The sequence below is a fragment of the Mixophyes fleayi genome, chromosome 5 (assembly GCF_038048845.1).
Source record: "Mixophyes fleayi isolate aMixFle1 chromosome 5, aMixFle1.hap1, whole genome shotgun sequence".
In the NCBI taxonomy this organism is placed as follows: Eukaryota; Metazoa; Chordata; class Amphibia; order Anura; family Limnodynastidae; genus Mixophyes; species Mixophyes fleayi.
Window position 1 is genome coordinate 234870988 of NC_134406.1, and position 143369 is coordinate 235014356.

Genomic DNA, 143369 nt, shown 5'->3' on the forward strand with positions numbered 1-143369 from the left:
AACTGCCTCATTCCCTCTGGCTTCACATTATATGCTGAGAGCTGTGAGCCTGTGTCTGTAACTGGAAACCATATTTTGCAACCTTCAGAGATATTTTGAAAAGGAAATAATGATTTGCAGAAGGACCGCTAAGACATGGGAGTATTAAATGCATGCTTAAAAGTTACTTAACTTGAAATTTAAAGAAAAAAAAATAAACCTATGTGGGATTGCTGTTTAAAGCAAACACATCAATAGTGTTTTATAAGGAATAAATTGCTATTCATATTACATATAATATTCTTAATATTTTGTAGAGTTTACAATATTCCTTGTAAAACACAATTGATGCGATTGCTTAACGTAACTAACACACAAGTTATAGTTCATTTGTCTTGTTGCGTTGGATTATGTGGACAGTATGATGGACTGCCCACTCAGTCTTGAATGGTTTGGGTTTACAATGAATAAAGAAGCATATACATGAGCCTGGCTGGGTATCTCCATAAGAAGATTTACCATTTAGTTCCTTATCTCCATGTATCTCATCACGAAAGGTAATAAGTGGTCACCACCTGCAAGTGGTCACCACCTGTGTACACCGAGAAATTCCAACTGTTCAACAAACATGAAAAGTTTTCACTATGTACACAATCCATGTTTGCTGACTGCATCCAACATCCTGCTAGGTGACCTCAGCATCTTTAATGACACAGGATTCTGAGAAGTCATACCATACAGTATGTCACTTGTAACTCCTGGGGAAACCTACAGCTAACTACACTCAATATAGTGGACCTCCTGGATCCCATGGCCACATAAACTTACAGTTAACATATGCAAATGTTTTGTACTTTGTTTTGTTAACAAAGTTATGGTTCAGTAGGAACCACTTGAGTACATAAAACTCAAATTCAGCATGATTTTACCATGTAGAATGTAATGATTGCTTAGGATCAGCACTCTATTTTGGTGCTAGTTGCCCTATTTATACTTTATATCCATCCTTCAAATCTTGCATAATTAAATAGTTCTCAGATATAGAAAATTCTTTATCTGTCACTAGTCAGCAAAATAGTGTCACATTTGATAGGTTCAGCATAGTACACTTAATACTTTGTACTGACAGTAAATATTAAATTATACACTGGAATCAAGACCTTACATTTATAGAAGTAAATAGTTGAAATAGGAATATTACCTCTAATAGAAACATATTCACTTGATTAATAACTGTGCCATAGTAAATAGCTCAATGACATTTTAAAAAAAGAATTCCCAGTTGAGGCTAAAGTAAATATTATGTTTATAAGCAGAACTATAAATAGTATTAATTTTGATGCCAGGAACAGTTTTAAACAGCTTTTGAAAATGAATGAGCTCAAGCTGTGTGAAGATAGGTTTGTGTTAGCCGAGATTTCTCTTACTTACATGGCTGTAATTGTCTTTGACAAACAGGATCATTTTGTGGAGTGTTGTAATTTTTCTCATTTTAAATTATACCTTTGTGCAATGGGAAAAAGTGCCAGTTAATTATGTAGAGCGTGTTTAACTGTTTCACAGAAAGGGCACATGTAAATTAGAAAACGCCAGGAGTACAAGATTGGAATGAAAAAAGGAGTGGTGTAAATTGTAACCATGCATTGTGGCTCCGTAAGAGTATAGGAGCCGAATTTGAGCCTGAGAGGGTAAAACAGCAGATGGTTTTTGGCTCTTCACTTAGAATTAGAGATGGTCACTGACCCCCGTGTTTTGGTTTTGGATTCGGTTTTGGATCTGGATTACCGTCGTGTTTTGGTTTTGGTTTTGCAAAACCGCCATTGCGTGTTTTGGTTTTGGTTTTGGTTTTGTTTGGTTTTGTTTTGCTATTTTTTGGGAAAATCCATGTTTTTGGGCCTAAATTAACCCAATTTAGTGCTCCAACTGTTTTAGAGACAAGTAATCTAATTGTTGAGGTAATAAATCATCCAAAAAAACAGTTTAATTCTTCGTTGGTAGGCCTATTCTACACACAAAACAGATTGTCTTCCTCTCCATCTATGCATATTGGCAATGCAGCCATCGTCTTTGAATGTATATTACACCCTACACTTATAGTTAAATATGTAAAGAAATGGAAAAAGCCAGTTTGCTTTCTGTCTCTCAAGGCCCCCCTCCACTTGTATAAAATAGCAAAAAATTCAGCCATTATAGACTGTACAATATTAATTGACATGGAGAAAGCCAGTTTGGTTTCTGTCTCTCTAGGCCCCCCTCCACTTGTATAAAATACTAAAAAATTCAGCCATTATAGACTGTACAATATTAATTGACATGGAGAAAGACAGTTTGGGGTCACTCTGTCTCTCTAGGCCCCCCTCCACTTGTATAAAATACCAAAAAATTCAGCCATTATAGACTGTACAATATTAATTGACATGGAGAAAGCCAGTTTGGTTTCTGTCTCTCTAGCCCCCCCTCCACTTGTATAAAATACTAAAAAATTCAGCCATTATAGACTGTACAATATTAATTGACATGGAGAAAGACAGTTTGGGGTCACTCTGTCTCTCTAGGCCCCCCTCCACTTGTATAAAATACCAAAAAATTCAGCCATTATAGACTGTACAATATTAATTGACATGGAGAAAGCCAGTTTGGTTTCTGTCTCTCTAGGCCCCCCTCCACTTGTATAAAATACTAAAAAATTCAGCCATTATAGACTGTACAATATTAATTGACATGGAGAAAGACAGTTTGGGGTCACTCTGTCTCTCTAGGCCCCCCTCCACTTGTATAAAATACCAAAAAATTCAGCCATTATAGACTGTACAATATTAATTGACATGGAGAAAGCCAGTTTGGTTTCTGTCTCTCTAGGCCCCCCTCCACTTGTATAAAATACTAAAAAATTCAGCCATTATAGACTGTACAATATTATGAAAAATGGACAAAGCCAGTTTAGGGTCACTCTGTCTATGACACCCTACCCTTAAGGATAAATTGCCCTAACAGCAGCCTTTCAAGATGGTATGTGATATGGAAATGCCACAAGTCCCTTTCCTCTTTGGGGGTAGATTGCACCCTACACTTACATAGAAAGTTTTAAAAAGATGTTATCGGCATCATCTTCAGCTTCATCCTCACCCTCATCAGTGTGTACGTCATCATCACAGACTATCAATTCATCGCCGCTTGAATCCGCCATTAGAGAACAGTCAGTGCTTGGATGTCTTGGATGGTGAAGGCCTTCCTCGTGGAAGATGTAGTTCATTTTTATAAACATCATTTTCTCCACATTTTTGGGAAGTAACCTTCTACGGCGATCACTGACTAAGTTCCCTGCTGTGCTGAACACTCGTTCAGAGTACACACTGGAGGGTGGGCAGCTTAGGTATTGCAAAGCAAGTTTGTACATGGGTTTCCAAATGGCTTGCTTTTCTTCCCAGTAAGGAAAGGGACTGTCTGACATTTCCATATCAACTACCTCTTGAAAGTAATCCTCCACCATCCTTTGCATGTTTATACTCATATTGGATGGACTTATGGGCAAAGTGACACTTTTTTTTGAAAAATCCTTCAAACCAGCCCAGATGTTAAATTGTTCTCGTCTGCCCCCTGTGTCTTCCCTGCTTCTTTTTTGGAAATTTAATTTTTTACGAGCAACAGCTTGAGAAAGTGAAGGAGGACACGTCGTCAAGCCGAGGCCCAGTTCAGCGGCCAACTTGCTGAGCAATAGCTCCTTGCAAAAGTTCACATCTCGCTCATTTACAAGTAAAGACTCAATGTAGGTTTTAAACCTTGGATCAAGCACAGTGGCCAAAACGTACTGATCCGAGTTCAAGATCTTAATAACTCGAGGATCATTGTGAAGCGAATTAAGTACTTGATCGACAAGGCCAACATACTTTGCTGAATTGCTTGCTTTCAGCTCCTCCTTCATTTTCTCAAGCTGCTTTTCCAATAGTCTAATTAAAGGAATGACTTGGCTCAAACTAGCAGAGTCTGCACTGACCTCACATGTCACAACTTCAAATGGTTTCAGCACCTTGCACAGCACTGAAAGGATTCCCCACTGTGCAAGAGTGAAATACATCCCCCCTCCTTTCCCAATGTCATGACTTGTGCAATATGCTTGGATGGCTTTGCGCTGTTCCTCCATCCTCTGAAGCATGTACAGGGTGGAATTCCACCGAGTTACCACCTCTTGCTTAAGTTGGTGGCAGGGCAAGTTAAACTGCTCTTGGAGCTGCTGTAATCTCCTACATGCTGTGGCTGAATGCCTGAAATGGCCTGAAATTTTACGGGCCACCGAAAGCATCTCCTGCACCTCACGGTTATTTCGTAGGAAGCTCTGCACCACCAAGTTGATGGTGTGAGCAAAACAGGGAATATGTTGGAAATCACCCAGCTGTAATGCTCGCACTATATTGTTGGCGTTATCTGAAATGACATACCCTGGGGAGAGTCCGAGTGGTATAAGCCATGCATCAATCACATCTCTCAGTTTGCGTAACAAATTGTCAGCCGTATGCCTGTTAGTGAAGCCGGTGATACAAAGAGTGGCCTGCCTGTGACAAATGTTACGTAGTGGTGTACATGCTGCTGCTGTTCCTGCTGGTGAAGGTGAATGACCAACCCAGTGGGCTGTCACAGTCATATAGTCTTTGGTTTGGCCACTTCCACTTGTCCACATATCTGTGGTTAAGTGAACAGTGGGCAGAATGGCATTTTTCAGCGCAATCTCTACATTTTTACACACTTTTTGGTATAGTTGTGGAATAGCTTTACGGGAGAAATGGTGTCGCGATGGAATTCTGTAACGCGGACACAAAACCTCAATTAACTGTGAAAAACCAGCTGCGTTTATTGTGGAGATTGGACGCAGATCTAACACTAACATTGCAGCCATGGCGTCTGTGATTCGCTTGGCGACTGGGTGACTGCTGTCATATTTGCTTCCCCTCGCAAATGATTGTTTCACAGTTAATTGCTGAAATGTAGGACTGCTCATTTTATTCACCTGCCTCTGGGATGACGATTCACCCCCAGCAGCAGCAACAGCAGCAGCAGGACTAACGCTTTCTTCAGAGGAATCAATAATAGTGCCGGAGTCATCCAGCCTTAAGTGGGATGCCGGGCTAACTCCGAGCGCTACTGAGGATATTGATGAGGATGGTGTGGTGGGTGTATTTTGTAGCCGTCGGTATGTCGGTGAGCGGAGGGTCTTAGCTGATGAGGGAGTGCTTGTATTCTTTTGGGAAGAACTTTCAGCTTTTCCCAACACTTTGCCATGAACTCTCGTTAAATGGCGTAACATAGACGAGGTTCCAAGATGGTTAAGGTCCCTCCCTCGACTGACTGTGGCTTCACATACACTACAAATGGCTATACAATTGTTGTCTGGATTTGGGTAGAAATAATTCCACACATAAGAAGTGGATTTTTTTGTTTTATGCCCAGGCATGACAATGGCCTTTTTCTTGTCACGTGCCAGAACTGCTGCCACTGGTGCAGGACTTACACAAACAACCTCATCCTCATCAACATCCTCATTAGCGCCCTCGTCGCCTACACAAATCTCCCCCTCATCCTCTTCTAATTCCAAAGTGGCATCCTCAATTTGGGTATCACCGGCTACACTCGGGCTATTAAGGCACACATCAGCAGAATGCTCACGATTAGACATCCCACTGTTGGATGGACTCTCCACAGGGATTGTTGTCATTTGTGAATCAGAGCAAATATTCTCCTGTAATGCCTCACTGGTATCTTGCAGCTCAGCTTTGACGCGTAACAGTAGTTGTGCACCAATTGTAGCCTGGGTAACTTTTTGGGATCTGCCACTAATAGCCAAAGGTGAAGGCCTCATTCTCTCTTTGCCACTGCGTGTGTAGAATGGCATGCTTGCAATTTTTTTTTTATCGTCACTTAACTTTTGCTCAGTTACACTTCTTTTTCGCTTCAATACAGTAAATTTTTTTTTGGTTTTTGTTTTTTGCACTAATTTGAAAACACTCTGTTGTTTGACATCGCCTTGGCCAGATGACGTACTGGGAACACTAACATCAGGACTGGTGACAGAACCTGGTTGCTCATTTAGATCATATGTGGACTGCTTTGAATCCATTCTGAGCGCAAACCACTGAGGAGTGCTAAAAATTATTGAGTAGATACTGCTGACAGATATGACTTTTGACAGCCAGAAATATTAATGCACAATTAGGGAGGACACCCCAAAAACACTGAGGAGTGCTACAAATTATTGAGTAGATACTGCTGACAGATATGACTTTTGACAGCCAGAAATATTAATGCACAATTAGGGAGGACACCCCAAAAACACTGAGGAGTGCTACAAATTATTGAGTAGATACTGCTGACAGATATGACTTTTGACAGCCAGAAATATTAATGCACAATTAGGGAGGACACCCCAAAAACACTGAGGAGTGCTACAAATTATTGAGTAGATACTGCTGACAGATATGACTTTTGACAGCCAGAAATATTAATGCACAATTAGGGAGGACACCCCAAAAACACTGAGGAGTGCTACAAATTATTGAGTAGATACTGCTGACAGATATGACTTTTGACAGCCAGAAATATTAATGCACAATTAGGGAGGACACCCCAAAAACACTGAGGAGTGCTACAAATTATTGAGTAGATACTGCTGACAGATATGACTTTTGACAGCCAGAAATATTAATGCACAATTAGGGAGGACACCCCAAAAACACTGAGGAGTGCTACAAATTATTGAGTAGATACTGCTGACAGATATGACTTTTGACAGCCAGAAATATTAATGCACAATTAGGGAGGACACCCCAAAAACACTGAGGAGTGCTACAAATTATTGAGTAGATACTGCTGACAGATATGACTTTTGACAGCCAGAAATATTAATGCACAATTAGGGAGGACACCCCAAAAACACTGAGGAGTGCTACAAATTATTGAGTAGATACTGCTGACAGATATGACTTTTGACAGCCAGAAATATTAATGCACAATTAGGGAGGACACCCCAAAAACACTGAGGAGTGCTACAAATTATTGAGTAGATACTGCTGACAGATATGACTTTTGACAGCCAGAAATATTAATGCACAATTAGGGAGGACACCCCAAAAACACTGAGGAGTGCTACAAATTATTGAGTAGATACTGCTGACAGATATGACTTTTGACAGCCAGAAATATTAATGCACAATTAGGGAGGACACCCCAAAAACACTGAGGAGTGCTAAAAATTATTGAGTAGATACTGCTGACAGATATGACTTTTGACAACCAGAAATATTAATGCACAATTAGGGAGGACACCCCAAAAACACTGAGGAGTGCTACAAATTATTGAGTAGATACTGCTGACAGATATGACTTTTGACAGCCAGAAATATTAATGCACAATTAGGGAGGACACCCCAAAAACACTGAGGAGTGCTAAAAATTATTGAGTAGATACTGCTGACAGATATGACTTTTGACAGCCAGAAATATTAATGCACAATTAGGGAGGACACCCCAAAAACACTGAGGTGTGCTACAAATTATTTAGTAGATAATGCTGACAGATATGACTTTTGACAGCCAGAAATATTAATGCACAATTATGGGGGACACCCCAAAAGCGCTGGGGAGTGCCAAATATGAAGAAAAAATAATAAACCTCTATCCTCCTCTCTGCACTAGCGATTTTGGTTAGAGCAATTGCAAGAACAATATGGTATTCTCTGTCCCTGCTCTAATTAGCCTATGACTACACCCTGCTCTCTCCCTCTGTCAAATGGCGATGGATTGCTGTGGAGGCGTGTATTTATAAAGTTGAAGTATCGCGAGAACCGAGTCCCGAGATCCGACGACGTCACAATGACGTTCGGCCTCGATTTGGATTCGGAATGGGCGGGAGAGTACCGAGCTGCTCAGCTCGGTACTCGGATACCCAAAGTTCGGGTGGGTTCGGTTCTCGGAGAACCGGACCCGCCCATCTCTACTTAGAATAGACTTAGCTGTACAGGCTTTTTATAGTAAGTAAGCTGTGGCAGAATTTTCATACAGAGAAACATTTAAAGGGTAACCATACAGTTAATAAAACATTAATTTAACGCAGCCATTAGTGAACTTTTGATAAGTTATTTATTGTTCCATTAGGTGAAGTCCTTTAGCCATTTAGCAATAAAGTTCAGACATGTAGGTACTTGTTTTCAGATACAGAGGTCAACTTAGTGTTTAGATTCCCTGTCAGTGCTGCACCTGTAAAGGCATTACATTTTACTTACTTTTTATATGTTATATGCGACTGTTTATGAACTATATAAACATGAAGAAAATGTTATAAAATGTTAATTGCAAAAAATAATAAAGCATAAAAGGTACTGACACCACTTTGGCAAATCGATTTAAACATTTTCTGGAATTTCTTAAATGTTTAATCGATTAAAAAATATAGAAAGTCGAACCAGTTCAGCCATGTCCGGCCATGTGTGCAAACAAACCCGTAAATGATCAAGCTTCAATTGATGCATTTTCTAAAGTTTTCTTGGCGAATGGCAAACTTCAGCCTGTGAACACGGTAGTGTTCACAGATCACATTAAACTTTTTTGAAACATCTTGCTACTATTTAAAAATATTATTTCATTTTTTAACCCCTTCAGAGCTAAGGATGAGTAGGACACATCATTAAGACACAGGGGTATATTTACTAAACTGCGGGTTTGAAAAAAGTGGAGATGTTGCCTATAGCAACCAATTAGATTCTAGCTGTCATTTTGTAGAATGTACTAAATAAATGACAGCTAGAATCTGATCGGTTGCTATAGACAACATCTCCACTTTTTCAAACCCAGCAGTTTAGTAAATATACCCCCGGGGGTTCAAAGAAATTAAAGTTCAACTTACCTGTACCCCACAGCTATTTCCTGTTGGTCGTGGATGGAGGAGTGGGTTGAGGTTAATGCCATCTCACCCACTGCCTACAGACAAGAACAAGGGATGGGGAAGAGGGCAATAAAAATATAGGGGAACCCTTGTTGGAAAAAAATGTAGGTGAAGCCCTCTAAATAGCTATTGTCTGGTTATCATGTGTGATAGACAGTAACCGCCTACAGTACAAATATAATTAAGAAGTCCAGAGATAACAGAGATAAGGGCACATATCTCCTTCACAAGTTAACCCGTGCATGATACTCAATCATTCTAGTCAAATCAAGCTACTTGAGGTGTTAAAAAGGTTCTTGTCATGCATTTGGGCCATAGCCCAGGCCTCAACCACCAACCACTCCCCACTGTCACCCCCGGCAACCACCAACCACTCCCAACTGTCACTTCTCCTTCAAGAAATATATATATATATATATATATATATATATATATATATTTTTTAAATCTTTATAAACACTTTTAACAAATTAAATTAACAAATTAAAAACATCTTAGTATACCAAATTTCAGCCCTTTCTGAATTTTTTTTTCCACACACACTAAGAATTTAGGTCAGTGTATAACTCCGCCCAGCAGGTGGCGCTGCAGCTTGGTTTTATTTTTTCCACACACAGACAGACTAACACACGCCACTAGACATTTATATTATAGATTCTTCCCTTCTTTCAAGTGATATGGCCCTTTGGTGATCATTTGTTATTACCTAGTAATATCTACTAGACAATAATTTGGTAATGCGGTAGGTTGTCTAGTTTTCAAAAATGGTATACCTTTTTGGACTATTGGTTCTACATAATGTTATGCTTTTCATTCAAGACCGTGCAAAATAGCAAAAAAGATTTTATTATGAAAAATAAGGGGGCATATTTAATTAGGTCCCGGATTGCGCATGATCAAAGGTAATACGATACCACCTTCATGCCCCGTTCTAGTGCATTACCGTGATCCCGGGACCTAAATGAATATGTCTCTATGTGGTATATCCTGTTTTTGCTGTAATGGAAAGGTGGAATTATGCCAAAGCTAGAGCTACAAATTATTTTAAGATGGTGTTTAAAAATAAAAACACACACATTTGTTTGTTTGTTTACTTTCTTGCAATTTCAACTTTTTGGGTCATTTTGGGTATATTTTTTTATTTTTCTGTCATGGGAGATATAAGCAAACTAAGGGTATTTTCTTAAAATAAAGTCTTCTGAAAAGAACAAGGTTTAATTTGTGTGGGTATCACACAAAACACATTGCTGATACTCATATGTGACCAGCTCAAAAAGTGCAGGGACGAAGGGGTGAAAATAGGAAAAAATATTTTGAAAAACAATTTTAACATGGACAGCAAACTCAAAATGCGAACATGAAACTCAAACGCGCTCCAAATTTCGAACTGTACAATTCAGGGTCTATAAAACAATTGTACTATGAATATTTTGGGGCCTTCAAACCAGTAAATTCCAACTGAATTTCAAACTGGTTCAAACATTTTCACAGATCTTTAGCTATGAGTCTCAAACCTGTTAACCTGTACTGATATACAAATAACTGCTAACATCAAATAATTAATGCAGTAACATTTGGAAAATAGGTAGAAATAATGGAATTATTGCGCACTGGCTACATTAACCAGCATTAGTCTTTAAAAGGATGGACGTAATCCTTATCTAATCTGAGCTCAATTGCTGAATTAGCCCAGCAAATATAGACTTAACCATAGCTCATCAGCACAGTGACAACTCGTGGAATAATAAGTAGCTAGTATAGCTATTTGGATCAACACCTTTATAAAATCATGATCTCAAATCTGATTACAGGGCAATTCTCCAATGCAGCTTAAGTCAAAGAAATTAGGTAAATCAAACAAAGAAGTTTCTCCTGCAAAATCGGTTGGGCTAAGTACCCAGTGCTGTGTGTGTGTGTGATGAGTATACAGATTTTTACATTTATATACAATAAAAGTGGAGTCTTATTTTATGCATCATGGGATACCCTGAGACTGACCTATATATATTGATTTTTGTAAATTAAGCTACTTTGGAGAAGTTTCCTGTAAGATAACTGCGAGATTGCCGATTTATAAAGGTGTCTACTTTTATTTTATATCACAATGAATGTCTAATATTTTTTAATAGAGATACTAATGTGAAGCCATTTGGGTTTCAAGGTAGTAACTGCCAAATTTATTGTGTTTTGTTACCGAAAGTCATAGTAAATGGTGTTTAAAAACATGTTCCTCCCCCTTTTTGCAGAGAAACCCTTGAAAGAAAAATGTGAGGCAAAATTATTATTTTGCTCTGCAACATACAACTAAATAGAATATGATGTTTTCTAAACAGTAAGACAATTATATTGTCAGAATAACACATAGCAAATCCTCTCTCTTAAAATCAGAGGGTTTGCTCCCGAGTCCTGTCCATTTAAATGAAACTCTCTCTATATATAGCATTATGAGAAAGAACTGTGAATTCACTGAATATGTTACTAGCTTTTAAGCTGCGTATACCTTTATGGCAACAGAAAATGTGCATCTCTGCATTAGATATTGGAAGGTATATAACAATCCTTTGTTGCCTGGATCCAAGCCATAGCATATGGCAATGTACAGAACATGTCACCATCTGTTTCTTTCTATGCAGTCATCCAACTAAGAATTTAAAGAGGAACAAACACTAATTTATTTCAATGTGTCATAGAGGTGGGTGAACTGTACATTCTCACCTTCATAAGTTGTTTATGAGAAAGCGAATGTGTTACACCTTTATATATGTGACAACAACAAATCACTACAGAGAACAAAACTGCTCAATAGAATGCAGGCACACCCATCAATACTGTAGTCACAAATATTATCTAATTATATTTTATTCAACAAATTGTAAAAAATTAAAAACATTTAACACACTCGAAAAATATACTTGGTTTCCCCCTAAGTTGAGAAAAAAATGGGGACATCTAAGTATGGATATACGTAGCCTAGCAAGTTAATATGTTTACTAAATATTTCAAACAAGTTAACCCGTGCATGATACTCATGCATTCTAGTCAAATCAAGCTACTTAAGGTCTTAAAAAGGTTCTTGTCATGCATTTGGGCCTAGCCCAGGCCTCCTCAGGGGAAGAGCGTTACTTCCCGACGCAAGCGGCCTTTTTAATGTGTGTTCATGAGGTAAAATTACCTCACGAAAATGAGTTTGACCCCTCAACTCGTAAATTTAGCCTTTACTACCCCTCCCACGGGGGGAAGGGGGGATGATGGAAGTTAACTGACTTGACTATTCAAATTTTTTTGTCAAATAATGTCAGTATACCAAATTTCAGGTCAATTGGATGAGCCCTTTCTGAGAAAATAGTTTTTTCCACACACACACTAACGCACGCCTCTACACATGTGTGTTCATGAGGTAAAATTACCTCACGAAAATGAGTTTGAGCCCTACCAAATTTCAGCCCTTTTTGAAAAATTTTTCCCACACACACTAAGAATTTAGTAGGTCAGTGTATAACTCCGCCCAGAAGGTGGCGCTGCAACTTTTTTTTTTTTTTTCACACACACACACAGACGCCACTAAGCATTTATATATTAAATGACACAGTAATGTTAAATATCATTAAAATATTAGTTTTTAGGCAACACAACAGCAGTACCAATAAGCATACAAAAATGTTTCTGTGAGTAAATTATACATAAAAAATGTAATAAAAAGAATGAATATTGATGAATACAAAAGATGAAAAGTAAAGAAATTAATGATTTAATATAATACAGTAATCCTATCACATGAGAAGTTGTGAAAAGGACAGAAACAAAATACGGAAAAATATGTAATATTGTGAAATTGTGAAAATATTCAAAACCATTAAAGAAATAAGTCAGAATCTAGTGGTTATATGTACAGTAACTATAATTTTGAAAAAAACAGAATACCTCAGAGGTGCTAAAACCCAGTCCTCGAGGGCTACCAGCAGGTCATGTTTTCAGGATATCGGTCTGTAAAAATGCATGATTAAAGAAATCCTGAAAACATGAACTGTTGGCAGCTATTGAGCACCTCTGGAATAGTAGGATACCAACCATATTAGGTCAGATAATACAATTAGAAATAAGTCAGGTAATATGTATCAAAAATAAAAACAAGAAACTCAAAGAGTATACAAAAGAAAATTAAATAAAAGAGACCAAAGGATGTTATGGATTTTTTTTATCTGACCTATAGTATTGATTAATGTGCATGCATGTCATTGAGCAATTATGTTGTCTGCCATGTTTCTTTAAAAATCTGTTCCACATACCAAGTCATTGATTTGAACCAATAAATATCAACACTTATTGCAATTTATGCCACAAGTCATTTTTAAATCTTCCCCACAAACCTCAGTATTATCATAAGGATAATAAATCCTCATTACAAACGTGTGAGATTTGTTCTTGTTATTTGGGATGTGGACAAGGGAGACTCCAGACTACCTTAAAATGCAATGGACATCTCTCATAGGCTTCACATTAAGCTATTCTCAGGCTCCTCACTAGAGTATAGGGGACCACACAGCTGCTATTTGCACACAAATAAGTGTGCAGCATCACAAAACAGTATATGCTTTGATATGTCGAGGTGAAGGTCTCTCAATTTGCGTGCAGCTCAGCACCTGCAGCTTAGACACCAGGTATACGTCATGCTTATGTCAGGTACACATAAACCCATATACGCATACTCACAAGCAGGTCATAAGCACAAGAACTTTGTTAACATTTGTTGTGATAAAACGCATTCATTATTCGGCTTGACATAATGCAGCAGTTACAATATCACTTCTTCCTTACTAATTAAAGTGAAATTTTTTTTTTTTAAACTACGCCCACAAAATCCTATAAGCACCCATCCGCTTCAGAGGCTAGCTAGTGCTGGTGACTGTCATTATCATCAGTGTGTATTTGCACCTGGCCTCTAGAGGATGCAAAAGATACGGCTCCGTACAAGAGTATATGCATCTCTATGCTGGTCTGTCTCATCTGCATTTGTGTGAAAACGCCCTTACTGTACTCGGCCTTTGTTATACCTCCTGTCGCTGCCCCATTCTAACTCTGGGAGTATAAGGAGACACAAGTGTCAGATGCAGCACTCACTTTGTGGGCATGCACAGTGCAAATATTTGTAATTACGCAACACAAACTGGTATAACTTCAAGCATCAGGTCCATTGTTTTTAACAACCCCACATGCACTGAAGTTTTTACTTTCATTCAGGTACATTGCATTTGCTTGTCTAAATGCATCTAGTTCCATTTACTTGAATGTTATAGTAAACACTTTGGGGAAGTCTACACTGACCTCCAATGACCTAAAAAAAACTCAAGTCAAAACACTAGTAAGAAATGCATGCAAACACGTTTGCACTCACTTTTGCCAGGGGGTCAGGACCAGCTCCACCATTAGGCAAACCTAGGTAGCTGCCTAGGGCGCCAATAGTTACGGGGTGCGTAATTCACTGAGTGACTTAATGTAACTCCTCCAGTGTTTTTAATGCCCGCACAGCATCCCTGGAAACCCATCATCATCACCATTTATTTATATAGCGCCACTAATTCCGCAGCGCTGTACAGAGAACTCACTCACATCAGTCCCTACCCCATTGGGGCTTACAGTCTAAATTCCTTAACATACACACAGACAGACACACACACAGACTAGGGTCAATTTGTTATCAGACAATTAACCTACTAGTATGTTTTTGGAGTGTGGGAGGAAACCGGAGCACCCGGAGGAAACCCACACAAACACGGGGAGAACATACAAACTCCACACAGATCCACCGATATGGAGAAGCAGCCACCAGCTTCTTACCTGCAAGCAGTTTCTTCCCATGTCCGTGTTACGCAAAGAGTCTGGTGCTTAGCTAAGATATCCCATCCATCCCTGTGTGTGGCCAAGACGATCCTGTGACTGTCGGTATATGGTACCAAATATTCACTTTAAAGTGCATATACTGTATATTTATTGTTGTTTTTATTAGTAGTTTTACTTATAATGGAGTCGATTTGAACCCATTTTTAAATTTCAATGACTGTAACTTCAATCCGTTACCCTAATAATAAAGATAATTGGCCAAATTAATTGTCATCACTAGCTATAAGGAAATTGGACATTACTGTACAAATTTGAAGCGTTTATGCTACACTGAATCTTCCTTGGTGGTACACATTTCATGTTACTCATATTATCACTGTAGTAAATGATGGTTTGTAGTGCTGTCTCTTGCAAAGGCAATCACACAAATAACCATGGTGTCTTTTTGCATGCTTTGCTATTTTTGGACATGTGGCCATATGTTACAATTGCTCATGGATGGTGTATTTCAACCCCGCATGTGGTTTTTACTGACCAGAAAATCTCTGTATGTAACATGATTTGTGGACTTATGAAGCTACAGTCTTCTGAATTTAGAATGCTGTGTCAAAGTTAAACCGAGAGATATGTTAAGCTAATGCCAAACTCAGTTCCTAGAAAAATATTGCAATAGCAACCTTGTCGTTGCTACTATTGTTATCTAAAATAGAGAAATTTTACATTGTTCATATGAATGTGAAAAAAAGAAAAACGTTTGTGCGAACGAACGTTAACCTTGTGTAAATGTTCAGTTTCTTTTGGAACCCTGGGGGATTTGGGGGTCTGTTAGAATCATTCAATTTATCTACTGTAGATTCCTCCCCCCACCCCCCCAAAAGCACCAGCTGCTAGTGAAAGTATATAGGATGAATGCCACGGATCAATGTTTCAGATGCAGGTAAATAGGAGAGATTGTCTGTACAGCAGTGTTTCACTGTATCTGTTCATTGAACAGGTGCATTATATCTGAGGGTAGCCAGTAGATAATTGATCATCATCAGTTATTTATATAGCGCCACTAATTCCGCAGCGCTGTACAGAGAACTCACTCACATCAGTTCCTGACCCAGTGAAGCTTACAGTCTAAATTCCCTAACATACACACACACAGACAGACAGAGAGAGACTAGGGTCAATTTGATAGCAGCCAATTAACCTACCTTTACTTTTTGCAGTATCCCTTTAGTAACAATTAAATTAATTAAAATAGGCATATATATTAACAATTACATTGTAAAGCTGATTATTGCATTTTAACAACTTCTTTTATACCTTATACTGTATAAGAGACTGCTGTAGTCTATATAGAATTATTCATCCAAGGCACCTGCTACAACACAGTTACGACCTACCATGAAAATGCCTTTCATGTGAAAATAATCAGAATGTCCTTGTCGACTTTGCTGAACACGTGACATATGCCCCGTATAATTTTTTCCCTATGTAGACCTGTAATTGTATGTTTCCTAATTACTGTATAAAATCAATGATTTGAAAGAGAATGAAGGCTACTGCCATTCAGAGATTGTATAGGACACATTCTTGCTGGTCGGTGGCTCTGTCATTTGCTTATTGCTCTTACTGTCCTCCAGTCACTACTATTGATTAGTATTGATTGGGTAGAATGTGCTCTCTTTATATAACAAAGTCATTATTTGTTGACTAGATTTAATCCAGTGAATTCAACTAAGAAATATCCTTGTGCACCCAAATGAACTCTGAATTGTTTTCCATCCAGCACTTAAAACAACAACCTAATGGAAAAAAAAAAGTTGTTTTTCTATTTTTTTTTAAATTAAAGCAGTGATCACTGTGCCCGGCTATAGGAAGGATGTTGGTGTTTACAGTTTTCTCTTGTTTATTTTGTCAGGCTTCTATCAGTGATTTATGATTCTGGACTACCCTGGCCATTACGCCCCTCTGAGCTGTTAGCACTCTGACATCCTTCACCCCCTACCATCACATGACCTGCTGAGAGGTGTGAGCCCGTGTCTGTGTAGCAGACAGACTGTCTGGCAGTCAACAATTGGACAGCGTTTGAAAGTAAATACTAATTTGTAGGAAGATAGCTAAGAAAAATAATGCATGCTCAAAAAGGTACTAAACTTACTACTTCAAAAATATATATATATATATATTCTATGCAGAATTGCCGCTTTAACTTTTATTTAATTTAATTGAATTTTATAGTAACCACAAATGAAATACAGACATCACTGTAAATATACTTAAATGCACAATGTTCATTGCACATACACTTGTACGCAGCTATTGTGTTATTTAATGTTTTTTATTTCTGAATCTGTTAAGCTGTTGTGTCCGTGTGAGACACAACCTGCGATGATGATAGAGGGAGTCCTTTTGTAATCACATGTATGTGCTTGCTGCCATCTTTTTGATAAGTTTATGAATACATGGCAGTTTTTAAACTAAAAGCTTCAGTGTATGATTTGTTTTTACTTTTCATTAATTTATATTTGTCATGGAATGTCTTTGCCATCACCACAAACTCACAGAAGGGAGAATCTGAGAACAGATGTACAGTGAGTATGCATTAACCATTTAATGGACTTTTACACAACTCACTTTATCTGCTATGAAAGGAAAAACTATTTTGGTGCCGTATCCCTTTTCTCTTGTTTTTATACACAGACACACACACACACATTATATATATATATATATATATATATATATATATATATATATTGTATAAAAATTAGAGATGCTTGGGTTCTGTTTTCTGAAAACCGAGCCCACCTGAACTTAGAGGATCCGAGTAGGCTTGTGAGCCGGCTCCGTACTTTTGCGCATCCTCAAATCTGAATTGAGGCAAAACGTCATTGTTGCATTGTCGGATCTCACGGGTTTTGGATTCCATAAGTACCTCCCTCCCCAGGAGATCCAGCGCCATTGCTCACACAGAAACAGGAGGGGTAGCAGTGTTCTTGTCACTTGACAAAAATTGACTGGAAATTAATGTTATTGAGGTTAATAATAATAATGTAGGAACAAAAAAGAGCAAAATTAAGTGATTTTAGTAAAAAAAAAAAAAATAGGGATCCAAAACCAAAACCCACGAGGGCGGTTTTGACAAAACCAAAACACGTAGTTAATCCAGATCCAAAACCACAACACGGTGGTCAGTAAACATCTCTAGTACAAATAAGTGAGACTAAACAAAACCTTCTATGAACATTTTAATATTCATATTTGTAGATATAAAAAAAAAGCGCAAGTGGTGACTGGTTTGCGCTGGTCATCAATTCTCAAACATTAATATTGAAATGTTATATAATTGTCATCTACTTCTGCCTTGAAATAAATAGGTAATTTATAGAGGATTGGGAACCCTTATCTGTAACCTACTGTACCATTACCAAGATAGTCCTAAAAAAAAAAAAAGAGCTGACAACAGATAATGCTACAATGAGCAACAATTAAATTGATGATTTATGTCCTTCCTATGAGAAAGCAGCCTCAGCGACAGTGTATTATACTTTAGATTAAATGTAGTGTTAGCATAAAAAAGTATGTCATAACGCAACCACCACTTTGGTACAAACAGCATGATCATTCCTGCATAATGTTAAGGAATGAAATAAATTAAATCTTCAACATTTCTGCCTAGGACGTTTGATCCATGGTAATATACTCATTACACACACTGTGTAATAATGCTTAAAGAAAATGCAACTGGAGCAGACATGATAAACATTTTTATTGATTCAAGTGAAGTTTTGAAAATCATAAGTTAAACATTTTAGTTTCAGGATTATAAATAAGGGAACTTATCAAGCAAGGAAATTCAATACCATTTCTATTGGTAGTAACATTGGCAGACTGCTTGCTGTCCAAAATGTAGTGTACAGTATAACAACCAATTATAAATAACATTTTTATGTAAAATACAACTGTGCACATCTTTAGAAAAATACCAACATTTTCTGTTTCAGCTTTGTTATTATAAAAGCCTATAAATCATACATAGAAATTTAACCAACATGCTTATTTCAGTTATAAACATTGTTAGAAGTGGTTTATCACCCATTATCTCTAAGGAAAAAAAATGGGAAACATTTATAAACAATATCTCAGTAAGAAATGTAGAATTCCCATCAAAGAGGCAACTGGGCTATACAGGAGGCAAATATATATATGTTTAAATAACAAGTCAGTGTTTTGTTACTCTAACTAAAACTATATAGAACAATATTTTAATATACATTTTAATTATATCAGTGTTTCTCATTATTACAGGCTGATCCCACTAAGGGATGACCCCCACCCCGCAAAAAAACAAATAAAAACTAAATCACCTCCCCCCAGAAAATACAACCCATTTGAAAAATGCATTCAGCTTTTAAGTATTACAGTTTCATTCACACCATGCGTAATATGACACTTCAAAGGATAGCTAATACCAGTAATACTCAGCTTTGCATTAAGCCATGCAGACTACTTATAAAGTGTTACACGTAAACATAAAGATCAAAAGTAGGAAAATCTCTCCAGGGAGATAAGCTATATATTCTATATTCAAGCCCTTTTCCGAATAATGGTTCAAGTTCAAAAGTTTTTCCCTAAAAAACAAAAAACCAAACCCTTGAAAGTACAAAAAAAACAAAGCAAAAAAAAAAAACCCTCAGAAAAAAAAAGTAACAAAAAAAAAACAACACAACAAAAAACACTACTCTTATGCTAGTAAACAAACATGCTTTGAAATATAAAAATATTATATGTGCTGTGGAACCAATTGCACATTAAACCAGCACGTGAAGCTTGGGTTTAAAGATCCATTTAAGACACTAAGGAGGGCACACTACATACAGCTCAAACAATGATGGCATTTACTTACCATTATAAGAGTCAACATTTTTTTTTATGACAAAATCATATTTTTTCCCCCCATTATGTTTCTAAATAAAAAGGGCGCGGTCTGCTACTAATGTTACATTAATAAGATTTCAAGTGAATGTTTTCTCCCTTATGTACTGGTCTGTGTACCAGCCCAATGAGTGGCTATACTCATTGTATATCTCCTAATCCATTCACTCATGCAGACGCTCATTATAGTAAACTAGCAAAAATAGTGATTAACTATACACTTCTACACTTTACATTTCATCTATATTGTATCACTTTAAATGTATATTTGTTGTGCTAATCTTTCTCCAACAACAGAAACAATTGAAGAATACAAATAAAGTTTTAATCTCTTATATAGGCATAAAATATTGTATAAATATTATTTATAAATAGGTCATAGGGCATGACCTAGTTCCCATTTATGTCCCCACTAAATAGTGTTGTTTTCCCTTTCAATGCTATTTTAGATATAAAAAGAAAGTTTTATGCAAACTACTAAAATTAAAGGTAAATGTTAACATTAGAGAGGACATAGTCCAATAGAATTAACTGCACTACATAATTACACTAAAACTATTGCACATACCTGTATCTGAGTGTAATGTATTCAGTGTGGGGAATTATGCATCCATATATAATAACATACACAGTATTTATTATACTGCAGGGATGTACACAACACAGAATTTAGGAGCCAGCCCGGTTTCTCTATCACCACTATGGATGCAAATTCCTCTACTTATTATATATCGTCATGATATATAGATATATATTAGCAGTAATGTTTTAGGTGCTAGTTGTGGCTCCTGGGATTTAGAAAGCCCTTTGATATGTACACATTGGTACATACATTGACATAATACATTATCACTACGTAGCTCCAGGAAACAGACCTACACACAGTGGAAGCAGCTATTATGTGGGATGAAGTAATATTCATCAGAAAGCCTGTAATTAGCATAATCAGAATGCCTCCTGTCCAGTAAGGAGGACATTCGTGGTAGCACAAGCCTCATGCCTCAGTGTTGTCTCTCGTTTTTTTAATAATTACTAGAAACGAGACATTCAGGCATGCGGTACACTGTGCCTCATGCCTCAATGAAGTTCCTACTTACTGGATAGGTGGCATTCTGATGAATATTTGCTCACATCACAAAAAAGGATACCTATACTGTGTGTTGAGGACTGGTACTATAAATAGAGAAGAGAGAACTGCAATAGTTGGTCATTTACAGCTATGTTTCAAACTCAATGTGAACTTTTTGCCCCCGTCCCCCTGTCATTGGGGCGAGTGTATATGGCTATCCATAAGGTTTATATGAACAGAGAAACTAGCCTACATGCACAAGCAACTGAAATCCTATCTTCCAGAACGCTGCAGGAGATGTTAAAAGCAGCAGGTAATGGAATAAGACTGGTGAGTGATGCCGCTAACTATTTCTTCTGAGATAGGAGCAAACCTTTGGAACAGCATCCACAGCAACTGAATCCTCTGAGCACATTCCTCTGGCAGTCGTATCCCTATCTCCATTCTATAAACGTCAGGTGGCAAAATAGTAAGGCAGCTGTTTGCTTCCATCAACGAAAAAGTGCTGGTCTGTACATTTCCAGTTCAATCACACTCTGCTGGGACAGACAGAGTGACCATATTCCCTGACTAGGCTCTTACAACACATTTTGTTTTGCCTTTCCAACATGGCTGATGACCTCTCCTTTCTGTGCAACTCGAGAGCAGTAAATCACTACCGAAAGAACAGAGGCCCGCGGCCTTACATACATTTACATTTTTTTTTTCTAAGTTTCAACGATCTTTCTTCCCAAACCTAAGTCCATGCCTTCTTCTTCTTCCCGCATCCATACATGTTAAGTGCCACAAAAACGGCTTATGACACAAGTGACGGGAATTGTGCGCCGACATCTCTGGTTGTCCAGACGTTACTGCAAAGACAGAAATATGCATCAAGTGTTTACATTAGGAGGTAAGTATAATTATATACAATAATCTCAAAATACGATCAGACCCCTGTTTAGGTTTAAGGTCCGGTAAGGGGAAAAGAAATCACAAAATTGTAAAGTAAAATAACGGAAAGACCAAAAGGATCCATTTCACTACTTTGTATTATTTTGCAAAACAGCTGCTCCAGCATGGAAAACCTATATACATTGAGGACCCAAAAAGGTCATATCTGCACAATAAAATACCATGTTTACTTAAGAAAAAAAATAAAAAAAAATAAAAATCTAACTTTTACTTAGTTGAGCAGCCATATTCAGGAATTATACTGTTTATGCAGTATTTCATAAGGTTTGCATCACTATACTGTATTAGACAGCAATATGCACAACAGATAAATACTGTACAGCCATGACAGCACACAATACTGTATCTGTCTGGGAACATTGTGGTTTAAAATGTGGTAAAGGAGCCTGTTAAGAAGTATCATGTGATAAAGCAGTGATACTAACCACACTAATCTACAAAGGGGCTGTGACATTACCTTTAATCTCAGTAATAAGTTAAACCGATTCATTTAATAAGATAAAGACACCTATCTGTAAAAACCATTAGCAGGCATTTTAAACAAGGGTTACAAAATATATAACAAACAAATGTGACAATCCAGCAGGAAGGAGCTGGGGGCCGCAGGTGAAGGCTCAGAGGGCCACCTGTTACCCATCAGTGGAATAAAAGGACTGTGGGGACAAAAAATTTTTTGGGAAAGTGTAATGGATCATCAATGACGGATTTTGAAGCTGTGCCTGGCAGACAGACACTGAACATTGGAGTCCTGCAGACTATGGAGCAGTGAGCAGGTGGACAGGATAAAAGGAGGACATGGTGCAGGAAAACAAGGTGACGACAGAGGAAGGCTAAAGATTTGGCAAGAGGGAATGCTTTAGAGTAGAGTATGGAGGCACACCATTCAGCCCTCGTGGCACGTATGAGATAGATGCCTAGGGTACATGAAAGCTGGAGGACGCAGAGCCAACACCAGGGGTGGAACATTGCTGGGCCCCTTAGTAAAACTTGGGTAGGGGAGCTGGCAACGTTGCCCTAGTCTCCATCAAAAGAGCAGAGAGAGTGGCTTGGAGTTGGGGGGGGGGGGGGGGGGTAGACAGTGACTCCCCCCATATCTGGGCCCGCGGCGGCCATACTCCCCTGTAGACCCACCAGTGGCCAGCTTTGAACACATTCTGTTTTCCTAATTTAAAAGACCAGATGAACAGTGTCTTCAGTAGCACACTGTCTGGATATTCAGTCCAGCATGCCCCTTTAACTGTTGTTTTATACATTAATTATTTTTCATATACATAGGGCTTTACTTTCCTTATCCAACATTTGGTATGTATTTCCATGATTATAATAACTTTGACATTAAGGGTAGATTCAATTCCCTGCGTTGTTCTTTAGGCCCGCGCACTTTTACCATTACTACAGCAAGTTCAATGCGGATTTTTGCTTGCGGCTCACAGAGCTGTGAGCAAAATCAGCAGAGAAATTACCGTAATAATGTGCAGCTATTACCGTAGTAACGGTAATAGTGCGCGGGCCGTGTTGTTCTAAAGAACAACGTGTGGATTTAAATCTACCCCAAAAGAATCCCAAAAGAATATTTAAATAGTTGAAATGTGTTAAATGCAGAACAGCAACACAAGTCAAAAATTGCTTACCTGTATCAGCAGCCTTCCAATCAGGTGAGAAAATGAACAAAAAGAATGGCCAACCCAACATTTAAAAGCATAACCAGCGCAATCATGACTGAATTGGGTCTCTGCAAGTAAGAAACACAGTATTATTATTTTTTAAGATACTGCCATTCAAGTCCACCAAATTAAAAATAAAGTAGCAAAACATACTTGATAAATTAGGGCCTGATTCATTAAGGATCTTAACTTGAGAAACTTCTTATTTCAGTCTTCTGGACAAAACCATGTTACAATGCAAGGGGTGCAAATTAGCATTCTGTTTTGCACATAAGTTAAATAATGACTGTTTTTTCATGTAGCACACAAATACTTGATAGCTTATTTGTACACTGAAATTTAAAGTTGATATTTGTGTGCTACATGAAAAAACAGTCAGTATTTAACTTATGTGCAAAACAGAATACTAATTTGCACCCCTTGCATTGTAACATGGTTTTGTCCAGGAGACTGAAATAAGAAGTTTCTCAAGTTAAGATCCTTAATGAATCAGGCCCTTACTCCTTATTCTGAGTTAAAATAATAAAAAAAAAAAGTTAGTGTAAATTTAAAGATTTACATCCTTAACAAGTTAAAAAACACACAATAATCCATGACTACCCCTGCAGTGGCAGTGAGATTTCAGTGCAGTAACTTCACTATAAACTGCATACATGCTGGTTGGAACTATTTTTTTTTATCCAGTGTATTGTAAGAGCTGGATTGCAAACATGCACACTTATCAGCCTGTTCCCAAACAGTATAATGCAACAGTTGAATAAAAAGCCAACTTTTTGACAAACAATCTGCCCACTTTTGTGTAAGCTCCACCCCTTTTGAAGTTGTCAACTTTGACCTGTCCTGATACAATCATGTCAGCTTAGAGGTATGGGATAAGTGAAGCTGCATCACTGCCTAATTAAAGTGGAGGCAGACATTTCAATATTCAGACTATCAATTTATTTGTGACATGTATCACAGTAATGTTACAAGCTCCTTGTTAATTGACAGGCTAAATATTGGTTCATAATGAAGAAAGATTAGTTCACTCCATAAAATGACTACCTCTGTTGTATATAAGCGAAGGATCTTCTTTAAGAACTAATTTAAAAGTGAAATCAGAGACTTAGAGGGAAATTTACTAACGAGCGCATTACTGTGCAGTCTGCAAAGCGCCACATATCAGTTGCGGTTTTCAGATCCAAACTGCAGAATTTATCACCCTGAAGTATGAAAACCCAAAACCTTATGCGATTTGTGGCAGTTTGGAGACCCCTATAACAGAGATGAGCTTATTTCTCTTGTAGTTTGCGTAATTAAACATCGTCCTCCAAATGAAACTGACACCTCTCTAAGGGTTCTTATTTTGGAATCAAAATACTTTATACTGTAGGGACAATTACGATCAAAATGAGCATGTATAACAATTTAGAAATATATCTTCATGTTGAAAATACTACAACATTTTTGCGCTTTTCCTCTCTTGTGTTTGAATATATCACAAAGTAGCAGAACCACGGTGGTAAATGAGGGATTCCAACCATATTGATCGTAAGGCATTCACACAGGCAAAGGCTCCGTTTACAATTATAGCTAACATGACTGCAAGAGGAGACTTGGGTGACTTTGAAAGATTGTTGGGACATCTGTAGCAGGACTTTTGGCGATCCAGAAAGCTGAAGTCGCTAATGTCTCATGACCAAATGTCTAAGGTGATATAAGTAAGGAATTCCAACGGAAAAACATATTCCACAATACTTATTCGGGTGGGGTACGTGATTCCGATGACAAGAAAGCCGACAACAGTTATATAGACATGAAAATGGCGATCAATATAATCGCCACATGTACAAAATACACACTTAAAAAATGACAGCCGACATCTCCGATATGTGTGCTATAAACCCCAACAGCAGAAAATGCCAGCAGTGTGACTATTGTCTCTTAAAACGGCGACACTGACATTGCTGGCATTAAGAGGGCAATGCCAGTACCCACTATTGTCGACTTTGTAGTCATCAGAATGATGACTACCACAGACTTACATCTGTGCATCAACTCAATGTGCAGTGGCGCACGCAGGGGGGGTTTCTGGTTCTCCAGTAACCCCTCCCCTCCGCGAACCAACGGTACTGTACAGCAGCTGCGGCGCTGTCAAAGAAGCGTCCGCGGCAGTGCTGTATTGTAGTATGCTGTAGAATTCAGACTCACCGAAATAGAGCTGCTGCGCTCCCTCTCGCAATATTTTTTTTTTCCGGGCTGGGCGGAAACCCCCCCTTTAAATCCTGCGTTCGCCCATGATGTGTAAGGCAAAACAGGCAGGCAAACTGCAGATGAATGTACTGCAAATTTCAACCTGTGGTGCAAGCATCAAGTTTAATCTAAAACAATTTGTGGACACCTCCACATAGCAGGGTGTCATAATTGGAGTGCATAAATTGCACATCACACCTGATAATGGCCATTTGAGGTTTAGTGTTGAAAAGATCACTGGTAATTAGCTAATGAGCAGTGGAGGAAGGTGATATGGACAGATCAATCATTCTCCACTATGGAGCCAGTCTTCAGTGCTTGTTTTCAACACTGAAGGTTTCTGGTGGTTCCATAATGTTATAAGAGACATTGTTACTTAATAGTACTAAGTCATCTTCCCCCTATGTTGCAGCACTATTTTACTGATGGGCAGCGTGCCTTCCAGGTTGACAATGCCTCTATGTATATACAGTACACACAGGGAGTGGAACTGTCAAACAACCAATAAGTGGATGAGCCAAACTCTGAGGTTTGCTTGACCAGGCTCTTATGTGTGTCTGGAGTAGGAATCTTTGTTAAATAGCAGAGCACAAGCTCTGTCAGGATACTTGGCTCAACTTTACATGAAGGCCAAGCGTTCCAACAAGTGCATGAAACTGTTCTATTATAAATGTTTTAATAGTAGCTCCTTCGTATAAAGCACTTGTACTCTAGTGTTACAACTTAATAATTGCTCATTTGTAAATCATTTCAGTAAGTATTCCCATAAAACAAGGTGTATTTTACCTTGGCATTTTCATTACCAATTCAAAGAAAATAATAAAAACAGGTCTATTACGGACATCTTCTAACTGTAATTTCCAACATGATGACAGTATCACAGTGTGCATACAACAAGGAAAATATGCTATACTATATTATGTTTGGCCCTTGAATCTGTTTCACCATAAAAACTACGAAATAAATTTTACAGCTTGGGATTGGATTCAAAGGTGGTTGAATGGATAATATGTTGGCTGAAGAAGAGGGAAGCAGAGAATTGCAGTAAATGGTGCACATTCAGAGGATGTAAAGGTCATTAGCACCAGGATTCCCCAGTGAATTGCCAATGCTCTGAATTCTCTTTATTGGTGACATTGCTAATGGTACTGAAGGTAAAGTCTGCCTTTTTACAGATAAATAATCACATGGTAGAAACACTGGTGTTAGCCTAATGAATGATAAATCTAGGTACAACTGCTGTGGATGTGTTTTTTATCTGTTGGTACTGCTCCTTGGTCCTCCCTCTATCTTGATCTCATCACACTGCACCAGTTATACTATCCTACACCCTCCTGCATCTTCAACTATTCAAGCATCAACCCTCCAGTTACCTTATGCATCCTTGTACAACACTCCAAGGACTGATTATGCGCTCTACCTCTTGTTAGCGTTTACCCACGCAACCCTCCAGTCACTCTTCTACCCCTCCACTCCCTCAACAGACATTCAGATGCAGCATTCCTGTGTTCTTTCCTGCATTCCCCCTTTCTATGTCTCTTCTAGTATATTTTCTAATTGTGCCTTCCATTCACTATCCTCCTGCCTCATTTCCATCAGCATTACACCCCAACTGTTTTGAAGAGGTCTGTGCAACTAAAATGGTGCATGGTCTAAATCACAAAAAACTTACCAGTAAAGACTAAATGACCTAAACATGTCTAACGAAGTGGAGAAAGGCGAAGGGGATATTGGTATGATAGAAGCTTTTAAATTTAATCAAGAAATTTTTAAAGGTTCATAAGGAAAGCAATTTTAGAGGCCAAGTAATAGTAGAACAAGAGGGTATGCACTAAAACAGAGTAATGCAGAGCTGGTACAGACTAATACAGTGGGGCTAAAAGTGTGCAGGATAAACACAAGGCTATCCGAAATCTGGAAGAAGTTAAGAATAAAACTGGGTATAACACTTACAATCTGTAGTCAACTAAAAAAGCAGTCCAAACAACACATAACTTGAAAGAACGGAAGTGAAAAAAGATAAAGAATTTATAACTATAATTAATAGCACAACATTTTTCTAGAGTGCCTTTTACGTTAATCTAAAAAAGGGGTTGTCCATCTTTTGGATTCTATCTACCCTGTAATCCTCATGGTTATCTTAATCCAACTGTAGTTTAGGCCAGAAAATTGGGATCCCCAGAAATACATTCAAATCCTATCGGAGAAAAGGTTAAGTAAAGATGGATCCACATTTAAGTGATCAATTCCACCAACCTTCTGTCTTTCAAAATTCAATCACTTGTCCAGCACTAATTATGAACAGCTGAGACAAGGTATAAAGAGAACAAGAAGTGTCTTTAGGAAAATATATAATCTGTTTGCAAAATTCATCCTAAATTGCCACTCTTATTTTTCATCTGTTTAAAATGAAATACAAATTTAAAAAAAAAAAATACAAAAAAAAATAAAAATACTTTTACTATACTTTTATATGGCTTTATAGGACTTCCGTGTTGTATCAATAAGTCTTTCTTTCCAGAGCAGAGATGATCTGCATCATATCGGAAGATAACTAAAATAATCTCAATCTAGATTAAATAAAAGCCTTGGTGAAAAACACAGATAGATGTGAGAAAACCTTTGTTTAATAAAAGTTGTAGGAGGTTATGTATAAACTAATAAATTAAAATAGTCTGGAAAAAAATAAATAAAGTATGCTTGTAATACTTACAGAGCTAATTTCAGTGCCAACAGGTGAAATTGAATCATTATGGTTTTCATTCTTTGGTGCCACATGGTTGGGCTTCTTAACTTTTGGCTCAGGCTTGCTTTCTTTGGCATCTGGCTTTGTCAGGGGCTTCTTGGGACTTTGCTTCTGGGGTGGCGGTACACTTACTATTGTTAATGGCTTTTTTGGGTTGGAGTCTTCTTTTACACCTGAAGGCAATAATGGGTTCACTTTCGCATAGTAGCTATGGAAGTCGGTGTGCAGTTCCCCATTGCCAGTGCTGCTTGGATTATGACCAAATGAAGCCTTTGGCGATGGTATGGCAATGGACTCCTCTTTCACAGAAGCTTTAGGAGGCAAAGGTTTATTGGAAGAAGCAGGTAGATTCTCAGTCGATGCACTTTTTCGCTCAAGATTGGGAGGTGACACTTGAACAGTATTAGAATGGTTTGACTTTGAATCCTGTGAAGAAGACTGTACCGATTGCTTTTGTTTCCGCTCTGGTGTTCTTGGTGGAGTTGTTCCCTTCCTGTAAAAATGTGGTGACTCTTTTGGAGAAGGTGGTTTTTTGGGCAACTTTTCCTCAATATTCTCTTTAACTTCCACAACTTCGTGAAACTTTTGCCTGATGTAGTCTGGACCTGAAATTGTAGGAAAATAAAAAATTAAAAAATCTGCGCAAGGTGGAACAGCATAGAGGTAAAGACGTTTACATTAAATACTACGTACAAATTAATTTAAGAATTTGTTACAGAATATCTCTTTTGTATTGCATAAATTATGTTTTATAGCTATCATTTGCTGGAAGTAAAACCTTTTAAAGAGGATATAAATTCAGCAAATCTACCTTTTTCTGTATTACAAGTAACAAGGTCTAAAAATATTTTCACCAAATTAATATCTAAAATGTTAGATTTAAAAACTTTCCATCTCAATAAAGCATGAAAAGGCTTTAAAATAATTTCTGATACAGCTTCAAATAATAAGTATATCGATATGCATTTTATAAGGGAACGATAAGGATTAATACTATATACTTTTTCCCAACTGCCTATGTACAGTTTTACAAACTAGGGGCAAATATTGTGCCCATAGTGGTCCCAGTGACCTGTACATAAAATGGATTCTGGTAAATAATTTGTTCTAATATCTATTGCATAATTTAAAATAAATAAATAAATTTGTATTCACAAAGATGAAACAATACCAGAAAATAGGGTGTGCAGTAATAGCCTATGCACACACTTAAATGTTGTCAAATATTTAAGTGGCCGCCCGCTCCCTGCGCTCGGCTAATGATCACCACCTCTCCTCCACTCTGATCACCTCTTCCCACTCTAGAATCCAAGACTTCTCCTGTGCTGCCCTCTTCACTGGAACGACCTCCCTCGCTCCATCCGTCTCTCACCCAACCTGTGCTCCTTCAAACGGGCACTTAAAACTCACCTGTTCCTTAAGGCCTACCAACCATCCACTTAACCTCTCATCTCTTCTGTTTCTCCCCTGGCCCCCCTTTTCTCTCCCTTTGTTTCACTAGGTCCCTTCTGTGCCTTATTTTGTTTACCCTCCCTTAGAATGTAAGCTCGTATGAGCAGGGCCCCTCTTCCCTTCTGTCTCCATACCTGTTCTTCCGCTTTTTCTCTACTGTATTTGCCTGCCCAGAGTTTCTGAAGTATTTGTACTTTGTGTTTATTGTTCTGTACTGTTTTACCCTGTATAGTCTACTGTTCGTACCATGTACGGTGCTGCTGAAACCTTGTGGCGCCTTACAAATAAACAATAATAATAATAATAATAATAATAATAATAATAATAATACAGAGAAGGAGGTACAGATATGTCTAAATAAAATAAAGACAGAAAGCACCTGGCCCGTATGGCATTCACTCAAGTGTGCTAAAGGCACCAAGTCGTGCAATTGATAGACCAATATTTTTTACATTGACAAACTCCTGTATAATCGATACCATTCTTTAAAAAGGAAACAGAATCGGAACCAGGAAATGATAAACCTGCGATTTTGACTTCAATCATAGGTAACTTATTTGAATGGATTTTAAGGGATTCAATTCAGAAATATTTTGTAGAAAATCATTTGATAACTGTCAGCATGGTTTTATGCAGGTCATTCATGTTTAACAAACAGGATTATTTTTTATGAGGTGGGAAGTTTTCAAACTGGATCTAGCAGTGCAATTGATGCAGTATACTCGGATTCAAAGAAAGTGTTCAGTATTGACCTAAATAACAATATTGGACATAGAATAAGAGCACCAGGTCGGGGGGTAAGCTATGTATATAAGAGAACCATTTGAAGGACAGAAGACAGGGTATAAGTTTAAATTGCACATATTCAGATTGTTAAAGTTATTAGTGGTGTACACATTGATTGATTGAGCCCTGTCTTTTTCATTATGTTTGATGACGACCGTGTTGATGGCCTAGAAATTAAGGTGATAGCACTACGTAGGGTTAATAACATAGCAATAGTAAATTTCTACAGGGAAAAAAATGGATAAAGCAGTCTGGGCTGTGAAATAGATGAAATGTAATATAGAAAGATTGCGGTAATAGCAACGCTACTTACACATTTAATGGAACGGTGGTAGTCATTTCACCGACTACCACCAACCCGATATTACTTACCCCGACAAGGATTACCCGACCCTCACTTTTCCTACATTCTTGTGAAGCCGAGTCTTTATAACAGTGATTAGCAACAATTCCGATCATATAACAGGGCTGCAGCTGTCAATGACGTAACTTTTAAACCCGACAGTATTATTTCTGGTCTTAAAGGTATAATTTAAGGGGCGCCGTGTCCACAATGTATTTTTACTAAGGCTTTTAAATTAGAGCCAGCGCCTCCTTAAATTATTCTTTTAAGACAACAAATAATACTGTTGCCTTTAAAAGTTACGTGATTTACAGCTGCCGCCCTGTTATATGATCGGAATTGTTGCTAATCACTGTAATAAACATTCGGCTTCACAAGTATGTCGGGTAATCCTTGTCAGTGTAAGTACTATTGGGTTGCTGGTACATGGTTTCATGTACCACACCCTAATAGAATACAGTTGGGGGAGACAAGATAGAAAAGAACTTTGGAACACTAGCCGACAACTGAATAGCAGCACACAGCAAAGGCAAATAACATCCTGGGATGTATAAAAAGGGGAAAATGGACATGATGCACGTTTTGGGCACCCCACTGTTTGAAAACTATAGGAGAGCTCAAGGCTGTTCAGCGGCAGCCAATCTCACAAAAGGAAATGGAAGTGTTAATTTAAAAAGATGACAAATATAAATCTAAGATCAATATAAAAATTTGTCTAATGAGCTTCCCGTACTAAGGATCATGCCGAGCGCAAGGTGTCCACTGCAAATGAAAGAAATATAGGAAGGGTTACATTAGTTAAGCAGTGGAATTGCTTACTACATGAGATGGTGATGGCAAATTCACTAAGAATTTAGAAATGGATTGGCTGACTTTCTTAGAAGAAATGTAGCTGTAATTAACAGAAGACATTATGGGGCCTATTGTATTATCTTATACTCAATGGAACTTTTGGGGTCAAGAAAGATTTATTTTACGCTAAATTAGCAACAGTTATTGTTTCCTTTCTCTAGTTCAACGCAATTAGAATTTATGAAAGTTACCATTGGATGGACCGGTGTCGTTTTAACCTAAGCAACTATGTAACAGACCACTCCAAAAACATACTGGTAGGTTAACTGGCAGCTAACAAATTGACCTAGTCTTTGTGTCTGTATGTGTTATGGAATTTAGACTGTAAGCCTCAATGGGGCAGGGACTGATGTGAGTGAGTTCTCTGTACAGCGCTGCGGAATTAGTGGCGCTATATAAATAAATAAATAAATAAATGATGATGATAATGATAATATGCTTGCATTTTCAGTCATGGCCATGAATGTGAGTCTTTCAATCTGGACAAAGCATATTTAACTTGGAGACTTTAAGTGAATCACTCAGACCATCCATTCCTTAGCCTTAATGAATAAAGTGGGAAAGAGAAATTTCGGGCACACTGTACAATTGCGCTGAGTTCTAAACTACAGAATCAGAGCCCAACTCAGTCACACACTCAGATCTGTTCTGGCATCATTGTTGCCCCATTACAAGTTTGGAAGAGAATTACACCCACAGGCCAATAGAGGTATAAGCTGCTAACATTTTTTTGACAGCATTTACCAATATGCCAGGTAATAAACCAACAGATTTCAATTAAATTATTCACATGCATGGGGGACGTGTTGAAGTCATACACTCTAATGTCTGGAAGGTAAGGCCACAACATGCTGGAAAGCCAAGTGTACACAGCTTAATGTTTTACATACAGTATATTATTTAGCAGAGTAATGCATAATGATTTATAATATGTATCAACCATTAATAGGTTTACTGCATATTTATCCCCAAACCATTTACTCACAGAAGTGTAACAAGGCAAAAATAATAAAAATAAATAAATTCTATACTCATCTACTAAGGAGGTACAAGTCCTTTACCTTTATCCTATTCCACTTTCGAATTGGTTTCACAAATATTTCTGGCCATGTTATTAGCTCCAAAAATGCTGGTCTACCGACTAAATATTCTACACTGTGAGTGGACCTCACTTACAAAGCGCAAAATGGCCAAGATACAGCACACAATACACTTGGCGGTATACGCTTAGATTTAGGTGTCTAGATTTCCACAAAAGCACATGGATTTGGGGAACAAGATGGCAGCTTTTTTGGCGGAACAGAAATGTGTACCAATAATCTAAGTCAGGCAGCTCGCAGTGAATATTTGTATATATGACAATAGATTCTCTCTTTAAACCAGATATTATTTACCTTTGGCTGAAGACATAAACCTGGATTTGTCAAGCTATTTAGGATCCCCTTTGTTAACCTATTTTCAACTAACACACAACTAATCTGCTTTAATGTTATTTTGTACAAGTCTCCAATTTCTTATTTATTTTATTTGTTTTTACAATAAACTTTGGAAAATAAATTTATTAAAAGTAAGTTATTAAAAATTGAACAGTTAATTCATATATATATATATATAATTTGTGAATGCAGGGTTCTGACTAATGTTAAGTGTCCTTCTTTAGTCATCAAAATATTGAAAGGAAGGTTATCTGTAAAATATTATTTATTGCATATTTGTGATTTCAAGGCTTTATCAAACTGAGTGCTGAAATAACACCTCTTGATTATTAAAACTCCAGATTATTTTTTAATTCACATTTGTACAATATCCATCAAGTTTATGATAATGCTTATCATTAGCATATATTAACATGCCAATTTATTACATCCCGCACACACACCCCCACTTGCACGCCTCTAAAAATCTCCTGGCAACAATTACTATTCTGAGAACATTTATCTTGCATGATATTATGCTATATAGAAAAACTCACTCAGTAGCAAGTAATAATCATTTATCAAGATCTTAACAGCAAAATGCTTTCTTGCAAAAGTAAAAAGACTGAAAATTTTACATTTTCAGATATATTTCATGGAGATAAAATACATTGTTCAGTGTTAACCTGAAGTTCCACAGCAGTTCTGGTAGAAAACGTGAAGCGCTATGTCAGTACTCCATAACAGACCACTGAAGCTCCTCCCACATCTTTAAGACCAATGGGATATAATGCAGTCCAAACAGGTCTCCACTGGGCAGCACTGTGGCTTAGTGGTTAGCACTTCCGCCTCACAGCACTGTGGTCATGAGTTCGATTATCGACCATGGCCTTATCTGTGCGGCGTTTGTATGTTCTACCCGTGTTTGCGTGATTTTCCTTCGGGCGCTCCAGTTTCCTCCCACAATCCAAAAACATACTAGTAGGTTAATTGGCTGCGATCCAATTGACCATAATTTGTCTGTGTGTGTGTTAGGGAATTTAGACTTTTATTGGTGCAAAATCTGTTCAGTTTATAATCCAAGGTGAGATTTTATTGTAATCCGGGGTGGGAATCCATAACATACAAAGTACGACTGATCAGAACCCCGTCACAGAATTACTGAGCTGAACTGACTGGAACTGTGTTTAGCCACTCACAAGCTGTTTCTCACTCTAGCTGTGATTTAATTGGCTGGCAGTGAGAGTGGTCCATGATTACTCCCTGCTTTGATCACATACTATTGATATGGGGAAAAACCCAAAACAACGACCAGTGCTTTGAAGCTCCATACAAGGTCTATTGCCCATTCAAATCAAAAGCTAATTATTTTTAATGTCGTTTCTACATGTAGCATACAACCCCACTGAAAAGAATGGGCAATTGCAATGAATGGAACAATAATGTGAATAGGAAAAATAAAGCAGGTTAAAGAGCTTGACTTAATCTATAGTGGGTATGTACACAATGCACTCTCAATGGAGATCAACAGACTATTTCAAGGGCAGTGACATTCTTTAAAAACACACGAAAATGGGGGCGTGGCTAGGACGCCATCTCGGATAGCCACGATTTCTGGGCTCTCCCTGTCTCCGAGCTGCTAAACCACCCTGCAATCAGGCTTTCACGCTGCCAAAGTAGCCTGGGCGACGTGTGACGTCCCTGGACCCTCCGGTGGCACTTACCTGCCTCTTGAGTCATTTGGAGCCCTCCTGCAGCCGGCTGAAGCCTTTGCTCCGAGTGCCCTCTTACCGGCTGGGCCTGCTGGCGCCTGGTTGCTGGATCCCCCCTGCCGACCCCGCTGACCTCTGGCCGTAGTCCCTGCCACTCGGGACGCATATAGCGGGTCCGGGGGCCTACTTCCGGTCGAGATACCGGGGTAGAGTTTCGAGCTGTCCGGGGGACCCTGCTACTTCCGGTTCCGCCGTAGGACTTCCGGGCGGGCAGGTGTGGAGCTCCGTCCTGGACCTGCCTTATAAACCTAATTTTTCCTCCATATTAAGATCGTGGGAGCCCCGGGAATGGGGTACTGCCGCCAGGCAGTGTGAAAGAAGCCTCCCTCTACCCACGGCTGTGTGCCCGGCCGGACGCAGAGGAGACCTCTGCCTGCTGGAGGACCTGCTCTGTCTGATCCCTCTCAGACAGGGGACAAGGTACGTGCCTGGCTAGAGACATTCAGCCACCTGCATCCATACCATTAACCTGGTGGCGTACACACGGCTAAATCGCGGCCTGTGAAGCTGAGAGGCCCTTCGTGATTTGACCCCATCTCTGTGGCTGCGGCTCCCAACTGCTGTCTGGATTCCTGCTGTTTAAATCCCCCCTGCAACATCCGAGACATCCAGACAATAAAACGCCCTGAAGGGTCTCCCTGGCAGAGATACAACTGTCAAATTCCAGGGGTCGCCCACCAGTCGCAGCCCCTACACCCTGTACGTTACCAAGAGTTTGCACATATGTTCTAACTTCGCATCTGGTCCACTGAGGATGGCCGGGGTCCCTATCTGGTACGCAGTTGTGATGTAACAGTTGCATCATTCCCGAGAGGCCTTTTCTGATCGAACCTTCTGTTCGGAAGTCTGTTGTATGTGACCTACCTTCTCCAATTCCTCCTTCATCGTTGACCCAACTCTACCTAGCTATGCCGAAAAACAAAAAACCTCACTCGAAGGGTATCCCCTAATAAGTCCTCTACAGATCAAGCAGGTTCCCCACGCTCTCATGAGGACTCAGACTCCGACAAGGATGTGTCTGCTCCAGTTACCAAAAAAGACTTTCTCTCCTTGATCAAAGAAATGAAGGAGCTTCGGTCTTCAGTCCACGCTGAAGTTCAACACGCTCTTCATAGTTTGAGATCAGAGGTGTCCTCATTGGGCTCTCGCACGGACCATATTGAGAGGAGGATGGATGATTTCGTCTCAGGTCAAGAAGCAATGACCGATAACCTAACTCAAATCCGCCAGGAGCTCAATAATATCCATGAACGTCAAGAAGATATGGACAATAGAACCCGGAGAAATAACCTCCGAATTAAAGGCATTCCAGAGTCCGTTGAATCGGTGCACTTGGACCCTTATCTCCGGAAATTATTCTCCCAGCTTGCTCCAGAAGTCCCGGAAGATCAATTCTTGCTGGGTAGAGCCTACAGAGCTCTTAAACCCTGCCCATCGGATCAAGCTACACCTAGAGACGTTATCCTCCGCCTTCATTATTTCACAACCAAAGAGGCTGTCTTACAAGCAGCTAGAAAGCTTCCTGCTTTATCTTATGAAGAACATACCCTCCAAATTTTTCAGGACCTCTCTCCCACCACCTTGTCTCGGAGGCGGAAACTCCAGCCTGTCACCTCAATCCTCAGAGAGAACAACATCAGATATAGCTGGGGGTTCCCCTTCCGTCTCTACCTTTGGCACCAGAACCAACAACTGTAAGCTAAAAGCTTAGGCAAAGCACGGGACCTCCTGCGAAAGATTGGACTGGATCAACAAGCCTCCCCAGATGCTCCTCAAGCCCTTGCTAATGTGGCGGATCCCGCCACACTGAGAGCACAACGGCCTCCTCGTAGAGACTGGTCAACTGTCCCTCGACACTCTAAACCGCAATCTGCGGATACCTGACCAGGTCGTTCCCGTCCCTGCTCCTCCCTCAAAGTGTGGCCGCACTTCACTCTACGGGTCTCGATGTGGTATATGCTAATCTGTTCTTTCCAGATTCTTTTGGATTTTGATATAATATATATATATATATATATATATATATATATATATATATATATATATATATATATATATATATATATATAATATTGTTTTACAGAGATCTGTGAAAGCTTATCCTTAAGTTCCTGATTGAAGTTTGTTCAGTTCATTTAAGAACACTAGTGTGTTGTCAGCACTATTCAGAGTCTCAGTATGGCAGGAAAATTGAATGTTTTAAGAGACATTTGGAATTATTGGTATAATGATGCATCTTATTTGATGGATACTTCAGCTCTGTCCAGACTAGACACTCACAATACTCTATGCATTTTTTAGAATTTGGTTCATTTTTAATTATACTTACATCTAATTGGTTAATGGGATATACAGTTCTGCTATTTGAGAATTTTAAATGTTTCATTATATTGCTCATTTTGCCTGCATCAGAGTATATGTTTGAGTCCCTTCTAGAAATTCATTTTGGATCTTGAGGTTGTCTGGTCATTTTCAGCTTTTTAATTGAAATCTGTTTTTCACATATCTATTTGGCAGGTCCTTGTAGGTTTTATAAATCAAGGAGAATACTGCATGCATTTCAAGCACTCAAACACAATATTTAATGTTCTACAGCAATATAGAAAAATCCCAACGTATTTTCTGTCCGATAGGACAGACACAGACAAACTTATTAGCCCCTTCATTGCTACGGATGACTAAGAATCATCCTGCAGATATACCCCATGACTGTGAAGGTTGAGTCCCACTTGTCTTTACTAGCACACAGAAATCATTTGTAAATGGATGGTGCAGTATTTTCTTCCTCCGCTCTCTGGTAAAGTGTCGGAGTTGGTGACATTACAATGACTTCTCAGAGCATCCCTCCTGCTACTAGCACTAGGAGGAAAATAGAGCCCAGGCATGTGAGGAGGCTCTAAGTTACCCCATCCTAGCTTCTACAGAAATATAGGTATTCTGATTAGAAACAGAAAAATCCGCTCTTTCAAACAGTAGCACTCTCTAATCCTATAATATAATCAGTACACTACAGAAAATGCCCATGGACAGGGAGATGCCCTCATTTGAAATAAGAGAGTATCCTATTTCAAGCTGTGATATCCCCTGGTAAGTAAATAATTTGATCACAGAGAATATAAACACTACAGAAAATAAAAAAGCTGGTATTCATACACATGTGCACAGCAACACAAAACACACATGGAAAAGAACATTGTGGTAGCATTCCTTTATGAAGACCATCAGCTATTCAGCACGGTAATGCAATTAATGTTATGTAAACATTTACCACACTTTTATGTGTTTGATGCATCGGAATGTATAAAACACATACATAAAATGTATAAAACAATATTTTACAGAAGAAAGGTCTTCTAGATAAAAAAAAAAAAAGTGTATGATTTGTGTGGTTACTGCATTGGAAGATTAAATTGATTTTGAAATGTGAACAGCCCAAAAAGTACCAAAATGGGATCAGAACGGGATGAAAAAAAAAAGCATCATCAGGGATATACGTATCTAGAACTAAACTGGACATTTTCCACTTGTCTGATCTTGTTCCTTCAGACAGAAACAGAAGGAAAAAAAAAAATCAGGTTCTAGGAAGGTTCACAATAGGAGACTGTTTTTATCTATTCTATATGTGTTGAATAAAGTATTATATAATAATGAAACTTTCATATTCCGCTACTACTGTCTCAGTTACCCAATACAATAATAACAGCATGCTATTGTATTGGGGACTGTTTATATGTACAACTTTGTTAATGTTCGGAGAAACACTATGGGTTACTTATTATGTTTTTGTATTGCCCCCTTTGCATAAGTGACACCCCTGAGTCATGTGGAATGAGTGGATCTACCTCTGGGTCAGGCAAGTAGTTTAGTGACGGGACTGGAGCATTGAAATATAGACTCCGGTGACCGGGACAGGCAAGCTTCCACTACCTTTTAGATCAGGCCTAAATTCTCTTGGTTTAAGGGTTCTTATGGTCTCTCTCAATACTTTTCCAACAGAAAATGGGGAAAAATAAAGTGCCAGCCTCTGAGTGCCAAGTGTGGGCTAGCGTGAGTTGTGAGGAGACTGCGAGACCTAGCACTGATGAGATATACAGAGCCTTAGATTGGAGATGGAGGCTCCACAACCGAGGATTGGGAGTTTAAAGGTGCAGCCATGGCAGAGTGTTAGGGTCATATACACCGAGATTGTCTTCCTGTGATTACCGAGCAGAAATTAATGCGGAATAGATGTCTGCTTTCACCTCACTCGGGTTAAGTGACAATACAAATCAATGAGAGTGTCAGCTAGGCAGACAAATTATGTGATGTGCTACAGCTATGATTTATGCAACAACAATTGTACAAAAACATGTAATAAAAAGGAATTTTTTTAAGGGATTTTAATTATTTTTTGTTGAGACTCTTTGCATTGCAGTATTATAGTAGAAAACACCCTTTCATAACAGTGGCCATAAATACATTTGACGTTATCTGGAGGCTTATGTAGTAGTCTTTTTAGTTCACAAGATAGAGTGCGTGTAAGGTGTGCTTTTGTGAACATCCCATAGCTAACAATATGGGCCTTACTTGAAAGGACTCCCTTGTTTAAGATATGTTTAGTTTAATAGGTATTGCAACTGGAGTTCATTGTTGATTATTCCCCTATTTAGGGCAAAAAAGCAGAAGTGCATCTTTCATACATGTAAAACATAATTATGCAGATAAATGATTAACCTATAACCACAAGTTTTGATAAACATCAATTCAAATAAAGTTAATACACTCTGTATTAACGTAACACAAAGAACCATTATGATGACTGCAAACTAAAACCTTAATGCAAGAGCATTTACCAAAGTTATTTTGCAGGAGAACCTTTCTGTAATGAATGTTCCTCTCCTGTTCATCAGTGTGTACCCTGCTTTAAAGTGGGTGCTGATAGAACAACATGCAGCCAATCAGATCACCAGAATGTTCATAGGGCGAGAGGATTTCAAGAAATTAATATCTTTAATTTATGAAGTCATTTATAGTAGGGGATGCTTATATTAAACAAATATTTACTTTGAATACAGGAGTGATATACAGGAGTGATAACATAAACATATATAAATATCACTTATAATAAAGAATTACAAAACACACACACAAAGTTCTTTAAGTGCAGTGATTTCCCCAGATATTCAAATGTTGAAATACTCTTTCCTAAACATGTCTGGTGACATAAAAGCAAGATTTTTCTTTTAATCCATACAAAATTTTAAACAAATAAATAAATAAATAAAATATATATAGCCAGTTTAGCGCAACTAAAATGCCTTGGAAAAACCTGTGTCAATAACGACTAGAGAGATCAGCTGGCCAACTAGTGGTTTTGACGACATACCCACTAAAATAAATTTAATACATGTTAAAATGCTTATATAAACTGAATAGAATTACTGTAAGTGTTTGATATGCATTGGAAAATGCATTCAAAATAATACCACATTAACCATAAAAACACATATAAGCCTAACCTCATTTAGTACAGCGATTTCTATTTTCATATCCATTTAAACTCTCTTAATTATCCATAAAAACACAGCGCAAACATATACAATTTAATGCTACTGTGTACGTAGCCTTATTGTTTGGGATATGAATACCACATTTCAGGCAACAATAAAATATTGACTTAATATAGCTATGAACCTTACCTAAAATATTTATCAGAATATTTGTAGGTATTGATAATTCTATAATATTCAACTGCTAAATATGATTATTATTCGTTCATTTTTTAGGATAAGCCTGTTTGTTCCTGCTGCTCAAAATCTTATCTACTAGATGTTTGTTCGAGTCATGAACTATTGTTTCAGCAAAGCAATACATGATATCATTACTTACAATGACAAGTAATTGCACATTGCAAAGACAAGTAACTATAAATTCACGAAGGTAACATAAATATAAAGTTCTGCTTAGAGTGGGAACATAAATTAAAAAGAACTGTTCTCAATCAGTATGTAAGCCCTTTATATCTGCAAACATAACAGTTGTGTTAAATTATGTTATCACATCAAGAAGACGCCTAAACTACACAGATTGAAATTAAACAAAAAGAGCATTACTAAAAAGGACACTCATACAAAATTAGAGGTATGATTAGAGACAAAATTGATGCTAATCTCTAGGATTACAGAAATGCTTACATTAATTATGGTGAAGATAAATCTATTACATTACAAAATATTCTCAAGCATATAAAACAATGACATCAAGTACGTTACTTTCTTGTTTTACAAGATCGCTCATTACTGCTTTAATAAGATACTAATGATGGAATGAGTGGGAGGACAATCAATTATAAATCTGCAATTTATCAATTTAATTACCTTAACTTTCATTTTTCATCGCAGAACAGATTATGTTTGCAGAGCTGTAACAATAAGTTCGGTGGGGATATAATAGCTCCTTTAACGTGTGTTTAGTGCTTGTAAGTGTTAGCTTGTAAGCACTGGCCCGCACCCAGTCACCTCCAAAATATGCTTTAATGCCTCGTGCACCTTATAAAGAGCAGCAGTGAACGTGACATACCTCCCACCTTGGGACAAAGTCCCTAAATCAGGACAGCTGGGAGGCATTTGTACATTATAAATACTGTAAGCTGAGAGTTGGCGGCAATCTCCTTTCTCCCATTCTTCCCAGAAATCTTACGCAACTCAGAGGAATGGGAGCTTCACTCACTCTTAGCGCACATGTCATTGAAGGGTATAGGTTATACAAAGGGTACCTCTACACTTTGCATGCTCCTGCAACTGGTCTATTAGCTTTTGCATTTTATTCTTAGCAGCAAGTTGCCAGTGGACAACAGGATGTCTGTCTAAAAATGAATAGGTCAAAAGAAGCAAGAAAAGTTCTGCTATGTCTACAGTACTCTCCTCTCTGTAATAAAGCCTATTCCTAAATAGTCAGATTTTAAAAAGGTAATCAGTGATTGAAACATAATTAATTTTATAAAAAGGGCATCACGTAGAATAATGTATTCTTTGTGCTAGGACCATTGCTGTGCTCAGCTAAATATTGATAGTGGCTGAAATCTCCCATTGACTTACATAATAAAAGTGTCCTGCAAGTATACTTTGTGGTGGGACTGAACCGTGTAGCAAACATGTCTATGCTAATGCATTCTACAGTTATTTCATATACACTAACAGTATGTGCGGAGAATGTGGAGCGCTGTAATATAATTTTACTTTTTGTTTTCCCCAACTGCAATACTTATCTGGCGGCATTGAAAGTCTCTGTGCCTACCACAAAGCTAATGAAAGACTTCTGCTTTCAGAGCAGTAGTACTTGCTGGGATAATCTTCTGTGTACCATTCTGATATATCATGTATTTCAAAACGGTCAGTGGTAACAGTGAGCATGTGCAATAGCTTGATGACATGAGCATTGGGTGCATGCATATGGCACGAATGTCATTAAAATGATGCCGGACAATTGGATTTGTGCCAAACCATAGTTAAGTAACTTTATGTGTACTGTTGTGACCTGACAAAGTGACATTCTTGAACCTTGTAGTCTTTGTACACAATATCTGTTGGTCTGGATTCGCTGTAGTTTGTGGTGAGCAGCCTGGTGTTCACATGTCATTTACAGTCTTCATTCTGTAAATACAATCTCTACTTGCAAATAGGTTGATCTATAGCTTCTCTATTTCAGTTTACTGCTCACCTACATTTACATAGTGTGGAAACCGCCTACGTGGCAGTGGGTTCACCACCTAGGACACACAAGCAGCACAGTAGTTAGCATTGCTGCTTCACAGCGCTGGGGTTATGGGTTCAATTCTGATTAGGGATCTATCTGTTCTCCCTGTGTTTGGGTGGGTTTCCGCTAACAGTCCAAAAACCATATTGGTAGGTCATTGGCTTCTGACAAAATGACCTTAGTGTATGTGTGTGTTCTAGGGAATTACACTGTAAGCTCCAATGGGGCAGGGGCAGTGCTGTAATATGGCGTTATATAAACAAACAGTAATAACAATAATAATAATAATGTAAACTAGATACTTTCAGGACAAATTCAGTTAAGATACTAATAAATACTATTTGATGAATCACATTGCATGTTATAAAATTTTATTGGTGCAAATTCTTGTCACAATACAAGTGACCCTCCATGTAACTAGTATCCACTCACATTCTCGCAAAACAATGTCTTACAATACCAGCATTTTACACACCATTTAGCCTTGCATGTATTCCTCCATGTGACCTTACAAGCTGTCACATTCTATTAACGGTTATTAATAAAATCTTCACACAATATCATATTCAATACCCTTCTGTACTTTCCGAGCCCTCTGTACAGCATTAGAGCCTATTATGGTATGCAGCACTTGTTTCAGTGACACCTAGTACACTGGAGGCTTGTATGTAGTGAAAGAGAGGTTTATATCTTGGACAGACTAACGCAATTTTCTTTATAAGAGATGTATTATCTGGATAGTGGTAAGGGAATACAAGGCATCTTTGTCCTGTGAGTTCAGTCATGTTAGAGATGGGAAGTCACTAATGCAGCTAATAAGCAGACATATTAAAAACGCAAAAGAAATAGCTGATAAACCACAGGCTGCTGAGCTACAGCCATTTATTTTAATGATTGATAAGGTTGATCCTTTTCGGAAGTTTAAAGTGTCTTGAAATGAGTACAGCTACAAAACTACAAAGATCTGTTTGTTCTGTTCCCGGTCCCTGGTACTAGCTTGCCTAACCTATTAGCTCATGGAATGAATAGAAGTATAGTAGTATATAAAAATAAATAAACAAATGAAAACATAAGCCTTGTGTCAGGCATTCAGCGTGTGTCTATGAAGAGTTTGTAAAGTTGTAGGACTAGCACAAGACGACAATGCACCGGTCCCTAGACATTCTGGCACATGGTGTAAACAAGACAATCAAACACCAGCAGAAGAAAGCCTATAAAGAGACTCTCTCTGTATGACTGACATATTTATGCTAATAAAGTGCCAGTCGACTCTTCCATAGGGAGAAGGGATAGTGTGAAACTAAAAGTCGGGACAAAACCGCTCAATGTGAAACATACAAGTGATCACAGGGCCAGAGCACCTTACAATCCAAAAGAAGCCCAGGAATGGTAAACAAAGCGTGACTTGCACAGCTCCAATTTCAACAGAACACACAGCTCTGGAAAGGTGAAATCACTATCACTTAATCCTCTTAATTTGAAAACACAGAAGAAAGCTTAGAACTCAAAACAATGCAAACATTGCTCACAATGGTAGAGTTACATGTTTATGCTTTCCTTTGTACATCTATTTTTATTTTACATTAAAAAAAACTGTTTTTGGGAAGCTTTAATCTGCCTAAATAAAACCAACTGATACTCCAGGAACAGGTATAATGAAAAAATAATAAAGGACAGAATTTATTAATTGTTATTTAAAACTGTGCTAGTGCGCCTAGATCATCATCATCATAATTTATTTATATAGCGCCACTAATTCCGCAGCGCTGTACAGAGAACTCATTCACATCAGCCTAGATTGACATAGATTTCTGAATGTGCATGGGTTAGCCAAGTGATGGCAGCGTTTGCACTGGCTGATAACAGGAGAGCAATCTTTGGCAAGTATGTGCCTATTTTTGAGGAGCAGTGCAAACTTGTGCCTTCATTCTGCGGAGCGAGATTTGAGAAAATTTGTACATATGAGCTGTAGACTTGGGCTTCCAATTTAATGTTCCTTATTAAAAGAAAAAAAAAAAGTATAAAAATATTAAAACTATAAATATTTTTTTTATAAGATTTAAATAAAGCAATTTCCCCCTATTATCACCGACTAGGACTAGGACTGTGGTGATACATGTCACTGTCAATGGTAGATAATCTGTGCTGGCAAGGGCTACCCTTTAATGCATTGGGAGAAGCATAACTCCACCGAAAACATCCGTTTCCCAATAATAAAAAGACCCCCCTCATCTTGTGTGTTTAATAGGATGTATTTTGTACCTTCTATTGACAGTCAAGGGGGAGAACTATATTTTAGAAAGAAACACATTAATAAAGACAGTCACAATGTCACTTGGCTTTCACAATTAATTTAAGCCATAAATTAGACTAAACATTAGTTCTTTAGGAGAAAATGGAAAAAAGTTTAATGAAAAGTGATAGGAGGCTAGACATTAATCTGAACACTTTCACATTTGTAATGCGCCTCTTGAGATCATTCCGCCTCCCCACACAGGGCCGTAGCGAGGGTGGTGCCGGCGGTGCCGCCGCCCCGGGCGCCATGCCAAGGGGGCGCCACGGCACCCTGTTAGTACACAAATGTGGGTCTGCTGCAGAGTCAGCTGTTCCATTCTGTAAGAAAGGTGCACTAAGGAGCTCCTGTGTAGTAAAGCACAGGACACTCCTCCCTGAGGCCTTCTGCCTGCCCTCCAACACAGTAATGATCGAGAAGCTGCCCCTCCCCCGTGGTCAGCCCTGAAGCTCCTGCATGATTATGGTGAGTGCCCAGAAGAGAGCGCCCCGCCCCCTGGACAGCCCATCAGCTACTACTTGAATATAAACATGTCGGGAGCTGCAGCTATGTAGGTAAGTAATTATCTGTCACTCCCTCCTCCCCCCCCCCAGCCTGTCTCTCTGTCTCTGCCCCCTAGCCAGCCTGTCTCTCCCCACCAGCCAGACTGTCTCTCTCCCCCCCAGCTAGCCTGTCTCTCTCTCCCCCCCAGCCAGCATGTCTCTCTCTCCCCCCCAGCCAGCCTGTCTCTCCCCCCCAGCCAGCCTGTCTCTCTCTCCCCCCAGCCAGCCTGTCTCTCCCCATCCAGCCTGTCTCTCCCCATCCAGCCTGTCTCTCTCCCCCCCCCAGCCAGCCTGTCTCACTGTCTCTCTCTCCCCTCCAGCCAGACTGTCTCTCTGTCTCTCTCTCCCCACCAGCCAGACTGTCTCTCTGTCTCTCTCTCCCCCCCAGGCGGCCTGTCTCTCTCTCCCCCCAGGGGGCCTGTCTCTCTCTCCCCCCAGGGGGCCTGTCTCTCTCTCCCCCCCAGCCGGCCTGTCTCTCTCCCCCCCCCGCAGCCGGCCTGTCTCTCCCCCCCCCAGCCGGCCTGTCTCTCCCCTCCCAACCTGTGAATCTCTCCCCCCTCCCAAATTGTGAATCCCCCCCCCCAACCTGTGAATCTCTCTCTACCCCTCCCCAGCCTGTTAACTTCTGTCTTTCACTCTTTCCCCTTCTTTTGACTCCCCCTCAGTGTGTGTGTCTGATTATTAAACATGAGTACTTTGTTTAATGAAAGGGCTGGTTAGAGGAGGGAGGCCTAGAGTATTCACTAGTTGCTTTGCTTTCCTTGTAGTGAATAATAACTTTTTTTCAAACAGGGTCCCAACAGGATCCAGCCAAGCAGCAAGTGAGCTTAAGATGCCAGCAGCAGCACCAGGTAGTCAAACCACAAGAACAGGTAGGAGAGAGTTGGACAGCCCCCCCCCCCCCCTGCACCACAGTAGGATGGCTACTTCTCTTCCAGCTGTGCACGCATTGGGAGGCAGCATATACTCCCACCAAAATTGTGTGTGTGGGGGGGGGGGGGGGGGGGGAGGGAGCCAATGGTGTCTCTCGCCCAGGGCACTAAAATCTCTAGTTACTGCTCCGTCCCCACATACCTAGGTACGCTTATGGTTTGTGTAGGTAGCTCTTGAAAAGATAGTAGGCGTGGATCTTGAAATGCATTGGGAAGACCACTTAGGCGCTCCGCTGCAAGTATTTGCTATACGTGGGGAGAAGGATTCTGCAAGAATGGATTTTCCAAAGTAGACAACCCCGTCAAGTCCAACCTAACTGCTCACTGGATAGCAACTCATGTAACTGCTACAGAGATGTGCAGCATAGGTGTCCCTGAATCCCTCTACAGAATACCTCCAACATACTCTAATGGTGCCCCAATTATCCTTAGTATTGATTCATTTCAGGTAGCAATCAGGCATGTGTGCAGCTCAGTTAAATTTGGACTGGTACGATGCTATTAGCCATTATATGTGCATTGTTGAACTCAATGGGTGGATTTTAGTTTACCACTGGATGAACATGCAGGGGCTCCATCAAAAGGATGCTATGGGGCCCACAAACATCAATTTGCAGCCATAGGTAAAGAGCATCATAGGGCCACTTTAAAAACCATGTTTTATGGTACAGTGATTTTAAATCACCAACACTTTAATTTCACCTGATATATCCCAGTCGAACATATTTTATTCCTGCCAAAGCTTGCTATTTATAAGGATCACAATGGACCCACGTTGGCAAGCTTAATTAACAATCTAATTTAACTTGAGAATGACACAATCGTAACAATGGACTTATTTATATATGCACAACATGTAGTAAACAAATACTGCCATCAAAGCGCATTCTGATCACATTTGTGTACTGTGAGATAGTCATTGTGATAATGGGGATTGGGGACCCTACAAATGAAATCTAAATATACTTTTGTTTTGCAACAGAAAAATAGAAAAGGACAATTAGAAACGAGCAGACTGATTACACACATTCCAGTTTTCAGGATATACGGCACAACTAATATTATGATGATGGGAGAGGTAATTTTCTTATGCACATCAGACTTCCTGCTAATTGGTCTAACTGAAGGACACTGCAGGGAACAGTTAGCTGGTTATAGATTAGGTCACATATAATCATGGGCACTAGACATCTTATGAGGGCATGGCCATCAACCAAAAACACCCTACCCAAGGGACCAACAACCACTACCAATATATGGCTTATTTCTTGTCTACATCACTTCTCTGTTAATCTCTTGTCCGCTATGTGTGTTGTATGTGGCCCATACTTTGTCATGCCCCTCTCTCTCTCTATGTGTTTTAACTGTTCACCCCCCACCCCCTTTTCCTGCCGTGTCTGGTATTTGACCTTCCTTTGTTTGTATCTCTGTCCCCTCTCATCCACCTCCTGGTATTTGTCTGTACGGCCTTCCTACCCTTACTGGTATATGTGTGTCATGTTCCCGCTCCTATCTAGGTGTCCATGCCTTTAATTTTTGCAACCAGCCAATATGCCACCTAGCCCTTGGCTTCACATGGTAGCTCTTGCATGTTATATCGCACAAATGAAAACATTAATCCAAAACACCATCTCTCTCTCCTGTATGCTCCCTACCAGAAATGAGACAGCCTGAACAGAGTTCCTGATTCCAAAGTATAAGGCTGTTGGCGATCGCTTAGTGCAGACTTCTATCCACAAACCAAGAACTCACTCTTACCAAGCCTAGTACAAGGATGTTAGTTTCGCGCTGACTTCTGTGCCCCTACTTGGCAATGTCAGTCCATTAGATTTGGGGCACTATGCACGACACCTGGGGCATGTGCCCTGGCTGCCCATGGAACAGAACGCAGATATGATTCCAGGCCTCTTTCAGACACATAGGTTATAGGATATATAACTGCAACAATACCAAATATATTTAATCCAATAGTGAAGTTAGAACTTATTCATAGATGTAAGCAAGTTACTAAATATTTTCACATTGGAACTTGGGAGGTTAGCGAGGGGGGTTGAAGCATCTATTTGGACTTCCCCTCTGCAGCCATTTTAAATTGCCAAACTTAAATGTTCGGCCACTTCGATCGTAGTATATTAATGTTTAGTGGACCTTTAAATGGACCTTATGATCCCTTGTGTAAACTTACAAACAAACATTTAGTAACAGTTATAGCTAAAAACAGAAAGGACTGCATTCCTCCTACCAGACCTGCGTATAACACAGATATTTAATATATTTTATCCCAGATATTATAAATCATAGAGCTCTGAGTCATGCACTAATAGAAGATCTGACAAGTCCATTTTTATCACAAGAAAACATGACAGGCAGGACACACAATACCTACTTTAGTAAAGGTTAGCATTTGTGGAACAAAAGACCAGTCTGACTTACAAGTAGTTATTGGGATAAAATTGAAACATGAAATGAGAAATTGTGGATCCAGGATCACTTTAGCGCAACAATTGCAGACTAACTGCTACTAACCTGGCTGATGGAAGCTTGGCGAGAGCTCTCTTGCTACAGCCCTGGCAATATCCGATTCCTGCCGTGCAGCTTGGCTCGCCTGGTCAGCCGCGTCCCCTTTTGCACGGGCATGTGCTGTTCTATACAAAAGGAAACAAAACATTAAAATGCACATCAACATATTGCAGGAAATCAGACAGATACTGATGAGAATCTGCAAGAATGCTTGGTAATCTAAGGGTTAAAGCTATTTGATTTTCCTCATTTCCCAGCAGCTTGCCAGGTGCCACAAGGAGAGATGAGAAACTGTTTACTCAAAAAGAAAACAAAGGACAGATGTCACCAGCGTGATACAAGAACAAACATTGCCAGTTTAACAGCACACTTACCACTGTACATGTGGAGCTCCTATGCTAAGGTCCTAAATCTTACATTTGTCACTGGGCTTAACAAAACATGTCATAAAATACAGAGTCAGAACTCTGACAACACTTAAAGCATTGATGCATCAGCAAACCACTGTTATGAGATGTATGCTACATTTAACATTAGACATTGTAATAGAATACATGAAATAAATTATAGTGGAACTGGGAGCATTGTCTAATTTGTCCAAGTAATCACTTTGGGACTTTCAGGAAAGTCATAGTATGTTAGGAACAGGTTTTTAAAATTTTCCATACTCCATGTGGACAGCCGCTGGGAGGAAAATGCTTAGAAAATGGTGTGTGCACGAGAAGCAGACACTGTTCTCCCGAAACAGTACGTAATGAGGGTTAGAGGACATGGACATGTCATGCTTTTGGCACAGACATAAATAACATAACTATTATGTGAATGAGCCCTTATGTGTGAACTACTCCCAATTTTGGAGGTTAAGCAGGGTAAGGTTTGGTTAGTATTTGGATGGGAAACCTGCTGGGAATAACAGGTGCTAAACCCTGTTTTTCAGAGTGGCACATTGCTGCCTTGGATTCATTTTTGACCTGGGAGCAGAGAGCTCGAATTTCCTGCCATTGAGGAAAAACTGCTAACGTCTGGGAGAGTAACTAGAGGGCGGAAGGGCGCCTTGAATTGCGTCATTTTGACCCCGCCCCCACAAGTAAAATGACCTTTTGTGGCAGGGCCAAATTGACACGATTCCCTGAGAATCACGTAATTTTGCCAAGGGAATTGCGGGAGAAATGCCAGCTCTCCCGGGAGTCCGGGAGAATGACCCAAATTTCGGGAGTCTCCAGGACTTTCCGGGAGAGTTGGCAAGTAAGTGCTAAATATAAATAAGAGCATAGCTGAAAATGTACATTCCGTATAATATCTGCTCTGTTCTCACATCCTGGTCACACTCTGGGGTTGCCGGACTTTATCTTATAGAACAGATGTTTAATGTGTTAGCACCAGGTATGAAGGTAAAAGACAATGGCTAGGCAAACATTACCTGAATAGTTTCCTCCTAGCAGTTTAACTGTACCAATCTTTGTCAGCATGCAAATGGATGATATTTTTTTTCAGATTCCTAATTATATTATTTCTACAAGTAAAATATTACTATGACGTAAATTGCCATATTGGTTCCTTGCTAAACAATCTAGCCTCTTTCAGCTGCAAAACAAGCTGTACTTCCTGGAATCTCCCCGACAGTAAACAGCTGACATTTCAGTTTTTCAGATGTATAATCTGCTAGCTGACAGGAGACAATGGTAGGGTACACTCTACCACATGCTCATCTAAGACAGCTAAAGTATTATCTGCTAGCATTCGCAAATAAATGTGCAAACTGGTGTGGTCAGCCTATTATCATCATCATCAACATTTATTTATATAGCGCCAGCAAATTCCGTAGCGCTTTACAATTGGGAACAAACATTGATGAAACAATACTGGGTAATGCATACAGACAGGGAGGTAAGAGAACCCTGCTCGCAAGCTTACAATCTATAGGACAATGGGAGTTTGAAACACAAGGGCATGTGGTACATCATATTGCACAATGGACCAGCTAGAACGCAAAGGTAAAAGTATTTAGTGGGCTGTGTGTGTTGCAGTGTTGGTCAGAGGGTTGTTGTCTTGCGTTAGCTGTGTAGAGGATGGTAATAGGGTAATCTAGGGAAATTAAGATGGTGGCTGAGGAATATCATAAGCTTGTCTGAAGAGGTGGGTTTTCAGTGAACGCTTGAAGGTTTGTAGACTAGAGGAAAGTCTTATTGTGCGAGGGAGGGAATTCCACAACATGGGTGCAGCCCGGAAAAAAATCCTGTAACCAAGAATGGGAGGATGTGATGCCTATAGCATTTAATAATATATTGCTTTGTGTATGAATGCTTAGGCAGTAATGGAGTGAATACATCTAGTTTGCTCATAAAGCATTTGCAATTGTTATCAGAAACTATTTCAGGGCAGTTACAAGTCTAAAGAGCCTATTTAGCTCATAGTTGCATCTTTATGTGTTTGTGTATACTTTTTTTGGCCACTGCTTGTTGTAAATCTTTGTTTTTACAAAACGTTTTTTTTTTACGCTATTATTTGAATATTGGGCAGAGGTATTTAGGAAGCACTTTACATTATACTGTTGTGTCTGGTTCCACCTTCCCCTACACACAAATGGGAAGAAAAATGTATTGTAGAAATTTATTTTTCATATTGGCACCATGCACCTGACATTATTGTGAATGCTGCGAGTGTCCATTTTGTTACTTGTATTTTTGAGAGACCTTTATTTTAACATTTTAAAGACAGGAAATCCTCTGTTAATTAATATAGTGTGTGTCGGTGTCCTATGGAAGCACTCAATTGTGATGAAACGTACAAGTAGTTCTTATTCAATTGCATATTCTGTTAACATCCAATTTTACATGATGCATTACTTCCTGTGCTACCCACTGATACATTAATATTAATTGGCGATACCCCAACAAAGACTAAGTGGGGGTAAGGGAAAGACTTGGGCAGACTATTATTATATACTTTGGAGGTGAGCAAACTGACTGTAACAGCTCTTGTAAGGGTTACTTTTCAGCACATAAACATTCTACTTGCAAGATCCTGATTGACGCCTGCTGCATACTGCATCCTGTGAACAAGTAGCAAGAATTAAACTCTAATCTGTTCCCTGGCTTTTCTGTATTAAATTCAGTGTCCTGCGTCCATATTCTGCCTGCTACCTAACAGTCCTGATCCAAAGAGAGCAGTCAAAAGGAACCAGTCTGTCACCAGCAAAGAGATGCTGCAGAAGCTATACACTGCACCCAGAAGTGGCGCCAGGTGCAAGTGAAGGAGCTTGGTGGTGGCAGCAACTACTCTCCTGCAACTAGTGTGCAGCTGGCACTCTCAGTTGGTTGCCTGTCTGTTGACATAGTAACACCACTTGGAGCTGTCAGTAATGGCAGGTAAAGGGGGACCCCAAGACAAAGTGGTAAAACCATAAAAACTGTTGAGAGAGAAAAGACTGGGTGACAGAGTAAGCCCATCCTATCACAATTTTTAACTGGTAGCAGTAGTGGGATAAAAGTCAGGGTGACAGAGTAAGCCCATTCTGTTACAACTGGGGTCCCAACATTACTCATTACACTGGTACCCATAGCCAACGGGAAGAGCACCGGTGCGTTTAGCATGGTGCTGGTCGTCTCTTGGTGAAAAGGCTGTCTAGCCTGGAGTGGTTTGGGGGTGCTCATACTGCCCAATTTGTAAAATGACCTACTATTCTCCACTGAAATGAATGATTACTGAAATGAGCAAACTACTTTGAAATATGGAAATGAATAGTAAAAGCTCTGTGCTACTTACTTCTGGTCGCAATTGGATGCCAATGCGCCTAGCGCACATGTATAGAGCATATCTAATATATTGCGTTTATATGTACGGTTTGCACTTCATTTTTATAAATGAAGTGAAGTGCATTTGACAGTTCAGTACAAATATGTAATCAAAAGGGCATACCTGCAGAATAAGTGTATTATTACACAAAAATAATTTTAATTTATGCAAACTTTTTCAGTGATGCACTTTAGAGACCAACAACAAGCGCTGCACAACTCCACTCCATAAAGTAACAGGCATAAAGTGTTTAGAAGAGGTAAACGTTAAGAAAACAATTGGTAACACCTGAAAAAATACATGTCACCTACATACAACATATAACTAAACATATTTTAAACATGCCACGTCTCCCAACATTTAAACTCAAATCCCACTTCACCTGTTCAAATACACCCCAACTTTGCAGTAACCACGCCCTTTCACTGTATGCCAAAGCCTTTTTAGGGTCCAGAATACAGGAGATATGAACTGTTTTGTCTCTTTGAAATTCACCTTTTTACTTATTTACATATGGTTAGCCATTGTCTGGGAGGTGTAGTTATTCACTATTGGCAATAGTGGCAACATCACATGAATGTGCACAAACATGGCCACTCCACTTCACCCCATCAAACTGTAGCTAACTGAAGCAATGTTTAAACCTTGATACCAGACAACCTGATCGACATTAATTTACACATTTTTGGGCATGCTGTTACAAGATATCTGCCTGTGTGGGTTTTGGACAAGCTGCAGGATAATCATATGTACGGTCAGTTTAAGGCATTATTGGAGGAAGTACAAGGGGAAGGGTGTAGAGACACATTAATTTTTTGTCCCAGCCTCCCCTGCCAAAAACGATCTGTATATTAATAATTGTATTCTGAACATATTACTCATGTTTAAATTAATGCTTAACTCTAAAATGATGTGTAATCTGGCATGTAAACATACTCACACGTGCAGTCAGGAGCATTTGAGACACATGGCTGTCTTTTGAACCCTGCCTGTAACAAGTGAGGTTATGCATTATGGGGGGGGGGGGGGGGGATTCAATTAGCCGCGGAATTCTCTCATGGACGTTCAGACAATTAGCAGCGGAGATTTCTATAAAAATCTCCGCTCATTCTATGGGGTGCAAGGTAAAGCTAATGGAGAATTTTATGTGTGCGGTGCGATCTCTGTGCCAGATCGCCGGCAACAGAATTTGGTAATTGATGCCCATTATTACTGATAGTGTGGTAATTTCGAAAATTATTCTTGCGAGCAGTAATCTGTGTTAAAATTACCGTACTAACGGCAATGATACGCACCTCGCATTGTCCTAAAGAACGTGGGGGGAATTGAATTCTCTCCTTAATGTTAGATTGTTCAAAACTACATCGCAGGTACACTTGAAATTATCCTCATTAAAAGTTGCAATATATAGATAGGGTAAGTATTCCTTATTTTATGGGTTTTTAGCTTGTGCCTTTGCATGGATGATTATCTTGGTAATGTATTAGTTCTCTATAATAATAGGGAAAGTATATTAAACAATACGATTTATATTTTTTGATCAAATGTTCAATAAATATTATCTGTATACGGACACTTCTCAAAATGAGTAGGTGATAGAAGGACTGCTCTTATAACCAAACAACTTGAATAAAACATCTTTAATACATGCCAAAATCTCTGTATGACTTTGTAGGGAACACCATGTGAAGAGGTAGAGGCCATCTGTTTACAGATAACACTTGTAAAAGAAAAAGCTGTTTGGTTTGTTACAAAATTCAATAAATGACATTCTGAAGCAATTCTGTTTACTGCCACAATACTTCTAGTTTACTGCGATCACATCATACGTCAGGAGACCAGGCAGTTGTGAGGAGGGGAGGAGGGACTCCTATCCATTTCCAACTCTTTATCTGACATTCAACCTAATCACCTCTTTCACATAAGCTGTGGCAGAGATATTACTAAGGATACAATAGACTATAAGCATGTCCCTATTACTTGCTGCAGATATTCCACCTCGTCTCTGCTGGTTCCGTATAGAAGAGCTGGTCCTATATTGGCTGGATAAGCTTATTTAAAACAATGACAGTCCAAAGCCAAATAATCCAAACCCTGGATTATAGCTCTAATTTGCACTGTACCAAATAAATCTAATATCCGACTGGTTGTTATGAGTTACAGAACATTTATGCTATGTGCTCCATGTACATAAGCATCAATGTTCTGATATCACACAACACCTGTTCAGTAAATGAACACTGCTCAATTTCTTAAACATTTTGTTACATGTGTTGCACTAAACTCTACCCTAAATATGCTAAAATATATGAGACCTGAGTATCTCTGCACAGGGTAAGGAAACATTCTTCATCCAGTGTAACAATAAAGGAGTTCATTCTGCCAGTAACTGGCCACCTCACAATTATACCTGTAAAACACTAGTCTTAACCATCCGCAGCAGACAAACAAGAGACTACACATGAGAGCGACTTTTTGGGGTGACCCGAATAGTAACAGGCACAGATTACGATTCTCAGGGCCCCAATGTATCCGGGGTTGCACCTAAACCGCTTTCCTGACAAGCCCAGGGATTTCCCTGCCGGTTGCAGGCTCCCTCCAGCAAGTTTGGACTGTCAATGATAGGTAGAATGTATCAGAAGAACTCTGCCCCTCTGCAAAACTGCCTGTTAAATAAAATAAAAATCCATTTGAGCAAAATTTCACTTTAGCCACACTCATCTTTATAAGTAACATAGCATAGAGACCATACTCTACATATATCTATAAAGACAGGAGCTGACAGATTTATTTTACTTGTCAAAGGCAATCATGGAAAATATCCAGGCAAATAAGCAATGCAAACTAGATAATCATGAACAGGGAAACAATGTATTTTATTTAAAAAAAAAAGGTAGATCGGGGACAGCATAACATTTCTTAATCACCTTAAATTAATATTCCAAACAGCACAATGTGAAACGCATCAATACCAACATTGCTGCAATATTTTATGTACATACTCTGAGGCTACAACTTGTCCAGTATAAAAATAGTGCGGAATGAAATCCTTCCAACAAATGGCAATGGGTAGGACATGTAGCAAGAAGGACAGAGAACAGATGGCCAGGCACAGTCATGCAGTGGTTGTGAGAGACTGAGAAACACTAGGGATACAGCCAAAATCTAATCAGTGGGCTCGAGAGGGAAATAGGTCTGCCTGATTCCTGTAGTGACTGCAATCTGCCTGATTCCTGACAACATGAAACCTAACAAATTAAAAAAGAGCAGGAACTTGGTGGGCAGGAGACAGATATTCCTACCTTGAACTAATATTCAAAGAATGTGGCCTAACAATTCACTAGGAAATATTGACTTCATTCAAGCACAAAGCAAATCCTTGTACATTGCTAATCATACCTTGTAGATATATTGAACATTGCTTCAACCCACAAAACTGTTCCCTCTCCTGTGTGCAGACAACATAAATTCTACACTCATCAACACACAAATCTTATTTTTTCTCCATTCGGTCATCACTGATCAAATAGCAGAGTCCTGCTATAGATGAAAATATTATTTGTTTTGTCTCACCAGGCTAATTATGTATTATTCACAAGTACATTTATTTACTTGGGGATATTGGGGCTTATTTGCCCAGCTGTGATGTAATTTATAGAAAACTTTTTTCTATTATGGATTAATAAAATGAAAGCAAAACACCTGTATACTTGCTTTTGCTTTCAGCACAATTATCCACATTGCACCATGTCATTAAAAGGCCCCAGAGCACAGCCCTCTTTAGCATGTTATCGAGTGCTGCACAAAGACATCAAGGTATTTTCAGATCTAAAATCTTTGCATCACCATCTGCTCAATGTACAGCGCTGAGTAATATGTTGGCAATTTATAAACAAAAGATAATAGCAGAAATGACATCACAGACCTGCAGAAAATGGCTTACAGTGGGTAATCCTATGAAACATTCAGTCGAGACTGGGCAGACATTAAAGAAAATGTAAAAGGTCAAACCTCTGCTAGATTACAGCCTGCAATGGAATCTGAATTGGACTCAAGGTCAGCCACTAGGTGGCGCACTTGCTGAGAACCAGCCCCTCGACTTGGCTGCTCTAACATTCTTGGCAAGAGCCACACTATGCACAAGTTACAATAGGATACCTGTGTCAGAAAGCAGATTGGGAGGAGGAATAATACAAGTTTTGACACAGCAAGAAAATGGTAATGTAGTTACTTTCACTGAATGTCAGAAAAAAATGGATGAATTGCTTTGCATTTATGGTACCAAAACTGGACTGTAAGCCAAAGTGGAAAAGGGAAATGTAAATGAAATTTCCAATATGTCAGAAGCAAAATTCCCCTTAACTCCATCTAGGCCAATGAGCTATTGTCTGTTGTGCATTATAAAGTAGTAATCATTCTGTATTCTAATCTGTTCCTACTTTACTATATGTACAGTATAACAACTCTACGTTTTCTATACACTGGTTATACTACAACTCTCAGGATATATTCTTATTCTGTTTGCTCCCTGCTGGGCAATGATATGCTGCCCACTGCAGGCATTAAAATGTTTAAACATTTGTGGCTATAACTTGTGTATGTGCCCTGGCATAATTCTCAGGTGCGCAGGCTTCCAAGCATTACGGCATTATGGATAGCACGTCAATGAAGATGAGATCAAGGTAAAGCTGGCCAAAATGTGGCCTTAAGCTAGGTACACACTACATAGTTTCCGTCCAATAATCGACTCAATCAGCCGACATACGACCACTCGTTCAAAAGTCGGGTCAGTGTGTGTAGTGACACGATGGTCGAAAGTCTGCCCAAATGGACGATTGTCGCCTCATTTGGTTGGCCGTACCGTTTAATATTTTCGTTCCAATCTCGTTTCCGTTGTGTAGTGTGTATAAACTTCCGACCGATGTGTACGAAATTGCAATCATTGCTCACGACAACATGGCTGTAAAAAGTCGCTAAAGGGACGTCCGCTCTTCCCTTTATCTTCTAAAACATGGCTAGTGTGTATGCAGTCCATGGATCGAGCAATAGGACCATCGATCGCATGTAAAATCGATCAGCATAAAAAGTTGGTGGAAAATTCTGTAGTGTGTACCCAGCTTTACTGTTCGGCTAAACCTTGGCTTAACAGTGTCATGTTTGGCCACACCAGTTAATTTAAATTGACACATTTAATTGTTAGACGCTTAGGTTGAATGACTGGATTATTATTACTATAGTTTGTTTATACAGCACCACCATGTTACACTGTTCTGTACAGATATGTAATCATTCCCATCAATCCATGTCCCATTAAAGATTACAATCAAAACAATACAGTTATTGTTGGCTACAAAAAAGGAAAAGCATTCCCATTTTTATGGGAATATACTTATGATTTAATAAACTCTGGGTCTGACAAAATGGCCACCTTTATTGTTCGCTCTTTTCTTTTGGCTGTAATGTTTTCCTGGGCTGTTGAGAGTGAGGTGAAGCACTGGCTAAGTAACCAACACCAACTGCATCTTTTTTTTTTTCTTTAATTGGACACGAGGGGAGATTAGTTTTTGGTTTCAAAGTATTAGATTCATTTGGTAAGATGTCAAGAGCGATTTATGTAACGAAGGTTAACAACTTGTTTTTTACATTAATGTACAGCTTACTTTATTGTAAAAAAAAGTTATTCCCAGGTGCAATGTAACATCTATAATGAAAACACAAATTTAATGGCGATTGCAAACATATAATACTGCATAGAGTGGTCCAGACCATACATGAATCAAATGTAGTACCGGTAAATAGCAGCTGTAAAAATACATTTCAATTTTCAACAGGGTAATGTTACAAGGATGGTCCAGGGTATAGGAGAAGATCCACACATAATGTGTAGTAACCAGTAGGATAGCAATGGTTAAAGAGGACTTCCAGAGGATATATACCAATTAACAGCCTATAAAACTCTATACTGATGTGGATTAGTCAGCTGAGCATAGACTGCCCAATGGCTGGACTGATATAAATCTGATTGCATCAGTCCAGCATCCTGATTTACACCTCCTTGAAATGGCTTCATTACTACCTTATATATAGATCGGCATATGCCCTCCATTCATTGCTATTATCCCTGAGTAAGCCCCTATCAGGTGAAACGCGTAGGGTGATGTCTACATACTAACCATGAATCAGCTGTTTTCATTTACACTTAGATTTCTATACCTAACTACTGCCCCTCAAGACGTACAGTAAAGATGGACTCTATGAACGCCTAGACTGCTGGATGCGCATGTGCAACAGATTCCAGCAGGGCTACTATCTCCAGACACATCCGGAGGCAAGCGGTTTGCATCAGAAGGACCCCAAGTTGGACCGGGAGCCCCGGGAATCTCTTCCACATAGAGGGTGAATCATATCGCTACCCACGTCCTGTTTATCTGCCACCACTGCCTACATTTGTTTGAAGATACTTATACAATTAACACAATAGACTTTGTTTGCTCATTAGAAGCATTGGACTACTTACCCCAACAGGACACACCTGTATTATATAACTCCTGAGGCATCTTGCCATATCTATGCTTTGGACATCTTTTCACTCTGGACTGATTTGTTTAGTGAAATTACCTCTACCGTTTGAGGATTTCTGGCTCGCTATCTAGCCCACATTTAATATTTTAAGGCCAACTTCCACACATATACAAGACCGTGCTTCTGTTGGATCTTCTCCTATACCCTGGACCATCCTTGTAAGACTAACCTGTTGAAAATTGTTATTTATTTTTACATCTGCTATTTACCGGTTCTACATTTAATTCATGTATGTTCCGGACCACTCTATGCAGTTTTATATATTTGCAATTGCCATTAAATTTGTGTTTCCATTATACATGTTACATTGCGCCTGGGAATAACTTTTTTTTTACCATTTTCTAGAGGAAAGGGACCCTCCTCATATACACGTCTTTCCTAATAGGCTGCACTAAACATCTAAGGGGAAGTGCGGTTTTCCACATCCAGTCTGTTCGCAGCTTACTTTATGCCTCTTGTCTAACAAATTGTATCCATTGTATTTTTCTAATTCTATTATTATTACAGCAAGTGCTTTTGTTTTGCTTTGTTCTGTCCTCTACAAATCCTGTGTTTGCCTCTGGAGTCAGTGCGGGCTGACAAATACCACTGCCATATCAGCATCTAATTGGTTGTTCCTTTTGAGCACATTTCAGGACAATTTGACCTAAAACAACCGTAATAGCCATCCAAATTGTTGTGTTTATGTGTGCATCGTTAGGGAGCAGTGAAGGTAGATGAAAAAGAGAATGGTTAATTAAAGAAAACAGGGGTCAAAGACGGATTCTAGGATTTAAGAATAGAAGCCTAATTCTGTTCACAAATGTGCTTCAAAAATATTACACAACCATTCTAGAAGACAAAGGTAAAAGACGATTATGATACAGTATTTTGTGTGACAAATAAGGGCTCATGAAACATGTGTGTGTGGTTTTCTGGAGTCCTGTGTGTCTGGATATGCAAGAGGAGCACACAGTAATCAGCACCCAAATCCGAGAAGTGAGCGTTAGCAATAGCAGCAGCTGAATAACTGCAAACTTTAAATATTTGATTGAATAAGTTGGTGCCAATTACACCGAATATGAACAAATAATTCACAGGTAATTAGGTTTGTGTTTTAAAACAGTACATCATTCTCAAAGTGAATAACCAATGCTGAAGACATATCTATATCCCCTTCATAATAATATAGACACAATGCAACACTCCACTTTGAAAAAAACAACACTTTAATTCCATGTTAATTTACACTAAATAAAAATTCTTCTGTTGAGATATCTAACGATTTTCCCAACAACTGCCCCGATGAGCTGCCGATTAATGCACTCACCTACACACTTTACCTTCAGATCTGTGCTCTTCATCTCTCATAACCATCTGCTGAAAAGATGGTGACTGTAAACTACATAGAGATCTGTCCATACTGCTGGTCATGATAGCGATTTTTATTCAGTTTATAAAAATCAAACGATACGATGTACTATGGTACCATAAAACATGAATGTGGGATCGTACACACGAATGCAATATAAGACCTAGCAGTCCATTACTGTGCGACTGGCACGATAATTGGGTGAAAAACCTATAGTGTGTACCCAGCTTAACTTGTGCTATTGTGGTTTTTTTTGTTTTCTTCATTCAAACAGGCTAGTTGTGCAGCTTGTGTCCTTAATGATGATAAAGATTAGCATAAGGTACATCTTTCACCAGAGTTTTCCCTTTTAAGTGTAGCCTTGTTTAAGTTATATTTAAACACTTCTTTTTTGCGCTAATTTATACACAGTTGTGTCAGTTTTTATTTATACACATCCCCCAGTGTATCCCAGCAGTACAGCCAGAAGCTGACATCACAATGGATGATCTGAATGGTACACTGAACAATTGTTCTCTTTAACCCTCTATATACTATGGGATCAAGTGAATGTTGATCTCTAAATCACTTGCAGCCAATATCCCTATATGTAAACATTCAAAATATGAACATTGTACATGATACAGACATGCAAACTAATAGAATAATATAATTAGTGACTTTAAATACGCAATTTACACTAACTGCTGTAAGGAGTGATTGTCAGTAATATTACACATACACAACAGATGTATACATGTCCGGCCATTATTGCACATACATACAAAAGAAATTTGAATAATGATCACACTTCGCTTGTAGCATTTCTGTTGATGTGGAAAACCAGGTTATAGCAGATGAGATGGAAAGAGCGATCTCCATAGCAACGGTGCAGCTCTTAAAAATAGAGGGGGGAAGGGCGGCTCATCTTTTGCTAAAGGCCCCAGTAAACAATTTTAAGTCAGATTTCTACAGCTCAAGGGTATTGCTATGACAGCACATATCTAATCCCACATACCTACAATGGTAGATTGTAAAGTAGCATACAGGTGACAAGTGTACTAGAACAATGTACATTTGCAGGATAAAATAAAAAAAAAGTTTTCTGGCATTCTTGATATTTACGGGAAAAACATGTATTAAGTTAAAATATATTTTCACAAGACCATAAGAATATAGGGTAACCACAGCAACATGAAACAGGCTAAACTCAAAGTATTCAGGTAAAGACTGGAAAGTTGGGCAATCCAATAACACTAGTCTAGTTAAGAGAATTAAAGGGGGTTTTCCACTGTAGTGGGAAGGATTTAGTAACATTTATATTTTAAGTGGAAAACCCCTTTAACAAATTAAAGATATGGAAAAACAACAGACTGATTTAGGAATTAAGCTGGTCACATGGCAATCAAATATTTTAATTAAAAGAATCAACATATAGGGTGTGGCTCGGCTCAGCTTGGCATGGCGTAGGAAGCATTTCCTCTTGCTGAATGTTGCTGAATAGAGGACACCAGAAGCCTGTGACATTTTTCTATCCTATGTGGCTGGACTGAGTGTTAGCTGTACAAACTGGGAGACCTGCTTCTTTGCATCAGTCCTGTGAGTGGTGCTATTCTTCTGGGACTGTATCTCTGGTGCTACTAGTGTGCAGCCCCTATATTTGTATTCACAGCATTGGGTTCTGTAAACGGTGGAATTATGTAAATTCAGTGAAGGGGCTGTGGTAGAGGGTACCCTGACCCTATTGACAGCTCTTCTTCTACTAGCTGAAATGGGACATGCTGCTGCGGCCAAACTGTAAAAATATGCCCACCAGCCTACCACTGGGTCTACCCCACACCTGCTCCCTCCTCATCCCTGGTGCCTCCACCTGCAGGTGATCTGTCTGTTGTGGACTCCCAATCCCAGGGAGACTCTCCCTCCAACAAGCACTGCAGGCCCTAATGTCCTCTGAAAAGAGTCATGGATAAGATCGGTGAGGTGCAGGCAAACCTCTCCTTAATCCGGCATGATCTCCAAAAAATGAGGATTAAAGTGGGAGAGGCTGAGCATAGACTATCTGCTGTGAGATAGAAGATCTCACAGCCCCCCTACGTGATATTGACCTCACAGATTGGTCAATGCAAAGAGGAGATAACCAACATGGAGGGCAGGCTTCAGAGGAATAATCTCAGATTTGTGGGACTGCCAGAGCAGGCAGAAGGCCCTCACCCTTAAGTGTTTCTAGAAGACTGGCTTACCAAAAAAATTCGGACGGGAGGCATTCTCCCCACAGTTTGCAGTTGAAACGGTTCTTTTTTTGCTCCCCACCCCCAGCATGAACTTTTATTGCAAAACTTTTGTATTTCATAGATTGGGATGCGGTTATTAGGAGGATGTGCCAACAGGGTCCGTTATGCGTCAAGAATCACACGGTCCTGGTATTCCCCGATTTCGCAATTGAGGTTTATTAGAGAAGAGCACAGTTCACCAAGATAAAGAAGAAACACAGGGGGCTGCAACTTCCGTACACCTTGCTGTTCCCAGCCAGGTTGTTGGACTCGGCAGATGGCAGATTTCCCTTCATTGCCACAGGAGGCGTGAGACTGGCTTGAGATGCGGCAGCGGCCGGGCGGCCAGTCATCCATCGAAAGCCCTGAACTCCACTGCTTGTGTCTACAGTGTGGGGTTATTTGATATGGGAGAGCCTGTGCTAGAGGAGGTTTTCTCTAGTCCCCCCTCTTTTGTGGTTTTCTCCTTCTTTACACTAGGATTTAGGGGTTCCTGTTTGGGAAAGGTTATGTTTTTGGGTATGAGGTGTTTATTAGTTAGGAAAAGGTATGCAGGGTGGGCTGGGAGGGGATTTGTGGATTGAGAAAGAAATTATGTTATTTTATGATGCTTATTGCCATGCTGAAATGTCTCTTAATGTATTCCTTAGACTAGTATCATGTTTTACTGATGTCTCGGCTGTGCAGGGCTGGCTGCTGCTCAGGTTGTACAGACCTCGCCCACTGGTGCGACTTCTCATGCTCTCTCCCTGCTATAGCACTGATCCCTGATGGCTGAAATAACGGAGTAGAACTGTTCAGGGGGGAGACTCCGTCTGTTCACCTGGAACATCAGGGGCTTGAATATCAGAACTAAGCAACCGCTAGGGCTTACCCAGATTTGCAAATATACTTCTGATGCAGTCTGCCTGTTGGAGACCCACCTCACAAGTAACAAGGTTCTTTCCCTTAAAAATATCATGGGTAGGTTGAGCTTACCATGCTACTCATTCTATGTACTCTAGGGATGTGTCCATCCTTGTGAGGAAGCAACTTTGTTCTTGACCACATATAGATTGACCCAGGTGGTCGTATTGTCTTTCTTAGGGCCATATTTAATTCTATCCCCTAACTCTACTAGCTGTCTACATCCCACCGACCTATGCCAGTGACATTTTATGTAGGGGAGCATCCTTTATAGCCGCGGTCCCAGATACCCCAGTGGTCTGCTTGGAAGATTTCAACACAGTGGTAAATTCTGCTCTGGATAGGTGGCGAGTGGGACCAGGGACAGATACAGATAGTCTGACACGCTTTGCCAAACTTTTTGACGATATGGGTCTGGTGGATATCTGGAGATTCCAAAATCCAGATGTTCAACAATTCTCCTGTCATTCCCACACCCACCAATCCCTGGACTGCATCAATATGGTCCTTGTCTCCCGTAGGCTGGTTCCTTTGGTGTCCTCGGTGGGCTCTCCCCCCCAGGGGCATCTCAGACCATTCTCCAATCCTGACTAATGTGGATCTTCTCAGAGATCACGGAGTACAATTTTGGAAGCTTCATCCCAACTGGCTGACAAAACTTGGTAAAAGCACGGGTCTGGCTTGTCTCTGGGAGGATTATTTTAGTGATAATTCCTTGGCAGTCATTCCAGTGGTATTAAGGCCTATCTGCGTGGCATCGATTAACTTAATAGACAAAAGGAGGAAGCTGTGGAAAAAAAAAAAATGGATGGGAATTGGAAGCCCCATACCTTAACTCCGGCTCCGTGGCTGGTAGGATTGAGAATGCAGCCCTCTCATTCTAATGGTCAAACCACTTAGTGGACAAAAACTATTGGAATCTCCCCTTTTCCAGACATAATCAACACTTCCAGGCTGACATGGGGGGGGGAGGGGGGGGGGGGGGGGGAGTTTCTTGGCCTGTCCGGTTATTCTTGATGCTATTAATATTAAACAATATATGGGGGATAACAAAGCTAAGGTGTTTTTGATTACTATAAATGTTTGTATGCAACACAAGCCACCTATACTTCTTCCCAGCTTGCGGACTACCTAGACACAAATAGACTGCCCCACCTGTCCCTGGATTCTGTTGGGCTACTGGACTCTGGCATTACGGAGGAGGAGATAGCCATCTGCTCATTCCCCAATAGAAAAGCCACAGGCATAGATGGTATCCCCATAGAGGTATATAAAAAATATAGACAATTTTTTGTCCCAAGGCCCCTGGAGACCTACTCTCGACTGATAGAGGGGGCAAGAGACCAGTGTTCTATGTCTGAGGCCCTCATCGTTCTTATTTTAAAACCTGGTGAGGACTAGGTTTTACCTCCCTGACTCCTATCTCCCTAATCACCACTGATACCAAGATCTTAGCGAAAATCCTGTGCACAAATAGCATAAGGGTTGGCATACTTGATATAGATCATATTTTGTCATTCATCCTCATCAGGATGATGATCCCGTTGGGGTGGGAGCTGAGGGCCTATGTGCTGCTCTCCAAGGGTTTCTGCTCCTCGTCATTGAAGCAGCCTTCAGCCCTGTGCAGCCCTGCCATGTTAATTTGTACCCACTCTGTAGCAGGGGCGGATCTAGAGAATACTTCTACCCGGGGCGATTTAGGGGGGGTGGGGGAGATTTAGGCTCCGCCCCCTTTTTTGACATCGGAGGTTGCCGGCGGCTGCATACTATGTGCAGATCCGTTCAGCAGTGACAGGTAGGGACAGTGTGCTGCCCGGATGCTCTGATTATGTTTAAAACACAATCAGAGCAGCCGGGCAGCACACTGTCCCTGCCTGTCACTGCCGAGCGGACCTGCACAGACTGTGCAGCCGCCGGCAGCAAGCCCCAGCTAGGGGGGGGCGATCGCCCCGATAGCACCCCCCTGGATCCGCCACTGCTCTGTAGGGTCATTATGCTGGACCATCGTATGATGTACTTATCTTTGCTTTTCTGTATGGTGACAACAATACTGGACTCCGACTTGATTTGAAATATCGATAACGTGTATTGCAACAACATGTTTACACAGCTTAGATTATACTTCCATTTGTAAGTCTGTCTTATGATTGCACAAGAAAAAACTATTTAAAAAAAATATTAAAAATCAACATGTTTGTGTAGGATCGTATTGAAGCTGCTCGAGGTGTGTACATTAAAATGGTATGATTAAAAACTAAAGATCGTACCAGTTTCTGACATTGTGCATGCACTGAAAATGTAATTTTGCTTTGTCAGACAACAAGTGCAATGTGCTCATAACATGCATTAAATTTGAGAGTTCCCAAAATATGCCATATGCACTGCTGTAAACCTAAAATCAATGTATATATCAAACCAGCATTTACAGTACTTACAAATAGACCCAAGGTAAGATTTTCATAGCTATTTTTACCCATCAAAATTATTTAATGTATAATGCTTATTTTACAAGAATTTGTATTACAGAAATTACCAGAATATACAATTGGTTCCTGCAATTGTATTACTTTATATAGGACCTAAAAAGAACTCATGGCCCAAACTACAGGTCAGAGATGTGTGAAGGTTTTTATTTCTCAAAGCATAGCTGTATATTTTGTAAACTAGTATTTAACAGCAAATTGTGTCTAAATTGTAATATTCTCTAAAAGAGAAGATAAAAAAATAAACAAAAATGTTCTGAACTAACAGATTTGAACAGATTTTCTTTCCTCCATGTGGAAAAGCAAAACCTCCTTTCTACTCTGTGGGTTGTTTCCCCAGAGACAGATTTTCAAACAACTGTTCCAAAAGATTGTTTTGATCTGTACATGTCGTCTCTGCAGTCTCCTGGTAAAATCACTTGTGCATCACTAGTTACCTCTTTAACATTGACATAAATAAAAATGTGGTCTTACTTTTCATTTTACCTGTTCTACTACACTATGTACATTTTACCAGATCACAATACTAAACTTGAAAAACATAGCATTAAAATGTATGGACTAGAGAGCAGATAAATATATATATATATATATATATATATATATATATATATATATATATATATACATATACACATATATATATATATATATATATATATATATATATATATATTCAGTAAGTGGTGATTCAGTCAGAACCCTTGGTTCAAATCCCATTTATGCACTGATGGGATTAGTAAAATTGACTGAACAGGTACACGGTTGCTCAAACAATGCTGCTCTCATCTGCTATGTTAAAGGTATGAAAGAATATGACAAGAAGGTCATAAAACATGTTGTTTAAAACATTACAATATGTACGTATGTGCATCCAAAATCCTATAAAATGTTAAAACAGAAATGTCGCACAACGTTTAAACATACGTATGCATTTGAAAAGGGTTATTCATTTCTTTGCTGTCTAAGGCCTAAAATACAGGAGTGATTTTCAGTCACCTGACCATGGGCAATTAATCACTTGGCAGTGATTGGCCAAATTATAGCGGCTTGTTTCCTATGAGGTGATCTACGCAGACGATTTTTAAATTGTTGCGCAGCGTCACCATTGCCTTGGATTAAACTGCATGAACTTTAAGCAATCAATCATGTCCATTGACTAGAATGAATGAGAGATTAGACTAATCTTTTGTTAACAGATATTGGGGCAGGAAATGTGAACTTGACCTGTGTAATTATATATTTCCGAGAGATAAATCTCAGGTGATTAACCACACAAAGTAGAACAATATTTTCTAGGTGTTTAAACTGCCGTGATTTAATCAGAGATTACAAACTGTCTGTTTAGTCCTTTCGGTTGAAAAACAACGTAACAGCTATTCTGCAAAACAGTGTTAAATGTTTAAAGTGAACCAAGAATAGATTCTCAAACTCACTTCATACATATAGGATTAAACATCCAGCATCTGAGTAGATCGGTTAGAAACAATTTTAATATACTTTAATATAAAAGTTTCCACCTTGACAAGCCTAGTGGGCAGCACTATTTGCCATTTTAAGCAACTAGACCAAAATGCCCAGATGCAATTTTCCTAAAAATGATAAGAATCAAAATCAAACTTCCGATATCTGGTTAAGTATTTTCAAAACAGCGAAAAAAGGAGATTTTTTTTGCCGTAGTGTGATTCGATTTTGCATTAACTTTAAATCAGATGAATTAATTTACTCTGCACACCCTACACCCATAACTCTTAACTGCTGCTAAATGCAACAGATAATAAACCAGCCACGCTTCTATCTGTGATAAAGCCATGGTGGGGCTGTCCCATTGCAGACTTGGCTGAAAGTTAAATTAAGGTGCACTAACTAAACCTAAAATGCAAATACAGTTGCTTAAAATAAAGGCCTACATTTATAACACGGACCTCTAAAAGGGGTAACTACAAGCTGTGCTGCTCTTCAGGGAACCAACAGGCATGATTATGTTAAAATATAATAGAAGTAAATGGGGATGTGCATTAAGCCTGAATTTGGAATGAATTTGAAAAGTTGAAGAGGTTTCAGACATGGCTGCAATATTTACTTGTATATCTATACTAATATTATATACACATACAGACCATGTGGACATAGCAATGATCTTACATAAGGTGTTGGCAGCTGGTGCAAATTCTACATTACTTCCATGTATTACTACAAACAAAGGGCAGGCTTCAGTTATACTCCCAGGTGAAACATTGGCAGCCATGACCCAACAACATTTACAATTACACAGGTCAACATTTTACGTTAGAGGTTTTTCCATACGCAAACACAGAAGTGCTCATTCCGTGACATCTGGTACGCATACCATAAATTTCCATAAATAGATGTGGTTATATTGGTTTTCTTGGTTGAATGATATACATCTGGGTTAAACACCTGAACCACTCTAAACAGGTTGTGGTAGTGGTGCTGTCACCTTCACCTGGTGTATCATACTATATATTACAATATTACGCTATGTCCGCTCTTTCTGCATTATCTTTTTTGAGTTGAGATCCAGAGGTACAGTTCTCAAAGAGGATCCATCCTACTTCAAGATTGCCTATTCCAACTTGACGGTACGCATGTTAATACACAATCCGTTTATTTCAACCCTGGTATTACACTATGAGGCGCCCTGCCTGTGCTTTGTTTTAGTAAAAAAAAAATAAAAAAAATATATATATATATCATCATCATCACCATTTATTTATATAGCGCCACTAATTCCGCAGTGCTGTACAGAGAACTCATTCACATCAGTCCCTGCCCCATTGGAGCTTACAGTCTAAATTCCCTAACAGACACAGACAGACTAGGGTCAATTTGATAGCAACCAATTAACCTACTAGTATGTTTTTGGAGTGTGGGAGGAAACCCGAGCACCCGGAGGAAACCCACGCAAACAAAGGGAGAACATACAAACTCCACACAGATAAGGCCATGGTCGGGAATTGAACTCATGACCCAAGTGCTGTGAGGCAGAAGTGCGAACCACTTAGCCGCCGTGCTGCCTGTGTGTGTATGTGTGTGTATATATATATATATATACTAGCAGAATACCCGGCGTTGCCCGGGATTTAAAGAATGTTTATTTACAAAAATCAATCTAAATATTAAACATACATGTAAATATCATGTTAAAATTGGACCAGTAGAAGGTGAAAAGTAAAAATGTCAAACTGTATTTGAACTGTATATGATGGAACGAACCAATAAACAATTACTTCAAAACAGCTTAATAAACTATATTTCTCGTTTCTTCATTTGGGGCAAATACATACAAATTTCTTGGTGATCCAACTCTTGAGCACACAACGTAAAACTGTCCATGAGAAAAGCAAGGTGATTCCAAGTTGACTCCAGCTACATGTAAAGATTGTCCTTGGGCCTAATTGATAGAAATGGCAAAAGCTAAACGAACTGGAAATTGTAGACGCTTAAATTGAAATGGCATATCAAATGGAATGAGAGGTATGCGTGGAATGAAAGCATTGTCACCTTTTGCACAGCCTGTCAAAATAGTTGCTTCAATGACATGAGAATGGAGCTTTTGGACTACTAATCTTGTACCGTTACAAAGTCTTGGAGGATTTAAATTTCTGAGAAGCATAATGGGTGATCCAATTTTCAGTACCAGGTTATGCGGTGGCGTTCCGGGAGGTTCTAAAGAGTTTAAAAATTCAGCCTCATTTTCTTCAACAACGGTATCTATTGATTTGTATAATATGGCTTCTCCAGGCAACTCTTCTTGAATCTTTAAGTTGATGTTGTTTACACAATTATTTTAGTTACTGGATGAAGCGGCATTAAACCATTTCCAATATTTAACAAATGATCAGCAAACTGACCGTCTATTGTGTTGCCATGCAGAAAAACTCTCATATTTGTGGTTAGTCGCAAAGTGCGAACATGCTTCCAAAGATGTGATGATTTAAGGCATGCATTAATTTCATCCGCCATTGTTCCTTTTGGAATGACCGGCAATGTTTGTCGAAAATCTCTAGCCAATACAACAGTGACTCCACCCATTAGTAAATCATTGCCTCTTAAAAATTGAAGTGTTTGATTGAGGGTCTGTAAAGCATTTTTGTGTGACATGGTGCATTCATCCCATACAATGACCTGACATTCCTGCAGAATCTAAGCTTTTTCTGTTAGTTTAGTGATATTGCAGACGGGAGTTTCACTTCGGGCCAGATTAAGCGGTAACTTGAAAGCTGAATGTGCTGTTTTTCCACCAGGGAGCAAAGTTGCAGCAATTCCAGAAGAGGCCACAGCAATAGCTATCTTGGAATGTACTCGAATTTTAGCAAGTAACAACTTGATGAGAAACATCTTACCTGTTCTTCCGGGTGCATCCAGAAAAAATATATTGCCCCTTTTTTTGGGAACTTCTTCCAAGACATTGTTTCAGACATTCCAGAGTTATGGTCGTTTTCGATGATTTTTAGGTGTTACCCCTCTCGCCACCCCCACCCCGTAATGAATTTCAATTTTAAATTTTTTTAGTTGCCTCCGTCATGTTTTAATACACTCGTATGCAAAATTTCATGATCTTTGCTTGAAAAATGTGGATTTGTATAGAAAGACAGACAGAAGGACAAATTTTCTCTTTTATATATTAGATATATTAGATATATATATATATATATATATATATATATATATATATATATATATATATATATATATACACACATACATACACACTTTTGTGGAGTTAACCTTGCTCCATCATTCAGCAAGTGGAGAAAATGCTATAGACACCACTGATTTTGTGGCATTCAGCAGGCAAGGGATGAAGGATTTTTGTAGTGTTTATTTATATTTTCATGCAACTGATTTGTTCCAAGATACCTTTTCATTGTGGAACAAATTATTTTACCATGAGAAAAATAAGATGGCATTAAAAAGATGTGTTTTCTAATGAAATATGTCTTTATTTCAAAATTTGACAAAAAGGGTAAATTTAAACTGAAGCAGGCCCAGGATTTTAAATAAAAGAACCTTGCAAGATTATTTATATAGGTGACGTGCACTATAATTAGCTTCAGAACACTTGAGATTTATCCTGTATACACAGTGGAATTTAACATATAAACAAGGAGAAAATTTGCTTATTTAATTTAAATAAAAAATATATAAAATTAGGACTTTGGGTTAATAATACTGATACAAATATAACATTATGCATGATCACCTAGAACTAACTCAAAAGAAATAAATGCACTTATGCTTGGCTACAGCACAGAGAAATTATTTACTGAATAAGTCACACGTGATTTGATTTTAATTGTTTTACAAGAATAAAATGCATCTTCTATGTAGTATTTACTTCTCCTTATACAACACCTGATTATAGCTGGCAAATGAGGACAAAAAAGTACCAGCACAACAATCATGCATGTCTGAGACGTGGAAAACAAACAGCGGAGATAGAATACCCTACAACAGGCCTGTCCAACCTGCGGCCCTCCAGATGTTGTGAAACTACAAGCCCCAGCATGCTTTGCCAGTAGACAACCTGTTGATAGCTGGAAGGGCATGCTGGGACTTGTAGTTTCACAAAATCTGGAGGGCCGCAGGTTGGACAGGCCTGCCCTACAACATATTTGTCAGTAACACTAAGCACTTTGCTGGGGTCGGTAACGTGTGCAGTATGCACTGCCATCACAAATCCAGCATGTAAGAGAAAGCCCAGAGCTCCAGGGAACCAGCGAGGAGTCATTTAAGGTGGACCTGTCTTCTATTTACACAATGCAGGTACCTATTTTGTGGACTCTACGAATATTTAAGATAATGTTAACCAGGAACCAGTATGAACATAAAGTCAGAGAGTGCTTCAGAGGTATCACTGGTCCCTAATAAACTGATAGGCTGCATACTGGTTCTACCCACAAAACTGATGCCTCCAACGTGTGTGCATCGTTCCCAAACGAACATTCACCACACTACTACAAAGTGCAAATAAAAGTCTTGCTATGGAATACAGAAGCTGTGTGCTATTGCCTAAAACTGCAGGAAAAACCTGTATTGTTCATGTATATTTGTTTAAGTCTACTATTATTCTGAGCTTCTGACTGGGTTGCCAACTTACAAAAACAATAATAGGAACAATTGGGTGTTCTCTGAAGTCCTGCACTAGTACACAATAGTAATAATTAGATCATGATCACACAAGTTTGCTCAAGACGACTCATGGTGTAAAAGACATTCAGTCTTTCTTAGCTGATGGTAAGACACACACCCAAACGCTATGCGTCTTAGGCCAATATACAGACACTATAGAGAGCAGTGATTGTGGCACGAAGCAGTGATAACTTTGCAGAGTTTTGTTTCACCTTAAAGTGTCATGTACTGCCATAATTATAACACCATATTTATATATGATTCACCCTTTTTAATGTAAGCCCACAGGCTGTTTCATGCTCCCCTGCTCTGTTTGATGTAACTCACTTGTTGCTGTTTGTTCTTTCATTCCCCCCCCCCCCCCCATTGTATGGTGATGCGGACCTTTTTGTGGAATTTAGAATACCCTATCTAATGATAGAAACGAAACTAGAAATAACATTTTAATAAACATGTTCAAATGTACAGATTATGAGCTTATATTTTGTTTTATTGGTATTTTTGTGCATGTGTAAATGAAAGATGGGTGTGTCAGTGTTGGAAGGAAAAAAAAAAAAAAAGTGTAAAAGCTTCTGTGAGGATACCACCCTTAGCTGGTATAGCAGTTACCCTCTGTGGGATTCAACTCACTCGGGTAGACCAGAATATATCCAAAATAAGACTTTATTACGACAGCACAACACCACAAGACGTTCACAGGTTGCAGGGTAAATGGTAGCATGTATCCTCCAGCAGCCTCTTGCAGTCAGCACTCCAAAGTAATAATCTCGGTCTCTTTCAGGGTCTTATCCTCCCTCAATATTACCACTACCGATTAGCAAAACAGTTAGGGTGTCCCCCAGCCTGGTATACTGACTCACACCGCCCCTGTCCTGGTAGACTTCCTCCAGCAGCACCATGATGCCTGGCCCAGAGTCTTTTTCGCTGATGTCTTGTACAGCAGGATCCTCCAAACTAGAATAGCTCCCCTGGCATTCTCCTCTCCCTATATTATTTTCTGTATACACCGGAAGTAGGGTCAAATGTCTGAAACCTCCCCCTTACAGAAGGGGTCTCCCAGTCAACACTTTAACTGCTAGACATACTGCCCCTGTTATCTTGATTATACAATAGAATGGCTTGACTCAATTAGCTGTTTTGGCTGGATACACTACACATGAGGTTACAATAGTACATCAAGGAATGACACTGCACGCTTACATGGAACAATAAGACTTTTGACACATTATATCAGCAGTGTTACACAATATAAGTCTGTGATACCTTTTGATACAATTAGTTATATTGATACATATTGATACATTTCCCCATGCTATTCCAACCAATATATTACTGTGGAGGCACATTGCATATCATTTAGAAGTTCTAACCTCATTACCTCTCAGATTACATGTTGACCTAGCTAATGAACATGGGCTGCCAACTAGTTAACTCAGACATTGTTCTGATTGCAAACCAAATCTCAGCTGCACCCCATACAATGGACATTGGAGACAAATGGTAATTACATTAGCTAACACAAGCAAAATGACTGCTGCTGTTCTGTTATTTTCACACAGTATGGCAATATTCTTTGTATTTATACTACATACAATATCGCAGGTAATAGTAAGGGCAAAATGTAGCTAATAACATGAAATAATAATACACATAATACACTGATGCTCTGGTGTATATACTTAGACTGGGCCAAGGATTAAAAAGTACATTAAACTGTGAGAAATGGGTGATGAATACAAAGTTCTCAGTCCAGTAGCTCCCAGTTTCCTCACAGCTTCACAGCCTGTATGCATTGCTGAATATACATTGCACCTTTCCTGGCCTGAGTCTCAAGTTTGTTTGAATCCCAGGACAGGATTGTTACTGCACACTAGGTTTTATCATCTGATTTTACAAGCAGTGTGGACAGGATGGGCCGACTGCCAGTCTGACCTTTGTAATACATACTTTGACCTATAAAATAACAGGGGCTGGCTGGCAAATTTTAGCCCGAGGGGTGAGACTCAGCTCAGCCGCCTATCAGGAATATTTTTAAGGAAAGAAAAAAAATGTAGGTGGCCCAGTCACCCAGCCAAATGAATATCAGTAGCAATAGACACTGGAGAGATGATAAAGTTGAAGGATATATTGCTTGATGACACAACAGGTATATATGCTGATGGTATAATGGCAATGGAAGAATATATATAACATGAAAAGCACATACGGCAATGGAATACAAACAGAATGCAATTCACAATATATACTACAGTTTGCTAGTAACTCTGAACAACTGTTATGGGATGAATAGAGAATAGTCCAGACATGAAGATGGCAAATAAAGAATACATGAATCCGGAGATGTGACACACGGCAGATGAAAGTGGATTAATGATGTTAATAACAGTCCAGAATAAACGGTAGTATAATCCACATAGCAGGTGGTCACAAGTATCATGATAATTCAAGTTCACGGGCAGAAGTTCAATAGTAGTAAACTTAATAGCAAGCTTGCTATAGAATACAGCCACAGTAGGACAGCGAGCAAAATCACAGAAGAGTCTTTAACAGGAGCCAGCTTGACCATACAGCACAGGTGCATAGAATCAACTTGAATATGCAGCGATCAACTCACGGAAGATGTTTCCAATCTGTAAGCTTGACAGCGGTAAAGTACAGCGGACAACAGAGGACTACAAGTACCAGATGCATAGATGTAAAAACAAAAGTTCAATCAGCAGACATCCACAATAGTAGACTCGGCATTGTAGAACTACAGGTATCAGATGCGAAGATGTCATAAGCGGAAGTCCAGCTAGCAGGTAGCAGCAGACTCTGTGCACAGCGTGGAACTACAGGTACCAAGTGCAACAATGAATTAGGTAAGTCCAGCCGGCAGGTAACAGCAACAATAGACTCAGGAGGCCCAAACAGAGGAACAGGTAATGGTAACCAGGAGCCAGGCAATCTGAGTAACCCAAAGAACAGGCAATGACCCAAAGGTCATGGGTAGTTTAAATAGTACTCAGGGCCAATGAGAATCAGGGAGGAGGTCCTGATCACACAGCCAGCAGCACCTGTATGAAAGTATTGTCTCTGAGTGGAAACAAGTCCAAAACATAGTTCATAGGGAAAAAGTCACAATGCCGGCACCTATCTAAGGGACTGGCGCGTGACACATAACCATATTATGCAATACTTTACAGTGAATATTTTAATCATTCACATCAAGAGAGTGCTAGAAATATGGTACCGGCTGTCACTGTTCTGGGTGCAGGGCCCTCTTAACCCATGGGGCCCCTGTGCATTGCACACCCTGCACCGTTCTAGATGTGCCACTAGTTTATGTACCTTTGTTATATATATATATATATATATATATATATATAAACTCTAAACCTTTATAAAACCATTTGTGTTCCTAAACTGTGTGCAGAAAAGGTAATATATACATTAGATAATTGAACAGAAAACATCAGACTTCGAATAGATGAGCATAAGAAAGAACATGTAAATAATAAATTTTGGGGCATTAATGAAGAGTGAGACAGGCAAGATATAGAGATAAAGGTAGAAAACGAAGAGATGCAACTGCAGGAAAGACAAGGTAATGGAGACTGTAAAAGGAAGATTGAGACAATATGGCAAAGCTTTTTTTATTGAAAAGTAGACAAATATGCTGCAGGTACTGTGTGAAAAAAGTAAAGTTACTGAAGTTAAAAAACAAAACAAAGTTGCAAATTTGGCATGAAAATACTTTACTAAACTGTACATTTTATTAAATACAACAAATTAGCAGTGCCGCTGACCCCCAACCTACTTTGCCCTAAACTCAAGTCTTGTATGCAGAAAGCAGGCTCAGCTATGCCCCCAAGCCAGCAGTGTCATAGCATCATAACCATTGACACTGCTGGCTTTGGAAAGCACTGCCATTCTCGCAACAGCATGTACAAGAATATTAGACTATGATACTGTACTGGGATGCTCCCACTGTGAATACAGTAGGACAGCAAGTCAGATGAGAACAAGTGTCAAGGGGATACCAGTGCTATGTGGGCAGAAATACACTATATGGGTAAAAGTATTTGGCTACACCTGTTAATTATTGAATTGAGGTGTTTCAATCAGACCTGTTGCCAGGCGTATAAAATCAAGAACCTAGCCATGCAGACTCCATGTTATACAAAATGGAACTGAAGAGCTCAGCGACTTCAAGCGTGGTACTGTGATAGGATGTCACCTTTGCAATAAGACGGTTCGTGAAATTTCATCTCTGCTGTATATTCCACGGTCAACTGTAAGTGATATTATTAGAAAGTGAAAGTGTTTAGGAACAACAGCCACGAAGCAGAAGACAACGTAAAATTACAGAGCGGGGTCAACGACCGCTAAGGCGCAAGGTGTGTAAAATTTGGCAACGTTACGCAGATTCCATAGCTGAAGAGTTTCGAACCACTGCCATTAATGTAAGCACAAAAACAGTGCGGCTGGAGCTTAATGGAATGGGCTTCCATGGCCGAGCAGCTGCATGCAAGCTTTACATCACCAGGATCAATGCCAAGTGTCGGATGGAGTAGTGTAAAGCACACCGACACTGGACTGTGGAACAGTGGAAACGGGTTCTGTGGAGTGACGAATCTAGCTTCTCTGTTTGGAAGTGAGATGGGCAAATCTGGGTTTGTCGGATGCTGAGAGAACATTACCTGCCTGACTGCATTATGCCAACTTCGATGTTTGGTGGAAGAGGGATAATGATATGGGGCTGTTTTTCAGGGTTTGGGCTAGGCCCCTTATTTCCAGTGAAGGGCAATCTTAATGCTTCAGCATACCAGGTCATTTTCGATAATTTTATGCTTCCAACTTTGTGGCAACAGTTTGGGGAATGCCCTTTTCTATTCCAACATGACTGTGCCCCAGTGCACAAAGCAAGGACTACAAAGACATGGTTTGAGAAGTTTGGTGTGTAAGAACTTGACTGGCCCACACAGAGCCCTGACCTGAACCCCATCTAACACCTTTGGGATGACCTGGAAACAGAGATTGCGAGTCAAGTCTTCTAGTCCAACATCAGTGTCTGACCTCATAAATGCTCTACAGAATGAGTGGGCACAAATTACCACAGAAACACTCCAACATCTTGTGGAAAGCCTTCGAAGAGTGGAAGCTGTTATTGCTGTAAAAGGGGGACCCACTCCATATTAAAGTATATGTATTTGAATAAAATGTCATAACTGTCCCTGTTGGTGTAATGGTCAAGCGTTAGAATACTTTTGTCCATATAGTTATAGTGTATATAATCACTGGAAGGTGACAGGGATAGCCAAAACATTATGCATTGGATGTAAGATTCCAAAACAAAACACAACAAAAAAAATGTAGGAATCTGCTCAGTATTGTGAAAATTAAAAACGTAAAAAGATTCCTAAAAAAAATATCACTCATGTGTGCGATAAATACCTTTAATGCACTGATAAACAAATGCGGGCAATAATCAATTTATTTTAGACCATATTGCATAATAAAATTTATATGAATTACATATTGGTAACACATGTCTGCAAATGCCTATTATAAATTGGCTCCTTAAGCCCTATACTAGCCTTGGGAACGAATACCATATCGATCTGTGTGTGAGTGTGTGTCTATATTAGGAAATTTAGACTGTAAGCTCCAATGGGGCAGGGACTGATGTGAGTGAGTTCTCTGTACAGCGCTGCGGAATTAGTGGCGCTATATAAATAAATGATGATGATGATCTAGTATGGTTCGCTACAACCATGTGACTGTTGTTGCTACATCACTATCCGAGTGGCCACGCAATTCCATGCATACATTATATTTACAGATTCGAGTGGAGAATACGTAAAAAAAAAAAAAAAATTATATTGCTTCCAAAATCTGTCATAGACCTTAATAAAGTTCTTAGACTTACTGTTGCTTCATTGCGGAAACAGGTTTCTTTACGAATCTGTTCTAATGTTGATCTCTAAACGCTATATATTTTTTTCCTTGAATGTAATTTCTTTACTGTATGGGACTCTCTTCCTTTGAATATTGTAAATATTGTATGTACTTCAGAGTTATTATATAGCAAACTTGCAAATGTACCATGTCTGCGATACTTCCTGTTATACAGATGACGTCGCTATAAAGCGGTTAGCTTTAAAAAGCGAAGAGAGCTCTTTTAGAAACATTTTCATTTAACTGAATCCTTTGATAATGTTGCTAACCGGGCGTGAAAGCGCGTTAGTACATTGACGCCGACTGTGTTTCTACGAATTTAAGACTTTGACTAAGTGCACTTGGACTTCTTAGGAAATGAAACATTAAGGGCATATTACTATAGACACTGTATCTGACACTAGAGGGAAAGGCTGTACAGACTGCAGTAGCGTTTTCAGTACGACATACTTGCCGTCACTAGAGACCCCCAAGAGGAGGGGAATTGCAGACGCATAGGGGAGCGCCGCAAATTTCATCATTTTGGTCCTGCAATGACGTTTGGTCACTGGTGGTTGGGCAAAGTGATGCAATTTGAATCATCGAGGTCCCCCTCCTGTAGGATGCGTGAGAATGGTCTGCTCCCTATGAATTCAAGGAGACCTACTCGGAATTCGGTATTTGTTATACTTTTTGATGTTTGTGGCTTCACATCCACCCAACACCACTGACAACTTTGACAAACGCTGTTAACTTAACAAGGTTGTCGGTTTATTGAACTTGGTAACAAACACAGTTAATGCAAATACTCACAGTTGTAGTCTGCAGCAGCAACAGGCTATAACAGTTATATGCAGTATACACTTATATGCAGGCAGTTTATTGTGTGTGGCAATGTCCCTATACATTCTATCTCTGCACGTCCGTGCAGGATAATAGCTCTGTTGTGGTGGTACAGGCCCCTATTACATATAGGAATATAATGTGGAGCATCCAGTCAGTGTTATTGGTGCTTAGGGACTCTCTCTGTGGTGTCTGACAGAAGATTTGGCGCAAAAGCTAAACTTCCGGTTTGAGCTGTTCGCGCATGCGCAGTAGCGCATATTCGACAAAGGCATCCTGCTCCACTTCCTTCTCCACTAGAAGACTAGCAAGTAAACAATAGGAGACAGAGCACAGCGCTCCTATTCTAACATTAGTCCCTGGGACATTCTAAGAGAGTGGGTAAGAATGCAGTACTGTGCTGCGGGTTAAGAAGTTAGAAATTTTGGGAAGGGTAAGGATTGAGAAGAGCAGACACCATAATCTGGTCACAGAAAGTCATCACCTAGCTTCTGTGTTGGGCACACTAAAGTCACACCCCTTAGTCCTACACATGATCCTTCCCCACAGTCACTCACTGTTGTGTTCATGATCTGCTGGGATGTCCTGTCCCAACTGGGGCTGTAGGTATACTGTGTCTATGTGTTCCATTACCATAAATTATATGATTACTCCATCAGGGAATGGCTGGCAAATTTTAGCCTGGAGGGCAAGACTCATCAGCCTAATAGGAACATTTTGAAGAAGAAAAAAAAAAATGCAGGTAGCCCAGTGACTCAGTCCAAGCTAGCCCAGTACGAGACCAGCCCAAAGGGCAAATGCCCCTCTGCCCCATACATTACAGTAAAGTCTCAAATTATGCATGTTTATATCACACCATATCATATATAGGAGAGAATATAATATATATATATATATTACATTACATACACGCACACCTAAATGCCACCCAGAGGTCGAATTAATATATGCATATGCGGCTTCTGCAAACCCCTGGCACTCCACCTGATCAAATTCAGTCTAGCGTTGCTGTATGCTAGAATCAAGGGCAGGCTGGGTCAGTCCCGTAGGGGGCTACCTTTATGCTGGGTTACTGGGCTACCTATATTTTCTGCGGAATCGAGTCTTGCAGCCCCCCTTCCCGTGCTATAATTGGCCATCCCTCCCCTTAATAAAATATTCAACTGCTAGAAGAAAAAAACAAAACAAAAATGAAAGAAGGTGACCAACAGCTTAATACTCAAACAGGCTCTGCAGCAGCATCTCTTTAGTCAGCAGAACTGTGTGAGAGACAGGTGCTGCTGCACTGCTGAGGATGTTGTTGGCAGACCTGCCACTTAAAAGGAAGAGTATATTAGCAGCTTCCAATCCTGCAACTCTATCGGTGGGACTCTGTGCTTCGCGCAGGGCTACAGCAAGTATCCCCAACTCCTCTGCTTGTATCGCACAAGGACAACGTACACCAAACGTCTGAAGAAATAGTGAAGCTGATGCACAGCCTCTTTGGAAATAAATTTGGTCACCCTCTTTTAGGAAAGTGTCTCTCTCTGTCCGTTTTCCATGTTGAGTGACCCAGGGGCAAAAAAAAAAAAAGGGGGGGGGGCACATTTTTTTGAACACGGATGTTAATACTATCCGTGGGATGAAATTTCAATTTGCCAACAACAATCATTTCTTCTTTTTAAAAAAATCTAACTTGGATTGCTGCCCTTCTCACGAACATCTTGCATTATCGTTTATTTTACAGATCTTTTCAAAAACTTTTACCATTTCAGCTGCTCGGGAACAAAAAGAGGCATTTTTACACTACGGACACCAAGACTAAATCTACCCCATTTATATCTGTCTCTATCATTAGGGAGACACTTCTAATGCATAAAGGGCAAATACAGATAGAATGGTAATACAATAATAAAAAAAAAAAGGGTTGGTTAATTGTCGATAGTTGTCAAAATTGGGGAAGTATTTTACACTGCTAATACATATAAACAGAACTAAAGAGAAGGCAGAAAAATATATCACAGCCTTTCTCCATGTGTAGACAGCAGCACCAGCATATGTGCACCTGTACAGCAACTGCAGCTGAAGATGGCACAAATATGGGATTATAAAATCAGCTGCCAGCAGACTATAATCCTGTCAAATGCTTAAAAAAAACCAAAAATATAGTCTTAGCGTAAGCAGGATGGGCTGCATCACTGATAACAGGTCTATGACTGTAATGGTATAACCATGGCAGCTCACTTCTATATGTCTTGTACATCTGTTAGACGGTCAGAATTGCAGATTTTCAAATTTAAGAAATGTCATCTAGGCTGATAAATTCTTGTGATTGATTCAACCTGCTATTGTGACATACAATGTGCCCCGACACACTGTAGTAAATGGTTAAGCTTGCCACACACACACACACACACACACACACACACACGCTGATCCTGTCACTTGGCGCAAAGTAGCCAAAATGAACAGTCTTCGAAAACAAACTAATCAGCGATAGAGTATCACAAGTTTCTATAGGCAGGTGGACTATCTGGCAGTCCTGATTAATACAAGCAACATAATGCCTTATGTCCACTCCTCATGTGTGAGTCAGTTTGTAAATAACCAACGTGGTGTTTCACAAGACAGCTATTCATACAAAACAAAGGGAACCTTTGTACACCAGTGTTACCTCAGAGCTGCCCTCTGTGCCTTCACCTGCGGCCCCTGGCATCTTCCCCCTGTATGGTCACATCTGTTATAGCTTGTAACACTTGTTTAAAATGCCTGCTAATACAGTAAGTTATTACTAGTAGGTGTCTCTTTGATTAAGTGTATTGTTTAAATATATATATTACTGAGATTAAAGGCAACGTTTGGCCCTTCTGAAGGCTGGAGGACCGTGCACACACTCAGTGAACTGCACCAGCAACCAGTGACTGATTTTTCTTTTTGACAAATCTACTACTTTGAAAACAATATAAATCTGACTTATCTCACAGAAACCACCACTTCAACAGTGCTCAGCCATGATTACTAATAACAAAGTGTCTCTTGCTTCAGTAATGTCACTACTTTTTTGTTAATTAGTTGAAAGTTTGTATGATCATGAATATTGGTTCAAATCACAAAATGGCTGCCCCACTGAGAAGAGAAAACACTATTACACATTTTGTTTTTATAAGAAAATATATTCCACAAAGAATCACACTTATATGGAAAATCTAGCACACATAAGACTTTAGCAGATACCTAATACATGAGAACAAATTGCACCAAGGCAAATACATAGAAAAATAATCATCAATCAACTAAATAAAAATGGCTAGTCTCCTAAGAACATTTACAATATACTGTACAGCATCACACACATTGAGGAACTATACACATAATGCTCAATACTCATTCACCAGTTTTGAGCTTTCAAATATTGTCCTTAGTGGCTGCTTTGTGCTTCAGGTAGTACAGTGGTCGGCCATGTGGTGACCAAGGTCACCCCACTTTCGGAAGTCACACAAGAGAAACAGTGGTCTGGGCACTTGAAGAACAGAGATTAGTCCCTTATAACCAGCCTTATGCAAAATAATGTCCACCAGTTTATAAAACCACTCCCGTTCCTACTATACAAGATGCTGGGTGCCAGCCATGTTGGGACAGCTTAGATTGACTACACTTACTTCCTAGGTGGTGTCTCCAAGGGTTCCTGCTCACCCACACTCCGTCTGGGTCGCCTGCTAGGGACGGCTCCCTTTGCATCTCTGCCAACTAGAGGAGTTTCCCTATTACACTATTAATATTATTGTTACGGTTCTGATGCCTTAGTCAGTATTTGCACAGGCTTACCTAGGGCGCGGAGTCTAACGGCCTTCCGGTCTTCACCAAGAACCACCGCGAGGTAGGGTGGACTTTGCTGCCGAAGAACCGCAGGTCGCGGCCCCCAGGTTAGCCTACTGACGTACGGGAGAAGGCTCTAAGTGATGGGTAGTCAAACAGGCAATATGACAAAGTGATGCTAATACAGGCACTAACCGTGAATTCCAGGGTTTGGAGGTCTGGAGCCACCGGTAGATGAACAGAGTCAGTTGAGTGCGTAGCAGGAGATGGAGCCAGAGGAGTCGAGACACAGCCGGGTTGGTACACAGGAGGTATCAGGTATACGGTGCGAGAGGGAAATCCAGAGAGTAGTCGATAACACAGCCGGGTTGGTACACGGGACGGTCAGTCCAATTCGCGGTGCCAGGGATTAAGCCAAAGAATAGTCAGGTCACAGCCAGGTTGGTACACAGGAGTAGAAGGAAAATGGGAGTACACAGGGAGCAGGATCACAGGAGTCAGGTACACAAGAACAGGTAGCCAGGAACAGGAAACACATTGCTCTGACACAGGCAGCGTGTCAGAGCAGAGTAGATATAGAGATTTGAATTCCCCGCCCAGGAGTCACATGACTAGATGCAGGGAGAACCTGGAAGTGCGGGGGCGCCATCGGGAGAAGCGCCGAACAGCAGAGCGGATACAGCTGCCAGACAACGCTGACAGCGCAGCGGAGCGGGGACAAGGTAAGTTCATAACAATTATCTGGTCTATTGTTGTTGATCCTCACAACAACGCTTGGAGACAGATTCAATTAGCTGCTCACACCTCTATGGGGTGTGAGCAAAAGTAAGCATTACTTTACTTAAATAAATAAATCACCGCGTAGTGACTCACGGCCGTTCCAGGATACTATGCAGCATTTTTTTTACTACTTGAATGTGCCCCTTAAAGTTACATCATCATCTCTACTTAGAGCTAGAAATATTGTTCTCTTAAAACAATCAATAAGGATTTGTCCACTTTATGATATAAAAAAGAAAAAGGAAATACATGTGTAGGTGTGTAGTAAAGGTGGTACCTGATATAATAAGCTGTGACCTTCACTAAACTTCCCCCGTAGATATAGATTTAAGTCATTTATCCATGGCTTCAATCCTCCAGAGCCGGGAGGTGTAACACAAATGAAGCAGTTCTAACAGCAGTGATCAGGGGAAGATCATCTAACTAAATGCTAGACGAGCTCAGTGGACACTGGTGTTAAACACGTGCACGTCACAAACATTTTAAACGCTAGTAAAGTTGGTATGACACTAGAGACCATTGTTTCTAGTGTTAACATTTTGTTTGCTGAGCTCATCTTGTTTCCATATTCGTTTACTGTGGCCTCCACATAAACACATGTATACAACAGGGGGTACATGGTCTTAAGGAGTCAAAGAAAACGTTTACGAACATATCTGTGTAAATGTACTATATCTCGCCTACTTGTAGTGATCAACATTTTTCTATTGAACATAAAAGCTCACATCAGAATGTGTAAATACAGTGATATCATATACTCCAATAATATACAGTTATTAATTATACTACTGCTTAGTGAATTTTTTTTTATTTTTATAAAGTCATGCTTGACCTTTTGTTTGTTATGAAAGCATGTAGGTAACAACTGAAGTATAAAGTGAATTACAAGATAATTCCACTTTACAGCAGGCTACAGGACCCTAATGAGCACTTATTACATGGCCCATGTCATCTAGTTGTCCAGATAAAGCATTACCTATGGCAGGATTTTAAGATCGGTTTTGTGGTGCCACTGTATGCTGGTTCCAGATAAATGCTTTCTTGCGTCACTATGTAGGGTAAAATATAGGACATAGGTATCATATGGACTCCATTACAGATTGTGCAGCTGAAAAAAATATGAACACAAGCCTACCTATATATACCATTGCTCTGGAACATACGGTGACTGGATCTGCAACCAGAGCTTCATTAAAATAATTAACATTGCATCAGCTTGTATGCTGGCATGCTGCAAGTGTTCCTGATCAATCAGTTGATCAGGTCAGCCTACCTGAATAAAGTGAAGACTTTAATTATTACCTATTTCCAGAATCCTTTACACTTCATTGTTAACGCTGGCCACACAAGCAGTAAAATGATTGGCATGCGGAGACACCCATCAGTATTTTTGGGCATGTCCAAATATCCAGTCGGCAGACGTGTGGTTGGAATAATTTAGGCTGGGAATTTCAAAAGACAGTAGGAGTTGTCATAGGGATCAATTATCCCCATGACAGCTGTATCATCGGAAGGACTTTCAAGCAGTTTGTCCACGTTAAACACTTTGTAAAACGCTGACTGATGGTGAAACAACCCTATTGCTAAACAACTGCAATCTATACTGTACCTCAACAGTAGCCAAAAATGCAGAATAAATGAGTTAAAAAACTAGTTAGATAAACATGGACTTCAGAGAATGGATGTTCCATAATATTTATATATAATACTACAAAGTATTTTAGGCACTGTAGCTCCGTGGTTCTTGGGATTTATACATCACTGCTTTAACTCAATCAATATCCTGAGATATATTATTCCTAACATTCAGGTAAAGAAAACTGTTTTATATTACTTTAACATGTAAGTTTTCACTAGCAAATTTGCAGCAGACTTGTGAAATAAATGAAACTTTCATCCTTCCGATGCTTATTTTTTTTACCGAAGAAAACAAAATAAAATAAAGGTTTTGATACAAAACATTTCACCATGAAGTGACAAATTATATAAATCTATTCAGTGGAGGTGAAAATATAAAACATTATTTTACAGTTTGTATGATCAAAACAAGCAGGTCTGAGCAAGGCTGTAGCGATGGGGTTTATCTGGACTGCCGTTCCATTTTTTAATTACTGATACTGAGCGCTGCTAAGTGTATTAAACACAACATGACAGGGAGAAGTTGTACACACAGCTGTATCATTACCTATGATATATATACTCCAGAAGGTAAGAGCACAGATGCTGTGTTTAGAAAAAACACACAGACATGCTTTGCTAATTAAATGTCTTCAGTCTTATTTCAACGTGACATATATTGTATTATACCACCACTACTTAAGAGGGGATTGGCAATATTGCGTTTTAGTTTAGATCTGAAAACTATAGTGGACACGTCTCCTACAGTGGATGCAGCCATTTTTGTCGATTGAATCCATGAATATTAGTTACCAATGAGGAGAATTCAGTCATAAATTCACTAGGAGCTGAGACATGGGCAGCACAGTGGCTTAGTGGTTAGCACTCCTGCCTCACAGCGCTGAGGTCATGAGTTCAATTCCCATCCATGACCTTATCTGTGTGGAGTTTGTATGTTCTCCCTGTGTCTGCATGGGTTTCCTCCGGGTGCTCCGGTTTCCTCCCACACTCCAAAAACATACTAAGAGGTTAATTGGCTGCTGTCAAAACTGACCCTAGTCTGTCTCTATCTCTCTGTCTGTATGTGTGTGTACATTAGGGAATTTAGACTGTAAGCTCCAATTGAGCAGGGACTGATGTGAATGAGTTCTCTGTGCAGCGCTGCGGAATCAGTGGCTTTATATAAATAAATGGTGATGATGATGATGAGACATGAGCCAAATTGAAAATAGATTCCTCCATTGCACGTAGGTGACTGATCATTAAATGGAACCGCTACATTATTTACTTTATACTTTTCAAAGTGGTCCCCAAAAGCAGCTGCCTCCTGGCGGCCCTTCAGTCCCAAGCGTATAGTGAGAGTCTGAAGGCATCGCACTACAGGAACCCTGGATGAGTTTATGCAGAAAGTGAGGGGTCCCGGAATTCAGTCTGCAGCCTGTGTCAGGTTGCCAGGCATGCTCTTGTACGTCACCCAATGCACAGGGATCAAAGAGACGCTGGAGGCTGACAAAAATCTGCAGAGAACTACTGCCGAGGGAAAGGTATAGCTGCATTTGTTAATACAGAAAGCACCTTATTAACCACACCCCCTTCTGAACCCCATTTATCTTAACAGTGCTTTTCCGTAAATCAGTCATAGAACAGCATACACAAACCATTTCAAATAGCTCTTTTACAAATATTTTTGAAATGTATTAAGCAGAGCAAAGATAAATTAAGGGTGTTAATGGGTTTTATACCTTGGTATAGCTCTAGCTCAATGGTCAGGGTACAGCGGTAAAAATGAAATTCCTGGGGGTAATGCTGCCAATTCACATGCTGTCCGTTGGATTGTAGACCCCTTTAAATGTGACATTGCTGTTGTACCAGAAGAGCCTCAATGGTTGGCAGAGGCTTTAATAGATTCATTAACATTTTGAATTCCAATAATTAATAATATACGATTTCCTTTCTTTCAAATCAAGGGGGTAACGTCGGCGTATCTTAATATATTTGGGGGTAAAAGGTAAAAAAGTTCCCTGACCCCTGCTCTAGCTTCTTGACAGAACGCACAAAGCTTGCACATTCAACTCTGCTGCTGTGAGCAGTCATGATCTGATTGGATATATTTTAGTATGCTAATGAGGCAATACTGCGGACAGCTCCAGTGTACCAATGGTAGCATGCCAATCATGTGGAGAGTGCCATTTGTCTGCTGAAACCTCTGGTGTGCGCACAGATAACGAGCAACCACATGACCCAAGTAGCCAATTAGAAACAAGTGGTGGGGGCCACATGGAATTTCCACCTCTAAGTAGAAAATGAAAAACCCCTGAGGAGAGAAGATACAGAGGTGGGTTTTTTTATTTTTAAAAAGGTACAATTCAAAGAGTCAGAGCACCTCTTTGTTACCAATCTTCATCTCTGTATATTCGCAACTTTGAAATGTGCAGATCATGAGAATGCTCGCAGCAGCATTGTAAAAGGTGTGGTCTGAAAAAAAAACAAGAGCATGAGATCAGTGAGCTGATCTTATGAGAGGCAGTAACAGTGAAACTGGACAACCAGTACAAGTACGGTCTGACCAGGTAGTCGCTCAGCATGCAGTATGATGGGGCCATCAGAGGGGCCGCCCCCATTCAGCTGCTGGGCAAATATCTCTGACAATTAAATAATTTGCTTGCAGAAGAAGCATTTAGAGAATGTGGCTGGTCAACAGCACATATAACAACTATACTATACAAAGTAAGAATACATTACCTGTGTTATGATTGTTTTTAAATGTAATTTGATAATTTTAAATTTTTTAAATGTAATTTGATAATTTTAAATTTTAATACCACAAGATCGCATCATGCTGAGGTCTATCTATATATATCTATCTATCTCTCTCTCTCTCTCTCTCTCTCTCTCTCTCAAGTGCTGGCAACAATAAGTGTAGAAAACAAAAAAAATCACCACTTCTCCTATTGTAAAACTATCAAATTAATTCCATTCACTTACGTTCCGGTTACATTTTTCATACTATCACTTCTATATTTCTACTTCGACCACTGCCTATAAGTGTGTGCATTCCAGACTGGGTCATTTCTGCCTCGTTTGCATCCTGAACTGCCTCCACCCGAGATCGCCAGATCCAAGACCTCTACTGTGTGTTTCTCAGTGTGTCACTGAAGGACAATGTGCACAGTGCTGGCTTATCCTTCACTGACATGCTCCTCAGTAATAAGAAAGACGAGAAAAGAATCCTACATATCACCACAAAAGGGGCTATTCATGAAAAGTAGGACCCTATATCTGTGAATGGTATCTCTATTGACAGCAATAAAATGTATCAAGCTTCCTGGCCATTTTGATAACAGTAGTTTGGAAAAACAGCAAAATTATGTTGCTATAAAAAAAAAAGACAGATAATCAAGGTCATGTGTTTTTTAAAAAAACTGTTTTAGCAAAGCAAAAATTCCAAAATACTGTATAGCAAATATAGGGCTGTTTGCTCACAATAGGGTAAATTAGATTGTTGCCCCCCTCATATTTTTGTATTTTATCGTATTATAATTTCATGCAAAAGTTCACTATGTGTGGCCATGTGACATGCCCGTATAAACTGTGGTCAGCTGCAAATTGCCTTGCGAGTCCTCTTTATCCTTTATGTGAAGTTTTTTGTTGTGTTTTTTTTTTTTTTTTTTTTTACACTTTCTGGTCTGGCTTCAAAAAAAAATAAAATACATTGAAAATACCTTTTATATACCCTAAACTGTATCTGCCATTTCAGGTGCTGCCCTGTGTATATTGTAGATTAGGTTTGGTTGTTTTAACAAGCTGCACAATTTAATCTTGACAGACTACTTAACAGGCACATATGAAACCAATGACTGTGGCTATGTTAAGCTAAGCATCCCAGCAGAATGGGAATTGTATTTCGTTTTCGTGAAGACTTGCAAAGTCAAACTGCTTACATTAGATAATACATAAGCACAGTGTTAGCAGACAGGTGCAGAACTACAGATAATCAATTGAAACATTGCCGGCTATTAAATATACAAGCTAAATCAGCACTCCAAGCTTTCATCGGTGTATTGCACTAAACCTTAGCAATTAACAGGCAACTGCTGCCCTGCACTCTGGAAATAGACCTCAATTTACAAAATGTGAAGTAATCACAGTTGCTGACCTTATACTTTACCTTCCCCGCCAATCAAATGTCACCTGTGAAGTCGTTCACATGGTGGGAAGTAGAATAAAGGGCATTCTTGGGTTTACAGTCAGGACCAGTTGCAAACACCACAATGATATTAAATTAATCTTCACAACAGAGATCATCAATTACATTTAAAAAGAAAAGTCTGGAATTTATGTGCACAAAATAGAATAGAGACTGCAAACTGATCTGGTGACAGTGTCAGAAAACTGGACTTACTTTGATCAAAGTATAAGGAATATAGGATGAGCATCTAATTGCCTATCTCCATAGATCACATAAAGGAAAGGAAACATTCCAGGATCTTACGCATTGTAAAAAGGACAATCCTTATATGGGCATCACAGAGACACTACTGTATAACAGATTGAACAAATGCATTATACACGGTGGGAAGAATACAGGATTCACAGTCATATGGAAGCTCATTTCATTTTGTCGCATTAGATTTGTCACTCTGCAGTTTGAGGTATTTTTTTTTTTACCAATTTAAACAATTACTGAAAAGCCGCTTTGTGTGTAACATTTTATTGTTTAAATACTGATGTACAAAAGAGTGAAAACCACAGGTCACAAAACAATAGCAGATCATCACACAATGCACAATTAAACCTCCTACGGCTTCCATCAAGAAAATCAGAATTAGTCACAAGACAAACTTCATGCAAGACTCTTTATGTTTGCAAAGTCTACAGAACGTTTACAAGAAATCTCAGAAATGTCTGCTGTGTTGCTGTAAGGAATACGGGAGAGCAGGAGTAAACAAAAATACAGCCCTGTTATTGAACATACTGGCTTGGTTGGCACCTACTGTCCTATAGTAATACAAGTATAGGCTATGACTTGCTTCTCAATAGTAGCCAAAGATGCTCTAGGTCAATACAGAGGTCATATACGTAGTAGACTACACAATACCAAATCAGAACAACATGTTGCCACGTTAAGACTTCATTGATTATACTTACACCAATATATGTTAAGGCAACCAATAGATTTGTGATGCCCTCTTGTGGCTTAAAGTGTGTGATGCCCAGCAATAGGTGGAATTAGCGCAAGTATATAGAAGAGTTCAGAGAGAAGTACCAAGATGGAGAGCTAGCGACATGTGAGAGTTATTAATGAGAGAAGCAATAATCAGTCACGTTAAGTCACACAGCGGAAGAGAAGTGTGGTGGGGAACACCCAACACTTCAAGCAAGTGTCATCTCCCGAAAAGCTTAATACTGAAGGGGCATGATAAAGATGGAATTACACTGCAGTAGTGACATGTCCCTTACAGTCATCAGTTGTGTTTGTGCACCATATCACCTCTCATCTGTGTATCATCTTTATTACACCTGTATGGGTGGGAACTCTTACATGCCTATTCTATGATCCTTAGAAAGAAGAGACTGAGCTATAGCCAAGTGGTCACTCTAAGGGCAATACCAAGAAGGAGACATGTACGATACACTATCCCCCAACACACAGGTGAGCAGAGGTTACATAATTATTCCAACAACTGGGATTAATGTACAAAGTAAACTCCTCAGTCGTCACGTGTTGAACAACGGTTCATAATTAACCTGCATGGAGCATTAATGGGGAAATCCAGGTATAAGAAAAATTTTAAACACACGCCAAGACCACCCCACCAGCCAATTAGTAAAACCTCCTCCACCCCAGATAGTAGATCCGCCTGGCAATCCCACAGTTCAGATGCTGGTCTCAGCAGACACCTGTAAGCAATAACCCCCTAAGGCACTGCAGCCTGTAGACCACAGGGTGGGAGTTGTTAGAAGCTTACTGAACAAACAGTGGCTCATCCAATCAGCTTCAATCCAGAAAACTGCACTTTGTAAATATTCTCCTGACTAGACAATACCTAATGCCTGGATTTACCTGTTCGTTACTATTTGACTGCATTGAGCGACATTTACAAAAATCCAAACCTTTTTTTTTTTGGTGACCTCAGTCTATTGTTACTTTAAATAACCCAAGATGGCTTGGGGCAAAAAGTAAGAGTTACACTTCCTATGTGAGAAATATGAGCATGCTATTCAAGTACAGCAATAGAAAGTGTATCACTGTGGTATTTCACAAATCAAACACCAGCTGCATAACCTGAATGGTGGGTTTTGCTCCTTGGCAGCTTTAGTGAGTAAATAAGCAAAATGGAAACACAATGGACCAAACATTTTCTAAATCCACGTTTGCTATCTTACTAGCAGTAGAATCTATAAAACACATCTGTTGAAAAAGAAGACCTTTAAAAACGTCTCCATTAGACGCACCGTGTCCAAGTTTTAAGCCTATTATACATAGAGCAGTCTGCTGTTTGAGTACTTCATTTGTTCACATAACATTTTCAAGTGAACACATACAAGTCACAGGTTCAGATCACCAACTTCAGCCATGGTGAAAAACCTATTTTTAGAGTTGGATCCAAGTTCATCTTGAATAGTAGGCATACCTTCACATACATCATGCATAACTCAAGTTGGGGCCTGCACTCGGGCAAATTTTATGCAAGATTCATATTTACGCAACTATAAAGTCACCCCTCTATGCATAAAATACTATATTAAGTGGGTACATTATTGTCAAGATTATTCATAAATCTGCTGTTTTGTAAACTACAGTATGCAATCCTTAAACATTTAGGTAAAGTATATTTGTAACTACATGTTTGGTTTTGATGTTTAAGGTCATTAAAAATAAACAATAGATAAAAATAAACAGTAAACAATAGATAACCACATTCTTCACAGAGGAAAGCATTACCAAGCCTGAATATGATGTGTGTTGAATGGTACATGGACACAAAACCAAGAACTCACTAATCCAACATCAACAAGGAACTGTAGTGTGGTTGTAGAATACCCGTAACAATTATTTTGTGGGGGTGGTGGGGATACCTTTTGGGGGGGTTCTCCTTTGACGACTGCGCTTGTGGTGTGTAGGTTTGGAATTGTGGCAGCTGCTGACTTTACAGGTGTTCCAGGCGTTCCGTTTCCTGTAAATTTGGTCTTTTTTTGTAGGTTCTGCCTTGGCGCAACTTCTTGGTTGGTGTTTGTTGCTGTATCTTCTTGTAGTTTTTTGATAGGACCCTGTTTTGCAGCTCTTTCGCTTTCGGGTGGTCTTAGTACATTGCTTGTTTGCTGTGGTTAGAGGGATTATATATTATCACTCTAACCACAGCAAACAAACAATATACTAAATGAAAGAGCTATAAACAGCAAAAGCAAAAGAGCTGCAACATTTAAACCTCAAAGAGCTAGAACCACTGGATGCATAATAGCAACAAGTATATAGTCTATTTTTCTATTGCAAAATCCCTGCCTCTCTCCTGCACCCCACCCACTTCTCTCCATCTACAGGCAGAGAAACAAGAAAAAAGACACATCAGAACAAAACCAAACAACAAAACCACAAGATCTACAGAACAAGGGCCTATCAAAAAAGAAAACTACAAGATAAAGCACCGAACAATCAACCAAACACCAACCAAGATGTTGTGCCACGGCACAGCCTACAGAAAAGACTAATTATACTGTAACTATCATGTGTGGTGGAATATACAAACATTTGTAAAGAGAACATTGGTTTCTCAGCTGTTATTAAACTGCAACCCAGTATGTTGTGTCCACCATTACCTTGTAATTAAATAAGGGCAGACAATATTTTTTTATTTTTTTTTAAATACTTTTTATTGAACTCAGTCCCTACTGCTTTAGTCTGGGTAATCCCACATTGTCTGCCTTCAGAATTTTTTAGTCCACACAGGGTAAAATACACAGATAAATGCAATTTCATAAACTACATACCTGGAGGCTGCAATCTCAACTTTAGTCCTCGCTACCGCTGCTGCTCTCTGAGCTGCCTCGATTGCACGGTCTACTTTCTCCTTCGTTTTGGTGTTCTTTATAGGTATAAGCTGCTTTCTTATTCCACGGACTAAAACATTGTTTTTATACTTCCCTTCTTCTTTTGTGCCATCCGGGAAAATGGTACATCCATACCCATGTCTTCTGTTGTTCTGCCATTCACCCTCATATTTCATTCCGTTTGAGCGCTCACTTACTCCAAACCCTGTGCGTTTATCATTCTTCCACTCTCCCATGTATGTTTCTGTAGTGGTGGCATCTACGTGATCTTCTACAGGACAATAATCAGAGTCTACATCTCCAAAGCTAATTGTAGAGTTGGCATCGCTGGAGCTTATTCTACTCATAGCTGCATCGCTTCTCACAGAGCTGCGCTTGCTAGATATGGAGATTTTTGACTCAGCTTTTCGCAGTTTAATGCTACCCAGAAGAGATCCTCTTCTGAACAAACCTTTCTTCTTGCCCGTCATGAGCTCAGAGTCACTGTGGAAGTTCAACACAAAGCCTCCACGTGTCCCGGCTGGACTGTCCGCTCCTATGTCATGAAATACATTGCCATTGCTTTGCTCACTACGTAGCGAAGACAGAGAGGTTCTAAGAGGAGAACGGATTACTGTAGCCATGCCGTAGGGAACACTCTGACGTACACCATATCCATGTCTCATTCCTCCCATCCACTGTCCTTGGTATGTACCTGTGAAATAAAAGGACACATTGTCAAGATAGAAAGAATTATTATGAATTTAGAGACAGCAATTTCCTTTTGACTTTTCAGAGTCAAACTACAGGGCTGAGCTGGTTTCCATTTAGAACGTGGCCGATATGAACATTCCAGATAACTGCATCATGTTACAGTTGTATGTAGGTTTCACATTATAAGCACTATACACAGAATCTAAAAGAACAGTGAGTAAAAGTGACTTACAAGTTATTTTAGCTGTAAATAAATTTCTTTACATGCATACACAATTTTAAAGTCATTATTAAGTCATAAGTTAAAATGTTTCCTAATAAGGCACAATTGACATGGGACGCCAAAGAATGTTGAAAGCGTTACTGAAAAATATTGTGAAATTTAACAATTTCCTTTATTTTTTTAATACTTAACAAAAGTGGCGTGTGTTTGTGTGTGTATATAATATTTTTACATATACATATATTATATATATATATATATATATATATATATATATATATATATATATATATATATATATATATATATATATATATATATATATATATATATATATATATATATGCACACACACTTAAGTTACTATAAAGCTTTGCCATACTACTTGATGACATTTCTAACCAACTTTTCTGGTGAACTGTCCAATCATACAGGGTGCTGGATATCCCTGTGGTGCAGGAATCATAGCTTGCAACAAGACTGATGAGCAGATTTTCTAAAGCCTACACTGCAGTTTATCATAACCGTTCCAACTAATGCACTAAATAATCATAGAGCACACTAACATTGGGGAAACGTACATAAAACAGACATGGAATAGTACTTCAGTACTCCACTTGGGGATGGACCTTGGTCCTTGTAGTAGTCTGTTTTGAGTCTCTTTGCTAACTGCATCCCTCTAGGGCCTAAATTCCCTCTTCTGCCACTAAGCTCAGGCAGGAAACAGACCAAAGAGCCTCTTTGATTTTGGTGGGCTCACCTATCTCTGACCTATGGGAGATTACTGTACCCCACTCTATGCATGTAGACTGGGAGAGGGGAAACCAGAAGAATGACTGCCACCTGGTTCCTCATCCGGTATACAGTGGAGGAGCCTCTGAACAATTGGCTAATTGGTTGTCCACAAATTAAATAAAAAAAACAACCTAATTTGAATTTACTTTTTGCATATACCAAGTTGTCTTAACATCATTTTTGTAGAATAAGCCACAACAGTCTATCAGCAGAGAGGCCATGTGTATAGAGTAATAAAAGAGAAATAATAAAAATAAAATATATGCAGGTGTAGACCTAAACATCCAGAAGGGTAACACAGAAACCATTAAAGCTTTATTTCACACAATAGCTATGCTCAGACCCCAGCTTCATCAGTACACGTTCTCCAGATTTCCTCACAGCTCCACAATCACAAGTTGCCCAAGTCAGACAGTCCTGTGCAGTAGGGAGGGAGGAATACAATTCACAGGATGTTCAGTACCTAAAACATGGCTGATAGAGATGCAAGCAATCAGCGTTACTTGAGGTACAGTAATACCCAAAACGCAGTGGGACCTTGCCCTCAATTGAATTCCCCCTCAGAATGTTGGTCTACAAAGCATGTGCTGTTCCAGAGGACAGGCTGGCAAACTACTGTACAGAGAACAACAGTTATTTTGGGAAAAACATCTGGTTTGGAGCAGAGAAACAAATAGCCACCAGATCTCTGAATGCCAATAACAACTATACTGCATGCACGATCGGCACAGATATTTTCATGAGAAATTAATACATTTTTCAAACTTCAACATAATTAAGGTGCGGCAAAGAGATATTGAACTAGCAGTTATAGCTGACTAGTACGACTGTTTAGAAAGACATTTTCCAGAGCCATTTCTTAGCAATCTGCATAGGGAGCAAAAACAGTTGTGGAGTGCAATCCCACTTGGATTGAGAGATGGAACAGACTTGTGTTAGTGTTAAATAATGGCCTCCCATTCTGCTATGAATACTTTTATTGGGTGCATAAGCCCTTCTTTCTCATTACCTGTATGAGGACAAGAGGCATATTAGGCCCATTTCCTGCATTCTCCTTGCTCTCTAAAGGATCTCATTCAGTTTCAGGACTACATCCAGCAAGGTGGTGCAAATTTGCACCTTAGCAAAACCATGAGGCGCTGCAAAGAGGCAAAATGTGTGGGCAGATTTCAGAGGAGGAGCATCTTAGCTTAATCTAGATCAGTGTTAAATTAAACCTACCCAATATTTGTGTCACCACGTAGAAGTGGGCAGTGTTTTCCCACGCATAAAAATTGTATTTGCAACCCGTGCATTGTAACATTGCATGCCTAGGTGCAAACTTGCACTTTAGCTGGACTTGCTCCCAACTAGTGGTCAAAGTGGGGACGTATACGGTGAGAAGTCTTACCGCCACTTCTCCTACTGCCTTCATTGTAAGCCTATTAAATCCATTCACTTCTATCCCCATTACATTTTTAATACCGCCACTTCTAAATTTCCTTTTCGACCACTATCCCAAATATAAATAAGGCCCAAAGTCTTTTAAATCAATAGTGGCACAGGGCTCAGCAATGCTACATCACTGCACTGGGACTTTGGGTTGGACTCTGAGAAGGATGCTAACTGTATAGTTTGCTTTCTGTGTTTGCATGGTTTATGTTCAGGTTGGCAGGAACTGAATAATGTTCCTTATTTATAGATTGAAGCAAAACTATTGCGCTATATACATACACAATTAAAATATATATTTCATTTTATTTCTTACATACGCTGGTGCTGTATATCATAACAGTCACAAAATGGATTTCAAAGATAAAAACACAATCAGTGGTACAATGAAAATTTATCTTTGATAGTAAAGTTCTGGAGTGTTCATCCCCAACACATTTGTTATTAGCTTATGAAGCCACCAAACATTTTATTCAACTTAATTACAAGCACACCCCGTTTTATTTCACTGCCTTTCATGATGCTCAGGTCCATTTAGATACTCTTCACATACTTCTCTATGGCTGAGAGCGCTAGGGACCAGTTTCAAGTAATTTAAGCATTGCAAAAAAGCCTTAATTGCACATTCTTTCAGATCTTTGAACCCTTAACAGAAAGACACATATCCATTCTCACACACAGAAGTCCTTTAAATCCTGGATTACAGGTTTCTCAACCTATTTTCCCGTTTATATTTCCATTCCTCTCAAATGTTGGTGACACAGTAGTTAGCATTGTTGCATGACAGCTCTGAGGCCATGAGTTCAATACCAACCAGGACACCATCTCTGTGGAGTTTGGGTGTTCTCATGTTAGCCTGGGTTTCTACAAGGAGATCCGGTTTCCTCCCACACTTCAAAGACACACTGGTAAGACAACTAGTTTCTGCCTAAATTAGTGTGTGTATAGATTGTACGCTCCACTGGGGGAGAGCATGAATGGTCTATTCGCTGTAAAGTGCTTCGTAATGTAGGCCCTATATAAATACATTAATAAATATTTTCTATACAAGCAGTTCTTCTAAAGGCAGCTACATTAACATTGCTGCAATAAGTCAATGACAGTGGCCACAGTTTAGTGGGCTTCAACAGCTTCCAAAGATGACAAAGATATTGAAAAACATGTTTCTGGGTTTTAAGTTTTTCATTTATTTAAAAAAAAAAAAACTCACTCAAAACAAAACAGTTGACTTGTGACCACTATCAGTTTCTGTGTAGCCGTTTGCCCAAGTGGGACCTGATCTGTCCTTATGACCACCCCCTTCCAGAGAATGACCACTTTTGGTAGTGTTGGACAATTTGGCCAATCGTGAGCCCCATCTCAATCATCAAAATGCTATCAGATTGGATTTAAACATGTGGCAGTGGGGGTCATTTTTTATTTTGACAGATTAAGTTATTTAACAATCTGGAAGTGGTAGGGAAATGTGTATGGTCAATTTCAATTGGATTTTATGAAATGAATGCAATCTAATTGGATTTGCAAAGTTTTAGCTTTCACACGTGGGGCCAAATAACTTGCAATGAACTATTCCAAACCAGATTGAAAAGTTTGTGGTCACACTTCTACAGAGTGCCTGCAACATCAGACAAAAAAAAATTCAAAGGAAAAATTAGGTTTCTTTTCAGAACATGAATGTATCACTGTTAATCATAAAGTAAATTTAAGCAGTGTAAGCTCTATTTACATTTCTCCAAATGGGTGCCAACATTATTTGCTTCATATACATGAACATTCTCAGACAGTCACAATTCCTCCATGGTACTTGTAGTCATAAAATGGACAGCCAACATTTCAAGTAGAAAGCCATCAATAAAAGGTATTAACCCAGCTTCACATCACAGCAAGAGACCTATGAACATGAACACACAGATCACTGTTTCTAAGTGCAAGACCTTTTACTAACACAGTCACAGTTATGTCCATTTCCAAGCCAACCAGCTGCATAAAGTCAGTGTTGAAAGTCTGTATCTGTACTCAGCCATTGTGAATAAATGCACCAATCATCAGTAGCTGTGATCCATGCTTGATAAAGTCATGCTAACACCCAACCCATATCCATAGTATATTACAAACAAGTTTTACAAAGGAAAAATATATTTGTTATGGTTTCAGTAAAATAAGAGTGTTAATCACATATTGAGAAGCATGAAAACTTCTGTATTATGGCAGTGCAAATCTAGGAGTGAGGCTAGTAATAATGCTGATAATGTTACGGGGGAAAACAACACACACAGAGGGGGAGAATTTAATTGCCCCCAGATTAACGCAGTGTTAATCCTACTACCGGTCTCAGGGAGCTGCAAGCAAAAAGCCACGTTGAAACTACCGTAATAACAGTATTTAAGCGCACTATTACCATAATAACGGTAATAGTGAGCAGGCCGCATTACTTTTTAGAGTACCGCGGCTAATTGAATATCCCCCAGAATATCTGACTAATCATGAACTCAAGAAATTAAAAAAATAAGTTAGTATTTATATTGGATTACAAAATAAATATGTACGGCACACTCAACTCGCAGACAGAGGGGACAAAAAATAAATAAAAAAAAATGGCCGATATTGGAATAGAACAGTCAATCTCCTTAATCAGTGTCAGGGAAGGTTGTAGAGAATACCTAATGAAGTGTATAGCAACCAGAAATCACTTTTATTGTACTTTATTTTATAGTTCTGTGATTACAAGTAAAAAAAAAAATATAAAAAAATTTAATTATATATATTTACTATATAAATGCCTAGTGGCGTGTGTGAAAAAAAAACAAAAAACAAGCTGCAGTGCCACCTGCTGGGCAGAGTTATACACTGACCTATATATTTCTTGAAGGAGAAGTGACAGTTGGGAGTGGTTGGTGGTTGCCGGGGGCGACAGTGGGGAGTTTTTAACACCTTAAGTAGCTTGATGAAGGATGTGGCGATGAAGATGAAGGATGAGGTGATGGAGAAAAATTATGAGGTGGACAAAACCACGTTAAAAAAGGGCGCTTGCATCGGGAAGTAACGCTCTTCCCCTGAGGAGGACAGGACTAGGCCCAAATGCATGACAAGAACCTTTTTAACACCTTCAGTAGCTTGATTTGACTAGAATGCATGAGTATCATGCACGGGTTAACACATTATATATATATATATATATATATATATATATATCTCCATCTCTCTCTATTCATATCTAGCTTACGTTTTATTGCTTCTCTACACAATGTAATATTTTCTTCAATAAAAAAGGCAATCAATATGATCCTGAATACACTGCGCTAAAAAAAAAAATTGTGAAAAAAAATCTAAAAAACTATCAAGTTAACAAAATATTTTTCTTATGCCTCTTTCTTAGGCCAAACTGTAGCATGCTAAAAAAGGTAATACTACATAAGAAAATGATGTCAGTCCATCAGCTGGTATGAGTCATTACAACACATTTGTGAAGGATATGACAGGTAGCAGGATAGGCGGATTTCACTCGGAGACAGTGATGCTGTAAGATGTTGGGAACTATGTGACAGGCTACAGAAATATGTAACCACACTGTAAGGTAACATGTGGGGACAAGACAAAAAGGAAATACTTATTCTATAAAGCCAGCATTGTTTGGTTATGCAAAATGCCATCACAGAAGTATTAAAATATTTACTTTTCCAGTATTGGGAGAGTTCCTTTTTGTAGATTAAGTATCAACGAGCTGTATCATCAAAACACATTTAAAGTTGCAACAGGAAATGTAGAACATAATTGTTTAATAATCTTGCACACAATGGAAGATGTTTGCTCCTGTTTGTGTAAACATCTAGAATAAAAGCTCATCTATCCAGCTGTAGACAAAATACATAAAACCATTTATAACATTTCCCCTGATCCTCCCCCACACTGTATTAGACGGGATTACTGCACGATGCCTTCAGCAGTCATGCATGTTGCTACCCAAATTTGGCAGTGGTAATGTGGACTGGCCAAAGCCCCATTAAAAATCACATTGGGACCCAAGGTAACTTAATAAAAAAGACCTTTTATAGCTTCCCCAGGTCTATCACCAAGCACTAGTGCCAACACTACATTCCTGTCTGAACAACTGAAATGTTTAGCGAACCGGTCTCCTCTTTGTCATTTACTTAGAAAGACAATAGAGGAGCAGAAGAAACAAAATTACCATCCTGATTTATGGGTTCTAAAGAAAGGAGTAGGAGACTAGTAAATGTATATGGGTGAGCAATAAGCTCCACTGAAGAAAAAATATATAGGAATACTGGCTTCCCAGCTTGAATGCCTATTAAATGTTTTTTTGTTTTGTTTTGGTTTTTTTAATAGTGTAATAGAGAATCCAGAACGGAGATCAGGGTTTAGCCAAATCTCAGTTTAGGTTCAAATTCCTAGGACGCAATCAACTGAAACACATGTGAATCGCTTACTCTTCTCTCAGTCTATGGGGGGGAAATTCAAGTGGTCGCGTTACTTTTAACAGTAACGCGGCCTGGGCATTATTACTGTTATTACGGTAGCTCTGACGCCGGCTTTTTGCTCGCAGTTCACTGAGCTGCGAGCAGAAGGCCGGGTTAATATTACCATAATAACGGTAATATCTTTAGCACGGTGGTACTTCGGGGGGGGAATTGAATTCCCCTCTATATTTATTATTTGATGTTTACCTCACTTGACTGTTTTTTTTTCCTGTGCATTTTTAGAAGTATTTATAAAACAAAAAAAATATTTGTTTATCGTCTTCTGTGTATTTCAAGACCACAAAACGGGGAGATTTCCTTTATTCTGCTCATGTGTGGAACTCATTTTGAGGTGTTTTTATATGTCTACTAAATAATTAACTACTCATAACTTAGCTGGAAAGACAACTCATTGGAAAGCATGACCAGTATCAACCCTCATGTAAAGAGTAAAGGTAATTTCAGGTTGAAATGAACAAGCAGAGTACACAGGGAAGACAGTCTAGTCTGTGTGATGTAATAACATAACTTGAGGGGTATTCCCAGCAGGAAGAGAGATACCAGAGTGCGCCAACAGGTCTTACCATATTGTAGTTTCCCTTATTTCAAGTCTTTGCAAGTTACCAAGATTACATGAAATAAATTAAAAACATCCTGTCTGTAGTTTTCAAGGAATCAGTATCACAGTTGTACTTTTCAGGTCAATTAGAGCAGATAAGCCAACTGATGAGCATTTTAGGGCTGTATTTTCAAATATTCAGTTACCAATTGCCAATGTATGCAATAAATCTTCATTAGGTAAAATGTGCAGTTCACTTAAAGAAAAGGTTCAATGCTGTGCAAGGAAACTATAAAATATTAAAGCTGTGATATACTGAATCAAATGAATTTACTTTGTTAGCAAGACAGGTCAATTCATTCAGGAAACGTTTTTTGCAGTAGAGCAGTGGATGATGTCATTTATCGTATCAGATCCCAGTCACTAAAGGAGAAGTTGCAGAACTGGTGTAATCAAGTATATAATAACTACTTATCACAATCAAAAGGTTGAACTTCTAAAACGTAAAATTATACAAATGGTAAAATTATAACATGGAAAGAGGCAGAGACTGTGCAGATCAGTGGTGAGCAACAGTCTGCCTGATAAACCTTCGCCTGTGACCCCCAGCTCCCAATCGCACTTATTCTGCATTGTGAGCGGCATGTGGGGGCATTTTCGGACAAGTGGGGGTTTAAGGGCAAGTGGGGCTATTTAGGAGAAAGTGGCGTGAGCTGGAATTTTGGGATGTGATGGTGCCGACATTGTTTAGAAATTAAGGGCAATGTGCCGCGGCCCTTGAAGTATATTGGGCTGTTCATCATTGGTGCAAACAATACTAAAGTGAACAATTAAGAGAACATATATATATGATTAGAGTATTAAAATTTCATTTTAGAAAGTTAATATGTATGAGAGAAGGTTGTAGATAATAAAGCTGGCTGCGTTAGCGGACTATCGAAAGGGCAATGTGTAACCCATCTGTGCGCATTTCACTATACAGTACCTTCACATTAAAACAGCAATCCCACTAAAAATCAGGTGTTTGTTTTTTTAATGGAATTGCTTTTTGCTGCCTGTGACAGGCTATAGGAAGAATGTTCGGATTTATCAATTTTTTTTCTGCAGGCTACTCTCAATAATAAAGGATTTTGGACTATCATGGCAACCACAGTTTCTGCTCACTACACCATAAGAGGCTCTGTAACACCCCCCCCCCCCCTCACATGACATTATGAAAACGATATAATGATTTGTAGAAGATTTACAAATGACATCAGACCATGCTTACAAAAAGGTACTTAACTTGCCATTTAAAGAAGACTAAATAAACCATATTCTACATGGAATTGCTGCTTTAAAGGTCTTGGATCTCTGCCTTACAGAAAGTCCTTAAGGCTGCCTCACCATATGAAGGCGACTGGTGCACTTCTATAGAAATCATTTTCAATTGTTATGACTTTTGGGTTCACACGCGGCTGTGCATTTACAGTATAACTATAGTACCGCAACATTGCACATTTCCCTTCGCAACCCCTTAATGTTTATAGAAGCAGAACAGTGAAAATGTTGAGAACATATAAGGTTATGTAACAATAGGAGTTCTAACAAACTTTTAAAGCCTAAAGGGTTTCTGCATTTGGAGACAACAAGTTCATCCCTGGGCATAAGGAGCCTGCCACTAAATGGGGAGCAAAAAAACCCACAATTTACAATGTCCCAAAAATTTAAGCCCCAAACGCTGAAGAAAAATAGTAATACTTGTTTGGTATCCTAAAACATATTTGCAGACCTTGTGATATTGCAGTAACTACATGTAAACAAGAGTGACATCATTACTGTTCTCCCCTTGCTATATAATACAAATGAAATAAAAGCAGCTAATATGCTTGCAAAGTCCTAACTGAACCCAAAAAGTTTACATGTACAAATACACACGCAGTTATAATGTTAACCAGTTGATAACAAAATAGAGAGATTTGCTTGGTCACAAAGGTCTAAAAAGCCATCATTAAGGGTGGGCGTCACACAAGTACTTTTTTAAAGATCAGTCTATACCTCCAATCTGAAAATATTCATTGCTATGAATAAAACAGGGAAGGAAGTCACTTTAATTGTTCAAGCAGTTTTTAGAACGCTGCCAGCAGAATTTCCAAGTATCCAGAGCTCTCAATAAAAATGCTCTCTATTAAAATATGTTCTATTTTAACAGACCCCGTCACCCAGAGTGCGTTAAGCCATTATTACAAGCTGTGATAACTAAACGTTTCCAGCTAAAATAAAAATTAAGCACAAATGCTTCTGAGGCTGGAAAAGCACTTGTGTTCAAAGTGCTGTATGACACCACCCTAGAAAGGCATTAAAATGCTTGTCAGATATATAGGCGATATTAGCAGCACATTTGTTGCTGGACAGATGCATTCCATGGTTTCATTATACAACAGATGCTAGTAAATTCTAAAATGTGAAATTTACGAATGACACTTCAAGACTCTTCACAAGTTTGGATTTTTACCAAATGTGGAAAGAGCCATTTCCATAGTAACCCTTCCACATGATGACAAGGATACCGATGCAACAATCAGCCCACACGCATCAATCTTATCCAAGATTGCAAATGTGTTCAATGAATAACAGCTTCTAAGCATTACTGAAAAAACAAGAATATAACCTCACTTACAAGGCTTTACCATGGGAATTTTACATTTTACCTTAAATTTACTCAATTGCTTAATACTATCACCAACACCATTAACTCAGAATACAGTAAAACGTAGATTTCATTAATATTATGTATCTGTCCAAAAGCACCTCAGATCTCCTAAATGAGTAAATAATCACATATCCCATCACCATATAGTTGGGGGGGATTAATTCTATAAAATTTGAGGTTGTTGTACATCATGTAATGTTAAGTGTCTGGTGAAGAAAATAATGGAAACATAGGACATATGTAACAGGATTGGTGGGAGGACAAGATGTAGGCCACAAAACTTTGCAGGATTTGTGTATTGAGTCCATTTGAAAGAAACATTTCAAGCAATGCATTTAGAACACAGATCATCAAGATGGCTACCTTTGGTACAAAATGGTTTCCCACCTAACTATTTTACCTCGTCAATATCAGAATACTTCAGCTGCAAATATAAAAGCAAGTTGTGTCCAGCGCTTCTGCATATTTGATAGGAGGAACTTTAAGTTATTTTCTGGAGAACATTTTTCAATTAAAAAAATAAATAAAATATATACCTATATATTATGATTGCATGCTCGACATGATTGAATAAGAAGGTCTTAACCGTATTGTCTGATTATATAATTATTACTAATAAATAGCAGGGTCATATTTTGATCAATTATATTTATTTTCCATGCCGCAGTGCTATTTTCTGTATAGTTTATCTTTTGTTATCTTAAGGGTTAGCAATATACCCTTTATAAACCTCTACAGCGGCTGTTATTAATATAAAGTAATATCATAATTAGAGCGCAGGATATTTTAAGTGGTATTTCCAGTGCCAAGTTTTTCGCAACCAAAAGGGCCAAGGCATTCAAGTAAAGGAATGTGATCATCCAAAATAAAAGTGGTTTGGGTGGATCATGACTTATTTTGTCCCTAGTTTCCAGTTGGGAATAATGGCAGGTAGAAGTACCTAAACACAATGACAAGAAAACAAATCTGCCTGAATGACTGATTTCCTTGAAGCTTTCTCTATAAGCTCCTGTGAGAATTCTGTCCTAGAAAGCATAGTACATCCAATATGTGCCAAGAACTGCATACAAACTCTGATGTTGCTGTAGATATCATTTGGAGAAGATTTTTTTCAAAGAACCAAAAGCTTATTGTTGTTTCAGTTCAGTGGGAGCAATTGTTTGAGTAAGTGAAGAATAAATAAATACATTTGTTTGTTCAAGGACTATTCATTTTTGATGTTTAAATGGACTTTTAAAGCAACTAAATGGGGGAGATACAATCAGCCACGAAGTGTCTCACGGGCATTCCAGAGACGCTTCATGGCGGATATTTTTACAGAAATATCGGCTCCTTTTTCCTAGCGCTCTATAGAGATGCGTTGAAAAATTAGCAGATATTTTTACCATGGTAATGGTAAAAAATGTGCAGCTAATTGAATCTGCCCCAATATGTTTTACTCTACCTGGGACTGACTACTGATTTGTTTCCACTTCCACCTGTTAAAATTTGTATTTCTTACAGCAGTGACTCAAAGCCAAGTCTGCCAGAACATGCAGATAGGTGACCAAATTGTAAGAGATCTGGATGTTCAGTGCTTGAACCATACAGCCAGACCCATGGGAGTCTCTTACAAGATGACTGCATACACAGGCTGCTGGCGGTTACCTTCCGACCTCATTAACCAACATGTGGGATAATGATCCAATCTATTTCAATCCATAGAGCGGGGCGGACGTTTTGGGACCACACACTGCGATATTGAGCTAATTGCCTGATACCACTGCAGGTATGCGACCATGTGGCTTGATAAAGCTGACAACTGTTCAAGACGACACCATCATCCAATTAAAGAACAAAATGTGCTGATATTTTTTGTCAAATCGATTAAGACCCTATTTATTGATCAGGAGGCCCACCTGTTGTCTATTTGAAACTATATAAATCCCCTGCAACATTTTCTTGACTTAGTAATGTGACTATCAGTCTTGTGGAGGAGTTACAAGTGTGTGACCTAGCCCAAGCTGCCAATCTTAATGCCACATGAAGCTATGGCAGAATTCTTCTCTGTGAAAATATCCACCTTCTCCTGTGCATAGCACATAGTGCACATAGTCTGATTTGCTAATCAATTCTGCAGAACTCATTGCACTCTAATCACAAATATAAAGAGCTCAGAAAGTACTGAACCTTTCTAAATATGTGCAGCAAATAAAATGAATTTCACAGACAAAGCTCACAACATTCCAGATGGACTAGATTAAGCAATTTGCACCGGTACTGCGTCAGGAGTGAAACAATTCATTTGCAGGCCCCATTACAAAGTTTGGGTAAAAGTCTGTTAATGCCATTCTCTCAATATAGCAGAGCGGGGGCTCTATTCTAAACATGTGTGGTCCAGTGCATGCGCCATTCAGAAAAGGACTCTGAAAGAGCAGAAAAAACAAACAAGTGGCAGCGCTGGTGTATCTATAAAATAGCATATTATTCAAATATATAATATGAATAATCAGTATTCACGCTCTACGAGCTCATTGGATAGCACTGCTATTGTCAGCTATACAACTTCTAAGATCCTAATAATACACAAAGGAATATCCAGTAGTAAGTCCCAAGGTACAGAAAAATACATGCAATATCACATTTGAGATATGGTAGTAATGGATCACACAATATTAATATGTATGGAGCTCTAGCACTATTCAGTGCATGATATAAGTCTCCTTTTCCACAGGTAAATGATTGATATAGTTGATTCCTGGTATCCTTTAACAGGTCATCCATCTGATCTGTCTTAGAAATAGCTGTATAATCTTTGCGCAAAAGGGTTTAAAGTTCCCAAACTTCTTTTGAATCTCTGTAAAGACGTATATACACGAGGACAAAAGGGGTGGGGGGGGTGCATCCAGGCTCGTCTGTGACTCCCTCCTAAAGAGCAGAGCAGGGGAGCCTCAGAGGAGGGCTCCCTGGCATAGCTTTCACGGACCCAGCACAGTGCCCACATGTAGCAGTCTCACTGTAGGATTTTGGAAACTGTACGGAGAGTAGATAGAAAACCAAGTGAAGGCAATTTCCTTTTGTCTCTAATTTCTGGTCTGGGTATCCAACTGTAAGCAATGCCAGGTAGGCTAACATACACATACATGTAGCAAACAGACACTTACAAAACAAAATAAATAAAAATAAACCAAACATTTAACATTGTTTAATTTTCATTGAAACTGTTAGTTGGTCAGAGTGATTTATATATCAAACCTCCAAAAAAGTGTCCCAGCTTTTATCCACTTATGGTCCCAATCATCTCTACTCTCACGCTAAGGACACTGCATACATGTACAGCACCTACATACACATTTAGGCAGACCAGTAGGAAGCAAAAAAAAAAGAAAAGGAAATGTAGCTTATTGCTCTTGTGCCCTATAACTGTGTCAGACCCTGAGTAAAATACACATTTGGCATCTAAATGTGCAGTATGCTTTGCTAAGTCACAGCAAGAACTGCTTCTATAGGAGCGTAAAATGTTTCCATGTACAAAAACATGAACACTTGTGTCACGGTCACATTAGCCAAAAAAATCAAGATGGGATAGACAGAACCAGCATAATTTGGTCATCAGTGTTTGAGATCACAAGTTGTTTGTCTGAATGTTGAAATATTGTGCAAGGTAATCTCTTATTACAAGGATGGGATAAGGAACCACCCTATGTTAAAGTTAGAAGTCACAGAATTCAGTAACTATACAGAAGTATACTATACCCACAATACAAGTTCTTTACACAGAGCACAGATCTCCAAGGTTACTTCTAATATATTTACAGCTCAAACAAATAAGGGCACGTTTTATTCTTTATAATACGTGAATAACAAATTTTGGCAAAAAAATTAAAAGTTTATTTTAATGCCATTTTATTAAATGATGTTTGAGGTGGGCATTCTGTTTTTGTACATGTTGCTGCATGGATAAAGGGCTTTGGGTGTATTGTGGTGTTCAGTTTACTCTCTATGTTCAGTAACTTAGGGGAAAAAAGTGTATGGACACCTGTGAAATATATTCTTGGTGACTCTGGATTGGATGAGGTACGTCCTAATCCCATACTTGCAAACTCTCCTGGAATGTCCGGGAGACTCCCGCGTTTTGCGAGAGTCTCCCGGACTCCCGGGCGAGTTTGGCAATCTCCCGAATTCTGCCCACTTCACTAGGAAGTGCCCTACTTCCTAGTGAAGTGGGCAGAATTAGAGTTTTGCCCCGCCCCCCGCTGTCAATTGACGCGGTTGGGTCATGCCGTCACAGGGGGCGGGGCCAAAATGACGCGATTTTGGCTGCCCGTCCCCCTCACGCCCACCTCCACTGGCTGGCTCCCGGAAGAGAGCTGAAGAAAGTCGGTAAGTATGCCTAATCCGGACACCGCAAGAAAATATATCATCTTTAACCCCTTCGACGCTGAGACTTTTTTTCACCCCTGTGCTAACCCTATTTTGGCACTTTTTGGATGGTCACGTTCCAAAATCAATATCAGTATATTGTTTATGCAGTACCCATACAAATTAGTTTGTTTCTTTTCAGAAGACTTTGAGTTTTCAGAAAATACCATTAGTTTGCTTATACCTCCTGACATGGCAAAGGAAACCTACTCATAATGGAGCAAAAAAATAAATAAAGTTTGTTATGTTTTTTTAAAAATTGAAATTGCAAGAAAGTGAACTGAAAGCCAATGTGATTATTTTTTTTATAAACACCACCAAATACTTTATGGTTCTTGCTTTGGCATCAATCCACCTTTACACAATAGCAAACAGCATTTTACATGTAGGCTTTCATAATAAAATCTGCACTTGAAAATGATAATGCTACATGTGTAAGAATAATATGGATTGCCCATTTTTAAAAATAGACAACCTACCGCATCAAATCAGGGTGCCTCTAAGCTCACTTGGAGGATGGGGGAGATCTGGGCATTATAACTCCCCTATCTCTGGACTTCCTAGCCCTTTCTGTAGTGAGTGTTATTGTCTGGGGATCACGAAGACAATAAGTACTTAGGGGACATATCATTTGATAAAGGGTACTATCCTCTTTCAAATAAGGGGTCTCCATAGTTTCTTTGAGATAAGAAGGGAGAAATTGTCCCCAATCCCTGGATTTCTAAATGATTTAAGTAGTGTAGGGGGTTATAGCATGGGTATCACATTGATCACAAGACAATACCTTATAAGGGGACACATCATTTGAAAGAGAGAGACATCCTTGTTTGAAATTGGGGAACCTGAGTGTGTAGGTGCCAGGATGGGGGGGAGATTGGGCTTCAGTCGTTAGTACTTTTGAGGTATATGCACAGGAGGAGTCCCACTCGCCCTTAGCACTGAATGGATTAAAGTCTAGTGAAGTCAGAAGGTCACATATTATACAAGAATTCGCTCTAATCGTGTATTTTAATTAAATAATGCACATTTTATCCATAACACACTTGAAAATATTATTTTTAACACACTCAGAACTGAACTTCCAAGCATGTAGAAACCTTCAATATATTATATCCATTACTGGTTGCAGGGGACAGAGGCAGCCCGTAGCTGTAGGCAACATGTTTATGTGAGGACTATAGCTGGGTTTCAGAATGAAATAGAGGTGCTGCTGTTTACATCTTGACACATAATATTTACCAAGTACACAACATGCAACTTCTCCATACTCAGCTGTACCGCTCAATGCTTTCCAATTCCAAAAGACATGCAATTCTAGCAAAAAAGAGAGTTTGCTTACAGAAGATGATCCTCATAATTACTACTGTGCAGTGGACTATGGAACACTTTCAAATGTGTAGTGTTAAAAGTGTGTATGGTCAGCTTATTTAGGGCAGGCAGACACACATACAGATATTTTTGCAGAGTTAACAAACCACAAATAATAATCACAGCAATGCATTCAAGTAGGATTTCCATGGCCACTCTGACCAACTAACTATGTGTGTTTTAAAAAATATATATTTTTTATTTTTTAAACATATCTTCCCAACTTTATCCACTGTATGGCAAACATATACAAATGTTAATTTGTGAGTCAGTTAAAAGAATGCTACAGTTCATTGATAAAGTCTGATGAATATAAACCCTACTACACAACCTTCTTGCTGCTCACTGTATATTGCCATATTTCTGCGAAAGGCCATCACACATTCCAAGTCACGCTGTGTAAATACACGCCTACAGTCTTCGGCCATCTCTATAGGAAATGCACAATCCATACACATGGATATTAGTTTCATACACAGACCAGGACTGAACATTGCTTGCAATATTTCTGGTCTGCAAAGAGCTTTAAACAAACACCAGATGCAACTCAATCCTGGATATTTGTATTGTGTATAGACCCTTACTCAAAATTAATTAATTAACAAGTTAACATCATTGATGCTACAAACGGAAATCCTATTACCATCGTTTTGGGCTCAACATCATATTGCGGTTTTTAATTAACTTCTTATACATTTGTTAACACATGATAAAGTCCTTAAAAATTATAACTGTTTGTAGAGGTGTAGTTCACAGCAATGGGTAGAGTTATAGATATTAAATTAGAGCTTCCATGTGTCCCGATTTACTCCGGGTATGCCTCTTTTTTGCACTAATATTCTTAAACTCACAGTGCTTATATTCCTATAATTCAGGCTCCTGATACACCAAAATGAACAGGTTTAACGGTGATAAGTTTATATGAATACTGTATTTTGGCATCGAATAGGAAATATGAGGTGGATTTTCTTGTTTTGAAGTACTTTTATTGCGCTAAACTCCATTTATCCAGGTAAGGGATATTTAGCTAAAAAATAATGAGCATGCCAGGCAATAAAGGATACAGACACACAGGCAAGTGTACAACTGTACAGACAAGGGGCTTGAGCCCCTGCCAAAATAGTCATCCATTGCACTGCAATTTTACCAAATGCTGGAAGGACTTAACGCAATTTCTCCTGATCATTAATTTGAATTGTGTCCAGGCTGCACTGAGTGGGACAATACACCACAGGTGGACAGTAAACTGCGATTACCCTTAAAAGCACAAAAAGGGATATTTAGCTTTCATACATTTTAATACAATTGTAAGCATAGAAGTAAACAGAACCTACCCATTTTGAGACAATCATGGTAACTTCCATTTACCAAGAGGAGTATGCATAACAAATGTCAGCACATATTACAATTTAACCTTGTTCACATGTATGAATAGATACCACTCACACAGGTTTTAAAAGAACCGGTTTCATTTTAAATGGCTATTAGATTGACACCTAAACCACAAGATAGAACTCTGCTTTTAATTTAGACCAGTGAGCTCAAAGTATTTAAATGACTGGGAATATATGCAATAACTACATCACTGTGGGCCAAATACTGTTGAAAAAAAAAATGGTGATATACAATGGATCCTATAAAGGTTGTCATCAAATGCGTTTCTAGATCTCCAGGTTTTGCTCTGTCCACCAAATAGAGATCATTAATTTCTATATTACGAGTCCTGACTTTACAATGGGACGTTACAGAAAACAAACAGACCATGGACCACTTACAATAATTTTAAACCCACTCCCCCATCAATTATTGTACAATGTCTGTGTGCAAAGGTTGTGAACTTTAAAGCCAAGCGCAGCTGAGATGGGACTGAAAAGGTTTGTTGTCTTAAGCCATAAAGGTTTATAAAAGAGGCAACTGTGTATACTTGTTTATACACTTCATTAAAGAATAAGAATTGAAAAAAAAAAACACCAGATGAAAATATATTGCTTTATATATTTTAAAATAAATTATATGATACTCAAGGATGTGTATTTCAACAACCAGCTGCATAAGGCAGCATTTCCAATAACTCAATCAATTCCCATTAATCTGCTCCTTTCCTCTTAGCGGAGCCCTGGGAACTAAATGCTGAAACAGATTTTCCTGGGTTTTCTCCGTTTCTGTATTAAAGATTCACGTTCGCCATTCTAAAGTGGATGCTGAGATCTGTGTAAGTTAAGGATCAATGATCATATCAGACTTGGGGCTAGATTTACTAAGCTGCGGGTTTGAAAAAGTGGGGATGTTGCCTATAGCAACCAATCAGATTCTAGCTATCATTTTTTAGAAGGTACTAAACAAATGAAAGCTAAAATCTGATTGGTTGCTATAGGCAACATCCCCACTTTTTCAAACCCGCAGCTTAGTAAATCTAGCCCTTGGTGGTCACAACCTCATAGGGTGTACTACAGAAATGGAGGAGCCCAGGGAAAAAAATGTTTAAATGTGCAGCTCTCAATACTCAGGGGGAAGGAGCAAGCCTGTGAAAATGAAAAGACTTTGCTGGAATACTACATGGAGATTTTGTTGTCCACTTACACGCGGAATATGAATGCTCTCAAAGAGAGTGCACATTGGCATATCTAAAAACATCCACCTGAACAAGCACTTACATGCACTTTCACAATGATCTTATAATGTACAGACACACCAACTGCATTTGATAAGCTCTCATGTAAAGACTCAGCAGATAAAAAAAAAACTGCAGACAATGAAATTAGTTACAAGTGCATACAGCACAATGTTTTAATATTTTCCCAGTGATCACCTACAACTTATTTATATGCATTTCCATAAATATTGTACAAAATATAGTCAAGATTTTCTATTTACGGTTAGAAAATGCTGCATAAAATTTAAGCTCAAGTACTCAGCTGTGCCAAGTCTACAGAAACATGATCACTTGCCACCTGCTACCCAAAAAAAAGCCCAGAAAGAATTCAGGTTTATTATGGAAATTAACTACTTTACTGCCAGCTTCTCTGAGTGAACAAATACACAAACCTACAGCCGTAAACGCAGAGCAATGGAGCAATTCTTCAGCCATCGTTCAAAAGTAATGACTGAGCGTTATTTGGTAGGGATAGAAGTTTTGATAAGGTAAATAGTATTTGTATGCAATTCATAGTTAGGGTATCAGATTTTCAAAAGCACCAACAACTTCAGCGCCACTGTAGAGAGTCACGCAGGTCATTATAACAAATACATAATTATATCACTGGCACCATACAGAAAATCTCAAAAAAGAGATTACTTTACACAAGGGCAGTTTTCTTGGTATAGGTGATATCATAATATCATCTTTTATTTATAAGGCTCCACACATGGTCCAGAAAGTGCTATATTGTCTTGTAAATTTTCAGATTAAATAGATATAACTAATGTATTGAATAAAACAAATTCAAATAACTTAACCCTCAGTTTATACAGTGCACTGTTTGTCTCGGATTACTGTATCAGTAAGAGGCGAACAGAGAGCATGCTGGCACTTGTCATTTTAAAATAGTTGGAGGGTTATAGGTTGTCTATCTGAGAGTGTACACACAAGTGGGAAGAAATAACACTGTGACAGGTGTCAGCTGTACTTGAGTTGGAAGCCTGATCTGCTGCCATTTGCTATCCAGCTTGGTGCAGCGATCTGGGTATAATGTGATACTTTCATTCCTGTGCTGGGCACAACTCTGCTGGGAGCAGCCCTATAGCATTCAAAGTGATTATTAAGTCTACACTGTGGGCACAGTTGTTTCATATCACCCACTATAGCCCAATTTACCCCCCTAAAGAATAAACTCTGGATCAAGTGTCAGTGCCAACAACAGATTGACTTGTTACCAGCACAGGGTGACTGGCAGAGGCTGGCACACCTTATACACTGAGGGAGATGTCTTACCTCCGTCTCCATAGGTCTCGATGCCGTACCCATCCTGCAGCCCGTTACTCCACGTCCCCTCGTACCTGGCCGGGGTGCAGAGGCTCTGGCGGACCCCGTAGCGCCCCTTGAAGCCATGAGACCATTCCCCCCGGTACATCCACCTGCCCTTGGTCTCCACGCCCAGCCCGTGCCTCTTGCCCTGCGCCCAGTAGCCCAGGTAGGTATTGCCGCTGGGCCAGGTATACACCCCCACTACCTCGAAGCCGTGTGACCAGGAGCCCGAGTACTCCCCCTGCCCCTTGGGGCCCGTACAGATACCGTGCCCGTGAGCCTTGCCATCCTCCCAGCCGCCGCAGTAAGTGCCGCCGTCGTCGAAGTCAAAGCGTCCGCCCGTCATTCAGGGGAGCTGAGGGGAGAGGGGGCTGCTGGGTCAGGGCTCCCGGTACAGGTGACTGTGTCCGAGCGGGGCAGCAGCTCCTATGTACCCACGGCATGCACACTCTTCCCTTCACCCGTGTCCAGGCGCGGCATGTACACCCCCTACATCCCACTCACAGCTCCGACCACCCGGCCAATCCCAGCCCGGCCCCGCCAGCATCATCTCCCGCTTACCACGCCTCCCACCTCCCGCAGTTATTATTAGAGGTTTCCAAGTGTCTGAAACTGGGCTAAAATTACTGCAAGTGAAGTAAACACCGCTGGTGGGACAGGGCTGGTACACGGGGGACGGGGCTGGTACACGGGGGACGGGGCTGGTACACGGGGGGCAGCGCTGGTACACGGCGGGGGACAGGGCTGGTACACGGCGGGGGGCAGGGCTGGTACACACCGGGGGACAGGGCTGGTACACGGGGGGCAGCGCTGGTACACATCGGGGGACAGGACTGGTACACGGGGGGCAGCGCTGGTACACGGCGGGGGACAGGGCTGGTACACACCGGGGGACAGGGCTGGTACACGGGGGGCAGCGGTGGTACACACCAGGGGACAGGGCTGGTACACGGGGGGCAGCGCTGGTACACATCGGGGGACAGGACTGGTACACGGGGGAACAGCGCTAGTACACACCGGGGGACAGGGCTGTTACACGCCGGGGGACAGGGCTGGTACACACCGGGGGACAGGGCTGGTACACGGGGGACGGGGCTGGTACACGGGGGACAGCGCTGGTACACGGCGGGTAGGGCTGGTACACACCGGGGGACGGGGCAGCACCACCTAAAATAATTACACCACAAACTTATTTCCCTCCATGCTGTCTGACAGGATCTCTCTTGTTACCGATGCTGCAATCACTAGTAACATTGACAAGCAGCACCGCCACAAGGGGAAGCGCTGCTATCAGTGCTCTCCATATACTGAGATGTCTGCTGAGATTTACTGTCCTACTTTGTGTGTACCCTGCTGTCAGGGCTGTCTTTCTCGCTGGGCAGTTGCCCTGGGGCCCCATGAGCATAGGGCCCCCATAGGCAGTGCCCAATAGGTAAAAAGAAAATATTCACCCATGTATCACGGCACAGCTGTACAGCATGTTTTTTTAATGTTTAAACACTGATCTTTATTGCAGGTTCCTATAAATATAAACTTAATTTTATTGATAATTTACATTTATATTCCTGTGAGTGGTTGTGTAGGTAAGGGCACTGCTTTGCCTGGGGGCCCATAATGTTGTTAAGATGGCCCTGCCTGCTGTTGGGGTTAATGCTAAGTGGCATTTTATTAACAGATAAAACAGAACTGACCTGGGGGTAAATGTATTAAGCTCCGGGTTCTTCAACACCCGCGAGTTCGGCGTCTTCGGCGTTTAAATTTAAAGCGCCGCTGCCTTCTAAAGGGAAACTTCCCTTTACAAGTCAGCGCCGCTTTAAATTTAAACGCCGAACTCGCGGGTGTTGAAGAACCCGGAGCTTAATACATTTAACCCCTGGAGTCTATTATATCAGTAACAACTCTTGTGGTAATTGGAATGTAATGTTCTACATAAGTTTAAAACCTGGGCTGGTTTTTCAAATACGAGAAGTACAATCTTACATGCTGAGCTTTCAACATTTAATATATATATATAGCTGCAAATGTTTTCTTTAAATAAACAATCAACATAATGATTCATTTATATAGCACCACCAATTCCATAGCGCTGTACAGAGAACTCACATCAGTCCCTGCCCCATTGGAGCTTACAGTATAAGTTCCCTAAAACACAGACCAGGGTTAATTTTGTCAGCTGCCAATTAACCTACTAGTATGTTTTTGGAGTGTGGGAGAACCACAAACACAGTTTCTGGTCAGGAATCAAACTCATGACCACAGAAGGCAGAAGTGCTAACCACTGAGCCACCATTCTGATAACAATCAGGGCTAGTTGCTAAAGCAGTGATGGGCAACATCATGTTTTTTTAGGGCCAGTGGTTGGAGAGAATGGGGGGATGGGAGGTGGACAGAACAGGGGGAGAGGGGCTGTAGAAAAAGGGGGGGTGGGGTGGCTGGAGAGAACATGGGGGAGAGGGGGTTGAAGAGAACATGAGGGGATAGGGGCTGGAGAGAACAGGTGGGGGATGCTGGGGGTTAGAGAGAATGGGGGATTTTCTTTGTGGTACATAAATATATGGTACAAAAATACTATAAAACATAATAGGTAATTAAATATACAGAATAATTTTGTAATATATTCAAAAGACAGTGATGTCTTTATTAGCAGTAATAGTCTATTAAATGTGGGGGAAAGTTGTAAGTTATTTATTTGATTTTGGGGCTCGTGAGGAAATAGACCTTTTTCATTAAATGGGGATGCTATTAATGTAATGTCGGGGCTGGTGGGGGGATATGTCTGTTTATTAATTGGCAATGCTATTAACTTAATGTTAGGGTTGGTGGGAGAAGAAATAGGTCACTTTATTAAATGGGAATGCTATTAATTTAATGTCGGGATTGGTGGGAGGAAATATATTTACATAATAAATGGGATTGCTATTAATTTAATGTTGGAGCTGCTTGGGTGGAAGGAGGCTTATTTATTAAACAAAAACACTATTAATTTAATGTCAGGCTGGTTAGGGAAAGGGAGGCCTAATTATTAAACATAGGTGCTATTAATGTAATGTCAGGGCTGTATGGGGGGATTAAGTGTGAATGCTATCAGTTAAATTATTGGCCTAATTGGCTGGAATGAGGTCTGTCTATTAAAAAAAGCTACTGATTTAAGGTCCTATAAGTATTGCACCAGGAACACCTTTTCTACCATCTGGTCCATCTGGTTGGTGGGGAGGGAAGCATAGATTGCTCACTAACTGCTCAAAATTCCAGGAGGTGAAGAGTAACTATTTATATACCAAACAGGAACCCAACATTCCAGGATCCAGCCAAGCGGAAACTGCACTTAAGACACCGGCAGCAGCGCCAGGGCACCAGAGTTCTCTCTTGCCCAGAGCACAGAAATATCTAGTTACAGCTCTGCATGGGCTGATCCTGCTTTTCGTTCCGTACACTGTGCAACAGGAACAGTGTATAATTTGTGTATACACATTGTTGGATGGATTTGATGCAATCTGTGGTGTTTGGCTTGGATCATATGGTTGCATGACTTCTGTCTTTTGAAGATGGCCGCACTAACAAATCCAATTGCGATCACCTTCCGACTGCATTTTCCAACACGCCCACTAATATTCCCATCACTTTAGATTGGTTTATTATTGGCCATCATAGTTAGTTTGGGACCACATACTCTGCAATTTTGGATCAATTGCCAGATATAGACCATGGTTATCTCAGAGTGATTTTTTACATAAATCACTCTGGTTACATTTAAGAACACACATTGTATTTTTAATTTTTTCCTGAATGTATTGATTCAAGCTGCTATTAACGATTTACAGTTTGTTCACTGTGATGCTATTATCATGGCAACCACAGTCACATGACACATTATGTAGCGAGGAGAGGGGCTTTGGAATGCCCCTCTTTGATGCAGATATGCTTCTCTTCTCTTTGCCATCACGTGACCATATTACACAAACAAGCATACATTCAAGTCTACATCAGGTCCATTACCCTTAATTTCAAGAATAAAAAAGCAACCAAGGCACGCCAACGTGCCACTCAGATCTTCCACATGCTCAAAAGTCACCCCACATGACCTCAGACCTCCACTTGCCACAAAATGCACCCACATGCACTCAGATTTCTGCATGTACTTCAAAACTCCCTCACATGCCTCTCAGACCTTCCCATATATCATCAGACCTCCACGCATGCCATGAGACTTGAGAAAGTGAGGTAAGGTGCACAGGTATTCTGTTGATATAATTCACTAACAGAATAACTGTGACAGGCACTTGGCGTCTCTGGAGATGAGATGTGTGATGCTCCGCTCCTTGCTTCATTCTTACACACAGTGAGTGTGTGGTGGCGTTAGGAAGGTGTGTGACATCACAGTCACATTATGATGAGTCAATTACTAGCATGAGCGGGCTTTGGAAACCATTACTCCACTTTGAATTAATAATGTATTTTCTTTTTTAAATATTTTAAGGATGGCTACAAGTCAAGCATTTTATTGTTATGAAACCAAAACTGTAGCCACATGAAACCTCAGTTCCAATGAATGATGTGACACATGGTTGTGGATGCCAGTTACATTGCATAAAGATAATAGATAGTAATAGTGATACAATTTTAGATTCTGGGCATCACATATACGCACAGATGCTTTTTTTAGCATGTACACCACAATCCAACAGAATAATGCCCATGTTATGCTAATAGTTTGCTCAAGAATTCATTGAAACAGGAGGCAGAATATGACTTTATGTGTCATATGGGTATGTTTTTGTGGCTATGTGCAATCTAGGACTTTACATTTACCTATGCTCATGCAGAAACATCCTTAAAGAGAAAATAAATTATACCTATGATTAAAATGTCTTTCATCTTTTCTTTTCTATAACTATTCACCATCTGGCATAAAAATAATAGCCTACCTGAGTGGCTATATCATGAAATAGATTTTGAACAAAGAATCTGTACTCAGATACGAGAAGCCTTTATTTAGTCATCAAAAAAGCACTGCAAATATATGTCCTAAAATTACCTTTTTAGTGTATTACATTAAAACATGCAATGTTGAGTGATCCATAAAAAAAACCTTCCATCTCAGAGTATAGATGTACACAAATAATTCAAAGTGAACAGAATATATGCTGCCAGATATTTGAATACATTCGATACTCATGCAAATATTTTTTGACAAGGTCTATTAGAGTCAATAGCTTGCAAGGTTATTATGCAATTTTTATTTTGCATTCAGAAATAAAAGGCTTGCACTACGTAGGACACCTGAGAATCTTAGTTCTATTGACATACAGAAATCTGTCCATTATTTACTGTAAAATAATTTGCATCCTATGGCAGGGAAGTGCTATGTAATATTTATAAAAGTAATATATTATTATTTATTGTTATTAATACTATTATTATGAAATAGGTTTCTGCATTAGACTTGGAGCACCATAGGAAGTCTCCTTTCCAGTGTAGAATAAATATCCAGTAGATATTTCAGGAGGGAACATTTGTTTTAAATTCTTTCACTGATTTCTGAGGACACATACAGTATCATGCAACATTATAATAATAAGAACAATCTTTTATTTGTTTTGGACTGAGATCTTTTCCTTCATTTTTGTAGTGCATGTTCTGATGCCCTCCATATAAAATTCAATGGAAACTTCTGAATCTGGATGTTGGTTTCACTTACTGCGCATTAAACCTGCACTACCACATATACATTAAATTTTACTGCTCCATTCCCGAACCAGAGCCCAGTGTGCTGCTCTATGCAGCCATTTTTCCTTGGTCAGTGTGATTCTTCAACGGCCCTAGACGAAATACGGTGCTGTGTGATGTTGTAGAGGAGGATGTGAAAAAACTCCCTTAAGCCTAAAGAGGTAGAACGGGGAAAGGGACGTGGACGCATCCTCAGGTCCTGGAGGGCTGATGCAACAACATACATTGATGATCACCATCAGCAGTACTACCTAGCAACTTCTGATTGTATATTAACCTCTCCAGCTGATTGTACTTTGCAGTAGTAATTACATACTTGTCAACTTTTTCATCTTTGCCTCTGGGAGTCTCCCGGACATTCCGGGAGAGTTGGCAAGTATGAGTAATTAGCAACAAGGCCAGGACTGGTGGAACACAGTAAGCGCAGCAGAAGGGGGTGCCGTGCTTACTGGGGCCCCCCTTCAGCCTGCCTGTGCCGAAAAAATATATTTTTCCACATGTGCAACATGCCCCTTTAAATTTCGAGTCCCTGCTGTGAGCAGGGATAAGGATAGGCATGGGGGTATTGTGGAGCGGCGCATAGCCGGTGTGCAATCTCCAGAAGAGGAGCACTGGAGATTCCAATGCCAGCCCTGATTGCGGCTATAATATATCAAGTCGCGGCCTTCTATTCGCATTACTTATGTAACCCCTTGCCACTGTGTATACTGTGGGATGCAAATGGTACACAGTGCACTTCCTTCTCAAGCCCTGGCTAGCTGATGGGCATCAGTGGACCTCCTTCTTAAGCCCTGTCTAGCTGATGGGCATGGGTATATATGACCAGGGGGTCCCTGCACATGCAGGTATTCTACTACAAAGTCTCTTTGTAAGAAATGGTGCACAGGTGATGTCACTTTGTGGTGCAGTGCAATAAAAGTCAGAATAATTTGAGCGCCAGACCATCTCTATCACAAACTGAACTCTTTATTTACACTCCTCTCCAGCCTGATAATTATAATGGTTGCAGCAATACAAAAATATATACAGCTCCTTACTTTCTCCAGCACAATTCTTAATATTATTTAAGACAGTTCACATGTTTCCTACACTCCATACTACACTGCAATTTACCCCTTCTCTGCAAGGGCACTCACATGGATGCTAACAGTCAGGCAGCTTCTCCTAAATGCAATTCTGACACACGCTGTGCAATGCTCAATTGCAGTTCACCCCTCCTTTGTGGGGATGATTTCTTCCTTGGGTTCTGACACTTCTCTCTGTGTACCTTCAGTCCTGGCTCTGACACTTCTCTCTGTGTACTCTCAGCCTTGGCTCTGACACTTCTCTCTGTGTACTCTCAGCCCTGGCTCTGACACTTCTCTCTGTGTACTCTCAGCCTTGGCTTTGACACTTCAGCTACACTGCGTCTTGCAGCAAACAATTTTTTTTGCCTCCTTGAGAACATGAATGCACTTCTAGTTTACGGAGGAATCTCTCGAAAAAGCGGAGTGTAGGTTTGCACATTGAAGTGCACTGGGCAGACCACAGGAGTTTAGTGGTGCACATCCTGTGAGCTTCATAAAAGAAGTCCACATGCAGCAGTGCCTCATGGCTATTAAAAGTGTTGGATAGTGTGATAAAGGGCTTTGGAAGTATTAACTAACAAAGCAAAAGTACAATTGTGCTGCAATAAATTATAACAACAAATCAGCAATACGATTTTATTATTGTTAGACGGTGAAAAGCAAATGTTTTATTAGTTGCTATTGTATTTTTGCATATTTGCGCTTTATAAAAAACCATAATGTGTCTTAATAATAAAACATTTATTAACTTGACTCTCAGTGCCAATGCTCACAATATGCAGCAAAAATAACAGTTTTTAATGAGGTAACCAAAAGGTTTTCCGCTGGCCCATAGTAGCAATATACAATTTTTCCACTTATTTAAAGGATAAATGCCTCTACTTTTGTGGACAATTGTTTTAACATTTATATGTAATAGAACCATGGTGTCTTTTCTTTGCAAATGGCAATAAATGCTACAATGTGTTGGTTAGATACACCTTCCAGTCTCCCACTTAATTTCCTACCTTTTCTTCTGCCTCTTCCCCTTCATTCCCCTTCCCTTATCCTCCGTTCCTCCTTCTCTCCCTCGTGTCTCTCTGTCTGTCTACCCCACCCCTTAGATTGTACGCTCCTTTGTGCAGGGTCACCTCTCCTGCTGTCTTCACCACTTTTAACTCTACTCTCCAGCTACCTTGCCCTCCTCCTCTAGGACCCTCTTCCCCCGTCCCCTCTCGCTCCCTCCTCTCCCCCTTGGGGGTCTCCCTATCATCCGTGCCCTCCTTCTTGGGCTCCGTCGTATGCGGACCTTCCCCTCTCCCCACCCCCACCCCTAGCTGTGCTTTGAGCTCACAGAGTTACTGTGCTTATTGTTTACTGTACTGTGCTGTCTCTCCTTGCATTGTAATTTCGTTTGTCCCTGTATGGTGCTACGGACACCTAGTGGCGCCCTATAAATAAAAATTAATAATAAAAAAAAAAATACTAGAGTGAGCACCTAACATATCTAAACTGTGTAAAAACATCTCCATTCAGTAGCCAAGCACTTTACGGGGAGGTGTGTACAATATCTGCACTCTTTTTGTGAGAAGGTGCCCCCAGAGCCCATGAAGAGGCTGAAGATAGAAGGAAAAAGATACTTACCGAATCAACAGATGGATGCAGGTAAGGCCTCTGTGTTTATTGCAGGTCCTGGCAGTGGCAACAGTGAATAAGTGACAATTTGCTGCCAGCCAATCAGTGGCTAGAACGGTGAGCCAATCTAGGCTCACCGTCGACCATTTGAAGTTTTGGCACCCCAATCAGGATGGCACCTGGCGGAGTCAGAGAGGAGAAGACGTCATGGGACATTGATCGTCAGCAGCAGCAGCATGCGGCAGAGGAAGATGGGGGACGATAAGGTCAAGACGGAACACGCCAGGATCAAGCCTGAAGACTTTGAGAGATCACTTCATTCTTTTACTTTTTCAGGCATTAGGTCTGTGGCCAAAGTTAATTCAGGCATTAGGCCTGTGGCACGATTTAGTCAGGTGTTAGGCCCATGGGCATCAGAATAAAGTCAGGCATTAGGTTCGCGGCCACAAGGTTAAGGTCAAGCGCTAGGGCTGTGGTCACACGTTGTAGTATTCAGGCTTAGGCCTGTGGGTCACTTTGAAGTCAGCGATAGCCTGTGCCCACCAGTTAGAAGTCAGGTACTAGGCCCTGTAGTCTACCATTTTGCATATTCTCTCATAGCCACCATTTTGTGTGCTGTAGTAAACACAAGGCAAAGAGCTGTTAATCTACAGTCCATAGGTAAGTCACTGTATTAAGGTGGAGTTAGGGCCACCTTTGTCCAAATATTCATTAGGCCTGTGTTAAGCCTCTGAGGCCTGCTAGGACCTTAAGGTGTGTGCAATTTCTTGGGACCTGGTTGGCTGTTCTGGTCTGGTGGGCTCCCAGTAGGCAGTGTCCCTTTTGAGTTCCATCAATTTCGCTGGTGGTTCCAATCGGGGTACCTATTTTGAGTTCTGGTGGAGCATTCGGTGATTCAAATTCAGGCAGTGTTTCTCGAGGAGTGGTGGAGGTACTCAATATGAATCCCAGCAGTGGCCGCTGACGGTTCCAGGTGGGATCTCCTTATTCTGCAGTGTGCTGTTCCTTGCTGGCCCTTCCTAGGCTGTGGCTGTTGAGTAATCACTAGAAGGGTGTGAGCATCTCATAATTGAGTGGAGGGTTAGCTTCCAGCTTGGGACTTGAGGGTTAGCTTAGGACTTCTATTAATTGCAGCCAGCGATTGGTAGAGTAGTGCACCACACCCAGGTTTAGATTAGTTTGCACTGTGGAGGTCAGTTAGTTACGATGATCTTGAGTGTGCTGTTAAAACCTGTCATAGTGTGGGTGGCATACTTTACGTCAAACAGAGTTAGCTTAGTTGTCTGCAAGAGCTGTTCTGTTTCATCCCTTAGGTACCGAGTGGAACCACTGCGAGCCGGACAGCTACAATAGAGCTGAGGTGAGGACCTTTCTGGGTTCTGGTGGCCCTCAAGTGGTGAAAAACGTTTTCCAGCAGAAAGGTTTCTGTGGCGAACACTGAAGTCCCTGCCCCTTGGCCAGAATAATTTCAGAGGTTGATTGCAGAGGTGACTGTTGTGTCTCCCTCCTGGTTGATAGCTGGTACATTCCTGTTCCTTCCTCATCCATGACGAGTTTGGCTGGGTAGAGTTCTTACATTGTGATAAGTATCATCTGTTCCGTAGGCATCCCTTAGGATCCAGTGAGTACCTGGGGTGAAAAGGGGAAATTTAACTTGGGTGTGAATCGTTTACATCGAAATATATATTTATATATATATAAAAAAAAAATACAAATATATTTAAACATCACATAAGAATGCATAATCATAAGGCAGGTTTGTGCTCTATGAAACCCACAACTAGTAGCAAATAGAGAGGGAAGTCAATGACATTATGGCTTTCAGTACATTACAATGTGTTTCATTTATTTAATTTTATAAGTAATTATGGACTGTATAAGTTACAACTGTGACTTAGGAATTAATTGCTGTAAAGAATTTTTCCTTTAAAATTTATCATCACAATGTTTTAATAAAGTGCAGCATATTTTGTACCAGTTATTTCTATTACATCTTCAGAGCATTATTATAGTAAACAATACATTACAGTTACAGTAATATCCAACAAGTTGGACGTATGAATTTCTTTTTCATATAAAGGTGCATTTGACACCAAAATTTTCCCACATCAGTGTGACAGGAGCCTCACATCACTACTCTGTGCTGTTGGAGGATCCTGCTCCTGTTTCTATATAACTCTCAGTCTGTGGCCTACCGCTTGTCACCATTCTCTTGCTCACATCATAATACTATTCCTGTCACAGGCAGCCCTTCCTCACTAACATATAGGGTTGTGCTTGGCCATTCTGACATGATGCTTCTCTCACCTGTACATAAATCAACATAAACATTGGCATTATATAATTAATTTGACTGTTGACTTTAATTCTTATTAGATCTACAAACAAGCAGAAACACATCATTTAGACTTTTGCAGCAAAACAAAATAAATTGCATTTTTAAAATAAATTCCATACTTTTTGATAGATATAATCTAACCTTAAACCTACTACCTGGTAAAGCTGCCTCAGTTTGCCTCATTAGGAAACAAACTCTTGGGAGCAGTCACATCAGTGCATACTTCCCAACTGGCGCGAATCAAGGGCTATAAAGGGTCAGGGCTTACATAACCTGGGTGTGTGTTTATGGGTGTGGCATATTTTGTCTCAATTCTGTTTTGGGAGGTATGTGATACCGCTTTCATACTGCCGCCCCGGCAATATCCTGGGTTTTTCAAGCCGGGTTTTTGCCGGGGCTCGGAGCGTCCCAGCTCAGAAACACCATTCATACTGCACCTCGGACCCGGGAATTTCCCGGGTTGACCCCATTCATACTGCACAAGTTTGTGCCCTGGCAATTTGTGGGAGTCATCACCAGAGCAGTTTTCATTGGCTGAAAAATGGTGATGTCATTGAAAGGTGACTGTTTTTTTTTTCTTCCACGGGCTCCCACCGATGACATCATCCTCCAGAGACAGGCAGACAGCCAATCAGCTTGTTTTCTGTGCAACCCGGGTTGAAAAACCTGGGTTGCACCATTCATAGTGCAGGCAACCCGGGTCCGAACCCGGGAATTACCCCTCGATAAATCCCGGGTTGAAGACCCGGGTTTTTAGACACGGGATTTTTGACTTGTACCATTCATACTGCACCAAGACCTGGGTCGTTTGAGCTCGCCCTGGCAAAAACCCCGGGATTTTGGTGCAGTATGAATGGGGTATGAGTGAACAGGTAACTGCTAGCAAGAATGTGTAATTATTACTTTTGAAAAAGTTTTTAAAAGTAGCCCACACCATCTCAGTAACTACAAATATGCCTGGTTTGAGCCCTACAGCTTCCACTGGACCCTCTCTCTCGTACTCGTACTGTTGAGAGTGCCACGTACCAGATCTCTCTTACTAATGTGTAATATATCTCTTAGTATGTGGGGGGCATTAGGATGCTGTTCGTTGCAGTATATAGATGCATATTATATATACACTACCATTTCAAGGAGAGGACTGAGACTTCTAACAGACACTGCAAATATTTTAAGGAATCTCATATATGCCTTCAACACCCTGACTCTTAGCTGTCTGGCACTTTGTTCTGCCAGCTACTCATTCACCAGATAATTGATAATCAGATATAAATAAATTCCAAGTGATGGAAAGGAAAGAGACTATAACAGAGATTAACTTGGGTTGTCAAGATAGTTGGAGTCACCTCATTATAATTAGTTACAATAAATTATGGAAAATATTATTAATAAATGGCGTTTGGTGATTTCTAATGTTAATACATTGTTTTGTTTTAAAGTGATTAATTGAATCTGGCCCCAGAAGTGACGGAGATTCTCATGTAAACCAGATCTACTAGAAACATTCTCTGAAAGTTATGGAATGTATAAAACACACACACCTGGGTGGAGAAAAGTAGCTCATAGAAAACGTAGAAATTCCAGCGCATCACCTACAGCGGCAGTTGTCACGTGATCAGTAGAAGCAACTGTGGTGGAGAGCATCCGGAGAGATAGATAATGGTGTAATCAGCACTTTCAGAATGTGCCATTTATACAGACATTACGTAAAAATGTGATATATTGATTTGTAGTATAATATCTACAAGGTAACATCCCTGCTCTCCAAGTATAAGTGATGACATCACTAAGCACCAAATATAAGGCTATATTTTAGATCAGTATTTCTCAGACCCAGTCCTCAGAACCCTAACAGTGCAGGTTTGCCAGTTGACCAGGGAAATAACTATACCACCTGTGGATCTGTTACAATGTGTCGGTCAGTAATGAATACACCTGTGCTAAAGCAAGGAGACAGGGAAAACATGCACTGTTAGTGGTCCCGAGGACCAGGTTTCAAATCACTGTTTTAGATGATATTATACATATCGTAATGTCAATTGTGTAATATATAAAATGTAGGATTCTTCATACGAATAAAGAAAGAGCCACTAGTAAAATAAGCCTAAGTCCCCTAGTGCAGAGAGACAGTTAAACAGTGTGGAATGTTAGAGCGAGGAGGGGTGTGTGTGTCTGCAGATCAAATGCTCTGTCCTGGGCACATCCCAAGAATAGACTCTCTGGTGAATATGGCATGTTCCTACAGCAAATATCACATTCACTCCATACCGTTCAAACACTAGAGTTCACCCAGAGACACCCAGAGCCTTCCATTAAATATTTATACAATCAGTAATCCTGTGTTATTCTGGAGAATATTTGGCTGCATGAGTTACGTTTTTGTTACGCAATGAGATAACACACACACACTCACACACACACACACTAAGTGTATAGATATAAATACATACTGTGAGCAGGCTCACTCTATTATCCAGTTAGATATTTCTTCCAAGAGTACCAGGCGAATAGAGATTTCTTGCTTCTTTTATTTGGCAAGCCTGAAGTGCTGCTTATTGAACCTCATTGCGTATTATATAAATACAGGTTTGTTTATATTTGTACAAGTTGAGGGATCATCTGCATCTACTAAGTAAATACACATTATTTCCATAAAAATAAGGACCTTTAAAGTGTCCCTGTTGTTGATGCAAACTGAGGGCAGCCACTTTGTGTCTCATACTCAGTGATGTTACTTGCTCCTAGTCAACTAGTAAGCTGCATTTTCATGAATATTAACTGTCTGTACTGTGTGTAGGCGATGGGTGAACAGCAATAAGTCACTGTACAGAAAGGTATCAGTCTTTTGAAATAATTTTCCTTATTAAACTACAATAAATATAAATATGTGTAGTAAAAATAGCAGAATTTAGAACTGTCTTGACATAGGCTTTAGTATGTGTTAAACTTAGTAATGGCATAAATTAAACATTGTGGCCATAGGAGAAGTCAACTTTCGTATTTTCTGACTATCATTTAGTTGAATGTATAGCTAAAATCTGACTGGTTCACATTTTGCTTTTTAGAAGGTTTAGTAAATGTATCCCTTAATGTGTTGCCATAAAGCAGTCCAATCTCCCTTTAGGCCAGCGTTTCCTAATGCCAGTCCATATTTTCCTTATCTCCTTGTTGGAGCCCAGGTGCAGTCATTACTCACTGACACATATTAAGAGATCCACAGGTGGTATAATTATTTCCCTTATTACCTGGAAAACCTGCACTGTTAGGGATGCACTGGATTTGGGAAACACTGATTTAGGCTATAGTTTGAACTTGCAAATTAGATTGCTGTCAGTACTCATTAGGCTGACCTAATCAACTGATAAATGAGGGACACTCATTTAACACAACATCATTAGATTCAATACAATTTTAGTGGTTCCAGTGCTTTTTTTTTAAGACATGTTCATGATATATCAGATGAACGTCAATAAGTCTCGGCAGACAGGTTCAAATTGTAACGATCCGCTGCACGCTTCTCTCAGCAGCGTCCCGGCTGTCATAGCAACAGCATCACTTCCCGTTTCCTCCATCCCGATCCCTAACACGGCAATGGCTGGGAGCTTTCTAAGCAGCACCGTGTCCCGGCAGCACTGGGCAGCCGGGCATGTGTGCATGTAGGGAAATGATAGCCTGCTGGATAATTAATTAACCTGTTTCTTGGATATTCTTGTTTGCCGACAGCCCTGACCTTATTGCTTATTCCTGACCATCCTGACTGCTCCGGACCCCTGACCTAGGTCTTGACTACGGATTCCTTGCTGTTTTCCGGATTGGCTCCTCCTACCTGTCCGCTGTGGTGTTGTTCATAAACTTACACTACATTAGAGTTAAGACCTGGGGGCATCCGAGTACCTTTGAGCACATCAAGCTCTACGGGAAAGGCGGCTGCTATAGGCGTAGACCTCTACCACCGGTTCTGTAAGTTTATGACAAGACCCACCAGCGTAACACTAATGTAGGGTGGTACATGTCCAACATTAACTGACTAGTACTGAGCAATAATTACACTTTCATTTGTGTCTATAATAAGCAACATTTGATGCTTTAAGAGAGCTCTTTATCAGGCAGCCAACCAACAAACCAGAAAAATCAACCAGTTTAAATAATCATCTGATTACACAACAGAAAATTATTGGGCAGTGACAGTCACATGAATGGGAAGGAAAACGGGCAAAATTATGCTTGAAATAAATATAATGCTACAATAGTTTAAATACATAAATTACCAATAATAAAGAGAAATAACAAAATTGTGTTAAATAAAACAATTAAAACTCTGTCCGACTTAAAGTGTCTATTTGGCGAGTGCTGCCTCTTCATCTTACACTGTTAGTCGATCAGTTATACAGTGCCGGGTGCATACCTCCTTACCGAAGGAAGTTTATGCATTACAGCTACACATTAAATGTCAAATAAAGTCACTGTTTGACATGGATATATATATATACTCCTATGCAGCAGGCTGCTATGATATAATCAGGGTGCTTCTTTAACACAGCAGTCACAGAAGGGATCTCTTAGTGTTGGATGTAAATCCTATTGTTTTGCGTAAAATACATATTTCCCTATGCAAATTTGGCCGCATCTTCCACTTGCGACTCCTTGTGCTTAGAGGTGCAGCAAGGGAGGGCAGGGACATGTAAGTGTAGGCCAAGTACAGTAAGGATGTGTTTACGTAATTGTGCCACAATCAGAGGGGGCAACTTAACCCCTGGTGCAAGATACATGCTTATGACTAGTAAATTAGTAAAGGATGATGTGTGGTTGAATGTTGTTTTTTTCTTGAATTCACAGTGTTTGTGTTTTTATTTAACAGTATTTTTTTTACTGGTGTACTACAGATCCCAGCAAGCCCTAGATGTTAGGACATGCTGAAGCTTGTAGTTCTTTGGCAGCCATGGGTATGCTGGCACTTGTAGCTCAACAAGTGCCAGAATACCTAAAGAGTATTGGGAGGAGCTCTAGTGAAGATACGTGCAGCTCAGCATACACATATAATTTCATCTCTTCCTTTACGAATGTTACGTCTTTCTTAAGTAAAATGGGTTCAAATCTATATGAGGCCCAGGGTGACTAATAGCAGATTGATTGGTAGATTGGTCCATTGATAATGGTCGATTGATCCATACAGGGCCTGTGATGTCACAAGATTCCATTCTCAGCTCTTTGACCTATGTCAGATTCCAGTAGAACACTGTCCTAAAGATGTGGGAGAAGCTTCAGCTGTCTAAATTGAATGAGGAATGCAAAGCAATATATTTTTCTTTTATGGCTAATATATGAATATTTCAAATTTGGGGTCTAATGGCTCTTTGATGAATAGAAACAACAATACTGAATGTAACTCAATGTCGGTGGCATCAGAGAGAAATTAGAGACTTTTCAAGGTTTGCTAGAAGTGTGGGTTCAGAGTTCCTTTTTCATGGTTGCATATATTTGTTCCCTCGTAAGTAACTTCCGACTCAGATACAGAACAAGATTTTCTATTCCATTCTTCTCATGCGACAAGACTGCACATAAGCCGTCATCGGAGGCATTGGTTTGGAGGAAGAACCTCCAGGTTAAAGTCAGGTACTTGTAGCACTGGAGAAGAACAGAGAGCAAAGTGAAGATCTGACCAAGCAGCCTCTGCAGAGTCAGACTGGGTTAACCTGTCTGGACAACATTTCTTTACCATGTCCATAAGTGGAGCAGCTCTAGTGGTGAAATGGCTTACGAATTGCCAGTAGTAAACTATTAAATCTTAGAAAGATCTTTACTGCGATTTCTTTTCCGATCTTGGCCAGTTTTTGACTGCTTCCCCCTTGTCTAGTTGGGGTTTTACTTGCCCTTGCCCAACATTGTATCCCAACATGGATTGCATTAGGGGAGTCACATTGCATTTGAAAATTGGATACTGGACTATGTACTAATAATGAAGAAGTTGATAATGAAGATTGCATGATGGTGTCTCTCCATTCTACTAGCTGATGCTGGACTGCTTGTTACTATACATGGTTTTCCAGCTTTTGTTAAACTACTTGAAGAACTCACTGTAAATAATGTAACAGGCAGATTGTAAGTTTGCGCAGGGTCTTCTTAACTCTTTGTCTGTCTATATTACCCAGCATTGCTTTATTACTGTGTTTGTTCCAAATTGTAAAGCGCTATGAAATTTGCTGGTGTTATATATATTAATGATGCTGATGATGAAGGAAGGAGATGCCTAACTCTACTTATTGCGGCATCAAGAAGGCTACAGATACCATGACAGATGTTGACTGGGTAGTGATACAAATATTTCCACATGTAAGAGGTGGATATATTTGGTTTGTTGCCCAATACGTGTACCATGGGAACAAGGTAGTACCACTGGTGCCTGACTTACTTGGACATATTCATCCTCCTCCTCCTCATTGTCTTGTTCAAGCAAAACACATTCCAACATTTTCGGATCCACAATTATCCCCCTCATCTTGTTTTACATTGGCAAGTTCCAAAGTAGCATCCTCAATTTATATGTCTAAATCATCACCATTACTTGTCATTCTCACATTTCCAAATAGTTGTGGAACTTTAGAAGGAGGCTGCCCTATAGTTACAGTGTTAGAAGCTAAAATGTCTCACATATAGCACTCATGGACACCCTTAGACTCTGCTCAAAATTTTGGGAACACCCAATTTGTTCTTCAGCCTCAGTGTTCTTTTCATGCACTGATGTGGCTGTTTTGGGGGTGACAGACCTACACTCAGAGCTAGAAGGTGGTGCTTGGGAAGTTGCAGAAGAAGATGCTCTTTTGCAATGGGCATTCTAGTATGTAGCAGGTCCACTACTAGCAAAAAGTGGTCCTGGTCTGAGCCTGTTCTTGCCACTGTGTGTGTTGTATGGAATGTTACCTATTTTCATTTTATTAGACAAATCATCACATTCATCAGTAACCTTTCCCTTAATACTTACATTAAGAGCTGATGTTTTTTTTGAGATTGACAAATGTTGTTTGGATTTGGAGCACCCTTTCTTACACTTTCTTCCCACATGACCTTTTAGAGGTTGAAAAAGTGTTATTACTGACAATACCAGTATTGGGATACTCCTGATATATCGATTAATCCATGATTGACAACAGGAGTAAAGCTGTTTAAAGTTGGAGCTACTTGTAGGCCACCACACCACCACGTGAATACCCAGGGAGATAGGGAAATGAAGCAGTGTTAGACTGGGGCATGAAGGGCCCACAGGTGGAATACAATGGTAGAGGCCCAGAGAGGGTGTGGCCAGTCATTAGAGAGGCATAACTAAACCGGGGTGTGGTAAGCCCACGAAGGACAGCTAGCACAATAGTGTAGTATATAAAGAATACACAGTCTTGACCTGTCCCTTAGATTGGGCAGAACAGTCACCAAAAATCGGGATTGTCCCATTAGAATCAGAACATATGACAGACTGTCCTGCTCTCTCCTACCTGTTCTTGTCACTTTCACCACCTGTGGCTGTTGGTTTCTTTAGTTGCCGCTTGTCTGGATCCTGGAATGTTGGGGTCCCTATTTTGAAAAAAAATTTGGTACATTTCGAAAATTCCAACCAGCCCCGGAGTTAAATCAATAGGACCCGCTGTCACGGGCACTAGGAGTCTTTACCCAGGGATCACCAGATGGTAGGCTTACCAGAGCAATGTAGATGGTAATCGAATACTCTGGTAGCTAGGTGATCACGGAACATGAAATGATGGCCGATGAGATGCTCAGGAAAGTCTATGACTAGCAACACTGGTAATAATGAGGTAATAATACACAAGGAACTGTATGGACAAGGACACGTGAAGATAGTCAGTGGTCTGCGATAGCAAGTTGTACCACTGCTATAGGGAGGAGGAATGTCCAACAGAATCAAGGAGGTGATGAGAGTCAGCGGTCTGCGGGTAGCAAGTTGTACCGCTGTCTGAGTGAAGGAATGGAATCCAAGTGGAGGTATCCGGGTAGTCAGTGGTCTGCGGCAGCAAGTTGTACCACTGCTATGTGAGAGGATGATGGAACAGGTGATAACGGAAACAGGGATCAGTGGTCTGACATCAGCAAGTTGTACCACTGAATATATATGTGAGGAGGTGCACAGGGGAAGACTGCAACACAGGATATACACAGGCACCTTATACACGATCCACTGTAATATGCACAATATAGATATACATATAGATATAAATGACTGAGCAGGTCTGCAATCTAGAAAGTCTCTTGAAGTAGTCCAGCACAATAATAACACAGTCAATGATGGCAATAGACTCAGCGGATAGCAGACTCCAGAGAGAACCAAACACAGTCCAGCAAGATATGCAATACACAGCACAGTCAATGAGAAGTATGCATACCGTGGTTCAGCAGTAGCAGTCAGATGGGATTGCAGCGGTACCTGAGCGGCTGGAGGCCGACTGGATAGGAAGTCCCTGGATAAGTGAAGCAGCGGACTAGCAGGTGCAGCGCACAGGTGAGTAGACCGACAGGGACACGAATCCACAGGAGTCAGCAACACGTGGAACTGGACTCATAGGAAACCCAGGAGAATGGAGATGATCCAGCAGAGGGTAGAAGAAGAGATACAAATCCAATGCTGACAGGAGGGTAGCGACCAGTGGAACACGTGAAGGCGTGGAGAGAGGATCAGCAGGAGATGGACGATAGCGCTGACCACAGCGGCAGGACTCAGCGGCACACGGAGGTAACCAGTAGCAACCACAGGAACCAACAGCGATGGGAAACAGGAGTGCAGTGCAGGGCAGGAGCTGTAGATCACGAAGTGTAGCAGATGGTAATGAAAAGCGGCAGTCTCGAGGAAGTCACAGCAAAGATGAGATGAGAGTGTAGTGCACGGAGGCAGCGGATAGTAATCAGCTGGCAGTCACGATGTTGAACACAGGCGAGTTGCAAGCAGGAGACTGTAGTGCACAGAGGCAGCGGATAATAGTCAGCTGGCAGTCACGATGTTGAACACAGGCGAGTTGCAAGCAGGAGACTGTAGTGCACAGAGGCAGCGGATAGTAGTCAGCTGGCAGTCACGATGTTGAACACAGGCGAGTTGCAAGCAGGAGACTGTAGTGCACAGAGGCAGCGGATAGAAATCAGCAAACAGACTTGATGAGAAGCAGGTGAGTGAGGTAAAAGCTGGAGTGCACGGAGGCTGCGGATAGCAATGAGGAAACAGTCACATTGATATAAAATAACGTTGAAGTGGTGTAGAAGACTGTAGTGCACGGAGGCAGCGGATAGGAATCAGCAAACAGTAATGATGATACAGTTGATGGTAGAAGTGGTATGGAACCACAGTAGTAGAAGTGGTTTGGAAACCACAGGAATCAGCAGCGCTGAATGCACGAGTAATACAGGAACACCTTCAGAGACTCATGAGGAATGAGACTCCAAGATCAGGCAACGTGGTGGTGACCACAGGTGCTTAATATAGGGAGGTTGCCTGATCTGCCAATTAAGTTAAAGGAGTATACACTGAAGTATAGAAAAGGGCTGCGCATGCGCAGACCCTCAGGATGGCGGACGGCCACGGTTCCTAAATGTCCGGGAAGAGGCACTCACGGTCCGGTGAGTGACAGTACCCCCCCCTTTTAAAGGTGGGCACAGAACGCCTGGAACCGGGCTTGTCCGGATTTTTGGAGTAAAACTTCTTCAAAAGGGCAGGAGCATTAAGATCTTCAGCTTTGATCCAAGAGCGCTCCTCAGGACCAAAGCCCTTCCAATGAACGAGGAAGTGGAGGACTCCTCGCGAAATTTTTGCATCTAGTACCTCGGTAATCTCAAAATCCTCCTCCTGATGAACTTGAACTGGCTGCGGAGCTGAGGGAGGAGTTGAAAAACGGTTGATAATAAGAGGTTTGAGCAAAGATACATGGAAGGCATTAGAAATCCGAAGACTCTTAGGAAGAAGGAGTTTCACACATACTGGATTGATAACTTGAATGATCCTATATGGACCAATAAAACGAGGGGCGAATTTCATGGATGGAACCTTCAAACGAATATTTTTTGTGGATAACCAGACACGATCTCCAATTTTTAGTGGTGGAATAGCCCGCCTCTTCTTATCAGCGAAAGATTTATATTTGACAGATGTCTTCTTTAAACAGGTTCTGACCTGAGACCAGATATTTTTAAAGGTCTGACAAACCGTTTCCACCGCAGGAACTTGGGTGGGCGGGAGGGCAGGAAATTCCGGAAAAGACGGATGGTGACCGTAGACCACAAAGAATGGAGTTTTGGATGATGACTCATGGTACATGTTGTTATGGGCGAACTCAGCCCAAGGGAGTAACTCTACCCAGTTGTCTTGATTGGCTGATGAAAATATCCTTATAAAAGTCTCAAGATCTTGATTGACACGTTCGGTTTGTCCATTGGATTGTGGATGGTAAGAAGATGAGAGTGCTAATCGTATGCCCAAGGTTTTACAAAGGGCTCGCCAGAATCTGGACACGAATTGTACTCCTCTATCAGACACAATCTCAGATGGACATCCATGGATACGGAAGATCTCTTTAATGAAATGTTCAGCCAGGATAGACGAGGAAGGCAAACCAGACAGAGGGATGAAATGAGCCATCTTCGAAAATCTGTCCACTACCACCCAAATAGTGTTATGGTTCTTACTAGGTGGTAAGTCAGTAACGAAATCCATACTAATATGGGTCCATGGTTTGGACGGAATGGGTAGTGGTCGCAGCAACCCTGCTGGGGTTCTGCGGGAGGATTTGAATTGCGAACATAATTCACAGGAAGCAATGAACTCTTTGACGTCTCTCCTCATTGAAGGCCACCAGTAACTTCGAGAGAGGATCTCAAAAGTCTTGTGTTCACCGGCGTGTCCAGAAAAACGAGAGGCATGGAACCACGAAAGGATTTTCCTCCTTAGAGTAGGAGGCACGAGGGTCTTCCCAAATGGTAGCGTTTTGGTGGATGAAGCAGCCAGTGAGATACATTTGGGGTCTAGAATGGTATGGTTGGAAACCTCTTCTATATCGGAGGACGTAACAAAGGCTCTAGATAAGGCATCAGCTTTTTTGTTCTTGGCAGCTGGTTTGAAGGTAATTATTAATTCAAAACGGGAAAAGAAAAGAGACCATCTTGCTTGACGAGGGTTCAAGCATTGGGCAGACTGAAGATATGACAAGTTCTTATGATCCGTGAAGATCGTCACCGGATGGCGAGCTCCCTCCAACAAGTATCTCCATTCCTCTAATGCGGCTTTGATAGCCAGTAATTCCTTGTCTCCGATGGTATAATTCTTCTCTGCGGGTAGGAGACCCCGAGAATAGAAGGCACAAGGGTGGAATTTTTGCTGTTCCGAGCGTTGGGAGAGAATAGCTCCTAAGCCCACATTAGAGGCATCTACTTCTAGAAAAAAGGGGAGTGTCACATCAGGCTGACGAAGGATTGGAGCCGAAGAGAAGGACTCTTTTAATGTTTGAAAGGCTTGAATAGCCTCAGTAGACCATTGCTTAGGATTAGCCCCTTTTCGAGTCAGGGCCACAATAGGAGATGCAATGGAAGAAAAGTCTTGAATGAAGCGTCTATAGTAATTGGCAAAACCTAAAAAACGCTGGATGGCACGAAGAGTAGTTGGCTGGGGCCAATGTAGTACAGCATTTACTTTGTCAGGATCCATCTTCAGACCAACTCCGGAAACAATATACCCCAAGAATGGAATCTGGGGTAATTCGAATGAACATTTTTCTAATTTACAGAACAATGAATTTTTCCGTAGCCTGGAGAGGACTTCTGCCACATGTTGGTGGTGAGAAGGCAGGTCCTGTGAAAAAATCAATATGTCGTCCAGGTAGACGACGACACATACATATAATAAATCCCGAAAAATCTCATTGATGAAGCCCTGAAAAACAGCGGGGGCATTACATAGCCCGAAAGGCATTACCAGATATTCGTAATGCCCGTCTCTGGTGTTAAACGCCGTCTTCCATTCGTCACCGGAACGGATTCTGATTAAATTGTAGGCACCACGAAGATCCAACTTAGTAAAAATACGGGCTCCCTTGATGCGGTCAAATAGCTCAGTGATCAACGGAATGGGATACCGATTCTTGATAGTAATGGCATTGAGTCCACGAAAATCTATACAAGGGCGTAATGATCCATCCTTCTTTTTGACAAAGAAGAACCCAGCTCCAGCGGGCGAGGTGGTAGGTCGAATGAACCCACGCTGGAGGTTCTCCCGTATATATTCAGATGTAGCTTGAGTTTCAGGTAACGAGAGTGGATAGACCCGGCCCCTGGGAGGAGTCTTGCCAGGAAGAAGATCAATCGGACAATCCCAAGAACGATGAGGAGGAAGACGTTCAGACTGAGCTTTATCAAAAACATCGGTAAATGAAGCATATTGAGGAGGGAGTCCCGGTGAAATAGCTGAGATGGAAGCTTGCTGTACCTTGAGAGGGATGACTTGGGAAAGGCAATGATGGTGACATTCAGGCCCCCAAGACGTGACTTGAGGGGTGCGCCAGTCAATCTGGGGAGAGTGACACTGAAGCCATGGAAGGCCTAGGACAATCGGACTTGTCGTAACAGGAAGAATTAAAAACGATATCTCTTCATGATGCAGAGCACCAATCTGAAGGGTTACTGGAGACGTACTCTGGGTGATGAGACCGTTGATGAGACGTGATCCATCGATAGCCGTCACAGTAATGGGAGTTTTTAAGGTAATCATTGGTAGAGACCATTGATTAACTAACGATTTGGAAATAAAATTTCCTGCTGCTCCGGAATCAATCAATGCCTGTGACTCAAAGGTCTTGGTAGCAAAGGAAATAGTCACATCAAAAGCGCAGACTTTAGATTTCATAGACGATGGAGAGGACTCCAGGGACCCTAACTTCACCTCTCCAGAACTAGTTAGGGCCTGGCATTTCCCGATCTCTTAGGGCAGGAGCTGAGGACATGAGTGGAATCAGCACAATAGATACAGAGTCTATTCTTGACTCTTTGTTTCCTCTCCTCAGAAGATAACTTGGAACGTCCAATCTCCATGGGAATCACAGCGGGTGACACTGGACGAAATTGAGGGTTAGAGCGAAAAGGTGCTTTAGCAGAAGTCGTTTTCTCAGCCTCTCTTTCACGAAATCTCATATCAACACGATGGCATAGAGAGATCAAATCTTCAAGTGACGAAGGAAGCTCTTGGGTAGTCAGTGCATCTTTAATTTTATCGGAAAGCCCCTGCCAGAAGGCGGCAACTAGGGCTTCAGTGTTCCACTGAAGTTCAGAGGCTAAGATCCTAAATTGAATGACGTACTGGCCTACAGTATGAGATCCTTGTCGCAGACGGAGGATGCTGGAAGCAGCGGAGGTCACACGACCTGGTTCATCGAACACACTTCGGAATGTAGAAATGAATTTGGCACTATCTTGTAATATTGGATCGTTCCTCTCCCACAGAGGGGAGGCCCAAGCCAGGGCTTGTCCTGAAAACAAAGAGATAAGATAGGCCACTCTGGAACGATGGGTAGAAAAATTTTGAGGTTGGAGCTCAAAATGGACTGAACATTGGTTAAGGAAACCCCTACAAGTTTTGGGGTCTCCATCGTACTTTGACGGAGTAGGCAGGTGAAGCGTGGAAGCTATAGACACCTGGGATGGCAATGGGGAAACGGAGGAAAGCACAGGAGCTTTAGTAGTAGCTGTCACAGTCTGTCCAGATGTTCCTTGGGAGGTTAATGACTGATAACACTGAAGTAACAGCTGTTGGCGGGCATCCTGTTGCTCCACACGGCTAACCAGATGTTGCAGCATCTCTTTGGCGGTAGGTTCCACATCTGGGTCTGTCATGGCCTGATCTTACTGTCACGGGCACTAGGAGTCTTTACCCAGGGATCACCAGATGGTAGGCTTACCAGAGCAATGTAGATGGTAATCGAATACTCTGGTAGCTAGGTGATCACGGAACATGAAATGATGGCCGATGAGATGCTCAGGAAAGTCTATGACTAGCAACACTGGTAATAATGAGGTAATAATACACAAGGAACTGTATGGACAAGGACACGTGAAGATAGTCAGTGGTCTGCGATAGCAAGTTGTACCACTGCTATAGGGAGGAGGAATGTCCAACAGAATCAAGGAGGTGATGAGAGTCAGCGGTCTGCGGGTAGCAAGTTGTACCGCTGTCTGAGTGAAGGAATGGAATCCAAGTGGAGGTATCCGGGTAGTCAGTGGTCTGCGGCAGCAAGTTGTACCACTGCTATGTGAGAGGATGATGGAACAGGTGATAACGGAAACAGGGATCAGTGGTCTGACATCAGCAAGTTGTACCACTGAATATATATGTGAGGAGGTGCACAGGGGAAGACTGCAACACAGGATATACACAGGCACCTTATACACGATCCACTGTAATATGCACAATATAGATATACATATAGATATAAATGACTGAGCAGGTCTGCAATCTAGAAAGTCTCTTGAAGTAGTCCAGCACAATAATAACACAGTCAATGATGGCAATAGACTCAGCGGATAGCAGACTCCAGAGAGAACCAAACACAGTCCAGCAAGATATGCAATACACAGCACAGTCAATGAGAAGTATGCATACCGTGGTTCAGCAGTAGCAGTCAGATGGGATTGCAGCGGTACCTGAGCGGCTGGAGGCCGACTGGATAGGAAGTCCCTGGATAAGTGAAGCAGCGGACTAGCAGGTGCAGCGCACAGGTGAGTAGACCGACAGGGACACGAATCCACAGGAGTCAGCAACACGTGGAACTGGACTCATAGGAAACCCAGGAGAATGGAGATGATCCAGCAGAGGGTAGAAGAAGAGATACAAATCCAATGCTGACAGGAGGGTAGCGACCAGTGGAACACGTGAAGGCGTGGAGAGAGGATCAGCAGGAGATGGACGATAGCGCTGACCACAGCGGCAGGACTCAGCGGCACACGGAGGTAACCAGTAGCAACCACAGGAACCAACAGCGATGGGAAACAGGAGTGCAGTGCAGGGCAGGAGCTGTAGATCACGAAGTGTAGCAGATGGTAATGAAAAGCGGCAGTCTCGAGGAAGTCACAGCAAAGATGAGATGAGAGTGTAGTGCACGGAGGCAGCGGATAGTAATCAGCTGGCAGTCACGATGTTGAACACAGGCGAGTTGCAAGCAGGAGACTGTAGTGCACAGAGGCAGCGGATAATAGTCAGCTGGCAGTCACGATGTTGAACACAGGCGAGTTGCAAGCAGGAGACTGTAGTGCACAGAGGCAGCGGATAGTAGTCAGCTGGCAGTCACGATGTTGAACACAGGCGAGTTGCAAGCAGGAGACTGTAGTGCACAGAGGCAGCGGATAGAAATCAGCAAACAGACTTGATGAGAAGCAGGTGAGTGAGGTAAAAGCTGGAGTGCACGGAGGCTGCGGATAGCAATGAGCAAACAGTCACATTGATATAAAATAACGTTGAAGTGGTGTAGAAGACTGTAGTGCACGGAGGCAGCGGATAGGAATCAGCAAACAGTAATGATGATACAGTTGATGGTAGAAGTGGTATGGAACCACAGTAGTAGAAGTGGTTTGGAAACCACAGGAATCAGCAGCGCTGAATGCACGAGTAATACAGGAACACCTTCAGAGACTCATGAGGAATGAGACTCCAAGATCAGGCAACGTGGTGGTGACCACAGGTGCTTAATATAGGGAGGTTGCCTGATCTGCCAATTAAGTTAAAGGAGTATACACTGAAGTATAGAAAAGGGCTGCGCATGCGCAGACCCTCAGGATGGCGGACGGCCACGGTTCCTAAATGTCCGGGAAGAGGCACTCACGGTCCGGTGAGTGACACCCGCTTTTAATACTTAGGCCTTCCTCCAGCCCCAACATTAAAATAATGGTATTCCCATTTAATAAATAAACCTATTTTCTCCCTCTAAACAGCCCCAGCAATAAATTAATAGCATTTCCGTATAATAAATATACCTATTCCCTGCAACCGTCACTGCCATTAAATAATTCATATTCACATTTAATAAATAGACCTCATGATCCTCAAACTCAGCCCCACATTCCCCCAAACCACCCCATCTTAAATTAATAGTCCACACTATAAAATTAAATTGCCCCACCATCACCCCACAAACATAATAGCAGCCATTAATTAGCCATGACCTACCTCAAACACACTACAATGCCACAAAGACCCCTGTGCCATCACACACACAATACTGTACCCCTTCATCACCATGTTGTGCCCCCTTATGATCACACTGCACCCTCGAGGCTGCATTTGCTCCCCTCTTCACCTGCCCCCCTTCATTTCCCTGTGCCATGCTGCTTTTGCTCCCCCTTCTCCTGCCCCCCTTCATCACCCTGTGCCATGCTGCTTTTGCTCCCCCCTTCATCACCCTGTGCCATGCCGCTTTTGCTCCCTCCTTCATCACCCTGTGCCATGCTGCTTTTGCTCCCCCCTTCATCACCCTGTGCCATGCTGCTTTTGCTCCCCCCTTCATCACCCTGTGCCATGCTGCTTTTGCTCCCCTCTTCATCACCTTGTGCCAGCCTGCTTCCCCTTCATTACTCTGTGCCATCCTACTCCCCCCCTTCATTCTGTGCCATGCTGCTCCCCCTCTTTCATCACTCTGTCTGTCTTGAGAATAATACTTATAAATGGCAAAAATACAGATTTAAATGCTTAGCAGTATCTATAAACAAAAGGAAGATCTGTACTCATCCACTTCCCACAACTCATTTCACAAATAACAAAGTGTTGAATCATTTGAAATCCCTTGTGAGATCATGGTTTGGCAAAATAGTATCTCTCAAGATGAACATAATTTACTATACCTCTTACAAACCCTACCAGTAAAGATACTCTTAAAATAGTAAAAGTCCTACAATAAAACGTTCAAACCACCAAGGAAAAAAATCAGAATTTTGAAGAAATCATTGAGTAATAGAGATTTTCCAGGCGCCATAGCACATTATTATGCCACACATCTCAATCACATAGTGCCATGGTTTGCCCCTCCTGGGTTCAAATTAAATTGGAGGCCTCAAACCTTAAAATGAGCCTCTTAGTAGGCCTCTCGTGCATAAAAGACCTACTTTTCATTTCAATAATGGCATAGGCAAACCGAGAGGAGTTTCCTAAGGTCTGGAAACCCTCCTCCAAGCCTGGTGGCTGGACCCTGCTCCCGCTTCACATAGCTCTGCTTGAAAAGGGAGAGCTGCGTGTACTTAACAGTAGTGCACGCAGCATTGCCCATGTATATTATGGGGATAGGAAGGTATGGAGAGCAGCCAAGCACTGTCTAAAATTAAAGCCACACCCCCCATGCATGCTGGTCACGCCCACTGGCAGCATGGTGTGGAAACCCCCCTCTACAAATCCTGCATTTGCCCCTCAATGGGATGAATGTAAAACACAATTGTCCCCCTTATCCACTTTGCTTACCATTCTGTGGGACAATCCTAACCTCTCCCGGGATTGGACTCCCAAATGTTTAACATCTGGCAGGATTTAAAGAGATCTGACCTAGATATTGAATTCCCAGACCTAACGGTATTTGAATGTCTGCCAATAAAACAGTTTTTAAAATCCTTCCCTAGTACTCACAAAGTATCACAATCTATAGCTTTTGAACAAATATGTCTTTACTCCCATAGGTGGAGAGTACTCAATTTTATAATATTGTCACGAGCCGCGGCGGTGCCCCAAAGCCATACTCACCAGATGCGTCCCGGTCGTCATCACTACAGCCGGGGCGCATCTGGTGAGTATGGTTTTGGGGCAGTACTGATGACGACCTGGACGTCTTATCCTGTGCCCTTCTCCCGACTATCTCCTAGGTTATGGTTGGGACACTTCTTCCTTATTAGCGCTGCGCCCTGGCAAAATTGACTGCGATGTGCCATGTCCGGTGGTACATCACAGTCAATTAACTTCTCCTATATGTACAAAAATATATGTACAGTTGTGACCTTGTACTTCATATCTCATTATATTTTTGAAAAATTGCGATGTTCATCTCTGTGCTTTTGAAAATAAAAATGTTAAAAAGAAAAGAAAAAATGGCAGAACCTACAGTAGGTTAGAAAAGGAAAACACTTAATACCATCTGCATGCTATTGGCTGTTCATTAACATCAATAGATGATGTGCATTAATAATTATCTTGTTATATTTAAACATAGTTGATCTTTTATTTAATACTGCAAAACTAATGCACAATGCTAGAAATGTTAGATAAAAACGGCATATAGTAAATTTAATTTAATTTAGTACTGGAATCCCTTACACTGGAATTCCTTCTTGGAATTCCTTCGAAAATTGTAACCTCTTTTCCATTTTTGACCTGTTTTCCAGCCTATAGGTTTATATTGTACATAACTTAATCTATTTCTAGCAATGTTTATGTAGATTTCAGGCCCTCTCTATTATCCCCATACGTGTGCTTAGCTGCAAATGATCTGTTAAGTATCATCATGAAACATTCTTCTGTCA

General features: G+C 40.2%; 1 protein-coding gene across 1 annotated transcript; it reads right to left on the reverse strand.

Annotated features, from left to right (window-relative positions):
• Positions 1-18491: 18491 nt before the first annotated feature.
• Positions 18492-114621, reverse strand: JPH1 (junctophilin 1). Its single transcript, XM_075213672.1, has 6 exons — positions 114072-114621; positions 93444-94197; positions 48985-49103; positions 28305-28942; positions 23327-23427; positions 18492-21592 (listed from the first exon to the last, which is right to left on the reverse strand). The coding sequence occupies exons 1-5, from the start codon at positions 114448-114450 to the stop codon at positions 23347-23349; spliced, it is 1971 nt and encodes a 656-aa protein (XP_075069773.1). The 5' UTR covers positions 114451-114621; the 3' UTR covers positions 18492-21592; positions 23327-23346.
• Positions 114622-143369: the final 28748 nt, after the last annotated feature.

What these genes read in the sequence shown, in the direction of transcription:
- JPH1 (XM_075213672.1), bottom strand. Translation starts at nt 114,450, where the DNA reads ATGACGGGCGGACGCTTTGACTTCGACGACGGCGGCACTTACTGCGGC. An exon ending in GTTGAGATTGCAGCCTCCAG is followed by an intron (nt 49,104 to 93,443) that starts GTATGTAGTTTA and finishes CCTTTTGTATAG; the next exon opens with AACAGCACATGCCCGTGCAA. An exon ending in GCCAAGCTTCCATCAGCCAG is followed by an intron (nt 28,943 to 48,984) that starts GTTAGTAGCAGT and finishes CTACAATTTCAG; the next exon opens with GTCCAGACTACATCAGGCAA.